General features: G+C 38.9%; 5 protein-coding genes across 15 annotated transcripts; 3 read left to right on the top strand and 2 right to left on the bottom strand.

Annotated features, from left to right (window-relative positions):
* Nucleotides 1-1,095: 1,095 nt before the first annotated feature.
* cpn1 (carboxypeptidase N, polypeptide 1) lies at nt 1,096-24,612 on the bottom strand. Its single transcript, XM_034708240.1, has 10 exons — nt 24,550-24,612; nt 21,444-21,720; nt 17,304-17,500; nt 15,652-15,807; nt 8,967-9,143; nt 8,750-8,861; nt 5,129-5,268; nt 4,408-4,507; nt 2,718-2,836; nt 1,096-1,540 (listed from the first exon to the last, which is right to left on the bottom strand). Exons 1-10 carry the CDS (start codon nt 24,595-24,597, stop codon nt 1,430-1,432), a joined length of 1,437 nt encoding a protein of 478 aa, XP_034564131.1. The 5' UTR covers nt 24,598-24,612; the 3' UTR covers nt 1,096-1,429.
* A 1,243-nt stretch (nt 24,613-25,855) lies between these two features.
* Nucleotides 25,856-48,843, top strand: itgb3b (integrin beta 3b). Of its 2 annotated transcripts, none has more exons than XM_034708238.1 (16): nt 25,856-26,145; nt 26,262-26,383; nt 27,054-27,163; nt 28,042-28,246; nt 28,347-28,599; nt 30,433-30,595; nt 31,182-31,343; nt 31,484-31,579; nt 32,337-32,426; nt 32,962-33,096; nt 34,267-34,711; nt 40,436-40,658; nt 40,748-40,848; nt 41,342-41,461; nt 47,374-47,540; nt 48,147-48,843. In XM_034708238.1, the coding sequence occupies exons 1-16, from the start codon at nt 26,138-26,140 to the stop codon at nt 48,213-48,215; spliced, it is 2,469 nt and encodes an 822-aa protein (XP_034564129.1). In that variant the 5' UTR covers nt 25,856-26,137; the 3' UTR covers nt 48,216-48,843. The 2 variants fall into 2 exon arrangements, with proteins under 2 accessions (XP_034564129.1, XP_034564130.1); XM_034708239.1 differs by having other exon boundaries at nt 25,857-26,145; nt 27,078-27,163.
* A 2,445-nt stretch (nt 48,844-51,288) lies between these two features.
* On the top strand, nt 51,289-66,463 carry LOC117830332 (serine/threonine-protein kinase tousled-like 2). 2 transcript variants are annotated; one of them, XM_034708400.1, is made up of 20 exons: nt 51,289-51,832; nt 54,564-54,658; nt 55,898-55,969; nt 57,106-57,178; nt 57,333-57,370; nt 59,727-59,834; nt 61,213-61,305; nt 61,684-61,794; nt 62,128-62,264; nt 62,358-62,510; nt 62,627-62,693; nt 62,812-62,909; nt 63,011-63,092; nt 63,184-63,275; nt 63,410-63,499; nt 63,704-63,873; nt 63,975-64,113; nt 64,783-64,894; nt 65,208-65,315; nt 65,455-66,463. In XM_034708400.1, exons 1-20 carry the CDS (start codon nt 51,805-51,807, stop codon nt 65,626-65,628), a joined length of 2,040 nt encoding a protein of 679 aa, XP_034564291.1. In that variant the 5' UTR covers nt 51,289-51,804; the 3' UTR covers nt 65,629-66,463. The 2 variants fall into 2 exon arrangements, with proteins under 2 accessions (XP_034564291.1, XP_034564292.1); XM_034708401.1 differs by having other exon boundaries at nt 51,323-51,861.
* A 736-nt stretch (nt 66,464-67,199) lies between these two features.
* Nucleotides 67,200-73,571, bottom strand: becn1 (beclin 1, autophagy related). 3 transcript variants are annotated; one of them, XM_034708765.1, is made up of 12 exons: nt 73,503-73,571; nt 73,040-73,168; nt 72,384-72,448; nt 71,974-72,032; nt 71,770-71,860; nt 71,546-71,682; nt 71,270-71,464; nt 71,046-71,192; nt 70,667-70,816; nt 69,989-70,049; nt 69,748-69,890; nt 67,200-68,079 (listed from the first exon to the last, which is right to left on the bottom strand). In XM_034708765.1, the coding sequence occupies exons 2-12, from the start codon at nt 73,164-73,166 to the stop codon at nt 67,911-67,913; spliced, it is 1,344 nt and encodes a 447-aa protein (XP_034564656.1). In that variant the 5' UTR covers nt 73,167-73,168; nt 73,503-73,571; the 3' UTR covers nt 67,200-67,910. The 3 variants fall into 3 exon arrangements, with proteins under 3 accessions (XP_034564656.1, XP_034564655.1, XP_034564654.1); XM_034708764.1 differs by having other exon boundaries at nt 73,348-73,544; XM_034708763.1 differs by having other exon boundaries at nt 73,401-73,544.
* A 1,936-nt stretch (nt 73,572-75,507) lies between these two features.
* Nucleotides 75,508-112,414, top strand: LOC117830155 (breast cancer type 1 susceptibility protein homolog). Of its 7 annotated transcripts, none has more exons than XM_034708135.1 (21): nt 75,508-75,600; nt 77,004-77,091; nt 77,186-77,239; nt 78,405-78,485; nt 78,591-78,679; nt 79,608-79,644; nt 79,742-79,866; nt 80,025-82,655; nt 82,838-82,911; nt 84,325-84,448; nt 84,934-84,991; nt 89,779-89,858; nt 90,182-90,375; nt 91,329-91,416; nt 93,107-93,184; nt 93,348-93,388; nt 93,886-93,969; nt 100,143-100,200; nt 105,731-105,804; nt 108,141-108,204; nt 112,132-112,414. In XM_034708135.1, the coding sequence occupies exons 2-21, from the start codon at nt 77,018-77,020 to the stop codon at nt 112,224-112,226; spliced, it is 4,203 nt and encodes a 1,400-aa protein (XP_034564026.1). In that variant the 5' UTR covers nt 75,508-75,600; nt 77,004-77,017; the 3' UTR covers nt 112,227-112,414. The 7 variants fall into 7 exon arrangements, with proteins under 7 accessions (XP_034564026.1, XP_034564025.1, XP_034564024.1 ...); XM_034708134.1 differs by having other exon boundaries at nt 112,129-112,414; XM_034708133.1 differs by having other exon boundaries at nt 90,179-90,375.
* Nucleotides 112,415-117,448: the final 5,034 nt, after the last annotated feature.

Raw genomic sequence — 117,448 nt, 5'->3', positions numbered from 1 at the left:
AAGAAACTAATGGTATACTATTCATCAAATACAACTTGTGGTTTGTTGGTATGATTGAAGAGACTCCTCAATTTAAAACAGTGGATCATTCAGCCTGGGCACACACAAATGCAGGCCAAGTGGCAACCTCTGGATGTAAAATATTGAGCCAATGCAGAAGTGCTAAAATTAGAAGTTAATCAAGCGTCTGCTTGAGGATGGCTTCAGAAGCACCAGAAATCACATAAACACTCATGCAAAGCCACCCATCTTAACAACAACTACAAAAATGTTTACAGTCTGGTTAAAAAAAAAACAGTTTTGGTCTGAATGGTTCATTTCTCCATCAACACACACTGTAGGGAAGATTCCTTATTTTTATTATATGTTAATTTGGAAGATATTAAACTTACAAGTTTTGCCTGATTAAGGGCATAGCTGACTTGACTGACAGGCGGGACACTGTGGCAGTTGGTGAGGAGAATTTAGGCTCACCTCAACTCTGGCCCTCTGACTCTTGCAGGTTGACTGAAAGTTAGATTGAGTCATAATTTTTAATATGAAAACCACCGACGATAGGCTTCAAAACTCTGCATCAGAAACAAATTAGTGATGTAACGAAGACTAAGGCCATGTACCGGGGTTCCTACAGACTTTTTAAAAAAGAATTAATACTTTTTTGCATGGAAGAACAAACAGCAATTTACACAAGTGTGCTTATACTGTATTTGCCTTTATTTATTTTTGCTTCAGGAGCAACATTTCAACTTTTTTCATTTTTTTTCATTCCGGAAGCAATTTTCACTTTTTTTTCCATCAGAATGCAATTTTTCCCTTATTTCATGTTTTTTGTGCTAAGGAAGCAACATTTTCAAGAATAAGAACATTTTCTTTTCTTTAACATTCAAGTGAAGATATTTCTTTACTTATTTTGTCCTTTTTTTCTCTTCACCATCTTTCTGTAGATTTATTTTTCAACATTTTTCTTAGTGTGTTTAAATTCTAGAAACATACCTTTATTAAAGTATTATTTGCGTTATTGATAAAACTCACGAGCAAGGACCAATGTTTGAGATAAAACAAAAACTATGACTCAAAGAAAGGAAACACAAAAGATACGGAGACCACTGGCAATCCCTTTTATTTCAATTTTAATGTTCATCAGATTTTATAAATCAGAATCAGAAAAGTCCTTTACAAATACAGTATAGCTGTGTTTATACAAATCAACACTGTTACATAAATACATTACAGTAGACACAATGCTTATATTTATCAACAAAAAACAAAAACTTAAATGGCTGACATACATAATCATGAGGCTACAAAGATAACATTACATACATATTTTATGTTCAGTTATCATTTCCATAATTTGCATGTGTTTGTTTAACATGGAAGTTTCAGAATGTATGTATGAATGTGTGTGTGTAAAATTTCAGTCCATTTCTCATCTGGGGCCGAGTTTTAGTGGAGATTTGTGAGACGAGAGGTTCTTCCTGTTGTTGTGGGACTTCACCTTCAGGTTTTGTTTTGGTACCATTTTCAAGTAAAAATGAAGCTGTGAGGGAAGAGAAGAACAATGAGGTAGAAGGTATCAAAATGGGGGGATTTTTCCGACCTTCAAGGACATGTATAACTCACTAACATGACTCTGAAGGCACATTTGGACAACCTACAGCATGCTTTTTGTAAGTGAAAGTTATACAGTATCTCACCAAAGTGAGTACACCCCTCACAATTCTTCTAAAGATGATGCACAAGAAAGTCCGCAAACAATTTGCTAAAGACAAGCAGACTAAGCACATGGATTACTGGAACCTTGTCTTGTGGTCTAATGAGACCAAGTTAAACTTATTTGGTTCAGAAGGTGTCAAGGTCAACCAGGTGAGGAGTACAAAGACGGAGAAGTGTGTCTTACCTATAGACAAGCATGGTGGTGGGAGTGTCATGGTCTGGGGCTGCATGAGTGCTGCCGGCACTGGGAAGCTACAGTTCATTGATAGAACCATGAATGCCAACATGTACTGTGACATACTGAAGCAGAGCATGATCCCCTCCCTTAAAAAATTGGGCCACAGGGCACTTCTCCAACATGATAACAACCCAAACACACCTCCAAGGCGGCCCCTGCCCATGCGAAAGAAGCTGAGAGTAAAGGTGATGGAGTGGCCTATCATGTCTCCAGACCTAAACCCTCTTGAGCATCTGTGGGGCCTCCTCCAACGGAAGGTGGAGGAGTGCAAGGTCTCTGACATCCACCAGCTCCGTGATGTTGTCATGGAGGAGTGGAAGAGGATTCCAGTGGCAACCTGTGAAGCTCTGGTGAACTCCATGCCCAAGAGGGTTAAGGCAGTGCTGGAAAATAATGGTGGCCACAGAAAATATTGACACTTTGGGCCCAATTTGGACATTTTCACTGAGGGGTGTACTCACTTTTGTTGCCGGTGGTTTAGACATTAATGGCTGGGTGTCGAGTTATTTTGAGGGGACAGTAAATTTACACTGTTATACAAGCACTGACACTGACACTGACTACTTTACATTATATCAAAGCGTCATTTCCTCAGTGTTGTCCCATGAAAATATATGATTAAATATGTGCAGAAATGTGAGGGGTGTACTCACTTTTGTGAGATACTGTATCAGTGGAAATAATAAACCAGCTTTCAGATACACTTTGTTGTTATGCTCTGTACATAAACAAGCAGTCAATACTGCGTGCAGTAAACACACACCTGTATGGCCTCAGCTGGTCCCACTGTGACAGTGCTGGTCGAGGAGACGTAGCCGGGGGCAGAGGCTGTCACAGTGTAGGTACCTGGTAACAGAAGTCTGAAATAGTCCCCTTCCACTCCTACAAACAAGCACATACAGAGTAATGTCAGTTGATAACATACAGCTAGTCTACATTATTATTATTATTATTATTATTATTATTGAATACAAATACCCAGATCTTATACTGAAATCAAAATACTTAATATTAATTTTGAGAAATCCGTCGACTTAGATTTTGAGTCCTGCCCTCAAAACTGCTTTAAAGTAAATTTGTTAGCAACATTTCCCTGAAGAAAAAATATGGGGCTTTGAAGAACTAGGGGGAAAAATGTTTTTCCTCTTACAAAAAAAGTAGAGGTTTTGTGCCACTGATTTATTTGGCCTGATATGATTAGTATCATACTGTATGAGAGCAAATGTAGATAAACATGTACTAAACTCTGATGCATAATGCTGTATAACTGACATCACTGATCATGTTTGCTGACCCTACTTGAATCGTTCTACAATTGTATTAGGTCATGGTTAAGCAAATTTTGTCAGTTCTACTTCATTTTGGGTGGTTATGTCTACATAATGAAAATGCACCATACTGACTGTAGTGACAGAATTAAAGAAAAGTAATAAAGAAAAGAAAACTTACACATCAGACATAAAATTTAGTGAAAACTCCATCATTTCTCTCTTAAACTGAGTAAAGTGTTATTTAGCATACAATTTTAACACTCAAGTGACTGCAGAAACAAACATCAATAGTTAAATATTGTGCATAGTTTTTATCATTCTCAAAGTGCATCCAAAGTGAAGGTTGGCTCACACATTTCCAGTGATAATAAAAAAGTTAATAACACCTTTTCCCCCTAAAATGTCGGAGCACAGACGGACAAAGAAACTCCTCTCTTAGACTCCACTTTCTGTCTGTGATCCAAATGATTAACTGTTAATTATTAAGAATTATTAACAGGTTTGGTTGAATTAGCCAGGACATTAAAGCTAGGGTTGGAAGTCACGGAAAACTAGCATGAATTTGAGTGTAGCATTTCCTCAAGACTCCAGCTAACCCCTCCCCTCCTCCCTCGGTGATCCTCCAAAACAACGCCCCCACTCACATGCACCAGCGCCGGTGCTTCGCGACCATATGATCGTGACTGATTCAAAACCGGTCCTCAGCACATCGTTTGTGTTTTGCACTACGTCAAGTAATGTCTCACTCAGTGGTAAGAAAACACCTAAACATTATCATAGTGAAAGTTAAAAACACAAACAAACATGAAATGCACGCACAGGAGGCGGGCAGAACGGCAGGACAGGATTTGATTGGTTTCATAATTTGGTTTCTGATAGCGGGGATTGGTTGGTGGTGTCCCAGGTTTACTCCGGCTGTAGATAGCGGCTTTTTTCACTCTTTTTTTAAGAACACATTATGTATTGATTACCATCGGGACATAAAGATCATTTTAACCAGGATAACAAAAAGTGTATCTAAATCTGACTACCAACCCCAGCTTTAACAGGTCATCCACAACAAATGTCACGTATTACTAACTTTTTTAACACTATGGTTAAAAAAAATACTAACAAAAACGTAATAACATCCATATTACAATTAACTGACCCCTGACACACACACACAAAAAACCTTCTCACCACAAGTCACATCATGGTTGATTCCAGCCACTGAGATCTCAGCATTGCCAATAGGATTGTTGTTTTCATCATACACCATGCCCTTTATCCCATGATGCACCTGAAAAGGGAAAACAGATGTTGCGGTTTTAAACATTTTAGTTGTTATGTCTTTCAGTTTTACAATCTCTCATTGTTATTCCTTTTGCAAATCATGCCTTTTGTTTTTGAGCTTCTTGCCAACCAAAACAATTATGTGAATTACGTGTTGACCTTGGAAAAGCATAAATATGAAGGCTGTGATGGAAAAGAGTGTAAAATGAAAGCTAAACATCTCTTGCTATCTTGTTATGTTAAGTACACATTAACGAGTAACTCTCCAAATCTTGGTAGTCTACAACACAGTCAAAAAAGACCAGCAGTGTGGTTTTTAATCAGCTCTGTCTCTCTGCATCCCATCTTGGCATGCTAAGGATTAAGAATAAAGGAGATCTTGTTCTTAAACCAAGACCTCTTTTCATGCTTGGCAGAAGGTAAAAGTCACTTTACTAGTATTACACTGAATTTCACACAGCTTGTTATAGGTTTCTTTATTCAGGGGAGCCAAGCCAATAATAACAAGAAGCCAGGAATTTGCACTCATGAATCTAGGTAGTTGGTTTTTGGGACTTGTATATTGGTGTGCTTCAAGTTAGAATCAATATAACAGTAGTTTTTGCGAAAATCAGGAATGTGTTTGGACCTGTTCAAGGTATGAAACCAGTGCCTCCCGGTTGCCGATCCATTCTCTGGGTAGTGCTGATGCTGGAGGGAACTTGTCACAGCTCAGCTCCAGGGTGATCTCAAAACAGTTGCTGTATAGGTAGTTGAAGTCCTGCATGCCTGAAACACACAGAAACAGACTATGATCTTCTGATTTTTAACGGATGATCTTCAAAACAGAACATATTTTTCATATCAGTGGTTCCCTGAGCAATTTCTAAGAAGCCATAATTTCCCTCACTATTGGTGTGTTGAAACTTACATACTTGTAATATCTTCATATACAACCATACTTTGCTCAGCATCTCTATACCACATTATATTGTATTATATTATTTCACAACTGCAGCTGTTATTAAGCTGCAAGATAATGTGGGAATAGGAGTGCAGCAGTAATAAAACAAAACATTAGATGTGGCATAGTAAAATTGTTCAGTATGGTAGGTTGCAGTAGTAAATAGAAACTAGTGCACTATTTAACTTATCCCTACATTAGATTGCACCTTATGTTATCATCTATTTTATACCTCCTATCACAGTTTACATCAACTTCGGGTGGATTTGTTGCTATTTATCATGTACCTTTGAGGTTGTAGACTGTGTTTGTCATCATTTTGGATTATTGCAATAATAGCAATCAATCAATCAATCAATCAATCAATCAATCAATCAATCAATCAATCAATCAATCAATCAATCAATCAATCAATCAATCAATCAATCAATCAATCAATCAATCAATCAACCTTTATTTCTACTAGAGAGATCATTGAGGGGCAACCCTCATTTACAATGATATCGAGTCATTTCCAGTGACATTTAAAAAACCAAACACAAACAAACAACAATCCATCAAGAGTATGTAAGTCATCAAATAGGATTTTTTTATTATTATTATTTGGATATAAAAACAATTAAAAGATCAAATAAAATAAAACAAATAAAAGGAGGTGTTGGGGATTGACTATAAAAGCACTAAAATAGGAAGGGCTGGTGGTTAAAATGATACAATAAATATACACAGGTTAACCTAGCTAAAACAGTTGCAGAGCGGGGTTAAAAGGTTAAATATTTGTATAATACAGGCATGTTTGACCACTCCCTTGCTAAGAGTATTAAAATGAAGATTTATTACTTAATTCATCTAAAATCCATTGTGACACATTGGTCTGAAGCTTTTACTATAATTTTTCATATGACCAGGAAAATTTGTTGGCTTTGTAATGCTGAAATAAACTATATTCATAATAGCTGAAAACATATGAGGCAAAACTCTGGAGAGAGAGTCCAAATGTAACCTCATGAAATAACACTTGGAGCAATAGGGATTGTAAAATAAACAGAGCATGCTCCTACTAAATGTAACTGTGGGCGTTTTCATCCCAAATCAAAAGCTTTCATGACTCAACCGAAAAGCTCAACAGATTCACATTCCAAAACATAATACAGACCAGCCCTGACCAGGATTTACAGATCAGAGTCTTGGGTATTGTTACTGCTGGTGAAATAGATCAACGGGCTGAAGCTGAAAACATGCCCAGACAGTTTAGAAGAACTTGGTGTACTGCAACGTCAAAGCGGTCTATGGCAAGAAATTTCAGCACGTATTAATCAAATGTAAAAACAAAGCACAGGTTTTGTTTCTCATAAACCTATTGAAAGATGGTGAGGACTATAACTTGACAGTATCTAGGCTTGTATAACTGGAATGGTTTGTAGAAGGCCAATGCCAATAAATAAAGTTCTTTAACTAAATCCCATTAACAGATTCACGAGCACTCAGTGGTTTCAAAGCAAACATTTTATTAGCACCAGCAGCACAAGGCGTAGTGGAAAAATACAAGACTGAAAAGACAGTTATCAAAGTCATGTGAATATGTGCTTTCTTAAAGTAAAGAAGGATTGCAACCAGTGTGGCAGATAATGATTTAGGATGAACTCATTTATGATAGTGGGCGATGCTGCTCAACATAGAAAAACCCAACCAATTTTGTCTTAAGGGTTCACCAGGATCAACACAACATGAAAACTCCTTACAAAGCTTTTAGCATTGTTAGCATCTTTTGTGTTGATTTTCGCTGCTCCAGTGGACAAAGGTGTGCATTATCTCTTAGCTGATTCTGCCCTGTGCCATATTCTCCAACAGAACTCTTCAAGGTATGTGGAAGTTGGTCTGGATAATCCTAAACAAAGGCTCTTTGGGTCTGCATGCTATCATTAGAATCTTACCCAGTGGTAGCAGTTGCAGGAATTAAAGCAGAGTCTTAGAGGAGTTAATGTTAAATTGTATCTGTTTTATAGGTTAAAAACTCCTGTATGTTCAAGGAAATGTAATGTGGTCCGTTTGAACCATAGACTGTATAAAATATGGACGTAGTATCCGTGACGTCACCCATCTGTTCCTGAGTGCTGTTTTGAAGTCAATCGATGGAGGCAGCCATATTGGAAATGCGGAACTCAACCAGGCAGAGTGAGACATAAAGGGGAGGAGTTTGAGCCTCCGAGCCAACAGCTATGTGTTCCAGTCTGGGAGTCAAGTCAGTCATGTCCTTATTTGGGCAAAAACTCGTAATCTTAATATCTTCTGAACCGTCTCGTTAGAAAAAAATTCACCCCCCGTACAGTGTGCGCTGATCGAGAGATGAGCTATAAACATGTTTATTAATGCTGCAAATATCGTCTTTTTTGAATTGGTGTCTATGTGGTTTCCGGTGTTTCTGCAGCCAGCCTCAAGCGGATTCTTGATGAATTGCAGTTTATAACACTTCAGCATGGGCTTCATATTTTCAGACATGAGGTTGCTGCTTGGTTTGAATAAAGAGACATCTATTTCAAATGTACTACTGACATTAAAAAACTCTTAATTTTAAAAGTCTGAGCCATAATATGCATCTTACCTGCCCTTCAAACTACTACTTCAGTAACAGTTTTCAAACTGGACCGAAGGCGGTTGTTGTTACTTGTCATTGATCAACTGGTGGCGCTAATTTGAGAGGTCATTGGAAGTGCAGCTGTTGGTACAAGCTATAATGGGTGAAGAGGTCAACGTCAGAAGGAGGGTACAGCTAAGGCCTCATAGAGTCAGAGAGTTCATGAATGAGTGCCTCGCAAGTCAGAGTTAGGGTAAAGGAATATGATTCATGCTGAAGTCTCAGCCATTGCTTGCTGTCATTCTTACAGTTGGCCTTAGATGTTCTTAAACACAGTAGATCAGGGATATTCAATTAAATATTTTGTCGGGCCGGATTTCAGATTAAGGACATGAGCTGGGCCAGACATTTTTAGCAGACAGTGAGCAAAGTGAACTATTTAAAAGAAAAACAAATAGATAACAAACACACTGGATGTTTATTAACGTATTGCCACATCCAAAAGGGCATAAACACAATATAAGAGCTATCTCCGGCTGTAGATAGCAGCTTTTCTTTGCTCTTTTTTAAGAACACATTATGTATTGATTGCCGTCAGGACATAAAGATCAATTTAACCAGTATAACAAAAAGTGTATCTAAATCTGACTACCAACCCCAGCTTTAAGCCTTGCAGTGTGAACGTAGCCTTAAACACTAACAAAATGCTGAGGAGCAGAGTGTGAGCTTACCTTTGGACAGAGAGTACCAGCTGGCCCCGTTGGTGATCCCCTCATCAAAGAAGTCCCCACAGTTCCAACCCTTGTGCATCCAGCTGTGAGCATACGAATATGTCCTCGCCAACTGTCATGACACACAAATACACATGTGCCAAATCATCTATATATTTTAACATACATAACTACACAGATGACAAAAAGTGGTGACAGTTTTTCATCTGCAGCACACCTTTCTGAATATTTTGTCATCTGGAGTGGCTGCGTACGTGGTCCTCCCTCGAATTCGTGGATCTCTTGATCTGTCAAAGGGGTAGTTTGCTACCACAGCTCCCCCATGAAGGTTGGCCGACAGAACAAAATTGTAGTTTTGCATCCATTTTATGACTGCCAAAGTCTCTGGTTCAACCTACAGTCAATGAGAAAGTTAGAAATGAGTAAAACAAGGTTTGCCACATTTGGTATGTTCCTAAGTTTCCCTTGGAAATACATGTTACATTAACTCGATCATAGCCAACAAAGAAACCCTTCTGACTGTCTGATTGAAAAAAAAAAAAGCTGAAAACCCTCATAAACATATGCAAGCTCTACTTTTAAACTTTTTCAGACATGAGATGGTTGCTATCGCCGATATATTGCAGTATAAAGGAATCTTGACCTTAAAAAAAACAGTAGCGCACCTTTAAATAACCTTAGCTAACTTTACAGCTGCTTGGCTAACAGCTACTCCTGAGGTTCTGTTGAAGAGTGCTGGAGACATTAGGAAGTTAAACCAATTGTAATCCCATATGTAATATCTATATGATATTGCTGGCAAAACAAATATTTTAAAAACACGATTACTCAAGTTCCTCGTCAAAACATGAATTTTCATTATCTTAGAGTTTCTAATTAAGTTGTTATTATTTGTACAGACTTCATGTTTATATATATTTTTATTCTTTCCTTCAGAAACCACATTCACCTTCACATTCTTATTCACATTCAAACGAAAGATCAATGTCAAAGAAAATAAAAGAGTGGAAATCTAAAGAGAGTGTGTGTCAGCTTTGAATATCTTTCCATCCACGACATCCATGTTCTTCCCGGATAAGCTGTGATGATTGCAGCCTTACAGTTACAATCACCAGCAAAGAGTTCATCTAACTGAGGTCTCAAGTGTGGCATCGAGTACACCACCACCTCTTTACAAGCTCACTAGCCTGTATTCTGATGATTTAAACATTAGATTACTATTTTTGATTTGTACGACTTGCTGCAAAGTTTGGGTGAGATCTCATGGCTGCTTTGAGAGGAGGAGGAGGAGGAGGAGGAGGAGGAGGAGGAGGAGGATGACTTTCCCACAGCAGCAGATAACAGAGTTTTTCAACCTGAAGATACTTGAAGGTACTGCATGAAACCAAACAATAGACCTCTTTACACATTCAGCCATCCTCGCGAGCAGCTGACCAACACAATTTTTGTGTATATGCACTGTTAGTGCCTGGTATTTTAGTACATAACCTTCCCAGACATTCCCCAAACACCATCAGAAGACATGCCACATCTGGTTTTCCTTTCACCCAGAGCCCCTTGCTTCTCTGCTTGGCCTGTTATCAGGACGAATCCTTGTTTCTGCTGCTTGTATATTCTCAGTGCAAACTTTTCCTCCATGCTCTAAGTGTGGGTCTACATTTAGGAAACATTGTCCTTCAACACATATCAAGGAGAGGTGTGAGGGAAGTGAATTTCTTTTTAAAATAGACTCTATCATTTGCTTCTGTTTTCTTTCTGATCTGGAATTCAGTTAGAAAGACAAGCTTAAAAGATGATGTTACTTCTATGTCTGCTAGGTCAAACTTTTTAGCACCTCCTGTGCAATACTCTGTAAATCTTAAATCTTTCAATTCCAGTTTAGTCTGCCTTTTATTGCCTCTGTCAGAGCTAACTATCCTCACATGCTCTGAGCTGTATATCACACATGGAGACAAGGAGTAATACCTCTCCTTGAATGAGGTATGTAGGACAATAAATACACTCTGGTCCAGCTGGAGGATAATCTAGGCCGATAGTTAACTACTGGCCTTGAGCACAGCATTTGGTAGCCAAGAAGCTCGACTTCTGTTTTGAGGGTTGGCAGGTGTTTATTGTCTGGCTATCTTTATATACACTTGTGCAAGCTTTGAGGTCAGAGCTGTCACTATGGTGTAGGGTTACATATGAAGCAAACTCACACACACACAACTCACACATACACATGGATAATCATATATCAGTGTAACAAAACTTAAATAACAGAGAGAACCATGCCATCTTGAATACAAACACACACATCTGCACAAACGGAATCATTGACGGACAATTTAAGGTCAGATTTAACACTCTGGAGGCCAAACAAGTGTCATCAATACATGGGGTTTTTCAGGGGCTGTACAAATATGGTATGCAGTGCTTAACAGACTCAGACCCTGATGTCTGTGGGTGGTGGAAAGGTGTCAAAATGTATTCCTACATGGACTTTTGCATTAAAATTATAACTTGACTTCAAGACTTTGGCACTTCCGTCTGATTTTACATGGAACTATTTCTATCCTAGCCGAAGAAAGTAATACACTCATTGCTCTGCATGAAGCGCCCTCAGCTGGCTAATGAAAATGTGGCCTTCTTTTCGGGTGTTGCCTCATGTAGCCTGTGAGAATGTAATCCTGAGCAGCGTGAATGAAGTATCTGTAACAGCCGCACAGTTACTCTTTTGTGTCTGCCATTCAGGGAGCAGTAGTGCGGGTACACAGCCAGCCTGTGACTGGGAGGACCAGTGTTAAGGTTTCTCAACACAATAGGAGCCAATATATTGCTGCTCTTCAGTATCATAAAGTTGACCAAATTGTGCTTCAAACAGTTCATTCAAAAGAATAACCTCAACAGGGCCAGCTCTAGTGGTTTTGGTACCCTGGGCAGGGATTTGACTTGGTTTCCCCTCAGCCATAGAGATGAGTGAGACTCTTGAGTCTTTAGCACGTGTGCACTCCTGAAAATTTCTATACATTTTCAGGAGCTCCTCCCCCAATATTTTCCATATTTGCTTGTTCAAACATGTCCCCCACCACATGAAATCTTTCCTGTTGGAAGAGGGGGGTTGTGGGCAGAAGGCAGGACATGAGATCAAAAGCATACAGCAGAAGCCACAGTGTATTGTTTACAACATGACATCGGATGAAGCAACAGAGACCTACCACTTTGATGACACTTATTCCATTTCTATCAGTGCTACATGCAAATGGACAAATGTGCTGACGGAAATGATCATGATAAAAATGATTCTCCTTATTCAGCCTCATATGCTTTTTTTTCATCATGTTATGCATTGCTCTTCCAAGTTCATGATATAAATCGTCATCACTCCTGCCCACTATTTTTCCTGAAAATGTCCAACCCTGACTTCAGCTGGACATTTTACAAGGGGGCAGGAAAGAAAAAGTCCAGGTAAAGTTGCTGCGAAAAACAGATGAGGGGTGCAGTAGATGCTCCCAATCTCCTTGCAACCTTATCCACATGTTTTGGACATGTCCCGAACTATATGAGTATTGGAAAGCTTTCTTTTTAGCAAATTAGCAATTTCTGACACCCTGGGCCTAAAGATTCAGCCATCCCCTCATATAGGGGTGATAGCCTTTGTGTCCCTGGTTGCCCGGAAAAGAATCCTCTTGCTTTGGAAGTCTTTTCAACCACCTTTATTTAGAGTTTGGCTAAACGATGTTTTAATTCTGCTAAAATTGGAAAAGATAAAATTCACGCTCACCAGATAAATTCTATACCCACTGGGGTGACAATTTCAGCTGTTTGCATTTACACTTGCAGAAAATATCAGACTGTTTCATATGTGACACAACTTATGTGTGTGAGGGGGGAGCAAGCCAATTATGGAGAAAAACCTCCAAAAAGTTAATCTTGAGAACAGAAGGGCCTGAACCATCTGCTGAAGACAAGACATCCCTTTGGACCTGACCTTATATCTTAAACTATTAGATTCTCTTTATTAACAGTAGTTTGACAGCACTCTCTGTCATCCTGCCCTGATTCTAAAAAAGTACACCCCTGAGATCTAAAAATAATGAGTGCACTGTGAAATACAGTAGTAAGTTAGCCAGAACAGAACTAGGTCTAAACGTTGGCCAATCTGAGCTCTATAACGTGATATTAGCTACAAATACAACACATCACTGTATGCTTTTAAATAACTGATACAATTCATTCTCTGTGTTCAGAGTGTTGTGCAGGTGTCTACTACTTGGAGTTGCAGCGTACATGTAATTACATGTACAGTACCTGTCCTTAAAATGGGCTCAGTTTGTTTTTGCCAAGTTAGAAATATTTCATGAATCACAGTGTGTTATGAGTGGGTGTCAGGAGTCTCATATAGAGAAATATGTCCCCTTGGCATTTAACACTTGTTAAGTACACAATAGTGAAATGATTGATTATTTAAGGAAGTACACTGTAAAAAGGGATTTTAGGTTTTAGTTACCTCAGCTCACTTTCTTAAGTCAGTTCAACTTAAATGTCAGTTTTACTTGAAATATCAAGTAAAATAGTGTCCAACTAATCAGTCCAACCAGAGTAGTTCAGGTAACATAGATTTCCTTGTTGATATAACTAGATGTAAGTATGGCCCCTGCACAAATGCACAGGAAACCCCTTATAGTCACTGGAGTGACCAACCTTTACAATGCCATGTGCTGCAAGAGACACTCGGTTTGGATCAATGTTTTAATGCTTTTCTGCATACAGTGCAGAAGCTAAGTGTTTACCAAAAGAGAAATTTTCAAGGTGTGATATTTGTAGACTTTTTTACTATTTAGTTTCTGTTTTTATACCTAAATAGTTCTTATATAGTGAGAGCACTCTTCTGTTATTCTGCTTACAGTTTTGTAAGCTAAGTGTTTACTTCTAGATCAATATTGAACATAGTTGCCATATCAATCCATTCTTCAGGATAGCATTCTGATGCCAAGTCAAATTCATACAAAAAAGCTATTGTCAGTTTTAACATTGAATAAAGTGTTTTGAATGTTGTCCCATGTTGAGAAATCATTTGTATGTAGTATTTTTTGAAAATTGAGGCTTAGGTTGTTTTAAGAAATGACCAGTACTTGTTTTTTAAAGAACGTAGTGTTACAAGTAAGATGAACAAGTCAGGAAAAAAGTTAGCTGGCTGCCTTAAAAAGATAAGTTGATTCAACAAAACACTTTGTTGAGCTAACATTTTAGACATGTTTGCAGAAGTATTAATTGTACATTGATCCAACAAGATGCTTTGTTCAGGCAAGTTGCATTTTCATGTTTTTACAACTCAATATACCTGTAGAAACTTGTTGATCTAATTTGTTTTTTTCATGTTGTTTCTACTAAGATTTAGGTTTGTAAAACTTAGAATTGCTTTTTAGTCTCACTAAAAAGGCTTGTAGATTAAACTTTAAGTATGAAGTTGATAGAACTAATTTATCAGCACTGTCTTTGTCACCCCAACTAATAAAACTAAGTCTAAGGAACTAAGACAAAAGTGGAAACAACATAAATTTCTTGGCTTGTTGAACTTAACATTTTAAGGCAGCCAGGTTACAAATTATTTTAAGTTGAGCTAACTTGTTTTTTCTTACAGTGTACTTGGCTTTTAAAGTAGAGGTTGTAGAGAGTTACAAATTACATTTACTGTAATCAAATGGGTCTCAAGAACAGTTATTACCTTAGCTGTGTGAAATACTTGATTCTGATTGGTCAAAAACAATGGTAACGAATTCTCAATAGCCTCACCAGGGACAACTTGATCACACAGATAAGAGACCAGTGGGATCCTGCTCACTCTGTACATGATACATTATCACACTTATTACAGTGACTATTTTCATTTAGCTTTTTTACACTTCTCTTTACATTTTAGATATAAATGTTTTACTTCTACTATAACTTTTACATAAACAAATGATAAAAGTACTTAATCCAGGACTGTAGATCTACTCTCATGTGTATAAGCAATGTGGAATGATGTGAAGTCTCACATGAAACTAGCAAGTAACATCTACATTCTGAGACTGCAGGGGAGGTCAGTTCAGATTCTCATGGAGGTGACGAAAAGACAAAAAATGTTTGACTGAAGCTTCAAGTCCTTACATACTAAACTTATGGTACAATATATTCAAACTCTTAATATAAACTCATATTTTAAGTGATGATTTTGTTCTACCCCCAACCCTGGAACAAGTGAGGCCGCCCTTCCGCCCTCCAGTTTCATAATGCAAAGACAAAGCAGAGTGGCCCCAGTCTGACCCAGACAACCAAGAGTTTATATGAGGAGGTAATGGTTTTTACTGTAAGACAAACAAACACACCCATCTCGAAAGGTCAGACTGTACAGGCATACATCACGGATCAGACTGCCCTCCAAGCCATCTAGCTGGTCTACTGAGTGTTTACTTTTATGGGCTGTTTCTTTTTATTCACCAAAAGCTCAACTTGCTGTGGAATCTGATCTAGTATAAAAATCTCTTTCTCAACAAAGTTAAAGCCAAGATAACTCAGATATTTAAAAGTTGCTCATTATTTATCAGTTCATTCATTAATTCATTCATTTAAAAAAAAAGGGGAAAATGTATATTAATCAACATTCAGACAAACTCTTAAAATTATATCTAAATGAATGATCAGATGTTGACTCTAATTGATTGTGGTAAGGAATTATACTGGTTTGATGTTCTGAAGGAAAAGATACTCCTTTCCCCCCTAGCTGCACCTTTCACATTAAACACACTCACACAAGCATTAGAAATGTGGGAAATGGATGCGCTTCATCTTCATCCCCCATCTGTCTTTCTTACCCACATGGGCACATGCTTGAACGAGAACATACACAATAATAAGGCAGATCTTCCAGCAGCACTGACCTGTTGCTCCCAGTTGTCGGGAAGTGGCAGATGGTGGTTTCGTCCGTTGGTCTTCTCGTAGTAGTACATGAGGGCGTTGAGGTCCGGAAAGTTCCGGTTCAGATCAATTTCTCTGGAATTCCCTCGGCCCACCAGGTAGCCGTTGAACTCTGGACCCTGCCAACCCACAGACGGAAGATACTGTTAGATTTTCCTAACAGAGGGATTGAAGTCATTCATTTCAGCTTCTCAGGCTTTGAGATACAACTTTTTTAACTCTGAAAGCATATTTCTTGGAAACCGCCAATACAAACTGGTTTATGTGTTCCTCTAACTGCAGTGGAACAACAATAAATTATATTTAATGCATTTTTTAGGGGGAGGGGTATAACCTTTACTTCACAATGATTTGTTGGTTTTCCTAAGGAATCCAAACTCCAATGTTCAGACTGCTTTAAATAATTGATACGATTCAAAGAGGCTCTGAGTCCTGAGTATTATAATCATGCGGCCTAATATCATCACTGCATACACAACATAGTGTCATTTTTAAACTTTGTGCTTCTGAGTAAAAGTTCCCTCAAATATTGCATCCATTGGCATCCAAATGATCTCGCACATTCATGCTCTCCCCAGGATGAATCGTGAAATCTATTTCCCCAGCACCATGGGGAGCAGAGCTTTCAGTCGCTCTGCTCCCAAACTCTGGAACTCACTCCCACCAGACATCAGAAACAATGACTCTCTACCCCTTCTCAAATAAAAAACCCAAAACCCATCTGTTCCAATCCGCATTCTCTGTTTACTTCCACTGCTTCATTTTTAACTTGGTATTACTTTGCTTGTTGTTTTTATCTATTTTATTGTGTTATTTTATTTTATTGTGTTTTATCCCTCTGTAAAGTAGCCTGGAGTGTTAAGAAAGGCGCTTTTAAATAAAATGTATTATTATTATTATTATTATTATTATTATTATTATTATTATTATTATTATTATTATTATTATTATTATTATTATTTTACACCTTTATTTAGAGAGGATAGGACAGTGGATAGAGGACAAAACTCTGAGTGAGTGGGGAATGACATGCAGGAGGGGGGCCGTAGCATCTGCTATATCCCAACATCTGTTGATTTAAGAAATTACAGTCTTTTGAGCTGATGTTGTCTGAGTAGCACAGAGAGGCACTGTCATGTGCAACTGGTCTCCTTGAGATATATAATTAGTCTGGAAAGATTGTGTGCATGTGTTTGTTTTTAAAGGGGATTGCATGTGTGTCTGTTGTTTCAGGGTGCATATAATTAGCTCCAGGTAAAACTAGGGGCTCCCTCGGCAGGTGATAGATGGGATTATTACAGACATGGCAAACACTGGAAGATATATTTAAAAAATGAAACTGTTGGTTTTGGGCTGCTGGTAAATGAATACACACAAATTTTGTTGTACACATTCAGACTAGAGGAGGTAAACATCTTGGCTGGGATTTAACTCAGATGCTTGTCATTTTCCTGAGGGACTCAACATTTCAAATGTTTCCAAACATGCAAAGAGCTTTTTACTGCAAAAGTAGCGAATGATTGCTGAAGAAAATAAAGACAAGGGGCTTATCCCTTGGTCTTCCGTTGGCACCTTGAAGCCTGAAGTTCATATGTATTGTCAGGGGGCACATTACCTGTCTGGCAGCCACTTCGTAGCCGTCAGGGTTCATGGAGGGCAGGATGTGGATGCGGGTGTCATGAATCAGCCTCATGATCCTCTGGTTTCCGGCCCTGTACTCCTCGCACAGGAACTGGGAGAACTTAATGAGCAGCTCACGGCCGAGCACTTCGTTGCCGTGCATGTTGCCCACATACTTGAACTCCGGCTCCACTGAAGAGGAAGTGGAGAGGTGAAGGGGGACATAAGGGTCATTGACTGCCTTATAATACAGTAGACTTAGCAGGTATGCTGTGTTTCCTTATGTCTTTAATATTGCCTTAGCTCAGCGTCATTCTGTATCACTTAAGGTAATTAAGAGGAACTATGTGACATTTGGTCAACATTGTAAATCCAATCCACTTTTTTATATTGCACAATTTGAAAAATAATGAAGTTTACCAAAGTGCTGTACAGTGAAATAAAATATATTAAAGCACACAAAACATAAAAGCACAGTAAAATAAACCAATAAAACACAGAAGACACTTCATTGACACGCTGTAAAAAATGAAATTAAAGTATATAAAAGAACAGACAAAGAGTGACAAAATTACTCAACAGAGCTGACAGCGTCATCTGCACTATCTTGACCCACTCCTTATAAATGACATTTACTGGACCACTGCTGACATTTTCCTCCATTATTCTTGAGTTGCCTGCCTTAAAGACCTAAATACTAGGTTGTTACACCACAATATCAAAAGTTTTTTCTGTCACAAGAGTGCTAGTTTATAGCCTCTAACTATTACATTTGGGCAACACAAATCTAACAGCAGTTTCCTCAGGTTTCACAAAAAGCTTAACACAGCCTTTATTTTTCACAACACACCTTCATATGACTTGATGTACAGCAAAACTGTTCCAGCTAACATTGGCAACCAATAAAGCCGCCAGCCATGACAGAGTGAGTAAGGCTGTGGCTGTGTCTGAAACTACATGATCTCACACTATTCACGCTACGTATGGTGGTTCATTAAGTTTGTAGTGTGTTCTGATATGTGTGTATCCGGATGTATACTAGATTGGGCAGAAGCTTTGAGGATGACACAGGAGCCCACTATAGTCATACCATAGACTATAAAATATGGACGTAGTATCCGTGATGTCACCCATCTGTTCCTGAGCGCTGTTTTGAAGCCAATCAACAGCGGCAGCCATATTGGAATTGCGGAACTCAACCAGGCAGGAGTGTGACATAAAGGGGCGGAGTTTGAGCCTCCTAGCCAACAGCTATGTGTTCCCGTCCGGGAGTCAAGTCAGTCATGTCCTTATTTGGGCAAAAACTCGTAATCTTAATATCTTCTGAACCATCGCATTAGAAAAAAATTCACCCCCCTTACAGTGTGTGCCGATAGAGAGATAAGCTATGTAGAGCCAAGCCGTTCTTTGAACAAGGCTGTAAACATGTTTATTAATGCCGCAAAGATCGTCTTTTTCCCATTCATGTCTATGTGGTTTCCAGTGTTTCTGCAGCCAGCCTCAAGCAGATTCTCGATGAATTGCAGTTTATAACACTTCCGCATGGGCTTCATCGTTGGAGACTGGAGGTTGCCACTTGAGTCATACTCACACACACCCTAAAATGCATTGCAGCTCTTCAAACTTAAATGTGGTTAAAATATATACTGTATATGCAAAACCTACATAGCTGTATAAGTAACTAATGTTTCTGTAATGTGGCTGAATTCTGCATACAGCTTGACGGACGTGTTAGCTTAGCCCTTGCAGCTCAGAGCAGATCAGAGATATTTGATTCATGAAGTTATATCTCTAAAACCCTTGAGTGTTTCTCAAGCAAGGTGCCGGCTTTACTGCTTATAATGTATTTGTAAAGTAGAGTTTGATATTAACTTTCAAAACAGACATATTGTTGGCTTAAAACTAAAGTTTCCTAAATTTACTTGAGGGAAGTTTCTTGATAAGGTTGCTTGAGGTTATGTCAAAGGTGCACTCTGGGTATTAAGTCTGATTACATCTGATTGAATTATTTGGATAAGGTCATCTTGCATTCCTATGACTATCTGTCACTGATTGGGTGAGCTGCCTATCCAAACAGTCTCCCTCTCTATGTATAAGGTTTCCTCCTCCCATGGGTCCCTTCATTAATCACTGCTTGACTGTTGATTTAACCAAGAACCTCAAAACACTGCTGCTGACAGAACTACTGCTAAACATTTGACACCCTTTGAGTGATTTTGAACTAAAAATGGGGTGCATAACTCCAGATTCTGGTATTTCTTAACACTTATGTTGTTCATTAGAGTATTTTGGGGGAGTCTTGGTATGTGGGGGTGAGCAGATACTCTTAAATTTATGAACACCCTTCACTAATTGCTTCAGGAACCCAAATGGCAGCTTGAACACTACAATTCACCTCCTTTTCTTTAAGCATGAGCCAACTGGCCTCAGGTTCACAAAACAGTGTTGGCTCTAGCATGCAGCTTTGAAAACACACACATACACAAACTCAGCAGCATGTGAATGACATGAACTTCCTAAAGGGTGTAGGAGGGTTGCCCCAGACGAGACCTGAGGTCACTCCCCTCCGTGAAGTGCACAGTTCCTGTTTTTCAGCCCCGGTCATCATGCAACAGAACAAGCGCACATCCTTCTATTCTCCTGAAGGAAGCCCCTACGTGTGCAAATGCAGATAAAAATGCAAGCTTAGCCGCAGCCAAAAAAGCATTCCCAACAGTTGTCAAGCATTTTTTCTTCCCATAAGAGCTGCCATGGAAAATGAAAGAATGGAAAAAATCTTCAAAATAAATTTGACCTTTTCGCCTGCTTTCAATATAAACACTGTGACATGGTTGTGGATTTTAATTTGTGACTGATATGCCAAATAAACACCTGGAAGCCAGATTTGGGGGTTGTAAAAGGAGGGAAAACAAGCAAAGATTTTGCATGGGCGCGTTCAGGGTTAATGTAATGTTGACTCAAAGTGAACTTCTGTGTCATCTGCTCAGCTTTGAATAGCACCCCACATGTTGTCAGGAGTTGGATGGCAAAAAAAAAGAGAAGTGAAATTAATCACAGATGTTTCACCATTCTTTCACGTTTGGGTTTCACTTTGAGTTTTCCACAGATTGCAGTCCCTGATGTTTATCAAAGAAGCCAGCTTGGGACCGCTCCTCTTTTTCCCCTCTCACTATGAAGCCACACAGTAATTCAGCTTCTGAAAGCTACATGGAAAGCTTGTGTTTCATCTCCTGTGGGAAAAGAAGCAGAGCCCCCACAGACTGCTGTGTCTGCTGCCAGCTATGCTGTCAGTCCCTCCCGCAAAATGTGCTAAACAAATGGGCCAGCAGTGACGGCCTGTGCATGTGAAACCCATGCTTAATTTAAAGCTCATGTAAGGAGTTTTTGGCTGCTTAAGAAATAGACTGGAATTAATACTGAAAGCTCCTTTTGAGCTGCCAAAGCAAATTAAATCATCATCTTGATGATACACTTTTGATATCATTATTAATGCTAAAATCCATAAAAATGCATATCACACTGCAGAAACTTTTTTTTCTTTTATTTCCTGGGGCAAGTATTCACAATGAGCGATACATATGACTGTGATAGGAGACGGAATGAGTTTTTTGAGTTTTAAATTTAAATATCCTGTTCGGAGTTTCAAGACTGACTTGTCTATATCGTTAGTTTGTAATGTTTGAAACCACTGCTGTACGCTAAATGTCTGCAGAAACAGCCTTTACTTTTGATTTTCCAAGGCAAAGATGCATGATGCATTTGACTGTAAAAGATAAAAAGGTGAGTTTGATTTAGGACAGGGTTAATGAAAACACAGGGGGGCACCAAAAACAAAACAACTCCAAGTTCTGCACAAGAGCCTCAAATCCTTTTGCTGTTCATTTACAAAGAACCACAGGAAAGGCTAATGTTTTTTGCAGCTGTGGCAGATGGCTGTACCTTAGTGAAATACAAATGAATTGGTAAAAAGTGAATTTAACAAAGGTTGCATACTGTGTTGACTTGCCTTTTGCCTGTATTGTGATTAACTCCCTGTAGACTAAATGTTTTTTAGTCTGCATGCAAACCCTTTTTTTCTTAACTAAACGTGCGTTTTCTTACTGAACTGTCAAACATTGAATCAGGTGTTACTCACATGCCTCGTGGATGCCTGGGTTATCACTGAACTCCAGTACATATAGGTGGCGCCCCTCCGCGCTGTGCCCAATGCTGTAAATGCGTGTGATGTAGGGACACTCGCTCTGCACTGCAAACAGGGCTCGCACCATGTCCTCATAGCGGTGATGCTGGAAGTCCGAGCTGCTCACCAGGAGCCCCATCAGCCCCAGGAGGAGAGCTCGGAGCCAGAGAAGTGGAGTCCACCCCTGCTGCATGGTCCCCCAGCCCCGAGTTTTGGATGAGAGTAGAGGAGTCTGGGCAAAAAACACTCACACTTTTAAAGAAGAATATTTGTACCTTTACACACCAAACATACTTCTCTCTTTGCTCTTTCTCTTTCTCGCTCTCTTCTTTCTCCTCTCTCCCTGTGCCTCCTCCCACATCCACTCCTCACACTGAAGAGCAACTAAGGACAGCCCCCTGCTCCTTCTTTGTCTCACTCTCCTCCTCCAACAGCTGCTTCTCTCCCTCTCTCTTTTCCCTTTTGGGTCCTTGTCAAGTACATGCTACTTGCTTTATTGGCTCTTTCAATGCTTCTCCTTCGAGTAGTTTTTGCTCCACAGCCCCCCTCAGCTCTCTGCCCACACAATCTGAATTTCATTCTGTCTCTGAGACACTCGTTTTCTGTCCCTTTCTTTGTTTCCAGCTCTTGTTCTTTACTCCCTTCCTGGGAAAGAGGGGTTGTTTCCACGGCGCTGCTCTCCCCAACCCCTGCAGCCCTCAATCATCCATTCATTAACTCCTAAGTCAACACACAACCCCTGTGTGTGTGTGTGTGTGTGTGTGTGTGTGTGTGTGTGTGTGTGTGTGTGTGTGTGTGTGTGTGTGTGTGTGTGTGTGTGTGTGTGTGTGTGTGTGTGAGAGAGAGAAAGAGAGAAAGAGGGAGAGAGAGAGTGCATGCACGTGTGCTTGAACCCCTCAGATGAATCAGTGTGAGAGCTCTTTCGTAACCTTTGGACTGATTTGGTTGCTCTGTTTTCTCAAAGAAGCATTCACAAACACACACACAAACACACACACGCACGCACGCACACACACAAACACAGGAAAAAGTGTGTTTGTTTGTGTGTGTGAGAAAGAGAGAGAGAAAGAGAGAGTACACACATGCCTTCCTGGCCCAGAGAAGAAAGACCAAATGCTGCAATTAGACTTCTAAAAGACACAGGTTGATGCCAAAACACATGCACACCCTCCCCACCCCTCCCACAAACACACACTCCAGTAAGTGAGTGTGTGCAAGAGGTGCTGTCAATCAAACCTGTTGGAGCAAAGGGGAGCTTTCTCCCTCGCAGTGTTGTGCAACTACTTGTAGAAGTTTTTCAGAAAAGAGGAAAGGAAAAGGCAAATATGAAGCAAGAGGAAAAGCAGCGGATGGAAAATTGAGCAATATAGAGCTGCAAGAGTAGGAGAAGTGTCAAGACAAGGAACAAAGCGATCAACCTAGAAGGATACAGAGACTGCAGGAGGAAAAGAGATACAGAGATAAAATGCAGAGCTCAAGTTGTGCTTCTTACATGTTACAGTATGTCTTCAATGTCTTCTTAATTCCAAGCTAACATTGTTAACAATGCTGAAAATGAGTTATACTTCTCTCTTCTGTAACCCTTTTTAGTCGAGTGCCAAACTGAGTTGGTTAATGCTGTTTGGTTTGGTTTGTGCATTTTATTGTTTATTCTATTTTTATCTTATTTTTTATGAAATGTTTCATGACACTTAACACTGTATGTTTTAATGGAATGTACATGCAAAAGCCAAAGAAAAACAGGAGTTGTACTAAAACTGACATTAAAATAGTTTCTTATCACTGGCCCTGAATTTGTAAAAACATCTCAGGACAAGTTCAGGTAGACATTTGGAGTCAAAACACCATGTCACCATGTGACTGAATCTGAGCACAGGTTTTCTCTTTCAACAAAATATGCAAAGTTGGACAATAATCTTTACATAAAAGCATCATGGAGCTCTTAGCTTTTCCCTTATTTCTGTTATGCATTATGTGTAACCCTTGCAAAATGGGTTGTGTGAGACACATGTTGTTTGTGGTTCTTATTGCTATGTGCCTTTCAGTTTACATCTTCATTGATTGTATTGTTTTTATTGTTTATATTTGCAGCTGTGGAGGGAGTGGAATCTTTGCAGCACTTGGATCCAAAGCAAACCCCCAAGGGAATACAGAAGTGTATTGTATCGTATTGTTTTCTATGACATCGCATTGCATTGCATCGTAATGATACGCAACGCATCATATCATATTTCAACTCTCCTCAACTTTCTTTATAGATCACCTTTTATACATATAAAGCATGCAGCCCAACATGCTAGATTTAAAAGTCTATCAATTGTAGAAAAAAACACCTTCATATTGTGTTGGGTTTTTTGTACATAACCTTGGAGAAATAGGCTGTCTCTCTATCCTGAATGCATTGTTGGAAATAAAAGCTCATTCTTTAAAAATGTCAAAATGAAGATGCAGTCGTGTAGCCTATAGCATAGTATTGTGTCTTATTGTGTTGTATAATATTGCATCATATCAAATCAAATGTTATTGTGTTGTATTGTACTGTATTGATCCAGCTCAACTATGTTTACATGTGCAGCACACCCCATGCACAGAGGCAATAGACCTCGTTGCAGAGGACCCCAGTTCGTCTCCCGGCCCCAACCATTTGCTGCATGTCTTCCCCGACTCTCTGCTCCCCGCATTTCCTGTCTCTCTTCAGCTATCCTATTCATAAAGGCAGAAAAGCTCAAAAATATAATTTATAATATCATACCAAAAAAATAAAAGCCAATTTGAGGCAAAAATGAGGAATATGTGGTCCACATATATGCACAAGGCTCATTTGTATGCTTTTCAAAACCTCGACTGGCCACATATTGTAGGAAAATGACACCCAGTGGATGTAAGTGGTGCTACAGCAGCAGACAGTTTGCAAGGCAATTAGATCATTTGAAGACATCAACCTGTTGAAGTTCTTTTTAAGGCTGATTTTTGCATTATCACCAATAAACCTATAAACACATTTCTTGATTGTCCTGCACTTGTGATTTGGCAATGATGAAAACTGCTTTTTTTTATTTACCTTGGCAGAAGGGTTCCATTGATACGTGTCACCAACTGCAGTGTCCATGATTCAGAGGGATGTGCCTATAACGAGAGGGAGAGGAAATATCACTCTGAGTGCTAATTATTAAATTGTAAGTTAAATAATCAAGCTAATTGGAAAATGTACAGCTACGTTGATCAGTCCACATGCATACATTTGCTTGAGGCCAATCTCCAAACATACATTTTGGAGACATTTGTATGATGACAGTGGGGTTTCAGTGGTAAAAAGTTACTCATTCCATCTTAGCAGCTATATTTGTATTCAGAAACCTATGTAAGCATTCACTGCTCACTTTGAAATAAAAAATTGACTTTAAATATGATTTTCCATAGAAATATTCAGCAAATGTATAGACTAACCTCATTATAATATGACATATCTAAATACAAAAGCTGGTGTATGAATAAGTCAATGCAATTACAATGATATAGACTGTGCACACCACTTATTAAGGGGCTATGCAATATAATGAGTATTTTAACATTTGTGCATGTCTAATTGACTTCTGTATTTTCAGTTCATATTTTGATCAAAAGGCTTTTACCTGTTTTAAAAATTGTCATTACTGTGAATGTTTTAAAGTCACTGAAATATCTGAATACTTCTATAACAAAACAGGCTGCTCTCTCCCATCCCTGGATGAACTTTATAGCGCACAGTGCCTCAAGAAAGCAATCATCCTCAGGGACCAAACACACCCTGGTCATAACCTGTTTGAACTTCTGCCCTTGGGTAGGAGATACAGTACATTTAAGACAAGGACAAACAAGCTGAAAAACAGTTTTTATCCCAGAGCAATAAGTGCACTAAATGCCAAGTAATGCAATATAAAATGGGACTGTGCAATCTTCGTGTTCACTGAATGCCTGCCTGTTGAATGCTGCATGTGTCTTGTGTTTTTAATTATTTGTATTTATTTATGTTTGTCCACTGTTTTTATGATTTTTTATTTTCTTTACTACTGTTCTTTTATTTATCTTTTGCATTGAAAGGTTGCACCCCCATTGTACAATGTACAATGACAATAAAGATATATTCTATTCTATTCTATTCTATTCTATTTCTAGTAGGCTGCGTTGTTCACTGAAGCCTGACAGAAATATTAAAAATAAATTCAGCCTTCAATTGGAGGACTGGAACTGTTTGCCTCCAAAAAAAAACAAGCTACAACAAAAACAACAACAACAACAAAATGATAGTGTTTTACCATTATAAGAGACAAAACATTTGAAGCTGCAGTTATTTCGTTTTTACTGATTATGTCCACTAGTAGGCAGTGCTATAATGTACCACAGACCATGCTACAGGCAGACCATTGCAAACCTTTTGTAGACTTGATAAACCTGATGCTAATTTTACTGTTAAAGTGCAGTATCCTTATTTTGCGATATTATGCTAAATAAATTGGCTTGAAAAACATACGCCAGACATTTAAGACAAACTACACTTTTAAAAGGATATCAGTGTGAAACCTGCCTTACATGTTTGATGCTGCTCTCAGACTACTACCAAACTAAAAGCTCTTGCCTCCAACTTGTGTTGCACTCTTCCCGCCCTCTTCATGTCCTCGTATGCTAATTAGGGGTGTTGAAGTAAAGTTAGGGGTGGTGTTGAGACATTTGACTCTATTTGGACTTGAGTCTATTGCAGAACAAACTTTTTTTCTTGTTCTTTTCTGCCTGTAGTTTCCACAGCTGGGCTCGTTGGCAGGCTCCGTCCTCACAGAGAGGCTGCACCAGGATGGGTGCTCTCCCGGCGACAAGGACTGTATGGATCTTATTATTTACTGGAATTACATTGGTTTACGGTAAATTCTACATTTTTCATGCTTTTATGCAGTGCACCTGTAGCTAATTAAAAATATTTGAACTCAGCTTTTACTCTTAAAAGTTAAATTGAACAATGTCTACCTGTTTTGCTTCATCAATTCTCAATTGTAAATTGGAGTGTTTTTCTTACATTTAATGATATCAACAGTCTCACTGTGTTTTTGGACATAATTAACGGAAAAGGATTAGGGCCACTGAAAAATAAATAAATAAGGTCCAGTATATATTTTTTATGTTTTTGTTCTGAGATTAAAGTCAGACTTCTGAGATTAAAGTCAGAATTCCGAGATTAAAGTCAAAAGTCTTAGAAAAAAGTCAGAATTCTGAGATTAAAGTCAGAATTCTGAGATTAAAGTCAGAATTCTGAGACTTTTTTCTCTGAACTCTGAACTATCACTAACTGATAATTGAAAGGCTACAATTTAAGACATCACAAGGAGTTGTAAAGTTGTGATGTGTCAAAAAGAGTGCATATTATTAGAAAAAAAAGAAAAAAATGCGCATATTATTTTTATTGAAACATCAATATTTGGTGGCAGCAATAGGATTATTGTATTGTATTAATCAGAAGAAGGATGTATACTGTCAAAACACATAATCCTGTTATTTTAATAACATAATCTCGAAAGATTGACTCTTATTTTGTAGGGATAAATCCCCTTTTGGTTACAGGTTCCAACGTCTGTACCTCCAGAGGGGCCAGCACATGTAAGCAGTGTCTGGCTGTTCACCCAAGCTGCGCGTGGTGTTTTCAAGAGGTGGGTGTCTTTTCCACTTGACTTCATTTAGGCCTGGTGCTGGGTGGTACAGATCTCCTCATCAGACAAGTAGCCTAATCTGGCTGAGAAGATTTCATACACATATGGTTTAAGTGAAATAAGTTCATTAAGTTTTCACAGTTCTTGTCACTAGACCAGTGTGTTTTCTTTTTTACCTTGACATGCAGTTCTCCTCAGACGAGTCAGTGATGTTACTGTGACTTGTCTGTCAGCTGATTTATTGGGATTTGGTCTTCCTACCTGAAGAGGCAGGATGCCCCCTGTTTCCAAGTGTCTTTTAGGCCAAAGTCATTAACTAATTTCTAAACACTTTTTTTGGTTAGATAGCAGACATGCTGGTCCCAGTGACTGCACTGGTGTGACTTTATGAGGATGTTGTCATGTTTCCTGGATCACACTAATGTGTGCAATGATTTAATAATGTAAAAGTCATCCTGGGCGTTTACAAACTCAGCCTTTCACTCAAGTGTGATATTTTTTCATGATGGCTTGACTCTGGCTAAACCAGTTCACCTTATTCTGGAGCACTTGTTGGGGTTGTTTTGTAGTGATAATATTGGATGGAGCATTAAAATGAAGGTACAGTTTTTCTTTATGTCAAGGTTTTGAAGGAGAGATGTTATTTTGGAGCATTTTTGAAGTAAAAGACACAATGTCCTGTGTCATTTCAGGACTATAAGCCTCCAAATGAATCCAATATGGCTTCTCTCTCAACACATAATTTATCACAGATGGTCATTCTGTAAATAAACAACATTTTGCTTACATTTTAACCGTTCAAAGGTCTTCCAAACCCATGTGGAAGTAGCTTAAATCAAACTGCTTTCCTGTTTAAAATATATGATCTATCCTCTCAGGAGTTTGGACAGGGGGTTGCTGGTGCTTCTCGCTGTGATCTAAAGAGTAACCTGGTTGCAGCAGGCTGTGCTCCGTCAGGTCTTGAGTCTCCAAACAGCAAACTTCAGGTGCTTGAGGACCGGCCCCTTAGTAACAAGGCAGCAGGGGCCACACAGGATGTCACCCAGATTAAACCCCAGAGGCTAAGCATCAACCTCAGGCCAGGTTGGTTTAAACTTCTAAAACCTGGGATTATTCATTTCAACTGAAGGATTAATGTTCATTTGTTCCAGTAGAAGCAAAATCAATTTCTGTATCCCACTAGATGATGCAAAACGCTTCACAGTAAAGGTGCGTCAGGTAGAGGACTACCCAGTGGATCTCTACTACCTCATGGATCTCTCCTACTCCATGAACGATGATCTTTTTCGTCTGAGGACTCTGGGTAAAGGTCTGGCGGAGGCCATGAACCGCACCACTAGCAACCTTCGTATGGGCTTTGGGGCTTTCGTGGACAAGCCGCTCTCACCTTACATGTATATCTCCCCCAAAGAGGCTGTGAAGAACCCCTGCTACAGGTAAGAGAGAAGATACATTGGTTTTAAGTTTAGAAATGGCTTCATACAACATTTGCATCCTTATTAATTGATGTTATGTTAAGTTGGTCCCACTTGATAAGGTCAAGAATTTCCAGATTAGCCTCCAAGACCGCCTTCTTTGTCTATAAAGAAATACCTAATGTGAAACCAGACCTGCTTGTGATGGAAAGTTTATTTTAGTGGTTCATTTTAAAATTAAACAATACCATACACTCTTAATACATGGGACTACCAAATTATGTTGTTTTCATTTGGCTACTTGTTTATGTCTGTTTGTGGGAAGTCATTATTGTGAGGACATCTTTAAACATAGTGTAACAGAGGAAAAACTCATGCAGTCTAAGAGTCACAGCACTTGTTAAAGGCTTACTGTGGCTCCATAGTGCTTGGTCAGCTGCTCTGAATCAGCTGCAGGTAATCTACCCAGAGGTTATAAGGATCCCAATGCAAACTGACTTAACTCCACCCAAAGGCCCCTCTGTGGTTGATGTGGTTGTTTAAAGTCTCTTTGGGTCATTTATTTTCTTGCTAACAGTCTGCTGAGATCCAGCCTCCAGGAATGTTTGGATAAAAGATAAGACAATAGGAGAGTTTGGTTCTAGTGTGGTACAATACAGAGAGACAGAGGGGTCAAAAGAGAGTGAAAGGAAAGTCTATTTGGGAAGGTGCATTTAAAAAAAAGAAATAGACGCCCTTCCATAAATCAGACATTCATTGTCTCTAGAGGAGAAAACGTGCTTACTTTGGGAATCCTAGTTTTCTATTGGTGCCAACATAAGCTTGACTTGTATGGTTTCTAAATGTTTCCAAAACTATTGGATGGATTGCCATGATATTTGGCACACATATTCATGTTTTTTTTTTTTGAGGATGAAGTGTACTACTTTTGGTGACTTCCTGACCTTAGGTGTTGTGGCATCTTGGCTGAAAATTTGCATGCTTCCAATACTTCACTGATATACAACACTAAATGAAACTCCTACAAGACGTGCTTTTAGCAAGTGGCAACCTCTGGTGTTGAAAAAAACATAATGCCTCACTATGAAGGGCGGGACTGAATTGATTGACCGTTGGGAACATTGCAGCTGTGGATGAGGCTATGGCCTCAATTCCACCTCTTTGCTGGTTTCTAGATTTACAAAGTTTGTTGAATCTCCAGAGTAACAACCTCCATCTTTGGTCTTCTAAACACCTCTTCAGAAACCAAAGGGTGATGTCACTGAGACTGCCCACATTTTATACGGTCTTTTATTGCTGTTTTTTATTGCTAATCATCTGATGTTAGCATAATAGCACAATTTTCAATGATAGTGAATGTGAAAATATAAGATCAGCAATTTAGCCTCGTTTTAGTGAGCACATGCTGACTTTAGCATTAAGTAACCACTAGTATGACTAAGTTCAGCCTCACAGAGCTGCTCGCATTGCTGTTAGTTCTTAGTATGTTTCTTACAAATAATAGTACATCCCACTGAAATGAGATCAAATGAAGAGTTTGAAAGTGAAGGTGTGTAGTTTCAGTTTGATAACTACTTTTAATATTGCAAACCTGAACAAAAATTCCAAAGCAAAACTAGAAGATACATACATAAACTAAAATATGTATAGAGATTTTCCAACTTGATTCTACACACAAACACAGCTGATGAGTTTCATTTAACAGCCATTCCCCCCCTCACAACTTCCCTTTAGTTAAGAGCTTCATCAGTCATTGGATAGATTTGTATTAGTTGTGAAGGTAACGCATTTATAAATGCAAAGATGCTGTAAATGAAGAACTGAGAGCAGCTCAGATCTCTGTTTAATTGACAGCATCAACACCACCTGCCTGCCCCAGTTTGGCTACAAACATGTTCTGACCCTGACGGAGGAGGTAGCCCGCTTCACAGAGGAGGTGAAGAAGCAGATGGTGTCAAGGAACCGAGATGCCCCAGAGGGAGGTTTCGACGCCATCATCCAGGCCGCTGTTTGCAAAGTGTGTATGGATACCTGACGTCTCATACACAAAAGTCTAATTTTATTTTACAGTCCTATTAGCCCCATTACACACAAACAGATCCTCTCCATTCGGCAAATCAGCCCTCTCTATTATAGCAGCAACTGCTTGGAACTCATTAGCGAGTGGAATCCGAAAGTGCTCCAGGTTTTCTGAAATTAAGTCGAGGATGAAATCATGGCTAAAATCAACTTAATCATGTACTCATCACACTTAAATATAATTAACTTTATAGTGTAGTGCTTTTAGATTTTTATATTTTATTATTGTTTTGATAGTTTTGATGTGAATATATCCCTGTTGTTGTATAGTGGTTCTGTATTATTGTGTAGCTGTTTAAATGATCTACTGTTTGTTTTTAACAGAGGCATTACCTCTGTCTCCTGCCCAGGGACCACAGATGTAAATTAGCTCATAGCTAACTCTGGTACAACTAAATAGCTGTTCACTGTCTCTGTTCAAATAAATAAATAAATAATAAATAAGGGACCATCAAAATGAAAGCTAAAATTTTGATGAAATCCTTAATTCAGAAAATAATTCTAAGATGTTTTATGTGATCTAGGAGCAGATTGGGTGGCGTCCCGGTGCATCCCACCTTCTGATCTTCACCTCAGATGCTAAGACTCATGTAGCTCTGGATGGCCGTCTCTCTGGAATCGTGCAGCCCCACGATGGAAAGTGCCACCTCAATTCTGACAATATGTACAACATGTCCACAACTATGGTTAGTGTGTACTGTAAGTGTGTGTTTGGTGCACAAACAGGAGATGCCAGGCTTTGTTTTGATCTACAGAAATAAATCAGGGGACATGTCAGCTTTTATGTGTACATATGCCAACCACAACACCTGACTTTGCCCCGCAGGATTACCCATCACTGGCTTTGATCACAGAGAAGATGTCAGAGAACAACATCAACCTCATCTTTGCCGTCACCAACCCTGTGGTTCCTCTTTACCAGGTCAGCAGCACATAAAAGAACACAACATAGTATATTCAGTGCATGTTTTAAAACTAAAATTGAGATGATGAAAACTACCAATTTGTTTTTATCTCATCTTGAACACACTGAATACTTTAAGATAAAGTCCTCCAAACCTCACTGGTTTTACACAGAGGTTCTTGGATCCTGCACTGGAACACTGGAAAAACTTGAATCGCCTTTTAATGTTCAGACACAGCAGGATACAAACTCACATTTTCCAAAACTGGAGCACAATTAAAGCAAACTTCTTACTAAAAAAAAAGGGTATTGGAAGAGATTCTAGAGGATGCGTATCTAAAACAAACAAGCTAAGAATTAGGGAGCATTGTTCAGTCAGCGGTTAAAGTACAGCATACTTTTGCTTTTACAGGGTGTTTAAGTACAAATATTTGTGGGCCATATGGCAGTAAAGGTTTAGTACAACCCAACTATCTCATACCATAACATCAAAGAAAACCTTTACTTGGATTATCTTTTCCTGCAGTATTTACTTTTCAACTGAGAAAAAAATAAAAAACAAAACATTTTATTATTTCTCCAATTAATTTAGTGATAAATTGTATCAGAAAATGCCATTCTTAATCTTTTCTTCTTCTGTCCTCCTTTTCTTCTCCATGTTCTTCTTCTTCATTTTCCATTTGATATTTAAATTGTATTTTTTATTGAAGGTACTGTTTTGACTATTTATTACTTTTCAACAATCTTCCAGTCTGTGTGTATTTCTGTCTTGTAGAACTACAGCGAGTTGATTCCAGGCACCACAGTAGGAATACTGTCTAATGACTCGGGCAATGTTATTCAGCTCATACTGAAGGCCTATGCTGTAAGTGTTACACACACACACTAACACAAACACAGACACACACACACACACACACACCTTGGACTAGACGCTGTTTCAGGGGATGACATGCGTTTGCTGACACACACCCACAGTGTCTGAGTCATAGACACAGTTGAGCCAAAGTCTCAGCAGAACTTCCACAGTGGGCGAGGTCTGATGCTGACCAGAAGTAACAGGCTGAGTTTTTATTTGAGTTTAAAGGCACAGAGCAGGTGAAAAATATATTAAGCTTTAACCCTGTGTTACCATCTTATTGATTTATAGCAGGAAATGTTCATGCACACAGATTAAGAATAGGCGTTGTTTGAATTGACATGTAAAAAAGATCAGTGAATATTTTTAAATATGTGTCATAAATGGTAGCAGTTTGAAATCACAAATGGTTTTCACTAGTTTTGGTTTTCATCATGTTACATGAACAAGAGATTAGGCATTTTGGTGTCAAAATCTATGTTCTCATGCTCTCGTGTATTTGGTTTTTTTTTTTGCTTTTTTCCTTCTTGGGTGTTGCCAGAAAATCCGTTCCAAAGTGGAGCTGGAGCTTCAAGACGTCCCGGAGGAACTGTCCTTGTCCTTTAATGCCACCTGTCTGAACGGAGAGCTCATTCCAGGCCTCAAATCCTGCTCTGGTCTGAAGATAGGAGACACAGTCAGTTCATTTCTAGCCTATCTAAATTACTTCATGTCTACTTTTGACTCTCTCTACATATGCCAATGCATCACTTTGGAAATTAATTGCAAGCCTGTCAACCATTAAGTGAATTTGCAGTAATACATTATTTAATCAGAGGGGTTTCCATTTGTATGAGGATGTAAAACGGTAAACTGTTTTACAGAAAAGACAACAAAGATGGAAAGATGGAAAAACAACACAAAAAATGATGAAATGACCCGTTCTGGGACCTTTTGTAGAGAGTTGGTCATTAATCTAAAACATGTTATATCTGTTAAACTCATCATAGAAGAATCACAGCAATATAGCTTGATTTCAAACATTTAACTATAGACTAAATCTGTAAATTAAAAAAAGACTGTGGACTGTTTATAGGTATCATGTCTGGGCTGCAACAAAGTTACATATGAGTCTGTTCATTGTCTCTTTCCATTTCCCTTTTTGATGCTATTTACATGTTTAAAAGACAGATTTTCCATCACAGTGTCAGGGAGCAGATAATGGGAAAACGTTGTTCAGCGCTGTCTCTAAGCTTGTCCTTTTAATATCTGTAATATATTGTGTTTTTTTCTTTTCCCCCTTTCTTCTTTGGACTTTATTCATAGCATACTGCTGGCATGAGATCGCCTCATTCTTTTTTTTCTTTTTTGCATTTTTTCTTTATCACAGCTTTATTGGCTCCTTTCCCTGTTCTCTCCTCACTCCAGGTGACATTTTTTGGCCTCCACACATTTCTTTCTCTCTGCCTCAGCTCCTTTTATTTTCTCCATATATGGCTTTCTTTCCAGATGTGGTAACTTTCCCCCTTTAGACATATACCAGATTGATGTGTAATGCTAAATGAAAAATTACTTTTACCAAACACACATGGAGGCATTCCCTCTCTGGCATCCTTGTGCTTTGTCAACTAATGGCAATTATGAAATGCTAACAATATTAAAGCAAAACAACACATTAAAACAACATTAGCTGGACAGCCGACATGCTGTAATTTGTTAAATATTTTACTCTAGGGTGATACACAAAATTATAACCTACATGAAGAATTTCTTTGCCTTAAGAAAACAATTTTAAAAACAGGACTAAACATCTTTGAACAAATCCTCCAATTTTTTGTCACAATTTCAATTTCCTCCTCTCATCCAGGTCTCTTTTAGTGTGGAAGCCAGAGCCCGTGGTTGCCCCAAACAGAAGAAGAAAACCTTCATCATAAAACCTGTGGGCTTTAAGGACTCTCTTTCCATCACAGTCACTTTTGAATGCGACTGCAAGTGCCAGAATAAAGCCCAGCCCAATAGCCCCAAGTGTAACCAAGGCAATGGCACCTACGAGTGTGGCATCTGCCTGTGCCACCCGGGTCGCTTGGGGCCGCACTGTGAGTGTGCAGAGGGAGATTATAATCCCACAGAGCAGGACCGCTGCAGTGGACCCTCCGGCTCTGGAGGACCTCAGTCTGCCATCTGCAGCGGTCGAGGAGACTGTGTGTGTGGCCAGTGTGTTTGCCACAATAGTGACTTCGGAAAAGTTTGGGGAAAGCTGTGTGAGTGTGACGACTTCAACTGCCTGCGCTATAAGGGAGAACTGTGCTCAGGTAAGATCTGATAAGCAAAATCATTTTATGATTAATTGAGTTTTATGATAAGCTTGGTAATACTCTCCACCTGACTGTTAAACAGGTTGCTAGGGTGGGTTAAGATACCATACTGTACCATTAGGGATGCACCGATCCAATCCTGGTATCGGATATCGGCTAGATCGGACTCAAAAAGCTAGATCGGATATCGGTGACAAGGGGGCCGATATATAGTGCTGATCCATATGGCAGATCTATTCACCTCAGTTCTATGCTTGTCTGTGTTTACAACAGCCATGTGCGTCTCCTATGTCATCAGCACTAGCAGGTCTGTGCATTTTTGCATGGTGGAGCATGATGGAGGATAACCACACAGACTCTGCAGTTTAGGTGCATGCTTCTTTTGTTAACAACTCCGCCGGAACATGTGCAGCGGTAATGTTTCGATGGATGGCAGTCTCGTTGAAAAATATAATGGAAGCCCAAGGAGGAATTTTACGTCAGCTTTAGCCTACTGCAAAGAAAAAAGAAACCTTCTATTAATGGATTCAAAGTGTGAAAAAATTGACAGGTTTTTGGATTTAATTGTTCCGACAAAGTCAGAAAAGCCTGAAGTTGCCAAAACATGATTCTATCCTTACATTAAGGAATAGAGATTGTCAAATCAATACCGGGATTGGATCGGCTAGTATCGGTATCAGCAGATACCAAAGCTCAGATATCGATATTGGTATCGGGACCTTAAAAAACGGGATTGGTGCATCCCTATATACCATACCATACCATGATACCAAATCATAAGATAAGTTTTAAAATGATATGGTACTCTAGATAGATACAATATATTGTGCTAAGCTACAATAGGCTTACAAGCTTCTCAAACTGTACACTTTTCCTTTAAATTTCACATCACACATCTCAAAATATGGACTGAAAGACACAGGATGCTAAAATAGTCTACTGACCATGTTACACATTGTGTTTCTGTAGTGGAGTTACAGAGAATGTATGTCTCTTTGCCACTGGGGTTTGTGGTCCCCTTCACCACTCTGACTTGCCACCCACCCCATCTGGGAAGTATTACTTACAATAACAACCCTCCTCTATGGGCTCCATTCACAATAAACACATGGTGTGATGTGTGTAGTAAGCTCAGGTTGTATGTTTGTGTCAGCCAGGCCAAGCTTTTGTACCAGAGTTCTACAGTAATCATGCACGAAGAAAGATTTTGATGGTCTCTTTGGTCAGAGGGGACTTTCTGTTTTCTGAAAGTTTCCCTTATGTGGTGGAGGTTTTTAAATGATGAGGATGAGTTTGTGTTTGGTCATTATTAAGAGCTTTAACTCTGAGCTTCTTGATTTTTTGTTTTTCTAGGGAAAAAGGCAGGCTGCCATCAAGTCAAATCATATGATGTTAACCCTCAGGATGGTCATCATATCGTTTTAATAGGGGAGAAGCATTATGCCATGCTAATAACAATATTTTCAATCTTTTTCTTAGAACAATTATTTTCTTTTTATCCAGAAGTTATAACTGTATATATGTCATACTTTGAAACCCTTTCTTGGATTAAGTAACCAATAGGACCCACTTTTATATGATGACAATTTTATTCTGGCAAGCCAGTTTTAAGTTTAATATCAAACTTATAAGAAGAATCCAAAGAAATAGTTAGACATAGTAAGATATGTAAGGGTCTCATAGCTTTCATCACTGATTGTAAATCATCAAATTTTGATGCTAACTATTTTAGAGGAGCTTGGCAGTTTTTTTTTTTGCTAATTAAGGGTATTTATTTGAAGTGATCAAGGCTAGCAGAATCTTCCTTACAATGACAAAAGTGTACAGTTTTTTTCATTTCGCCCTATTAGTGTAGATAAAGCACAAGTACAGAGCTAGCTTAGCTAGTGTGGCTCAAGTTACTGTGAAGATTGCTATGCTAGCACCTATTAAGCTTACTTAATGACCACTTATCTCATTGTTACCCATACGTAATAAGACATGTAAAAACAAGTTCTCATAGAGCACGGTTGGCTGTTTGTTTCTGCCTTCAGTCATGCTAGCTAGGTCCATCACCAAAAGGGTAGTAATGAAAGTAATATTGATGTTCTCATTCTTCTCCTAAAAAGACCTTGAAAGTCAAACTTTCCAGGTGAGAATGTCAGGATAAAAATGTTAGAGAAATAGGAGAGATAAAAGACAGAACAGAAAGAGAAGTGAGTGAGAAGTGAGAGCAACATAGTCAACATCTACAGGGATCTCACAAGTGCTTTGCTTCATTAGTTCAAACATCAACTTACTTAAATTGCTAAGAGTACATTTTAGTAAAGCATTGTTGATTGCATAGTTTCAAGTGGCAAATACTTTACTTCTGCCCATGGCTTCACAATACCATTAGATCTCATTTATCATTATATCCCCCCTCTGCTCTTCTCACAAGGAAATGTTTCCCTGTATTCCCCAGTGCACATAGATTAACATGAAAAATACCTTTCTGCTTACACACTGGCTCATGCAGTGTAATGAAGCTAAAAATAAACCCATGTTTGGTCAGAAAAAAGGGCCAAGTTGAAATGAACTGAGTATGTTAAGTGTGTGTAAAAAAGTGGTCTGCTTTTGTCTGGAAATACCTTGCTCAGGATGAGGATCATGGTCTGTGTTCTTCCCCCACAGAAGGGTGTAATTAAAAGTCAGCGGTCCTGTGGTCATGTGGAAATGATAGTTTGGTCATGGTCCATTTTTATTTTGTCATACTAGTGTAGTACTTCCTGTCTTATTGTTTACCAGGGCATTGTTTTGTGGATAGAGGCCACAATGTTTTTTGCACAGTCACTCTTTTATTGACACACAGATAAATGGAACAACAAACACATGTGGGCAACTTTATCCTTACACACACACTGAGTTGTGCATCTTAAAAAAAAGTCCCCCACAGGAACAAAATGGAATACAATGAAATGGGGTTTCCAGTCTCTAAACAACTGTAGAAACATGACCAACCACTTCTGTTTTCCAGCATATGAAATCAAATGTGAAGAGCTCCATGCTAAAAAGTGTTCAAATTGTCTTGGTCAGATATTTTTTGGGTCAGAAAAAAAAGTACTTTGAACATAGGAGTAGAAACGCAATGCTGGTGTTATGCTAGCTCGTTAGGCTGTCTTGATCTAGCTTGTTATAGTTTGGTCCTTTTAGCTGGCTTCAATTAGTGTGCTTCTTTTAGTTAGAATGTCTAGTCTGCTTCTTTGGGAAGCATTTTAGATTTTGTCTTTTAGCTAGCATGTTTTAGTTTCGTTCTTGTAGCCAGCATGTTTTAGTTTGCTTCTTTTAGCTAGCATGTTTTAGTTTGCTTCTTATAGCCTGCATGTTTTAGTTTGCTTCTTTTAGCTAGCATGTTTTAGTTTGCTTCTTATAGCCAGCATGTTTTAGTTTGCTTCTTTAGGCTTGCATGTTTTAGTTTGCTTCTTATAGCCTGCGTGTTTTAGTTTGCATCTTTTAGCCAGCATGTTTTAGTTTGCTTCTTTAAGCTAGCATGTTTTAGTTTGCTTCTTATAGCCTGCATGTTTTAGTTTGCTTCTTTTAGCTAGCATGTTTTAGTTTGCTTCTTATAGCCAGCATGTTTTAGTTTGCTTCTTTAGGCTTGCATGTTTTAGTTTGCTTCTTATAGCCTGCGTGTTTTAGTTTGCATCTTTTAGCCAGCGTGTTTTAGTTTGCTTCTTTAAGCTAGCATGTTTTAGTTTGCTTCTTTTAGATAGTATGTTTTAGTTTGCTTCTTTTAGCTAGAATGTCTAGTCTGCCTCTTTGGGAAGCATTCTAGATTTTGTCTTTTAGCTAGCATGTTTTAGTTTCCTTCTTGTAGCCAGCATGTTTTAGTTTGCTTCTTTTAGCTAGCATGTTTTAGTTTGCTTCTTATAGCCTGCATGTTTTAGTTTGCTTCTTTTAGCTAGCATGTTTTAGTTTGCTTCTTTAAGCTAGCATGTTTTAGTTTGCTTCTTTAAGCTAGCATGTTTTAGTTTGCTTCTTTTAGATAGTATGTTTTAGTTTGCTTCTTTTAGATAAAATGTCTAGTCTGCTTCTTTGGGAAGCATTTTAGATTTTGTCTTTTAGCTAGCATGTTTTAGTTTCCTTCTTGTAGCCAGCATGTTTTAGTTTGCTTCTTTTAGCTAGCATGTTTTAGTTTCCTTCTTGTAGCCAGCATGTTTTAGTTTGCTTCTTTTAGCTAGCATGTTTTAGTTTGCTTCTTATAGCCAGCATGTTTTAGTTTTCTTCCTATAGCCAGCATGTTTTAGTTTGCTTCTTTTAGCTAGCATGTTTTAGTTTGCTTCCTATAGCCTGCATGTTTTAGTTTGCTTATTATAGACAGCATGCTTTATTCTGCTTCATATAGCCTGCATGTTTTAGTTTGCTTCTTTTAGATAGTATGTTTTAGTTTGCTTCTTTTAGCCAGCATTTTTAAAAAAAATTTAACATGTTTTTATTGAACTTTTCAAATATAGACACATAATAGAGCAAACAATCAGAAATTGTCAAAAAGGGAATCTTATGCACATATAAAAGAGACCATATCTCTAGTGGATAGTGTCCTTTACACTTCCTTATAGTGACAGCATTGAAAACATAAAAACACACAGAGCAATACAGACAATGCAAAGACAACCTATCACATCAAAAATAGAAAGTTACAACTAAAGCAATTTTGGAAAATAAATAAATCAGAGACAGTATCAAAGTATAGCAATCCTGCACAGTACACCATCAACACTCATGCCAAGGTACTTCTTGAAGTTCCTACACTCCACAACAGTTACTCCGAACTGTGATCCACCGACCCTTTCATCACAAGCCAGCATGTTGTAGTTTTCTTCTTTTAGTTAGCATGTTTGTTGCTCTAAATATTCTTAAGCAAAGTGATTCATACTCCTCCTGCTTGCATGCAGTTTCTCAAAGTTAAACCTCATCACAACGGGGAAATACACAAAAGCATGACACAGACCTGTGGTCATGCACTCATAACCACTTAACAAGTTGAACTGGTCATCATGCAGACCTGCCAAACTGTTGAAATACAGAACTTTTTTTTATTTCTAATTCCCAAAATGTTCAGAGAAAACCTGTGTCAGGGTAGCTCAAATGGTACTAAATATTAAATTATGATGGAGTCAAAACATTTCTTGTCATTGTAAACATCAAGTTTTTAAAAAAAAGAAGGAAATAACCATAAACTGATTGTATGGTGCACGTTGGTTTGAAAAGAATGACAAGATAAATGTAAGCTTCTTTGGTGAGACTCAAAAGAGAAAAAAATGTATGACAAGGACTGCAGACTTGCTAATATGCTTATTAATAACAATATGAGTTAATATTAGCCTTAAGTTGTATTCTTCAAAACAAATAATCCACAACAGTTTGAATTACAGTCTTGTCAAGCCTTAGCAGTCCAAGCCCTTTCTCTTTGTTTCACAACTCCAACCACACCCTCCTTTTCCCACAGAATTTCACTTGCTGTACTGTCCTCCTCTTCTCTATTGTCTATTTGCTTCCGTTTCTGCAGAGAACATGTATTCAATAAACAGTGTTGGAGTGGCTTTGACAAACCTCTACAAACCCACAGACATTTGGTGGTTTTGTCATATATACCCATGCGCTACCGAAAAGGTCCTGAAGAGTTGTGAAATTGTGAATGGTTGATTTCTCTCCTCCTGTATGTCTGTATTGTATTATTCCTGTATTTCCCTTCTTCACCAGGCCATGGCATCTGCAACTGTGGCTTCTGCCAGTGTGCACCAGACTGGCAGGGTGAGAACTGTAACTGCTCCAGGCGCACTGACACCTGTATGTCCAACGTGGGTCTGCTTTGCAGTGGGAGAGGCCAGTGTGTGTGTGGAGCCTGTGAGTGCACGCAACCTGGTGCTTATGGGGCCACATGTGACAAATGCCCCACCTGCCCTGATGCCTGCACTATGAAGAAGTAAGCTTGCACACCTAGTTGTCATATACTGTGTCAGGGATGCCATTTTTAATGATGTGTTCAACAAATGTATTTTTTTCTTCCTAAAGGGAGTGTGTGGAGTGTAAGCACTTCAAGAGGGGAACGCTGTTTGAGGACAACACCTGCTCTCGGATCTGCAAGGATGAAATTGTGCTCGTTGATGAATTAGGTGAGATCCAGCTGAGACACCAGTTATTACTAGTTTTAAGGTATCTCATGGCACTTACTCACTAACCCTATGCAAACAGACCTTCTACTCATTCTTAGCAAGACCTTCTTTTATTTATTTTCTATAAAATAAAGTTTTAATGTCAGTCTTTTACCCCATTATATTTTGACTTTTATCATACACATTGATTGCATATAAAACTTTAAACAGTGACACAATTTCACCTCTGCAATGCCTCTGTTACTACCTCAGGAGGGGAATAAATTTGCCCCACCGCTATACCCTGTGATATATTATATTGACAGTAAGCCATACAGAGGTCAACAGTCCTGCATTAAACTGGCAATGTAAAGGGGGATAATGAGAAAAACTAAGTTTCTCAGTGTGAATTAATTGAATAAATAAAAGTGACAAGAAGCTTACATGAGTTTAAAAAACTCAGTTTCCATCTCAAAAACAAGACCTAACTGGTATACCATTTTTCTTCATGTAGTGCTTCATGATACAAATGCTGTGAACTGTACCTACAAGGATCAAGATGATTGCCTGGAGCGTTTCCAGTACTACGAGGACAGCAGTGGCAAGTCCATACTGTTTGTTGTCAAAGAGCCAGGTATGAGGATTCTTCCTACATGGATAGCTGACCCAAAAGCAAATATTAAAAGCTGTATGAATCAATATTTTCAATATTATTAATAGATTAAATCATAATACATTATGTACAAGGTGTTGCTCTTGGTCAGAAACCCGGGGGGAATAAGCCCTAAACTCTAGTGTTAGTTTTGAAGAGAGATTTCTTGAGGTGTCATTGGCCTAGCGGTTTAAGCGCATGTAAAGCGGTCGCTGGTTTGACTTTCGGCCTGGACCATTTGCTGGATGTCTTATCCCTCTCTCTACTCCCCATATTTACTGTCTCTCTTCAGCTATCATATCCAATAAAGGCAAAAATACCAAAAAAATAACTTAAAAAAGAGGGGATTATTGTCATTCAGTACATTGTTTTTGCTGCCTCTGAACCAGTACACTGAACCCGTACACTACCTGAACAACATTACACAGCAAACGGGCAAAGTGAGAAACTTAATATGAAAGCTTGCTGCTCTATGTCTGCTGGATATTTGACCAAGCCATTGTTTGTCATCCTGTGTCCCATCCAAGCAGCAACCTCCAGTCTCAAACGATGAAGCCCATGCGGAAGTGTTATAAACTGCAATTCATCGAGAATCCGCTTGAGGCTGGCTGCAGAAACACCGGAAACCACATAGACACCAATTCAAAAAAGACGATCTTTGCAGCATTAATAAACATGTTTACAGCCTGGTTCAAAAAACGGCTTGACTCTACGCAGCTAATTTCCCGATTGCGACACACTGTACGGGGGGTGAATTTTTTTTTTAACGCAACGGTTCAGAAGCTATTACGTTTACAAGGTTTTGCCCAAATAAGGACATGACTGACTTGACTTCTGGTCGGGAACACATAGCTGTTGGCTAGGAGGCTCAAACTCCGCCCCTTTACGTCACACTTTGACTGGTTGAATTCCGCATTTCCAATATGGCTCCTGCCGTCGATTGGCTTCAAAGCAGCGCTCAGGAACAGATGGGTGACGTCACGGATACTACGTCCATATTTTATACAGTCTATAGTCCCATCACAATTTTATGCAATGGTAGTTGTAAGGTTGTTCAGCTGTCCCAAAGTGGCTGAGTTATCATTTGATACTATCTAAAGACCAGTTACAAAAATGATGGTAGCATAATATGTAAGATATAAGTAAAGCCGAAATGATGGATAGAAATAAAAGCAATTACCACAGAAAGATGATTAAATATAATACATGAAATACATCAACATTGAACCTATATTGGATGCAGAAAATGTCATAGCCTTGTGAAAGCTATGTGTTTTTTCTTCCCCCTTGTACAAGTTGTCTCTTCCCTGTGCATGCCCTTCATCTGCTTGTAAAGTGGCCAAAAAGAAAGAGTGCGGGATGGTAAAACAGCCTTTAATGACCAGCAGTGCCCGCAGAGAAAGTCTGTCCCAGGGTCTGCCTTTAATGAATGTGTGTGTTTAATTAAGGCACGACTGGGTAGCTGAGAAGTAAACCAAAATTTGCCTTGAACACAGTGCACCCTGTTGAGTCAAAAAGGGTCGTAAACAGCTGCCCAGGTCCTCCTGGGACCCGCTGACTACACAAATCCTCCAGAGGAAAGAAGGCAAAGGTGTAAGAGGAGACTTTATAGGCAAGCATGAAGCTTTGTTACCAAAGAAATCCTTTGTCTCATTTATTAACCATATGGGTTTCATAAGTTGTAGTTGCAGCCTGACATGATTTGTATTGAAACTATATTGGTGGTAGCATAAGGGTTTAGAATGGTCAGTTGAGGAACAGGATACAGGAAATAAGGTCTGAGAGGAGTGAAAGAGAAGAAAAGCTTTGAAGTTGGCTGTAAAAGTTCACCCTAATTTCCTCTTTACATTAACCAGCTATCCTCTATCCTCTTGCCTTAGTATGCACATACATATGCGTGTGAAAGTGAACACAATTCACTTAAGTGAATTAAAAAGTAAGACATACAGAGATCAGGCCCTAAAAAACAAACAAGCACACACATGAACAGACCAGATGGCTCTTAACAATGGTGGCTGGAAGTGTCAACGTTTGACATTTTTGCAATAAAGACAAAAATTGCTACCAGATTTTAAATTGTGCTTCGTTCTGAACAAACAGAGAGAATGAAATGTTAATTATAGCATCAAATCATGTCATGTTTTCTTTGTTACATTGCTATTCTTTACTGAATATGTAACAAATAAAAGTAAAGAGGCTGATTATGATTATTTTAATATGAATGAACTCAAATGGGAAAGATGTGCTTAAGAATGGCTTTCATTGGCCATCCAACAAAGAGTTATCCCTCCTCCCAGCTTTGCAGTTAGCTTAATCTCCACTGTCAGCTAATTGTTTTGGTTTTCCAGCCTAGATTTTACTGTTTCGCCTCACTCCCTCAACCCTTACATCCTTATTCAGCCACAGCAGGCAGTTGTGCTCTAAAGCCTTCTCTGTTGGCCACCCTGCATCAAACAACAGATGAGCAAAGTTAGCAACTAGCAGGCAAGTACAGTGGAGCATTTAGCAGCTAAATTGAAGTTGAAGCAGGAATGAATATTAGATTAGCATGTATTAGGTAGCCAAAAAGACAACTCCAGATGACTGCTAAAGCTTATTGTTGTGTTGATAAGTAACTGTTTGCTGTCATGTTTGAGATGCTAGCTTAAAGTTGTTGTGAGGAAGTTTTGAGTTATTTGATTTTGGCAGACAAAGATTGTCTGTGTGTTGTGGATCATCTGGTTTTACACCTACCCCCTTGCAGGTGTTTCAAGCATTGAAAGCTTGAGTATACAAATTGTCAATCTTTTTCTGGCTGTCATGTTTGCCTTAATAAATCATAAAGAGGCATCATTATTAATTTCAATTAATTTCACAACCAATTGACTCCTTCATAGAAGCTTTATAAGTTGCATTTCGACAAAGAGTCCGGGGTCTTTCAGCCCCCAGAACTACTTTACCCGGAACTAAAAGGTTCCTGTGCCCCCATAGTTGTCTGCGTTTCGACCGCGGGCTGAAGTCCCGGGTAGATAATGCAAATCAGGCCAGTGACGTATGGAGAAAAAAATATATATTTAATAATATTTTGAAATCTTAATAAAAAGCTAAACTAGTATGCATTCCCAGGAACTCCCTCTGTGTGTCAACAGCTGTGGAAACTCCGCAAACACTGTTACGTTCAACCGAAAGTCCCAGGACCTTTGAAAAGTACTACCCCCCAAGAGGGGAGATTATCTAACCCTGATAGTTCAGGGGTAAAGTCCCTAGTTCCAGGGTGAAGTTCCCACAGTCGAAAAACGCCTATAGTGGAACTGTAATATGTCAATTTTGTGTTCACAGCTTGTTTCTGCTGCCCTCAAGTGGCCAAAAAACGATTGCATATTTCTGGTAATAATAGAAAAACTAAGTATACTGCCCACAAGCAAGCTAGCCCAACCAGTGAAAAATACGCAAAATAAAAATTTAAAAAAATCCCCCATATGAAATTTTAGATAGAACCACTCTTTGGTAGTGGTTGGTTTTTTAGATAAAGTAAGGGCCTTAAATCAACCATTTACAACGGCCCTCTTTTTTCTTGGAACCCCAAAAAGCCAGCTTGAAGTCTCTGTCTAAATGCTTGCAACAGATTTCAGATTAGAAAACTGCCATAAAAGAATCAAGTCTGCCTGTGAACCAAAGGTCAGACTTATTAGTGGACTAATGAAACACAGCTGAGTCTTTGCCAAAAACTACGAAACCTCTAAAATGTGCTATGTGCTTCAACTGCACATGGCCTATTGCTCTCCCTCATGTGTATTCAGAAACATATTTGGTGGTTAAATTGAAACATAGTTCTCCGTGTAATGATGGGGAAAAAATGATCAAGGAAAGTACCACACGTGATGTAACATTCCAGTCTGATGAAGGATGGCTTCATGTCTCTTCAATGACTCTTTAAACGAGAGTACTGTCAGTCATTATTGTTCATCCTTCTTCAAACTGTAAAAATAAAATTCCTTTTGAATTCTGCCAGACCACATTGAGGGACGGGAGATTTGTGGCCTGGCTGTGAGAGGTTACTATTTTTCCACTTCAACCCATCCTCCACTCTGCTCTCCGGTATTTTAGGTCCCATGGCCTTTTGTTCACCAGTGTTGCAGTATACTCATTCTCTTCCATCACTGTCATGGATCCGGTCACCTTTGGAAAGCTTGTGTTATTCATGTCAGATAAAACCTTATTAATGGGTTTCATTTCATTTGCCTCTCAGTGCGACAGCTGTCAGTTAAAGGCTGCGTAAACAGAGGACAAAGCCACAATGTCACTGGTTAGTTTGCATACTTTCTTTTTAAGAGCGTCATGTTTGGTATCTTAAGCTTCATAACCTCATTTTATTGGAGTCAAATGTTTGGGCAAGAAGGTGGTAATCAATAGGAAGGGGTGTTTTTCAATTGTCAGCTTATTAAAGTTCAACAATATATGCAGGTGGCTGTCTTTCCAACAGATTGAGATTCTGACTTTGGTGTTAGCTGATAAGTGTTGTTTGTTTATTCGACTAAAAATCTGAAAGGGTGTTTGGGGCGTAATGGGATCACTGCTCTTTGCTTGCTTGCTTACCTTAGTCTTCATAAGGAGGGCGGGCTGTGGGTTAAACCCATAGACTGTATAAAATATGGATGTAGGATCCGTGATGTCACCCATCTGTTTCTGAAGAGCTGTTTTGAGGCCAATCGCGGGGGCTGCCATATTGCTGCTGTCGAGCGATTGTGACGTAAAGAGTCTTTGAGCCTCCTAGCCAACAGCTACAGTGTTCCTGCCTGTCAATCAAGTCACCTGTGCCTCTCATTGGAAGACTTGTAATCTCAATATCTTCGAAATTGCTGTGTAAGAAAAAAATTCACCCCCCGTACAGTGTGTGTCGATCGAGAAATGAGCTATCCAGACTATACTCGTCTTTTGTACCAGGCTGTAAACACGTTTATTTCTGCTGTAAAGATCGCCTTTTTGAATTGGTGTGTATGTGGTTTCTGGTACTTCCGGAGCCAGCCTCAAGTGGATCCTCGATGAACTGCAGTTTTTAGCACTTCTGCATTGGACTCATATTTTTAGACCGGAGGTTGCCGCTTGGTTAAACCGCACAAGCAAGCCAATTCAAAACGTATCATCTGTAGGAAAAGCATCACAACAACAATCCCAACTTGCCTCATTTAAAGAGGTTAAGGTACTTCGGCTGCTTTTAAATTTGACTCCCGGCCCTCCTAGTTTGCTATTTAACGAATTATTCCATGCCCCTTCTTCTCACGTTTCCTGTCTCTCTTAAGTTCTCCTATCAAGTAAAGAATCAAAATAAAATCCTGACTCCATCATTTGCATGCACAAATTACAAGCCAAGTATGCTGAGCATAGACAGTACTTGCTGCTAATTAGTGCTAACATTTCAAGAAAACTTTACAAGAATTGGTCATAAAGTAGAGCCTTGATATAGTTTGGATAGATGAGGATTGGAAAAAATCAACCCCTGAACATGTATAGTGACCATAAGTTTTTGTACCAGGCTGTGAAGTTGTGAATTTAAATATGTGGCCACTATGGCTATGTACTCAATTTTGATACCAGCCTCAAGTGGACACTTTGGGTAAGGCGGTTTTGGCACTGATGTGTTTAAGTCATTTATCAATGTTGAAGGTTCCTATTTGGTGTCAATATAATAAAATTATATCTTCAAGAATTCAAATGCACATTTCTTGATATAAAGGTCTGTGTGGAAGATTTAGCAGCAACACTGAATCTACATGAGTGGAGAGGAAGACAGGGAGGAAATTGTGTTATGAAATCAGGCTTCCTCCTTCCTAACTCCTAGCTGATCTTCTGCATGCCCACATGGCTCAGTCCTTTATCTCTTCTTCTCCTTCTTCTTCTCTTCCTCTCCCACCAAGACTGCCCCAAGGGTCCAGATGTTTTGGTGGTGCTTCTATCTGTAGCTGGAGCCATCCTCTTTCTTGGCTTGGCAGCTCTGCTTATCTGGAAACTGCTGGTCACCATTCACGACAGACGGGAGTTTGCCAAATTTGAGGAAGAACGCGCTCGAGCTAAGTGGGACACGGTAAATTGAGCATGTGGCCGCATGATCTACACTTACTTTTTGTGTCATTAAATGTGTGTGAGATAGAAATTAAGGTACAGTCAATGCTTATGTGGTCTTGAATATTAAAGATACAAGGCTTTGATGCTACCAAATCCTCCTTTCTTGGTCTGGACTGCAAGCACCTTTATTCACACACTTTCACACAAAGGCCACACACGTAGTCCCTCACTCTTGTTGGCTGAAAATGTTTTTTATTATTTTTTGTGGCCTGCTTTAACTCACAGCAGAACAGAAGAAAGCCATCGGAAGGGCTGGGTTTAAATTAGGTGAAGCTAATTAGCCATTTACTGGTAACAGACCAAAATCCCATAAACCTGAAACCTTTCCTGATGCTTTGTTAGTAAAGAAAGTGAAATTTATAAGCCACACAATTAAGTTGATACATGTGTCTAAATGAACGGGTATGATTAATTGAAGAAAGTGTGTCAGGAATAACACTAAGAACAGCCATTTCCATTTTCTCCTGTAGTTTTTCTATTACACAGTCACACAGTACTTTGAACATCTCATATATTATCCTGTATCACCTTTATTGATTTCTCTTTGTGTGTATTTTTTCAACAGGGACACAATCCTCTTTACAAAGGAGCCACATCCACCTTTACAAACATCACATACAGAGGAAAAGACTGACACATCTGAACCAGGTCAAAGGATGGAGTAGTGGATTTGAACTGGTCTTTGTGAGAAGTTACGCAATCATGTGCAGGCCTCTACTGTCACAAGACAATAATGAATAATTATTTGTGTTTGTAAATATGTAGAAATTATTTTACGGTTTGTCAGGGGTTACTAACCTGCTTATGCTACATTGATAAATGAGACGTTTTGATATTTTGTGTTGAACCAAGACTTTTCCCACCAAGAGTTTTTATTTTGTTGGACCTGTTTGTACTTAGCCCCTAAAGTCTGTAGATATTGTTATTTTTAAAAGTCAACAGTAAAGTCTATTTTCATTGGCAAGTGTTGAAGATGACCCAGAAACCTTGACGTGGAACATCATCCTAACCCCCATGACTTGATATCACTTGAGACTGAGTGGAAATTGTATTTTCAAAAAAGGGATGTACTTGATTTCCTCCTTGAAATCAGGGGAAGAACATATGCTGGGTCATACACACACACATACATTTGTGGCCCACAATTGTCTGCATAATGCTATTAATATCAACCTGTTCTCAACCTTTGAAAAGTTGTTTCAAAATGATGTGCTGGAAATTCAGTGTGGTTTGGAGTAAAGATGTTAATTTACTGAAAACTACTGCTGTGTTCTGTGTGGACTATGGAGCATTATTCTATAAATGCATGTTAAAGATATTAGATCTCAAGGAAAAATGAACATACATTTACAACACTTTCGGATGTATACAGTTTTCCCTATAATAAGAATGCTTGATAATTTTGGCCTTAGCATTCTGAAACTCAGTTTTTCCCAAAAATACTCCCAGATAATCAATTAGAAAACTCAGATATTAGCTTGTCGTCACTCAGCATGAAGGGTTAAAAATACTAGTAAACGATAATGTTTAATGGCAACAAGGATTTTCCAAGGCAATGCTCAAATTAAGTTATTCTAATAGGCAAACGTAATAGTGAAAACGTATTTTTTGTAAGTTAAAACAGTCAGATGCCCCCTCTACAGTCTGACGGCAGTGTTCAGGTCTTTTTGTCTGCAACACTCTGCCTCCATCTCCTGGAATTAAATTGCAATCATAATTCAATGGGGGACTGGCATTTAGATATTCTATGTGCTGCTTTTCACATTAAGGTGGGCTTACTTCCTCTTCCTCTAAGTAAGCTAATTCATGTCTTATAAGTCATAAACCTTATTGCTAGATAGAATAATTAGTCAAAGATTGACATATTGTTAGTTAAATTGCCAACATTGAACATCTCCATTAACATAACACTGGAAATGAGCTGAGAGGAATTAGTATTTTAGATTCATGTATTTAATGCAGCATGATTAAAAACTTGGGTGGTTTTCCATGCTGCATTAAATTTTACATTTAGGTTTAATATATGTGGGACGGTCTTGAGATCAATCAGTACTTTACATGAAGGCTCAGTCTACACACAATATTTAACTTTGTGCAAATAAAACTATCACTAACTTGTGATTTATTCATTCATCATAATAATCCATTCATCTCATCACCTGGGAGTGACATTTCTGAATGAGATAGTGCATTCCTGCAGCATTATGTCAGAGGTTCTCTATCAGTCATGCATTAAGCACACTTTAAATGTCAATATTCTAAACATTGCACAAAGATTAAGTACTATCCTAAAACCCTCCTTGCTCAATGCTCCAAGTAAGAGTAAGTGTGTGGTAATTTCATAGATATTTTTTAGGTACTGTGATTCTCAACTGGTCTAGAGTTAAAAAAAAAACAAAAAAAAAACACCTGAAATGTATTGTTTAATGTTTAATATCAAGTGACAAGTAGTATTTGCCTTTTTTCACCACTTTTTTTAAGGCACACATCCACAACAAACTTGTGAAACCCACCAGCTCAGTACCTAGTCCCTAGTATGTGTAAACATAAATGATACATTTTATTTAATTTAATAATTTTGATTTACATTTATATTATATCGCCTACAAACAATGTAGAAAAAAGTTTAAATCATTTAAAAAAAAACTAACAAAAATGGACCTAACTGACATTGTCTTTGGAGATCAAATTTCCAAACAAAATGTAAATTGTCAAAATAATAAAGAAATCCAGCATACAGTGAAGCTTAGACTTTTTGGGGGGGGGGGCTTAATTCTAGGCCCCCTGGTACCACTGCTGTGCCTGCTCTATGCTGACTGTTATCAGTGGTGGACAGTAACAAAGTAGATTTACTTGAGTACTGTACTTGAGTACATTTTTTTAATATCTGTACTTTACTTGAGAATTACTTTTTGGGGATACTTATTACTTTTACTCCACTACATTTCTATCAATGCTCTAGTTACTCACTACTAATGCTTTGACGTCAGCTCATGAATTTCCTTCTCTTTTCTGAAATCTGATCCCTAAGACAGTAAAATGTGTTTGTGTAGTTCTGTTTGTCTCAGTGGTTTAGTCATACCTGTATATTGTGTGTCTCCACGGTTGAACATGGAGCAAACACAGAGCAGATTTAACTCAGATCAGGCAGTTCATTTAGAGGTGGTAATGATGGCTATAATTCTCCACCTGAGCACCCATGGCCATAGCTTCAGCCCGTGTTAGAGGTTTTTGAAATGAAGAATGATACGGATAGTTTGAAATGTTCTCCCTGTTTCCCACTCTGCCCAAACATACAAACATTCACTGTCCAACCTGAGAAAGCGTGCTGAGCTAAGTAACATTTGTTTAATTCCAGATGAACATTTCAAACTAAGTTGTCTGTGCTTGGAGTAACATAGTTTCTGTTTTTATTCCATGGTATAGTTTTTAGAGATTTAAAGTAATGGTTTCTAAATAAACATAATGTAATAGAATGAACTCCTATGTATTCTTAACTGCACTTATGTATTCAGAAAATACAAAGTTTTGAGATTTTTTTTAAGAAGTACTTTGAATACTTAAGTATTTTTTTAAAAACAGGTACTCCAGAACTTTAACTCAAGTAATTATTTGGCAGAACAACTTTCACTTGTATTGGAGTAATATTTGACCTGGAAGACCTATACTTTGACTTAAGTAATGAAGCTGTGTACTTTGTCCACCACTGCCTGTTATCAGGGAGGTTCTGACCTGAGGAGCGCTCATTTTATTTGTCTAACAGGCGCATGGGAAGCATCACATCAAGCCCTCCCTAGAGACCTGTGCGGCCTTTCTGCAGGGGGCAATGATCTGCTATTAACAGCTAAAGAATGGACACTAACGAGGTGGCTGAACTTCTCCTCCCGGTGTGAACCTTTACATCGCTCCATAATGACAACACAAAGAGCAAGTGATGCAGAAATGTAACAACACTTGTTAAAGAGGCTTCAGAGCACTGACAGCTCCAGGTTAGCCCGTGCGTGGGGGCTCCAATACGGACGAGGAAACCCCGAGGATCAGGGCCTCCTGTCCGGATGACACCAGCAGGAGCCAGCAGCCACAATGCCCTCCTGAGCTAGCACTCGCTAAGCTAACTAATGTCTTCCCCGAATTCGACTTCATTGTAAATGGATAACTTTTTATCAACAACTACATCTGAAGTGGTTTGGACTGGGAGTTGTTGAAGAGGTCGCTGTCACCGTATGGACGGACGACACCCTTTACAGGAGCGTGAGTAAAACCTGCGGAGGGTTCTTCAGGTGAGACTTGTAGCTTTAATGCAGCCAGTGTGAAGGTTAGCCTGATAGCTCCATTACTTAGTAGTGAAGGGAACTAAAACTACCTTATAGATCAGCTGTTAGATGACACAATGCAGCATCTTCAGTTTTAGTAACACGTTTTTAAACGCTACTTTGACAGCGTTCAAATGTTGACGAGGTGTTATGAAGCATTTCACAACATTATGTAGCCAGTTAGCGTTAGCTGGGTTTGGCATCTTAACCCTGGACTGTATAATATATATATATATATATATATATATATATATATATATATATATATATATAATAAGATCTTAACCCTCCTGTTATGTTTGTTTCTCAGGAACAGCAATAATGTTCCTGAGTCAATTTAATTATCCAAAAGTGTCAGAACCCCAAAGAATCCCAGTATTCTTTTAATCTCATCATTAACTCCATTACTAACCATTTAAATCAATATTTAGCACAATGGTGTTCTTTAATTCTCACAGATCATGTTTCATTGAGGATAACTCACTAGTCTTCATGAAAATTAATGTTAAAACTTTTTTTAATGTACATTGGAAAGACCTAAATATGAATACAATAGTTTTACATGACCATAGATTTTTGTTTATTGTATTTTACATTTTATAATTTTCTTTTTTTTATGAAGGGATGTTGATAAATTAACATGAGACACCTCTTCTGTCAAATGCTGCTTGGATTTTTAGGCTGTTTTTTTGGCATGTTTCGACCGCAAGAACTTTACCCCGGAACTATGGACTTTACCCCTGAATTACGTGCGTTTGACCAAGCGGCAACCTCCTGTGTAAAAATATGAGTCCAAGTGCTAAAAACTGCAGTTCATCAAGGATCCGCTTGAGGCTGGCTTCAGAAGTACCAGAAACCACATACACAAGAATTAAAAAAAGCCGATCTTTACAGCAGAAATAAACATGTTTACAGCCTGTTACAAAAGACGAGTGTAGTCTGGATAGCTCATTTCTCGATCGGCACACACTGTACGGGGGGGTAAATTTTTTTCTAATGCGACAATTTCAAAGATATTGAGATTACGAGTCACAGCTGACTTGATTGACAGGCGGGAACACTGTGGCTGTTTGCGAGGAGGCTCAAACTCCACCTCTTTACGTCACACTCGCAGGACAGAAGCAATATGGCTGCCGACGATGATTGGCCTCAAAACAGCTCTTCAGAAACAGATGGGTGACGTCACGGACACTATGACCATATTTTATACAGTCTGTGGTATGAATACAATAGTTTTACATGACATAGATTTTTGTTTATTTAAAATTTTGAATTTTCTTTTTTTATGAAGTGATGTTGCTAAATTAACACGACACCTCTTCTGTCACATGCTGCTTGGATTTTTAGGCTGTTTTTTGGCATGTTTCGACCGCAGGAACTGTACCCCGGAACTAGGGACTTTTCCCCTGAACTACGTGCGTTTCGACCGGAGAAACCAGGGTCTAAATTTAGTTCAGGGGTAGATAATCTCTCCCCTGAAAAGCCCCTGCTTGGGCGGTAGTACTTTTCAAAGGTCCTGGGACTTTCGGTTGAACGTAACGGTGTTTGTGGAGTTAACACAGTTGTTGAAACACAGAGGGAGTTCCTGGGAATGCATACTTGTTTTTAGTTTTTTATTATGATTTCAAAATATTATTTAATATAATTTTTTTTCTCCATAAGTCACTGGCCTGATTTGCTCTATCTACCCGGGACTTCAGCCCGCAGTCGAAACGCAGACAACTATGGGGGCACTGGAACCTTTTTAGTTCCGGGGAAAGTAGTTCTGGGGGCTAAAAGACCCCGGAACTCTTGGTTGAAATGCACCTATTAGCTGGTTTGGAAAGTGTATTTGTTTTTGAGGGGCTGTCATCACCATTGGACACCTTTTTGCTCTCAGTAAAACCAATCACTACTTTGATGGATACTCTGTCAGCCAGGATTCCTAATTTGAGTGGAGCCCTGCTTTTAATATAGTTATAATATCTATATTATAGGTGTGGAGAACTTGTTAGAAATTAATTATAGGTCCCTCTCCCTTAGTGTCTCTGACTTGAATTAATAATGTAATAATGACAGAAGGGAATTACTTATCCTCAGCACTGTCAAAGATTCAGTGACTCTCTTTACTCATTAAGTTGTTTGACTTAATTTTTTGAACATTCAATTTGCTTATCTGTTTGGCACTGGAATCTGAGCATTCAGTATCACCAACAACCTGTGAAATGATGAACTGACATTGCTTACATGTTGCATGTAGCAGAGTCTGAGGGAATGCTGTTTTTCAAGTGTTCAGCATCTTCAACAGATTTGTATTACTGGGCTCACTGGTTGTCTAAGTTCACCTAAAGCATAAACATTCAACTGTCTGTTATTTCAAGGGTCATGGGGGAACTCCTCCTTGATAAATATTAAAAAAGACATTTTTTAAAATCATTTTTACACATATTTCAATGGTGATTTTTGATTTAAACTAGTTTCTCTGTGAGCTGCATTGAAGTGACAAGTCTGACCTTCAGAGTATCCCGATTTTTCTGTCATCTTTCCCCATGTAAAAAAATATTTCACATGCAAGATCTTTTATCCAGTGTACCTTTTCAGTATGTTCATGTGTGTCAGTCATATTTGATGTGATATTAACCCAAATTAACTACATTAGTAATACTTCTCATTGTTGTCTCTTTTTCTAGACATGATGGAAGGACTTCACAGCCAGGCTATAAGCCTGGACCCACGCAGACAGGAGCTGCTTGAAGCTCGCTTCACTGGAGTTGGTGTTACCAAGGTTTGCATCTCTACATAATGTAATAAAATTAGTTGTGTTGCTAATACAGGCAGCTATTGTTTGTACGGATCATTTTAGATAGGAGTGACAATAAAATCAGTGTTTTTATTTTGCTTAGTTTCTTTTGAAAGATCTTTTTTAGCGTCTTATTCAAAGAAATTTGGAATTACATTACATTACGATAGCTCCCAGTTTTCTTGCAGAGAAAAACGCCATTCAACCCCACTGTTGTTTGTGAGCGAATCCAAACCTGAGCATCCTGTCATCTCTCTAGTATGACAGTCCTTTAGCTTGGGAGTATTCTCTATTTCCAGCATTGACTGATGCTTTGTGTTCGGAGTGTCCCCCTGTGGAATGACAGTGTCTCCCTGATCTAAAGCTAAACAAGTCAAGCTCTGTCTCAGCTGACATGGGAGACTGGCCAGCAGCTCTTTGTTTCAACTGAGACTAGTGACTCTGAAATGGCACCGAGGCTGAAGCTCACAGCACAGGCTGCGCACGATGCTGCAACCCTGCTGTTGAACTGAGCATTAGAAAATGGCAACCCCTGAGAAAGCAATCACTCTTGCTCATGCTCTTGCCTATAGCATGCTGCTCTGAAATGAAGTGTCAGGCCTGCTCGCTGTTGGTATTGCAGTGAGAAGGATGGAAGGCAGGGGAGTGTGTCGAATATAGTAAATGTTTTATGAAAGTACCATTCTATAAACGTGTGTAGTGTACATGCTTAGAAAAAAAAGAGCAGTTCTGGCGGTGCGTGTGACCTTGATCTGCAGAGTGCCAGCAGGCCTTAAAGCATTAGCCTCCTGCTCCAATTAGCCTGCTGTTTCTTCTTAGTCTCATCAGGCTGTGCAGCTGGCCGTGAACAGTATGCATGACACGGCTGATTCCACCAACTGCATGTTAACTGACGATTTGCAGATTAACAGGTCTGTTATACTTGCCTGTCATAATTCCACTGTAGCTTCCTAGCTCCATAACTGCTAGATGCATGTCCTGAAATGTCTTAAGATGCAAGAAACAGTAAAGTACACACAGTGATGTAAAAAGGCTGAACAATAAATGGAAACTTCAGTGCACAGTAAAATGTGAGTTAAAAAAAATTATGAAGTTATTTGCACTTGAAATTATTGCTTAAGTATCGTTTTTAGTGTCTAATTCTTAGTACTGCAAACTAATATCTACTTAACAGAGAGCTGAAGACTGATGAATCAGGTTTAACATGTGTGTTGTCTTTTCCAGAGTTCAGCCAACAGTGAATCATCCAACCAGTCTCTGTGCAGCGCTGGATCACTCAGTGACAAAGAACTGGAGGTTGGTTGGTGGGGAAAAAGTTGATCAAAATGATAGAAGACTGTGGCCTCATCTCTTGGCCCTGTTGACTGTGTGTGTGTACCCAGTGATGTGTAGTGTTATCTGTTGTGATTGGTGATCGAGTAACCTATGACTAGTGATGAACAACCGAGCATCTGCTCCTAAATTCTCTGTTGCCACTCACCAGTGGACGCAACAGGATGAGGCATGAATTTTAACCAACAGATTAAAGGTTCTATGGTACAATTCATTGAGAACTGAAACTTTCAACTGGAGGAAACCCAGTTGTATAGAAGTGAGTCAACACATCTAAATAAGGGTGTGATACCTTTTTAGGGTTGCAAAATTCCAGGAATTTTCAAAGTTGGAAACTTTCCATGGGAATTAATGGGAATAAATCAGGAATTGACTAAATTGAAGGTTGGCTCGTAATAGGGAACTTAAATATAGTTGGGGAAAATATATTTTAGCATAATCCTGACTAAAACAACCAGATTTCATGCTAGTACACTTGAATATCTATGCTATTCCTCAATCATATGCACATAGCACTCTGCTTACTGCAGGGCTATTGAGACCACGTCCCCTACATGCACTTTTTATTGAACATTTTGAATGGAACTTTGTTGGGATTGCATTTTTGTTAATTTTTGAATGTGTTGGGTTGGGGGGATGGGTAATATTTAACTCAACATTCATGTTTTTGTTCTTCAATGAAAGAATTGATTGTTCAATAAAATATTTAACACTTGATAAAGTTCTACTTACAAATAAATCTATTTTAATTGTATTATTTTGGATGGATGTCTGCTTATGACAAACACATATTAATGCTTGGATATGATACCTTCCTGTTAAATTACCCTCAATTCCCAGTTAATTCCCATAAATTCCCATTGAAAGTTTCCAATTTGGAATATTTCCAAAATTCCCCAGCTTAACTTCCCATGGAAATTCACTGGAAATGTTCCACCCCTTTGCAACCCTAGTCATACCTTTGAGTTTCTTGGAGCAAGGAGTCCTATTAATAACTTAGAGGCACAAAGCTTCATGTTATCACCATATGGTAATGGAATAATCATAGACTAGTGGAGGTAAATTAAAGGGAAATTGTGCTTCTTTTCTCCTCATTACAGACACCAGAGAAAAAGGGCAATGAGCAGAGAAGCAGGAAAAGAAAAGGAGACATTTATGACAGCAACAGCCAGGGTAAGTTTATCCTGCTGACTTCATGGATTTTTCTTCAGAAACGACTAGAAGATTCAGCTTTCTCTAGGTTCATCTTAACTTTGCATACCTATGCAATTGTTTATTGACACTTACAAAAACTTGAATAAAAGTAATTACCTGTTCTTTTTTGTAGGAAAACTGAGAGGGCACAAAATAAGTGATTATTTTGAGGTGAGTAAAAAAATAACTGCACTCATATTAACTTTCCCAAACCCTATCCTATGAATTAAATATTCATTACTTCCACTTTTCTTTGCCTCGTCCGAATCACTCTCTACCTTTTAGTGTTTTATCTTAACCTTCACCTTCTAATTCTTCCATTGTAATTTTCCATCCAAATCTTTTCTATATAACAAACTCTTTCTTCCTTCTTTCTGTCTCGTTTGCACTCTTGTCACTCTCGTCCCTGCGGCCAGTTTGCTGGTAGCAGTGGCTCTGGCACCAGTCCTGCGCGGGGCATTTCCATGCTGGTGCGCTCCTCTCCACAGCACTCACTGTCTAATCCTCTGGTGAGCACCAGCATCCATCTCCATTGCTCTCTTTTCCCACTTTGTCTCTCTTTCCTGACTTTTATTGTACTGGTTTACTGTCTGCATAATCTTCAACAAGAGTCTCATTCATGCATCTTTGTCTATTTATCACTAGTGTTAATATTGTCTTGTTTTGAAGGTTTAGGTTGGCTTGGTAGCTAAGAAATCATGTATGATGAGTGACTTGAAATGTTGCTGAACAAAGCAAGACTAACAGTGCCTTCAAAGGGGTCATGTTTACAATGTTCATGAGAAACGGCCATATGAACGCCTCCTTCTCATTAGTCATGACATCATGAGTCGAAATTTTCTGAGGGCATCGAATTAACAAGTTGTGACGTGTCTGATGACGTCCACAGAAAAGATGGCGCCCACAGACTCCAGTTTCATAGAAAATACATGAAGTTATTATGTAACTGATAGGGTCTGTAGTTAGAGGAGCGATCTAACGTTAGCGAGAGCAAAGCTTGTACACCGTGGTTTGATTAACGTTAGCCACGTACGGGACCAAGAGGAGTTCGTTGTTCCTCAGCAAGGCATTTCAGCCAAGCGGCAACCTCCGGTCTAAAAATATGAGTCCAATGCGGCAGTGTTAAAACTGCAGTTCATCGAATATCCACTTGAGGCTGTCTCCGGAAGTACCGGAATCCACATACACACCAATTCAAAAAAGAAGATCTTTACAGCAGAAATAAACATGTCTACAGCCTGGTACAAAAGACGAGTGTAGTCTGGATAGCTCATTTCTCGATCGGCTCACACTGTGAGGGGGGTGAATTTTTTTCTAATGCGGCATTTTCGAAGATATTGAGATTCCGAGTTTTCCAATGAGAGGCACAGCTGACTTGATTAACAGGCGGGAACACTGTAGCTGTTGGCTAGGAGGCTCAAAGCCCGCCTCTTTACGTCACAATCGCTCGACAGCAGCAATATGGCTGCCGCCGACGATTGACCTCAAAACAGCGCTTCAGAAACAGATTGGTGACGTCACGGATCCTATGTCCATACTTATACAGTCTATGATTTCGGCACATATAAAAATAAATGTAATATTAGCATTTCCACTTATAAAGCAAGGAGGACAACAATCAAACTTTTGGCCTTCATGTAGCCATTGCCTGGTAACGGTTTTACCACTTTAACGCCAAGCCACATTCATTTGACTTTCCCACTTTAGGAGTTCCATTTGAAGGCAGCATAAAGAAATGTGTGGGCAGTTAATCAGGTTGTTAATGAGTATGTCTGACTACAGTAAGAGAAAAATCCAAAGTTTAATTTATTAAAATCTTTTAGCTTTCAAAATACACCTTCTGGTTCAAACTCGCTCCTAAAAACACGTGTGACCAGTGTATTTGATATGGGAGAAACTCAAGAAAAACAGGCTTGTGTTTTGAAAGACAATTTTGAGACCCTGTTGGATGTGATGCTTCAATAACAGGTGAGGCAGAAGGTGTTGAGTGATAGATCCAGCGCACATCTTCTCAGCATGAATAAACTGCAAGGCAGGGTTTAACTACTCATGAGAGTCATCACTGTTATTATGTCATCCTTTAGTTTGGATGTATATGAAGTAAACATTTGAGCAGGACCAGGTTTGACTTTGACAAATCTCAAACCTAAAATTTTAAGCGAAAGGAGCCTACAACTTCTCTTCACACAGTACTAATGTGTGTTTGTAAAAATGCCCCCAAGTGCAAGAAATTAGCAGAAACTGTCATTATTTTCCTGATTGCTTAAATTACGCGATAATAAAAAAAACAAGGCTTTTTGTATTGTCAGAGGTTTTTAATGGATCTCTATTTACCGAGTGTACTTTACCCTGCACATGAATTATCCAGAAACATGAGGTGTAAGTTTCCTTTGGAGGAAACTGTATAGTTGAATGAGTTGTAGATGTTGCCTACTCTGCACTCATCCACCCTCAGGCCTATATTCTTCTCCTTGCTTTGTGTTACTATTAGATTTATAGCTGTGTATCTCTCTCCTCTGTCTTGCAGTTTCAGCAGAGTAGTCCTTCGTCCACAGGCTCAGCCCACACAGACTCTTCCTCCTGCTGTTCTGTCAAGGCAGCCCCCACACACTCCTGCTCCCATAAGGCCACCCAGGTAATGGACCTACTCATGTGGATCTCCACTGAACTCGTCTGATATTCCTTCAGTATCTTCTCAGTCACATTCTAGAGACACTTGGTTCAACTTTTTACATGTTCCGTAAGGGAGAATTTGGTCCAGGTGAAGTCAAAGTGTTTTAGTTTGACAAAACTTTTATCCATGACACAAACTTTTTCAACCATTTAAAAAAGCAGCTCCTGAGGCGTTTGGAACTTACCCCAGAACTAGGGACTTTACCCCTGAACTACGTGCGTTTCGGCCAGAGGAACCAGGGTCTAAATTTAGTTCAGGGGTAGATAATCTCCCTCCTGAAATGCCCCTGCTTGGGCGGTAGTACTTTTCAAAGGTCCTGGGACTTTCAGTTGAATGTAAAGGTGTTTGTATTATTTTATAGAGTTTTTTTTCGCCATCCGTCACTGGCCTGATTTGCACAATCTACCCGGGACTTCAGCCTGCTGTTGAAACGCAGACAACAATGGGGGCACAGGAACCTTTTAGTTCCAGGGAAAGCAGTTCTGGGGGCTAAAAGACCCCGGAACTCTTGGTTGAAATGCACCTTTTGACTGTTTTCGAAACAGCCTGCTACATACTACTTACTAATGTAGTAGACAGTAGGTACTGCCTACTACATGCTGTGTTTGAATTTAGTCTGTAGTATGACTGTTCTGTTCGATCTGTGTTGCAATATGCTGGGTCAGACGTCACTGAATATCAGGTTTCGGAAAGCGGCAGTAAACAATGGCCGAAACTGCTTCTTTAGCATCCACTTATGATTTAAAAAGGAAGGAGGTGGTTTATATGGAATTTAATCATTTTCACTGCACCCAAAAACTGAATTCCCCCCGTCAAAAATAGAAGAGAAAAGAAAAGGCGGAACTGTGCATTGTGGGAAACAGTACGTGAGGCAGACTGGTCTGATGCATACTGTGACATTTTCCCAAATCAGTAGACATCCTGGGAGTTTTGGCTCACTGCAGATTTTGCTCTTGTTCACATACTGCATACTACATACTGAATTTTGGCCAAATCAGTACGTACTGCTAGTATAGTAGGTGGTTTCAAAAACAGCCTTGGTTTCAGAGTTGTTGGTGCAAAAATGAAAGGTCAATCTTTAAAAGGCCTTCTCATCCACGCTGCAGTTAATATGACATACAGCACACACCCTGTTATCCTTGAATGTTACTCTAATTGGCCTAATTAAATGACATCTTTTTGAATACTTGTATGATAAATAAGACACAGTGACTGTTTTTGATACGTTTTGAAGAGATTGTGCATTTTTACTCAGGCTGGCCCAAGGAGTGCCTACATCATATGATTGAACTGAGATGGTAACTATCAACCTGTTGTTGCTTTTGCCCTCCGTCCACAGTCAGAATTGACATTGCTGAAGCTGAAAGCTCTGGAGAAGGACAAGAACTCTGACTTGGAGAAGAAGGAGGGGAGGATAGACGACCTGCTGAGAGTAAGACAAAGAACAAAATTTGTTTTTAAGACCCATCAGGTTGAATTTGGTTTGGAGCGTAAGAGATTTTGTTTATTCATATTAAGTGTTGCACCTTTAGGCAGTATAAACAAGTAATTCTATAACTTTGTGTAATAAATCAATTCAAAACATCCTTAATGAAAACTTAACACTGCAGACAAATTTGCTCCACTTGTCACAGCAGTCCCGGTAATTAATTATCACGAGCATCCTCGCTATTTTTCAAATACCACTGTTGCTTAAATTGGATTTGATGTAAATCTCAAACGCTGATTGCTGCTGCATCCTGTCAGCCATGAATCCTTTATGTAATCAGTGGGAGACGTCACTGTGTCATGTTGTGTTTTGTTTCGGCAGGCAAACTGCGACTTGAGGCGACAGGTGGACGAGCAGCAGAAGATGCTGGAGCGCTACAAAGAACGGCTCAATAAGTGTGTGACAATGAGCAAGAAGCTACTGACTGAGAAGGTGGGTGTAGCTGGGCTTTTGCAGGGATCAGTGACTATTTGTATGGACGATGTATCCATACACATTTCCCATCTGTTTGAATGGAGGAGGCAGTTTTAGCTCCACTTTTGTGGAGGTGTTGATCTTTTATACAGTCTATGGCACATATGATTGTTAAAGAGGAATTACTTATCTTATTAAAGCTAAATTGAAATTTTTTCCCAAACTCTCTTTTTTATATACATCCTTTTTTTGTACTTGAGTTTTTCGTGGTTATTTTGTGTATTAAACCATAAACTGTAAGCTGTTTTTACAGAGTGCAAACATAATTTCTACTTTGTCCTTTCTGTGTAGTCAAAGCAGGAGAAGAGAGCCTGCAGGGACAAGAGCATGCAGGACCGTCTGCGTCTTGGCCACTTCACCACTGTTCGGCATGGAGCCTCCTTCAACGAGCAGTGGACAGATGGATTTGCCTTCCAGAACCTCATCAAGTCAGCATGCAAACAAGCTCATGACATCTGTGCATGTTTTGTCCACTTTAGAATACGTGGATGTTCACACAAGGTTTTTCCTGAATGTTCCAGGCAGCAGGAGAGAATCAACTCACAGCGGGAGGACATGGAGAGGCAGAGGAAGCTGCTCGGGAAGAGGAAACCTCCATCCATGGCCTCCACGCCTCCGCCCAGCCTGGAACAGAACAAGAGAAAGAGCCGGAGTAATGGCCAGGAGAATGAAGCGTAAGAGCAGTAATGCTAACTTGATTAAATCACACAGTTACATGCAGAAGATGTTTTCTGATCTTAAAGGGCCAAATGCGATGTGTTTGTAACTGTTTCTTCTTCATCCCTCACAGGTTGTCACTGGCAGAATATCATGAGCAAGAGGAGATTTTCAAACTTCGAATTGGTCATCTAAAAAAGGTACCAGCTCACAATTGAAAGCATCCTTTTCTCTAGTATAGGGGTTTGTTCTTCCCAGACATAAAGTACAGCTGGTACATGTTCAAGGTAGATGATAGACTTGTTTGATTGTCTGTAGGAAGAAGCAGAGATCCAATCAGAGCTGGAGCATTTGGAGCGAGTCAGAAACATGCACATCCGGGAGCTGAAAAGAATCCATAATGAAGACACCTCACAGTGCGTATCATTGGTTTCACTTATCTCAACTAGTGACTTTTAAACGTCAACTTATAAAGTCAAGTTTGACGAAATGACCTCAGAAAGGTTTTCCTCTCTAGATTCAAAGACCATCCCACACTGAATGAGAGATACCTGCTGTTATATTTACTAGGACGAGGCGGCTTTAGTGAAGTTTTCAAGGTAAGTACAAACTTATTAGCTGACCTTCAGCCTGTTTTAGTACCAATGTGATCTTAAAAGCTGTTATTGATCATATAATGGGTTTTTGTAGGCTTTTGATGTGACCGAGCAGAGATATGTGGCCATCAAAATCCATCAACTGAACAAAAACTGGAGGGAGGAGAAAAAACAAAACTACCACAAGTGAGTCTGAAACTCTGTTCATCTCTACTTCTCTAAACTTGCATTGAGCCATTCAAACATTTTATATGCTACACCTTTAAGCCCAACTCTCTCTAAAAGTTTGTTTTCATAATGTTTTCCTGTTTTTTTTCCAGACATGCCTGTAGAGAATATAGAATCCACAAAGAACTTGACCATCCGAGAATAGTCAAACTGTACGACTATTTCTCACTCGAGACAGACTCGTAAGTGAATCATCCAACATTAATCTCATAGAGTTGTTCCTTTACAGTTTTAGGAAGTGCATGTGCCACGTGTAGTTGGATAAAAGCAGAGATGAAGAGTTTATCCAGTGTTCACTTGTGGTGTTGATCCTTAAGATATTAGTTAAAATCTGCAGTTCTCCTAACCAGAGCTTACTGCTGTATCTGTCGTTCACTCTCACTCAGGTTCTGCACAGTGCTGGAGTACTGTGAAGGCAACGATCTGGACTTCTACTTAAAGCAGAACAAGCTGATGACCGAGAAGGAGGGTCGCTCTATAGTCATGCAGATTGTCAACGCCCTCAAGTACCTCAACCATATCCGTCCCCCCATCATCCACTACGACCTCAAACCAGGTTCACCTCCCTGTTCTAGTTGTTCATTTTATATAAACCCCCTTCGTGTACACAGTCATGTTGGTATTTATGCCTATCTGTGTTTGTTTATGGTTCTTTAGGAAACATCCTGTTGGTTAACGGCACAGCCTGTGGAGAGATTAAGATCACTGACTTTGGCCTGTCTAAGATCATGGATGATGACAGCTACAGCTCTGCAGATGGCATAGAGCTGACGTCACAAGGAGCAGGGACCTACTGGTACAGATAAGCTTATTTCACTCACATATGGTCTCACAACATGTTAGCAGAGGTGTTGCTAATTAAATGCACACCTACGCTGCATTAAAAAGAAACGAAACATTAAGGAGGAAGAGCTGTATAACCCTCCTGTTATGTTCATTTCTCAGGAACAGCAATATTGTTCAGAACCCCAAAACAATCCCAATAAACATGTTTTTAATCTCATTATTAACTCCATTACTAACCATTTACATCAATATTTAGTGCAATAGTGATCTTTAATTCTCACAGATCATGGTTTAATGAGGATAATTCACTTGTTTTTAATGAAAATAATGTTAAAAGGGTGTGTGTGTGTGCTTGTGTGATTGGGGTGAAATATGTCACACAGTTGCAAAGAAACAACTAGTATTTGACACTTCTGACTCCTTTTAGCCTCCACTTTGACTGCCGGGTCAAATTGACCCACAGACAGTATCTATATCTATAAACATGCAGGGGTGGGTGTTGCAAATATGTGAAATCAACCATTTTAATTTTATATGTTCATTTCACCGGTTAAGCCAAGCAGAAGAAGTTTTATACCGAAAAAATACTTTTAATGATTCTTGAACTTAAAAAGGGTCAATTTGACCCGCAACATAACAGGAGGGTTAAATGTCATGTTGTGATTGTCATTTTTTACAGGTATCTTCCCCCTGAGTGCTTTGTGGTGGGTAAGGAGCCGCCTAAAATATCCAACAAGGTGGATGTTTGGTCCGTAGGAGTCATCTTCTACCAGTGTTTGTATGGACGCAAGGTAACTGATAACCTCCCTGCTAAAACAGGGTTTCTTTGGGGTCAGATTTTTTATTTATTATTTATTTTTTTATGAACTTTGTGTATTAGAACTTTTCTTTTTTTTGTAATTCACTTTTTTTTTTAAAGTTTTCAAGAAAGTGCAGAATTCAGGAAGAAATAAAACAATACAGAAACCAGATTTGTTTATTAGAACTTTTCTGACAGAATTTGACAAATGTGTTAAACCCTTGTAATTGACAATGTCTGATAGATTTTGTTTGATCAATGTGAAAAATACTGTAATAGTCTGTTAACCCTTTTTTCCTCCCCAGCCGTTTGGTCACAATCAGTCGCAGCAGGATATCCTTCAAGAAAACACCATATTAAAAGCTACTGATGTGCAGTTTCCCCCTAAACCTGTGGTCACCACAGAAGCAAAGGTATTCTACAAATTTCCCTCAGATACAAGTGTAACAGTTTGATGAGTGGCAGTTCAAAATTCAGATGACCCATAGTTTGGCGTAAACAGGCCACAAAAATAGTTTCAGTAATGAGTTTGTGTTCCCTCTCCCTCTTCAGGCCTTCATTCGACGCTGCCTGGCTTACCACAAGGAGGACCGTGTTGACGTGCTGCAGTTAGCCAGTGACCCCTTCCTTATGCCACATATTCGTAAAGCACTGGGCAGCAGCACTCAGCTGGCACCTCCTCTCCCCTCCACCTCCAGCGTCTACAGCAGCAGTGCCTCTGACTGAAGCAATCTTAAAAAAAAACAAAAAAACACTAAAATACAAATACCCAGTGAGGACAAAGCCACACGGAGACATTACACACTTGATGGAACTCCTCCTTTGCTCCCTCAATGAAAGAGCAGAGAGCACTAAAGGATGTAGGATCCTGTAAGTGTGAATGGAACCAAAAATGATGGGTGCAGTGGTGATGTAGTGAACAAGACCCGCCTCCATCATCCAAGTGGTGAGAATGAAAGGCCAGTCTGTGGCTGTGGGCTCAGTAGAACCCAAAGATGTGCCCATATGCATGCACTAACATAAAAAGTAAAAGCACCTGAAAAATTGCACAAATGTCGGGCTTATAAGTCACCAAGTGGAAGATATCTGCCTGTACTCTGAAAGAGGCGGAGAAGAAGAAGACGTGTTAATGAAATGTCATCGCATCCTGCTTGAGATCAATCATCCTTCCAACTATTTTTCATAACTGAAGTGGTCACTTTGAAATGTTTCTCCCCATACGTTAGGTAGGGCTGGTTAAAGTAATAAGGAAAGATGTGATGACCAAAGTTCAAGGCCGGCCTTGTCTACATGAAACTATTTAATGGTTCATAAATGACTTGAAACAGAAGAGAGAGCTGATTCTGACGAGAGTTCCAGCTTTTGACCTATTTTAAAGATTTTACTGGAAAACTGGAGGTCAGCTTATTATTTTAATTGTTGAGTCCATATTTTTCCATGAAATTTAATCCCTATAATGTTTTTAACATTAAAAGAGGGGGATGGCTATGAGTGAGTGTTGTGACGAGATTGAAACTGAAATAATAATGAAATCATTAAAAAAAAAAATTTGGTTAACGATGCTTTCTCTGTTAATTTCTTGAAACATGGGTCGAATTAATTCCTTATATCAATCAATCAACCTTTATTTGTATAGCGCCAAATCACAATAAACATTATCTCAAGACGCTTTTACAAACACAGGAGGTCAAGACCACTATGTCAAATTATGAACAGAGACCCAACTTCAAGACAGGGTAAGACTCAGTCTGACCCCACCTTAATCCATCATGAGCATTGCACATCGCAATATTTAGCTAGTTACAGTGGCGAGGAAAAACTTCCTTTTAACAGGTAGAACCAGACTCATGTTAGACAGCCATCATGCCTCGACCGAGTTGTGTCTTGAAAGAGGGATAGAGGAGAATAAGTGAGAGAGAGGTGATAGTGATGAGACGAGTAATAGAAGCTGTGGCCACTGGAGTCCAGCACGTCCGTATCAGCTGGAGTCCAGAACGTCCACAACAGGAGGATGCCTACGGCAGCTCAGAGGGACCTATGAGACAATGGAGCTCAGGGACTCCAGAAAGGTCTATGGTTAGTAACTTTCAATGGAACAGGCAGAGTTCAAGTAAGTGATGAGGGGGTTGGGGGGAAGGGGGTGAGCTAGGATCCCAGTGTGTCAATGCGCCAGTTCCCCCGGCAGTCTAGGCCTATAGCAGCATAACAAAAGCTGGTCCAGGCCAGAGCCAGCTCTAACTATGAGCTTTATCAAAAAGGACAAATATACACAGTATCTTTAATTCGCCACACCACACTTTGTTTTCACAGCATAAAATGTTTATTGACTCAAATTCGGACAGCATTCACCACATCTTAAAACAAACCAGCACATGTGATGGCGCAGAGTTTGCACATTGAAGCTGCATCTATACAAAGCATGTTTGTAACTTGCACATGTGATAACTGCAGTAAGGGTTAATGAAATACTGGTAAACTCCTGTTGAAAACCAAACTGTCAATGTATTAAAATCCTACAATGACCACAATGTCACATTATTGTTGAACAGCTTATTTACTTTGGACATGGACAGGAAACGTTCTCACTGTAAAGAGTTCCACAGTGAGTTCAAAGGTGTGCAGTGCAACAGGAGAAGGTAACGGTGAATGTGATAGTTTGACCGGAATTTAGTGAAGATTACTTTTAAATTACATTCTAGGGGAGAAAGTCTAATACAACTTTTCAGGTACTTATTAGTGAAGCAGACAATACAGAGACTAAAAATCAGGTATCTATTGCTTCTTAATTTTAGGGATATTGCAACCTGTGCCTGTCTTTCATGTCCACAATTTCTAGTCTCCACTTTGCACCAAAAAGTTATAACTACACCCCCCATTTATAAACGTCAAAACATACAATCTAGTCTGAAATCTTGCAAAATGTTTCAGACATAATTCATTTTCCTTTGGCGAAGTATCCAAATAAGATTTAAGTGACATCCAGTGACCACAGTTAATGTCCAGCAGGTTTATCTGTTGTAGAACTGCGAAGTGACCCAGGCCAGTCCCCACTTCAGGTTGGTGAGCATGAACTTGAGCGCTTTGGTCCACTGCTCCTCCGAGTTGAATTGGGTTTTTATGGAGTAAGAGCCTCCGCTGCCTCCTGTGTCCTCGATCTTACCTTTCTCCACATCCATCCTGAGACACAGAGAACGCAAGAGTTACACTAATATACGCTTGTTCATGTAATGTTACCAGTATCATAACCTCAAAGACACAAAGACATAATTTCGGACCCATCACTTCGTCCCTACGAATTTAACCCTTTAAGTTTGACTGTCTGATTTGTTGCTGTGTAGTCCAGCTTTCTTTCTGTCTTCTCTAGTTTCTTTCTTCAACCACATGTCTGTGTGCGTTAACCTTCATTAAAATCTGTACTTGTGGTAAAAAATTGAACGACACAAAACCCTTACATTTCAATAAAACTATCATGCCTTCAAACAAAAAATTACAGTGGACTGCAAGTTGTTGAAATGCTTATTAAAACCTACAAGTTTGTCCTTTTCTTTAAAAATTGTGTTTAAAATTTCCATTTACTGAATATTTCCATTGGAAATTCCAGAAAGTTTCCATTCAAAAATCCTGTTTTCCAGAAACTTCCATACAAATTTTCCCAAAATTAAAAAAAGTTCCAAAAAGTCCAAAATTCCCATTGAAAATTCCAGAAAGTTTTGCTGTATCTGGGAAATTTGACACAAGAAAATATACAAAGCAAAGACAGGCATCTGGTTGGAATACTACTACTGGCATCAAAGAAAGTGATAACAAGAAAGTGGTGTAAGGAGAACCCACCCACCCAGAGAAACTGGTTGGACATTGTGGAAAAACTACAGGATATGGTGAACTTTACACACAATTTAAGACTTCAACAATCTGCCGGCCAAGGAAAATGGACTGACTTTATAACCCATCGAAAAGTCTGAAGAGAATGGACTATTTTAAAGGAGGCTAAACTGACGTTTGTTAACAGACACCGAAGTTTGTTTAATGTGTTTATTTTGATGTAACCTCATCAAGAAAAGCAAATAAAATATAAGTTAAAAAAAAAAGAAAATTCCAGAAAGTTTCAATTGAAAAATCCCCTGTATTCCAAAATTTTCAGAAAACCTATATCTATACACACTATCCCTTATGCCCAGAGGATATTTTGGCCTGATGGTTCAAAGTAAATTTTAGAGTCTAAAACATGGTGGACGATAGATCAATGTGTTTTTGTTCTTTTTGGTGAACAAAAAGGAACAATACCCCTGCTGAGTGCGGGGAGTCAATAATTGGGTGATGGATCAAAAGGGCTAAGTTTTTCAGTGCCATTAAAACACATTCTGCTCTTTATCCTGGATTTTATCACAGCTGTCTATTTAACACTTTATCATGTGAAGCTCTAAGGTGTATAGTAAAGACTGCAGTGCATGTTTTACTCATAGATATACAGTACTGTCTGTATAATTTAATAGATGATTTATAATTATGCACCTCAAAATGAAGCCGCAGTGCAGTTGAAATTGTGGGATAGATTCTGAGGTTTGACTGTTAAGTGTTTTGGTAAATGTTCTACTGGAGGTCCTGCTTTAATAATTTACAGGGTTATAAAGACAAAGTGGCCCCAAATGTCCCTTATTTGGCTCAATAGTACAATCAAAATTGACAATTCTGCACCCCCCTTTGAGTCTGTTAGACATAATGGTTTGAAAACTGCATTTAAGCTTCATCAATATTTACAGCATCGTCCTAAATGGCTGCAGTGATACCCTGCTCAACCAGAATGAAGGAAAGTGTTCAAATGGTGCAGCTCAGAGAGTTTCTGACCTGTAAGGGAGGCAGAAGCCAGTGTCTCCTTTCTCCACTTCCTCTTTGAACTGCTGCACACAGTCCAGGAAGGCCACCATGGCGTGGTCGAATTTATTATCCCAGAAGAACCTCAAGCCGCCTGTGCAGTACAGAGGGAGTTCCTGGACAAAGAGGAGACAGGAGGAAAGCAGGATTGAAGCCAAGAGGAGTGTTTGAGTAATGATGGAGGAGGTGGGATGGATGGTACTGCTTGTGTTACCTTAGACTTGTCTGTCAGAGACTCTAAGTAGGAGTGGTTTCCATAGGGGACAAGACGATACCTGAAGAGAGAAGTGGTGTTTTAGCTTGGTTTTTATGGTGACTTGCAGAATCATGAAACACTGTCCTGAAAACATACCGTGCCTTGCAAAAGTATTTACCCCCCTTGAACTTTTACACAATTTTTCACGTTACAAGCACAAACTTAAATTTATTTTATTGGGATTTTGTGTGATAGACCAACCCAAAGTACCGCATAACTGTGAAGTGGAAGGAAAATGACGCCTGTTGTTAAAGAGTTTTTGCAAATAAAAATCTTAAAAATGTGGCATTCATATGTTTTTTATTTGTAAAAAATCTGAACATGTATCAGATTTGTATATACAACATGTATCATTTTCATCCACTTCACAATTATGCACTTCTTTGTGTTGGTCTATCACATAAAATCCCAAAAAATAAATGTTAGTTTGTGCTTGTTACAAAATGAGTAAAAGTTCAAGGGGGGTGAATACTTTTGTAAGGCACTCTGTATAGAACACACTGGGGAAGAAACCCGAGCAACATCATCAAGACCAAAAACTCTTACTGTTAATAGACTTAATTGAAAAACACATTTTCACCCTGTAGGGATAGAAAATACTGCAGGGGATCTTTAAATGTGTGTATATGCATGTACCTCTGAAAACGCAGCCCCATCTTGTTTGCCAGAGCGTGCAACAGCAGTACTGTTTGCCCCCAGGCTGCATTGATCTCATTCCACTCCACCGGCACGCTGGGGAGTCGACCCAGACGGAAGTTGTTGATGGTACCGAACTGACCACTGTGCCTAGAAACAAACGACTCAGATTCTCACCCAAAGGAAAATGTTCATTTTTGTCCATGTTAAATATTTCATGAGTTATGGTTGATGGGTTGACAGAAAAACAAATAATCTATTCTTACACAACAATGTGTGTTTGTGTTTGTGTTTGTGTTTGTGTTTTGTGTGTGTGTGTGTGTGTGTGTGTGTGTGTGTGTGTGTGTGTGTGTGTGTGTGTGTGTGTGTGTGTGCCTACCAGATATGAAATGTGGCGTTAAAGACATTGGTCTTTTTCAAACGGTCAAGCTGGATCTGGCAGTAACGCATCTGATTGTCAACACTCTTCAGCTCATCATCCAGCTCCAGCTGCTGACGTTTAAACTCGCTGTACTCCTTTTGGTACCTTTAAGCACAAAGACAGGGCTGATACTGCTGCATCATCTAAAAAATAACATTTAACAACACTCCTGGATCACTCACTGTAGCTCCTCCGTGTCCAGCTGCTGAGACTGGATCCTGCTCTCTGCCAGGTCCTGGGCCACAGCTGCTCTTTGCTCCTCCACAGCCTCCAGCTCCTGAACCAGAGCCTCCTCTTCCTCCTTCAGCTGCTGCAGCTCTGCCAGAAGGGTCTCCTCTTCCTCCACCTGCAGGTGTGACAGCAACTCCAGACACTGCCTGAAAAGACATTTGGATACAGTTGATGTTATTACATAAACATCTGGAATCAGCACTCTGACAGTCTGAAAAATCACTCACTTGTAATTCTGGCATTCGTTCTCTGTGATGTTGAGCTGCGTATCCAGGTGGTCAAGCAGGGTGTCGGTACATTCCTCACACAGCGGGTGGTCAACATCCGTCTGGCCTGACATGATGTCGAACAGGTCACTGGTCACCTGTGTGGGACAGGATCAGATCATTATAACTAATAGGAGCAAACTGACGTAATTGTTATAGTTTTGTTTTGTAAAAGTGAGATGTACCTTCAGTCTACGACTAAGATTCTCCATGGTACCGCCATCTGATGCTTCTCCAATCAGTGTGAAACTGTTGGCGCTCTCTGTTGACATCATACTGCAGGGCGATATCAGCAGTTAATTCAATACTTAAACAAAGATGAACAAAATTAGACTAATGTAGAACTATATTAGGTTCTGTATCCTGAATGAAAGGACTTTAATGCTCACCGTGCAGGAGGGATGTATTTTCTTGACACTCCATCTTGCTTGTTTTCTACAAAGGTCTCCTGAAAGAAAAATGGAATTCTGTCAAAAATATCATATTTTATCAGCTGGAACATTAAAGTCTCTGAGCCATGCACATTATGTTAACATTTTCTTTCCACTGACTCTAAAAAAGGGTTTGGTGTTGTAACATACATCACTTCACTGTATTTCCACAACTTGCTAATCATCGTATTACCAATCTCACGCTTATTCACATTAAATGGTTGTCTCACAATTTGTCAATTTTCGGTATCACTTGACCGTTATATTATTAATGAGGACGATATATAGGATATTATATCGTATCCCGAGATTACCACCCCTATTTGTAATTTTTTAACCACTTAATCTTTCTTGACCGCTGTACTCACCTCCGGTGCCGTCTGCCCCTCAGTGCTGTCAGTCTGTTTGCTGGGTGTCACTGTGACCAACGGAGCTGCGGAGAAGACAGAGGAGCATAAGGCGTTTTTCGACCGCAGGAACTTTACCCAGGAACTAAGAACTTTACCCCGGAACTAGGGACTTTACCCCTGAACTAGGGACTTTACCCCTGAACTATGTGTGTTTTGACCAGAGGAACCAGGGTCTAAATTTTGTTCAGGGGTAGATAATCCCCCCCTGAAAAGCCCCTTTTTGGGGGGTTGTACTTTTCAAAGGTCCTGGGACTTTTGGTTGAACGTAACAGTGTTTGTGGAGTTTACACAGTTGTTGAAACACAGAGGGAGTTCCTGGGAATGCAAACTAGTTGAGTTTTTATCAAGATTTCAAAATATTATTTAATATAATCTTTTTTCTCCATATGTCACTGGCCTGATTTGCACAATATACCCGGAACTTCAGCCCCACGGTCGAAACGCAGACAACTATGGGGGCACAGGAACCCTTTAGTTCCGGGGAAAGTAGTCGAAATGCACCTATACAGTAACCACATGACATATGGAGCGATGATAAACACAGCAACGTCACATCTCCCAGACATCACGAATATTTCACAGCACCGATTGTTGATTCTTACTGTGATGCATACCAATAAGCTCCTGGATCGTCACCCGGTCCAGAACATTGAAGGATGTGTCCAGTTTGAGTGGCTGGCAGCAGCGCTGACACACGAAGCTGACCTGCATGGTTGTGCTCGAGGATTTAGAGCCCTCCATCGCTAACAACAAGAAGACACGTTAGACATTTAATGCAGGATATTTTTATACTTACACTATATTTATATTACATGTATAAGATTGTGTTTTTCTACAGTCTAGAAGCCACGGCTATAAAAAAATACAGCTAAGAAAATCTTACTGTACACTGATATTCAGCTCACACAGCTAGCAAGCTAACCTTTGCTATTGGGCTAACCAGAGCGAACACAAATATACGTCAGATCGACTCACTGGCGTTTGTGAAGAATCAAATATCTTGCATTATAATTCCGACATGTACATTCTGACAGGAATCACATCTAATATTTTTAGCATGACTGTGGCATTTTGCACCTCGGGACTTCTCTTTCCACTTCCGTATTGTTGTTTATGGCGGAAGTGACGTCTTGGTCAAAACGTCAGCTAACCCCTCGTGTCACCGTGTCACTCAAAACTTTTATACAGATCAAAACATGAGGAGTACGAAAGAAAAAAAAATCAAATCAAATAAATAAGATACATTAAATTAAATTAAATTAAATTAAATTAAATTAAATTAAATTAAATTAAATTAAATTAGAGCTGCCAAAAAAATATTTTGGAATAATTTAAATTTTACTACACACTTAGATGGAACTCGTGTATTATCCTGTTATGTTGAGATAAGATAAGATAAGATATACTTTATTTGATACCCCATTGGGGGAAATTATTTTGTTACAGCAGCTTACAACACGGGACTGGGGAATACAACAATGTTCTTACATAGTTAAAAATATGATAACAATATTGATAGTAATTATAAAATAAAATAGAATAAAATAAATCAAAATACAATAGGGCAAAATATTACAGATATATACACACTATGTACACTTCTATCTGATGAATAGATAGTGATGTAAGTTATTGCACAGATAAAATTGCACCGGGTTATTAAAAAAACATACACAGTATGAGAAAGCACAGTGGGATTCAGATGTGAGATTGACAGAATAGTTTGTCGGTGTGAATCATAAACAGTGACCTGGGAAGACAGAGAAATATTGCCAAGCCACACAGTGACTGCCATGTATTGAAATGAAGATGATAACATTGAAATAGGAATGCCAATGTTGATGTTCAATTGTAATGGATTAATTTAAGCTATTTATCTTATGATAACAAGCCTGCTTTTTTTAAAAATTAAAATTGGATAAGTCTGGTGATTCAGGAGAGGAAAAAAACTGGTGGTCACCGCCCTAGGTTAAGCCTATTTCTTTGGTTGTTTGGGATTTTCATTTCGGAGCATTCGTATTTCTTATGTTATTCTGATATTAAGTCCCAAAACCGACAGAAAAATACTTTTTATCATGGGGAAATTGAGTAAATACCTGGTAAATACATGTATGGATGCATGTATTTCTGAGTATGAGTCTTGGCCGTTAGTAATACTTCGATTCAGCTACTATTAATTTATGTTTACTTGAACTACCTGCTTTGTTTACAATCAATCTTCTGTACTTCATAGTCAGTGGTGGACAGTAACAGAGTACATTTACTTGAGTACTGGACTTAAGTACATTTTCTGAGTATCTGTACTGTACTTGAGTAATATTTTTTGGGGGAACTTATTACTTTTACTCTTGTACATTCAGAAGACAATTATTGTACTTAAGACTCCACTACATTTCTATCAGTGCTCTAGTTACTCACTAATTTTGCTTTGAAGTCAGTGGTTTAGTTGTACTTGTATATCTCCACGGTTGAACGTGGAGCAAACAGAGCAAATTTCCCTCAGATCAGGCAGTTCATTTAGAGGTGGTAATGATGTCTATAATTCTCCACCTGAGCACCCATGGCCATATCTTCAGCCTGTGTTAGAGGTTTTTGAAATGAAGATTGATACATATAATTTGAAATGTTCTCCCTGTTTCCCACTCTGCCCAAACATACAAAAGTTCACAGTCCAACCTGAGAAAGTGTGTTGAGCTACGTAACATTTGTTTCATTCCAGATGAACATTTCAAACTAAGTTGTCTGAGCTTGGACGTCACTTAGTTTCTGTTTTTATTCCATGGTATAGTTTTTAGAGATATCAGGTAATATTTTCTAAATAAACATAATGTAATAGAATGAACTCCTATGTATTCTTTACTGCACTTATGTATTGTGAAATACAACGTTTTAAGATTTTTTAAGAAGTACTTTGACTACTGAAGTATTTTAGTAATAATCTGACAGAGCAACTTTCACTTGTATCTGTATACTTCTTCCACCACTGTTCATAGTACAATTATTTTTTTAAGGTTCATTTATCAAGCGCACTCCTGTGCAGTGCGTAATTTGACCTTCATAGCAGGGGGCGCTGTGAAATCAAATGCAAATACTGCTCAACAAAAGCAGAAGAAGAAAATAGTTGCGGGAAAACTGAAGCGGATATGCCGTGGATCACACACTGTAACAAAACAAGGTAAATCTACGCTTATATATGTTTTTAGAATGAGGCAGTGGGCTTTTGAAAATGTGCAAGTTGCTGTCAGTGTCACGTACGGGTCTGCGGATCTCTTCATGTCAGTTGTCCTGATCTCTAAAGTTGTGGGGTGCTGGGTTAGTGAGTTGTGTAACCTCTCAAAACAAATCATAGCAGCTAGCAAGTCGAAGTGTAAACCTCCCGTTCGATCACATTACACCAACTGAATACTGCCAGAAAGTAATATGTTTGACTTAAATCTCACTAATGTGTATTTTACTTTTCATCGCACGTGCACCATTAAAACGTCATGGAGCGTAACATAACTGTAGGATTCACAGATCGTGTTTTTTCTCTATCCTTTGATCATTTAATATACCCTAAACGCCATTGATGTCTTATCTATCTGTAGATACCGCAGTAAAATTGACTACTTGGATAACAAAAGGTTACAGAAAAGGTGACCAGATCAAAGTTCAAACCGCTATGCTATTGTCATAATTTTACAGCATGGAGTCTTTGTAGCAGTAATGTTGTTGTACCAAAAAATAAATTCTTCCAATTCAAAGCTCTTTTTATCCAATTTACAGTCCTTTTTACTGCTGTTATTAAAAATACGGAACTGTCTATATCTTTATACACTGACGTTCTGTATCTATGCTGTTATGTGTTCTTTAAAAGTAATATAAGTTTACCCAGCTTCACCAGATGGATTACAGAAACCATGCATTTTTTTAAACTTGAAAACATAAAATATACCTTAAATGGTTCCTTACACAATTTTATTAAGACTTGGACACCCTTTTTAATTATTATGGCAGCTCACAAGTCCCTCTGAATAGAAATGAACAATAGCAGAGTAGAAGAATTTATAATTTTAAAATTTTATTTACTTATTTTCTCTTCCTTTTCCAATTTAAAATCAAAATCCAATTTAACGTTTTTATTTATTATTATTATTATTATTATTATTATTATTATTATTATTATTATTAATATTATTCATAATATTATTATAATATATTTTGTGTGTGTATGTTTACTTATTTATTATTGTTATTTATATTTTTACTAATGAATTATCTTATTTCCCCTTTTGCTTACTTACACATTCTGTAAAATCTGGGATGTGGGGTTGAAGGGAGGGCTGGGGTGGGAAGGGGTGGGATGGGTTGGGGCATGGAAGGGGAATGGCAACCTTTAGTACTGCAGCTGTTCTATGTTTTTTTTTTTTGAATGAGTTCACCATCAATGTATGCTGCAAGCAAAATGTATCATGATTAAGTCTATGGAAAACTCAATAAAAAAAGTTAAAAGTGGAAAAATAATATAAGTTCTATTTTCCATAATACTGGTAGTCTGAAACTACAAACATCAAGTCACTGTATAGTTGTGTCTAACAGGAACAGAAATCACCATGAACACTCCAACTGTCACAGATGTCAAAAAAGGTATTTCAGTCCTTTGGGAGACTCTTCAGTGTCCCATTTGGTAAGTTCAAATCATCTAGATAAAGCTATTTTGGTGAATTTAGAGATTAAGTTTGTCACCTGTTTACTTACTTTATACATTCTTTCATCTGTAGCCTGGATTTGATGACTACCCCTGTATCTACAAAGTGTGACCATCAGTTTTGCAAGTAAGTAATGTTTCACTATGTAATATAAATAATGTTTTGGTTTAGGTTTTAACTAGGAATGCACTATATTATCGGTTGGCCGATATTGGCTTTAAAATGAATTATCGGACATAATACGCCGATATCTGCTGATATAATTAACCGATAAGATAATGGGCTTCTGTACACATGTTGGGCTCATGTTTTAAGTTAAATTTGAATTTAAGCAGCAGTCTGTAAGTTGCATGTAGCTGACTAATTTAGGCACATTTACTGTCAAAGAGTAAACCATTTTATTTAATTTGAGTTTAATTGCTGTACAGTTGCACTTTTCACATGTTCCCTGTGAACAGAGGTTAGGTTTACTTACTAAGGCAAATGTGAAATTGGCCAAATTTGCTCTGCTTGTGAGTTTTGTTATGATTTTCTCAGGGAGAGCATCATCCAAGTTTTAAGTAGGATGTATCTTTTTGTATGAATTTTGTTTGAAAGCAATTGTCATAAATAAATATGCAGTTTTAAGTATTAAGTATTTTTCTTATTTTGCACAAGCAATGAATATTACATAACAAATGTGATAAGAGTATCACCATAATACTGTACACTAATTCCAATACAGAAGAGAATTGATGATCTCTGCAATTAGGTGTGTGGAAAAAAAATATTGGTATCGCTAATCGGCGAAATGAGTTTTAAAATATCGGATATCGGCAAAAAATCTAATATCGTGCATCCCTAGGTTTGACCGATTATTGGCCTGAGATGATTATAAGGACTGATATTCGACATTTGGCTGATTATTATTATCAGCATTTTATTTTACAGATCACTGATACAATGAATTCATTCAAAATGCGCTACTTCAGCTCTTCTGAGTCCTCTAATGTCCCGCCCACAACAGGATCTAATTGGCTAGACATTACTAGGAATGTGTGACATAACTGTATTGTAAGTGTAACTGGTGAACCAGTTACTCCTGTATATAATGTTGAAAGTTTGAGTTTTGATAAAAACATTTGCTAATGGCTTTTAACAAAGTTTTTATGTTGGATCTTTTTAATCTTCCAAATGAACTTCTTATAACTGGTATCGGTTTAGGCCCTGAGAAACAAAAATTAGTCAACCACTTACTTTGATATAGTTAACACATAAATGTATTGACAATTTACATGTTTTGCTTTATCAGATTCTGTATGATGAAACTTTTGGACAACACCAAACGGAACACCACAAACTGTCCTGTATGTAAAGCCAAGATCACTAAAAGGTTGGACAATAAGGACATATAACAGACATTTAAAAAGGAAAGCAATTCAATAAATTTTAATATTTAAATTATTTAACGCTCTTTTTTTTTTCATTACCTGTGCAGGAGCTTGCAGGAGAATCCAGGGTTTCAGAAGCTTGTAGGAGGATTACAGGATATGATACAGGCGTACGAACACGACACAGGCACAAACTGTGAGACTATATCATGTACTTTTTACAGTATTTCTCATTTGCTGAAACACATTTCTTGACATCCACCACACTTTTTTCAACACTATAAGCACAAAACCCAATTTTCAAACTACATTCACCAAACCTCTGACTCTTCCTGCAAAACCAAACAATGTTGTCAGATCATACCCTGAGTCAATCAAAATTAAAACAATACTGAGCAGTCATTACACACTACATCAAACATCTGAAAACACAATGCTCAGGACATAAAGCTGTAGAAATAATGTTTATTGTTCACAGGAGGCTAAATGAATTTTGCAAAAAAAAAAATCCTCTTTGAATGTAGCACCTGTATACAGTAAAAATAAAGTAAACACAAATATAAATGAGAAGAACATGGTCTATTACAGTAGCTCAGATTTCATCAGAAGTTACTGTTCTTTGTCTTTCTCAATTTCGCTCCCCTTCTCTTCCTCTCACACACTCTTCCTCTGCCTCTAAGATTACTTCTTTCCATTGTAAAACCTTCAACAACCAGTGCTCTTTGAACTGGCTTATACTGGTTTCCTTACATCATTAGACACAAGTGTGATCAGTTTTGAGTGGTTGTGTTTAAGCCGTGACACCTGTGCTTCAAATGTGTTTAACTTTTGCTACCTGTGCTTACCATTATGCAACACAAGTGCATCACAGTGCATAATGTGTTTTAGTGATTGAGAATGTGTTTGCAAGTTGTGTCTAACCAGGTGAAAAGTGCCAAAAGAGTTTGGTTTTGCCAAAAGAGTAATTGATTCAATACACGAGTTCAGACTGCTAAGGAATTTGGTTCAGACAATAGGGTTTAGTGTTTTAGCAGTTGAGAAATATTGTAAAATAGACTTGGAAGCCTAGAAAAATTAGCACACATAACATCACGTTATATAAATATTTGATTTTATGTTTTCAGACTTTTCCGGAATGTCCAAGGAAAAGGAACAAGGCAGGTAAGATATTCAAGCATCTCTCACTAGGAATAACACTAACAATTGTTCTTCATAAGTCCTGGGACACCCCTTATTTTTACCCTTTGTTTTTAACCAGAGTCAAAGATGCTGAAGTGACTGAGCATAGTCATGATATGTCATCTGGAAAAACAGCTGGAACTGACAATGATCATGTGGAAAATAGTGATGATCTTCCAAAGACTCTTTCCTCAACTATAGCAGGTAAAACCTTCAAACTAATAACTAAAAACTATAAAAGCATTGTAGTTTTGCTTCTGTTGGTACACAAGCTGGTGTTAATATGTCACATGAAATCCCATTCACTTCGATTTATTTACTGTTTATTGTTAATTTATTGTGAATTTCTATTCCATCTTTAGCTCAAAATGATTTTGCAAGACTAATGGATCTTGAAGACCAGAGTCCTTTGACGACAGAAAACGAAGGCTTGGACAGTGGCCTTGGAGAGGCTCTACTAGTTACAGATAATTTGGAACCAGCTGAAAGAGAAATGTCAGAAGTTGTAGAAAATACAAAATCAACAAACCAAACTAGAGGCAAAACTGGGCCCCCTGATTTAGAAAAGGACTCTGTGTGTAGTCCAATAATCACAGATGAGACTGAACAACAACCTTCAAGAAAGAAGAATAAGAAAAAGGATTCGCCTGATAAGATTCTTGAAGCAAAACAGAAGAAAAGTCTAGAAAAGGTTGCTGAATGGCTCATGAAAGTTCCAACTGAAGGGAGTCTTGAGTTTGAGAAGCCAGATGAGGAAGAGGAAGACTCGGCCAGCTGTTCTTCCACATCAACGATAGATGTCAGGCAACATAATATTGATGTGTGCGCCCGAAGAGAGGATCGTGCTAAAGCACTTGAAGAGCAGGTGTTTGGGGCCGTGTACAAACGAGAGCGCAAAGGGAACAGGGCCAGTTCTCCACGAAATCTTTTTGCAGAACCAACTAAAGACACAGAGTCAACTGAAACTGTTCCCAAAAGAGGGCAAAAAAGAACTCAAGTCCCTCCTGATTCTGGCTCAGAAGAACTGATAGAAAGTAATACTGGGAAAGAGCATCAAATGACAGAAGAATTTAATGACACCAGCAGTGACTTTTTCAAGGAAACAGAACTTACAGAGGTTGTAAATAAAAAACGTGATTCAAACAAACTCGGGGAAAAATTGCCAGAGGGTAACCAAAATGACAGCAAAGACGAGGTTCCCTGTCTTGTGGCTGAAACGGGACAACAGGAATCAGAAATAGAGTCAAAGAAAATAACTCGTAACACTGTGCAGCAGGTTGACAGTGATTTACAAGAGCAAGACAAGCTAGAAATCGCAGAGCAAAAGAAAACCAGCAAGAGGAAAAAACATGGCAAGCCCGCTAGGGGGCCAAAACCTCTTGATCTGGTTGAAGTTCAGAATGGAGACACCAGTCCAATAACAAGACCAAGACCACAGGAAGTTCAAGTTTATATTGAGAATTACCCAAGCAGCGAGGACCAAGAAGTACCTTTCAGAAGGAGCACCAGGAAAAGTAGAAGACTTCAAGTTTTCACTGAGGAAGTCCAAGAAAGGAACAAGAGAGCAAACTTGAAATCTAATGTTCCTGAAAAACAGAGCAATGATGCAAAAGGCCTAGCATTGGATAACACTGAATTGCCTAACAATCCAAACATCACAGAGGGGGCTGGAAAAAATGGATGTATCTACGATGAAGATACAGATGGGATAGAAAACATGGAGTTGAGCGAGAGGATTTCTGATTTGGGACCAGCAGAAGAAGTGCCAAATGCCGAAACTGTGTTGGAAAGTAGCGCTGCTTGTTACGTCCATGTGGTTCCAAGTTCTACAAGTCCAAATGAAGCATCTGTGGTTTATCCAACTCCGGACATGGGCAACAAAACAAGTCATTTTCCAAACAATGTCCCGTTGGAGTCCTCAGCTTTTGTGGCTAAATGTACTGGAGCTGAATTTGAGGATGATAAGAATGATAGTGAAGTGGACACCGAGCAACTTCTCAGGAGTTTCAAAGCCACAAAAAGGAAGTCGTTTCATCTTGGTGGTCCGGAGGTGAAAAGAAGCCGCAGTTTGGAGCAAGAAACTGCTTTTGGTCGGAAATCCGAGGAGAAGAAGAGTGTTTGTTCAGGTGTTGAATCAGCAGAAAATCTAAATGCTGCAAAGACAACTGAACTCGCCAAACAAGAAGCATCAAGAGACAATGAAAACCTGTGTTATAGTGATATGATCCCACCATCTAACTCACCCGGTGTGACAAGAAGGAGAGATCAGGTGATGGTAAAGGCATCAGTCCCTGAAAGTGCTTGCTCAGGACAGGACAATGAGGGGGGCAGCTTTGCCTCCATGAATAGTATCAGTAGTGCACTTTCTCCCAATAAAGTGTCAAAGCATGAAACAGAAACTCAGAGTCTCTCTGTTGAACCACAAGTGGTGGGTTCAGGGCTCTGCTACATGACAGTCGAACATGAGATAAATGAAGCCTCAAGTAATTCTCAAGTCACGGAGAACCGGCATAATTATACCACAAGAAATGACAGAAAAGCAAGAGATTGCATTTTGAGAAGCAGTTTAACTACAAGAAACAGAAAAACAGTCAATACTGTAGAACATTTCTTGAACACAGAGTCCTCTTTGACTCCTGATGGCCTCATACCACCAGTGGCTCAAACTGGCCATGAGGCAAAGACAACAAACGATGGTAGTGGCGAACTTAGCCTCCATTCCTCCATCAAGAGCGGGAAGAGGAAAAGGACCCATAAGCTGGAGTCTTCATCCGAGTCAGATTGCAGTGAAGAGGAATTGCCAACTCTAAAGGATATTTTAGGAACATCAGCTCCGCCCTGTGCTGGGACCAAGGACACAAATGAAGCTTACAGAAGCGAGGAAGTTGCAGCTGATGGAGCAAATCTGGTGATTAATCCACCAGAAAGCCCCAGATGTGATTTTGTTAACTCCAGCCAAGGATCGGAGGATTTGTTCGGCACGCCAGAGGAATGTGAGTTCATTGTCAGTAGCGAGAAAAAAGGAGAGATGGTTACAAAGAAACTGTTTGCAAATTGTGCTCTAAGCCATGCAAATCCTCAGTTTTCTTACCAATACACCACTCTTTTGTTTCTTTTTTGTTTCCTGAAATTCAAGCAGTGAGACACAAAACAATATGACTTTTTTTTTGTGCAGGTGATGTCCCAGTAAATGATCTCAATGTTTCTGTGGAATCATCACAGTTTTCGAGTGAAGTCCTTGTAACACAGGTAAATATGATTATATTGCACTTGCCCTCCATTTTTAAACGTGTCTTTATAAATGCATCACGTTAGGGAAAATGTTGTGCACAAACCATATTTTAGAACAAGTGATTGGGTTTTTCATTATACCGAGGACATACTTTTTTTTTCAACTTTATTTTTATCTCAATTTAAGGTTTACTAAAGGGAAAATAGAAATACATTTAAATACAATTAAAAATAAATAATAAGATAAAGGGAGGTTGTTCCAGGCCATTCAATAGTACAAAATAATATATATCATCTACACAGATGAAGGGTTACAAACTCTAGAGTATGAGTTCCATTTTTTTCCAGTATTTCACAGTCATCAGCTCGTAGTCTTAGGAAGAAGGTGAGTTTTTCCATGGAATAAATTTCGTTTACAATTGCAGTCCGGTCGTCCTTTGTTGGTGGGTTTGTCTGCATCCACTTGTGTGTGATGGCTTTTTTGCTTGCAGCCAAGATGATTTTGTAAAGATACCCGTCCTGAGACTCAAGACCATTCTGCATTTTACAAAGATTCAATTTGCCAGCTCTTCCCAGTAAGAACGGATGAGAGGGCAGGCCCAAAGCACATGAAAATGATCTGCCATAGATGTACCACACTTCCTCTAACATTCATCAAGCCCCTGAGAGGCTTGTTTAAGCACATACATTTTTAAGGCCATGTCTTTGCCCGTTCTGCACTACCTGCCTGCGCAGTGCTCCCACTGCTGCACTGTCACGTTACGCCCCAGAGAGGGCAGCCACGCATTCCGCCCAAACCAAGCTGTCAGCTTCCTGGATGACAGACTACCTCGCTCAGTAAAAAATGTCCCCCTCAGCAGCTTTCTAAATTGCATTTCATTTACGTTAGAGGAAATGCCGCCTAGGAGATGATTCTTGTTTTCTACCTCATCCATCTTCCCGCGCTCTCACTTTTATCTGTCGACTGTATTTGACTGGGAGTTCAAGTTTCTCGCCCTGGGGTTTAGAAAGAGCCCAGGATTAAAAACATCAGAGAACACAGAGGTTTGGTGTTATTGTGCTGTGTGTCTGTATAAATAATCAATGCACTTACTTGAGCAGTAAACTCAAAGGGTTGAATTTCAAAGTATTAGCCCAGTGAAGCATTCAAATCATTTCAAACTGATAGATTCTGTTTATGGAAACAAGCAGCAGATACAAAAGATGTTTACACTTTTAAAATGTTATAAAATCATCTTTTATTCTGCCTTGTATTCTGGACACTGGAATACAAGTGACTCATGGCATAAAGCATCTCACCTCTCACTGATTGAAGCTGTTATTGTTTATATTAGTCAGATGTCCCTTCAGCTCTTTTTGTTATAGTAAATACTGCATGCTGTTCATTGTTTCCTCTTCAGTTTCTATTTAAAATGTTTCCTCCACTTCCAGCAAAAGCTAGAAATGCAGAAGGAGCTGGTGCGGCTGGAGAAGTTGATGGCTCTGGTGTCGGAGGTCCTGCAGGAGAAAGAAGGCAGTCCTGCTCGGGAAGGCCATCAGAGCAGCAAAACCCAAAGTAAGTGGACGAGACTTATAATATGTTTTGAATGTTTCTGAATGTGATTGCGCTCTGAACTGAAATTTAAAGATGTCAGCTTGAGCAGCAGGAAATTGTAACGGCATTGTATTTACCATTTGCAGACCAGTAATAGTCAAGTTAATGTCACAATACCAGCCTGATATGTGAAGCACTGAGTAAGAAAGTTTATCTTGTGGTCAAATCTTATATGCGAAAATGTGTGACTCAAAAGCTCTTTCCATATCGCAAGCCTGTAACAGCCCATTTAACACGCCTCTGTTACAACCTGCTGCTACAGTGGTGAGACCACTTAGTCTAAAGATCATGTCTCTCATGATGGAGGCCAGGCATTACAGGGGCATAAATATTGAACTTTCAAGTGGCAATCTGAAAGGGGCGAAAGAAAATGTACTCTGTTCCTTCCTTTTCTTCTTCAGCTTGGTCCAAGTTTTATGTGCTCATTAATGTTTTTTTGCCACCAGACCCAGATGCGCAAAGACTCCTCGTATGTGAGCAGCACACAGACCAAGGTTTAGACCAGTAAGTAGACATGGTGAAATTCACTTTTGGCACTACTGCAGCAAGTTTTTATTGCAGAGAAATTTGTTTTTTGATGAAAGAGTTTTACTGTCTATTGATATTAGTTCCCTGGCTGACAGGCTAAAATACATATTCAATTCAAAACCTTTATTTGTTCATGAAAAGACATTGAGTTTTCCCTCATTTCCAATGTTGTCTAGATCACAGGCACATTAGAAACAACAAACAAGACCACACAATCATTCACAAAATAACAGATTGATTAAAACAGATAGAAAATTTGAGACACATTGGTCTGAGATCAAAGTCTTAAACTCTGCAAAAGAGGGAATGGATATCAACTTTAAAGTCTGTTGTAGGCAAGCGGCAACCTTCGGTCTAAAAATATGAGTCCAATGCGGAAGTGCTAAAAACTGCAGTTCATCGAGCATCCGCTTGAGGCTGGCTCCGGAAGTATCGGAAGTCACATACACATGAATGTGAAAAAGCCGATCTTTACAGCAGAAATAAACATGTTTACAGCCTGGTACAAAAGATGAGTGTAGTCTGGATAGCTCATTTCTCGATCGGCTCACACTGTGAAGAGGGATGAATTTTTTTCTAACGCGGCAATTTCAAATATATAGAGATTATGAGTCACAGCTGACTTGATTGACAGGCGGGAACACTGTAGCTGTTGGCTAGGAGGCTCAAACTCCACCTCTTTACGTCACACTCGCTCGACAGAAGCAATATGGCTGCCGACGACAATTGGCCTCAAAACAGCGCTTCAGAAACAGATGAGTGACGTCACGGACACTACGTCCATATTTTAAACAGTCTATGGTTGTGGGGTCTTCCATGATCAATGGAAAGTGCCGATCTACCCCATTCTACAAATAAACCGTGCAGGTAAATGTGTAGGGGTGGGAAAGTTATTTATAGCAATTGATTGGAACATCTCCAAAGAATCAATTGATGAATGAATAGGTCAAAATCAACACTGAGTTAAAAGCAAAACATGCAAATATACAGTAAATTAACTCATGATGTGTCCTTTACAAGAAAAAGCACAGCAATAGTCCACTCAGAGGTACATGTCTGCCTCACAGCCTCTCTAGTGGGGAAAACTCACTGAAACAATCCCCATAGTTTCCAACCAGAGCTGAACTATGACTAAACACCGCCTTCTTCACCTCAGTCTAACCTTCTAAACATGAAGTCATGGTTTGTAGAAAGCAGGGATGATTAAAGTAGATGATGTCACAGCTGAGTGATGCTCTGGTATTGGAGAACAGTTTAAAACCAGTTCTACATTCATTCCTAGAGAACAGTGGCCTGGCAGCTCTCTGAACTGATTCATCAGATAATGTGGGAATAGGGGAGATTTGTACTTGAGACGTGTCCTTTCATGGTCATGTGAGTTTTGTATTTATGTAGGAATATTCAGGACCCAATCATTGCACATAATGTAATATATGATGTCATATTTAAACAAAATAATAGGTGGAATAGGTAGAGATAGGAAGAGGGGTGTTGAGCGAGGTGGTTAAGGGTTGCATGGGCCAGTCTTAAATTTTGATCGGCCAGTCTAGCTGCCACTCTAAAATCCTAAACTATTACTGACAGTCAAAGGCAGGACCTCTGTAGAAATTAACTATTTGGATTGGAAGTTGTAGCAAACTGCTGCACTGTTCAAAATATTTTTTGAAGTACTTTAAATTGTGAATTTACCCATATTCTTTTTAAGTCATTAAACAGTCAATTTATGTCAATTATGTGTGTGCTTACTAGAGGTGTGAAAAAATATCGATACAGCAATATATCGCGATACTTTGACCTAATATCAATATTTCAACTCTTAATGTCGATTTTTAGGGAAAAATTCACATTTTAAGCCAAGTTGGAAATAAAATACGACTTCAGTATTTAAGTGGAAATGTTGTTTTCAATCAAATAGTTTTGACTTAATTTATCCTTTCAATTTTGAGTAATATTGTGTGAATTACACAGCATCTCTATTTTTTTCTTAGTTTACTGTGTATGTAGAATGTAGAATATCGCAATATTTCACAATATTGTGATATCGTGATATATCATGATACTATCGTATCGTGACCCAAGTATCGTGTTGGGTATCGTATGGTGAGGTTCTTGTCTATGCTCACCCCTAGTGTCTACATACCTCTTGCCATCCCTGTATAAGTCAGCGCCTCAGTTGGGCTACCTCAGTAAAAGAAAGTCTGGACACACCCCTAATAAGGCCAACAGCCGGCCTGGCTAGCAGACCGGGTTTTTTAAAGGTCACTAGGCCAGTCAGCAATCCTTACAGTCCCACCTGATGTTGATAACAAATGGAATGAATTAATATCTGCCTCAGTGTGTTACATTTCTCTCCTCAGAGGCCTGTATACATAGTTAATACATCTTAAATGGAGCTGTATATTAAGCGGAACAATAACTGGAGCAAGTGGTGTGTAATTGGTCTCTTTGAGTCTGTAACTGAAGTAGAAAGTGTGTGTGTGTGTGTGTGTGTGTGTGTGTGTGTGTGTGTGTGTGTGTGTGTGTGTGTGTGTGTGTGTGTGTGTGTGTGTGTGTGTGTGTGTGTGTGTGTGTATGTGTGTATGTGTGTGTGTGTGTGTGTGTATATGTGTGTATGTGTGTATGTGTGTGTGTGTGTGTGTGTGTGTGGGGGGGGTTCTCAGAGGGTGATGCATCTGGAGGACAGGCGGATAATCTCACTAATGAACCCAGAATCTGCTTATGCTGAAGAGAATAAGAAAGTCATTACAGGCTGCATCTTCGATGTCAGTTTAGAGCACTTAGAGGGGAAACTTGTGTTGCCACAGTAATTTATCTCTCCTGCTTGACTGCGCCCCCCCCCCAGCCTCTCGCCTCGCAGGGTTCTAAGTGCACTCCTCCAGGCAAGAGAGAGGGAGAAATGGAAAAAGACAACAGATGAAAGCACAGAGGGTTTTAGTGATACAACTTCTGAATTAAAAAGCATATGCTTCATGAGGAAAGTGGAGAAGTTGGAGAGAGTAGTTAGCACTGACAAGTTTTCAATGAGCCATTATTACTTAAGTGCAGGTCATTTAAGTGTCTGCTCGCTGCCACTGTTTCAGGAAGCTCTGAGGGGAGAAATTAAGTGAAAATAAAACAAAGGAAAAAATTACTTCAACATCTTCAGTCAAACGAGTATTAAATATCATATACACGATTGATGATAAAGTTCATTGTTAATTCAAGGTTTCTGAATTCTGGTAAATCTTCTATCTTCCCACAACATCACAGCGCTGTCAGAGAGAACAGAACAGTTTTTAGTTTTTCATTGTTTGATTATGTCTCCACCGCCAGAAAGAACATCTTCATATTTGATATAAATGTCAACTCAAACTCAAGAATGATCCGATCAGATTCTCAATGGTCAAAATCACTGTAGTCTCACTTCTGTCTATGGTTGCACATTAAAAATCCCTTTCTTCATATTGTTATTACAGGCGTTTGCTTTAAACACAGCACAAAAATCTGAATTCATTGCAGTGAGTAAGAAAAATACAACAATTTTGATACTTTTGATTACATGCTTTAAAACTATCCAGTATCCGTAACTTTCACATTTGATAGGATCAAAAACAGGATTGCAAAGGGGTGGAAAGTTTCCGATAAATTTCCATGGAAAGTTTCCGGTAAATTTCCATGGAAAGTTAAGCTGGGGAATTTTGGAAATATCCTAAATTGGAAACTTTCCATGGGAATTAAGTGGGAATTGAGGGTAATTTAATGGAAAGGTATCATATCCAAGCATAAATATTTGTTTTGTTATAAGCAGACATCCATCCAAAAATTTGTAAGTAGAACTTTATCAAGTGTTAAATATTTTATTGAACAATCAATTCTTTCATTGAAGAACAAAAACATGAATGTTGAGTTAAATATTACTCATCCCCCCAACCCAACACATTCAGAAATGAACAAAAATACCATCCCAACAAAGTCCCATTCAAAATGTTAAATGAAAAGAGCCCCTCTCCCTCCAAAAAAGTCCCATTCAACATGCAAATAAAGAAGCATCTTCCCTCAAGCTTCTCAAGCCTAGCCTCTGCCTATTTCTCTCTCTCTCTTCCTGCATCTCATCAACATCCTCCATGTCCACCTCCTCAACATCCAACTCCGACTCTTTCTCTTCAGTGTCACTGTCCAGCCTTGTTAAGGATGGCTCTGCATAGATATTCAACTGCATGGAATCTGGTTGTTTTAGTCAGAATTATGATAAAATATATTTTCCCCAACTAAAGTTCACTATTAAGAGCCAACCTTCAATTTAGTAAATTCCTGGATTATTCCCGTTTATTCCCATGGAAAGTTTCCAACTTTGAAAATTCCCAGAATTTTGCAACCCTAATCAGTATACTAGAAATGCTCTCACCAGCTCTGCTGCCATTGCCCATTAAAATATCCATGTTGTTAAGCTAATCAATTTAGAATGAACTGTTTTGCCTCAATGCCAATAGGCAGAAGTAAAATGTGCCGTAAGTCTTTTCCGTGGATCGATACGATATGATGCATATGATCTGCTTTGTGCCTTCGCTATTCAGAATAAATTACCATTGACGAGATGTTGTCAATGGGGTTCTGACCAATCTGAAATAAAGTATGTAAAACAGCTGGGTGATGAGTAAGGAAGCTGGGTAATAAACTGCCTTAATCTACCCACATACTGACAGGATGATTATTTTAGCAAATCCATGCAGTCATTACTACAGCATTTTCTTCAAGTGTACAAAAGTTGATGTCTTTACCTGCAGGAGAGCTAATCCAGAGCACAGCACACAACCATGCAATGGCCAAGGGGGCAACCTACAGGATGGAAGCACTGCAGAGATAAGTAAGGCTGCTGGGGGAGTGTTGGAGGGATTGTGACACATGGTGCAGTGTAATTATGTTTCTCTATGAAATATGTAACACGTGTCATTCTTCCAGAGGCATGGGAGCAGAAATGTACATTTTTAGACATTGTTTTCAGCATGTTGTTTATAATAGATAGTCTTCATTTTTGACTAAGGCAGGGTTAATTATTATCTATTAAATGCACAACTCTGAAAGGTAACCAAAACATGATGTTTTTGTGTTTCTAAAGAGAATTGGCTCAATTCCTCCTTCACCGTGATGACTCTTGTTTTTTTTGTTTTTTTTCTTTCTCGAAAGCAGCACAGCGCTCCTCGCACACATTGCCGACTACAAAAGGCGCTGGAGCCTCCAAGACACTTGTTACAAGTTCAACAACCAAAACATTAAAGAACAAGGCCCCGCCGTCAGAAGACAAGGAAAACAGCACTCCTCCAAAAGAAAGCAGTAAAGCTACAATGGTGCTAGTGTCGTCTGGATTAGGCCCCAATGAACAGGTGACCATTCAACCATTCACGCAATAATTGTCTTTTTCAAATGCTTCTCATACTTGGGTGTATTATTCGGTGCTGCTGTGGAGAGGGTGAGCAGCACCAAGTTCCTTGCTGTGCACATCACTGAAGACCTCATCTGGATCACCAACACCGCATCACTGACCAAGAAGGCACGTCAGCGCCTCTACTTTCTCTGCAAGCTAAGGAAAGCTAGAGCCCCTGCCCCCATCATGCGCACCTTCAACAGAGGCACCATCGAGAGCATTCTCACCAGCAGCATCACTGTGTGGTACGATGCCTGCACTGCGTCCTGCCGAACGAACCTCCAGCGCATCGTGAGAACAGCTGAGAAGATTGTTGGTGCCTCTCTCCCCGCCCTCCATGACATTCACTCTTCCCGCCTCATCCGAAAAACCCTGCGCATAACAGGCGACCCCTCCCACCCGTCTCACAGCCTCTTAAGCCTGTTGCCATCAGGAATGAGATTACGCATTCTCCGGGCCAGAACCAGCAGACTGAGGGACAGTTTTATCCACCAGGCAGTCAGGATGCTGAACTCTCTCCCTGTTTTGCCCCCTCTTCCCATAGTGCCCCCTTCACGTAGTGCCCCCTTCACAGACTTAACCCGGTCACTGACCTCCCCCAAATCAACGCTGAGGTCTGTCATCCTCAGGACTGAAACGCACGCCCTCACTTTGATTTTAAATTGCACTATAGCAAAGTTTTTGCACTGTTTCAAATCTGTATTTTATTATTTTTATTAGCTTACTCTTTTTAATTTTAGCTTTTCTTTTTCTAGCTTTCCTATGTTTATCTGTTGTTGTCGTTGATAGGGTCTGAGAGAGAAACGTAATATCAAATCCTCTGTATGCCTGGTGCATTCTGCAGTTTTTGACAATAAAGAAGACTTTGAACTTTTTGAACTTTGTTAACCAATCAGATGCTCTCTTCTGCAGATAATGGTGAAAAAGTTTGCCAAGAGAGTCAGTGCACGTGTGGTTTCCCAGGTAACACCAGAGGTGACCCACATCATCATGCACACAGGTCAGTGCGCTTTCACATAGATAGTACTTGTGTTAATGTTTTTATAAGTGCTGCATTGATCCACAGAACATTCTTCAATACTTCATACATAACAGAACAATTAAATCAGCTTCTGAAATTCCCACTCGAGGTCTTTCAAGGTCCTGTTTTTGAATATTTTCTTGAGCAGGAACATTAAAAATTTCAGAAGTACATTATTTCCTTAGAACTTGAAGTTCCAGCTTGTTTTGTGCGTCATTTAAACGCACTCTTAAGAGATAAGCTCTCTGTTTCTTTCTCACCCACTCGCACTGTCCTCCAATCATCCGCTCATTGCTAATTACCCTCTCTGATAGATTATTTTTAATTTCAGAGCCGGTTGTCTCCAAAGCACCACATTGACTGACACTGTTAAAGACTCCGTCTTTCTCTAATGAAAGCTGTTTCCAGGGTAACTCAAACACCGGGGTGCTGGGGTTGTTGATCTTTGTTTTGAAAGGTTTGAGAGGAGCAGGAGCTGCCCTTTCTTACCATTAACAGAGAGCAATAATCATTTGTAATTATGTTTCCGGAGTATCAATACAGGGCACTTGAGTCTCGCCTGGAATACAAATCAATAGATAATGAGTATGTTTCCTGAGGGAAGAAAAACCTCTGACCCTGTGATCAAGCCTGATTCAAGCCTGTGTTCATTTGCTCAACTGTCAAAAGAACCTTTAATTCATTCAGGCAGGTGGTGATGAAATCCAGAGCAGAAATGGATTCTCTGTGAATTGCAGTTTATAACACTTCCGCATGGGCTTCATAGTTTGAGACCGGAGGTTGCCGCTTGGGGCCACCCCACATCTCCAACATATCGAGTCTTCCCTTAATCCCACCCTGTGTAGTTTTGCGGGGGTCCAATAAATCCTATTCAGAATTTTGAATTGGACTAATCAGGTCCCTGCCTCCCAAGATAATTTTTTAGGGTTTTTCAAAAAGCGCTCCATTCCTCATCACTAAATGATCTATTGAGGTCAGTCTCCCATATCTGTTTGAGGCTCCATTTTTCTGAAGTAGCTGTAAATACAGATTAGCCAAGTCAACAGTTTGACAACATATGAACATTATATGAACTATAGTTAAGTTAGCTTCACACTGACTCACTAGAAGATTCTGAAAGCTTCTTAATAACAGAATCTTCTACTGCAACAACAATCTCTAAACCCAGCCAGTATTTAATTATCAGTTGCCTGATGGAAATCCAATAATTTCTCTGTGAAGGATCAAATGTGTTTTCTGGAGGTAGATCATAGGTTCCTCTGTCCTTCCTACGATTAGCTGTAAAGGTTATCAGTGTGGAAAATCTTGTAGATCTTTATGAGCTGGATTTACCAAAGGGGTTTGATTGTAAGCAGCATAAATGATAACACAGTAAACAAAGTAATTTCTGGGAAGACCGAGCAGTAGTTGTAAAAGCTTTCATCTCAGTGTGAGTTTTCTTTCCCTCACATTCTCTGTATCTTCCTTCTAGAGAATATGAGTTTATTTCTCCACACTGAAACAAAGCTTGACCTCAAGTTTAGGTCACTTTTAAAAACTCAAACTATTGTGTCTTTTGAACACTTGCTGTAAAAGGAACCCAAAATGTTCAATCATACTAATTAAAATCAGTGTGTGCTCTCATGTTGTTTTAACATCTTTTCCCACACCTGATTTTCTTCTCCACCAGATGAACATCTGGTTTGCGAGCGCACACTGAAGTACTTCCTCGGCATTGCAGGGAGGAAGTGGGTGGTGAGCTCCCAATGTAAGTCCCCCCCATGACTGACACAACAATTTCTCTAAACACAAAAGCAGCATGATGTGGAGGGATCGTCTGGAATAAAAGCAGCGTTACATAATACAGTCACCACCAGGAGAGGGTTTGTGCTTTTGACAATAAGCTCATCAGTTTTTGTTCCTCTCTCCAGGGATTTCAGAGTGCTTCAAGCAAAAGAAACTCTTAGATGAGGTATGCCGGCCTGTTGTTCTCCCTGTGTGCCTCCATGTTGAATTAAGGCTGCATGATGAATCTCTCCGTGTGGCTCACTACGATACCTCATAAATTATTTGACATCTATTTGCTTGAGTAATCCTGGCATCTTGTTCTGAGCTGTGCAAGTATAATCCTTCACCTGACTTTGTTTAATATCTCTATTAACTTCAAGCTTTTTCTTTGGCATGCAGGTCGGCTCTAAGCATTTTCATGCATCATGTATTGAATGTCAAAATGAACGCCACACAGTTATTAGATAAACTGTCAAACTGAAGTATGCTCTTTATAGTCTTAGTCTAGGACTGTTTTAACCCTTATAAAGACATCAGATATTATAAGTGGTCTTTCAGTATTACTTTTATTAGATCAAAGTGAATCATGCTTTACATATCTAAAAGCTTATAGTGTCAGGAAAGGTTTTAAACCGTTGGAATTCACCTTTCCTTGAATCACTTTGCATTGTTTGCCAACAGAGCCTGTTTGAAGTGAGAGGGGATGTCGTGAATGGACCAAACCACCAGGGACCCCTGAGAGCTCGAACCACTGAAGACAGTAATGTGAGTCTCCTGCATACTTAGAACATTACCTACAGTGCAGGCTTCATTTCATCTGAATGATAAGAGGTCAAATCAAGGACCACCAGAGAACTCTAGTGGTGGCTCTGTTCTTTCACCTGCACGCACCTATAACAGCTTTAATAATAATAATAAACTTTATTTATATAGCACTTTTCTTAACAAGGTTACAAAGTGCTTCACAATAAAAAGCAGAGAATTACAAAGCATAAGAAAATGGTGCAAACAGGGGGAGAAAAAAGACAGAAGCAAAACAAGACATCTAAATGCAGCGCAAACTCAAGAATTAGGGGTGGAGAAATGCCTTCTTATATAAAAATGTTTTTAGTGAGGATTTAAAAGCAGTCAAGGTTGTAGACTGTCTAATTGTCAGTGGCAGGGAGTTCCACAAACTTGGAGCTCTGATTGAAAAGGCCCGGTCTCCTTTTGTTTTAAGGCGGGATCTTGGCACAACCAGCAGAGATGAATCCACAGACCTGAGGGGCCGCCCAGGCATGTAGAGGTTAAAATGTCTCTTAAATAGTTTGGGGCCTGTCCATTTAAAATTTTAAAAGTAATCAATAAGATCTTAAAATTGACACGATAAAAAACTGGCAGCCAATGTAAGCTGGCGAGGACAGGAGTGACGTGTATTTGCTGACTTATACAACAGGATGTGTCAGGAGTAGGGTTGCAAAGGGGCGGAACATTTTCGGTAAATTTCCGGAAACTTTCGGGAAACTTTCCATGGGAAGTTAAGCTGGGGAATTTTGGAAATATTCCAAATTGGAAACTTAAACTTAAACTTAACAAACTGTATCATATACAAACATAATACATGTAAATATTTTTGTTTTGTCATAAGCAAACATCCATGTAAAATAATACAATTAAAAAAACATGACATTTCAACCGATTTATTTGAGTAGAACTTTAGTTTTTATTTTTGAACAATTAACAATAAATTATTTTAATGAACAACAAAAACATGAACATGAACTCCCCCACCCAATCAAAAAGTAAAATGCCCCCCACCTCCCAAAAAAAGTCCCATTCAAAATTTTAAATGAAAGGAGTCCCTTTCCTAAAAAGTGCCATTCAACATGTAAAACAAAAACCTTGCAAGCCTAGTTACTGCATTTTTGCCAAAACCTTTCACACAATGGCCTCTTCCTGAGCCTCATCAACATCCTCCATGTTCACCTCCTCAACATCCGCTGCCGCCTCCTCCTCCTCCTCCTCCTCCTCCTCCTCAGTGTCACTGACCAGCCTTGTTGAAGATGGCTCTGTGTCAGGCTCAATTTCAACAGAAATATAGTTGGCTAAACAACTGGAATGGTCTTCAAAATATTTTTCAATTGAAGTATAAATTCTTGTATGGTTACAGAAAACCGTCTTGCAGGAGTCAGAAGAAACAGCATCACATTTGAGGTAGCTATAATAAGCTAGCCTCTTAAATGGTCAATGAAATGAAAAATAGCTTACATTTAGCACCTAACTTACCAGCTAGCTATCTACTGTATGTATACATATTTATTTAATTTTTGCAAGTTAAACACTAATACCGTTATAGATCAAATATATTTACCCCATAATATTATAAAAAACTTACTTGACTTTACATAATCCACAGGCTCAACTGTGTGCCTTCAATAGTCTTGTGCTTTGGGCTCAAAAGTGTGGCCTCCAGGGTTTAAGCAATCATCTGTGCATGTGATGGAGGAGTGCACAGTGCATGCAGGGGGCGTGGCCTCAATAGCCCTGCAGTAAACAGTGCTGTGTGCATGTGATTGAGGAGTGTACTTGCATTAAATCTGGTTGTTTTAGCCAAGATTATGCTACAATATATTTTCCCCAACTATATTTAAGCTCCCTGTTGAGGGCCAACCTTCAATTTTGTAAATTTCTTTATTATTCCCATAAATTCCCGTTAATTCCCATAAATTCCCGTTAATTCCCATGGAAAGTTTCCAACTTTGAAAATTCCCGGAATTTTGCAACCCTAGTCAGGAGGTTCATGAAGCTTTGTAGGTGTCTGAAGTTGTATTATATAAATTTTGTGGTGTGTAACATGAGAATTCACATGCTTGACAGATGAAGTCATAACTCAGAAGTCATACACACACTTATATGAACCTATACCATACAACAATATTAATCAATCTTTATTTGTATAGCACCTAATCGCAACAAACGTTGCCTCAAGACGCTTTTACAAACAAAGCAGGCCTAGACCGTACTCTGTTAAATATTAACAAAGACCCAACATCAAGACAGGGTAAGACTCAGTCTTATCTCATCTTAATCCACCATGAGTAGAGCACTTTTCAGCATTTAGCAAGTTACAGCGGCAAGGAAAAACTTCCTTTTAACAGGTAGAAACCTTGAGCAGAACCAGACTCATGTTAGACACACATCTGCCTTGACCGAGTTGGGGTTGGAAAGAGGGATAGAGGCGATTAAGAGAGAGAGGGTGATAGTGATGAGACGGATAGTAGTAGTTGTTGCCGCTTGAGTCTGGCACGTCCACAGCAGCAGGCCGTCTGTGGCAGCGACTCAGAGGAACCTGCGAGACAAGGAAGCTCAGGCACTCCAGAAAGGTCTATGGTTAGTAACTTTAATGGGACAGGGAGAGTTAAAGTAAGTGATAGGAGGGAGAGGGTGGGATAGGATCCATGTGTGTCAGTTCCCCAGCAGTCTAAGCCTATAGCAGCATAACTAAGAGCTGGTCAAAGCCTGAGCCAGTTCTAACTATAAACTTTATCAAAAAGGAAAGTTTGAAGCCTAATCTTACAAGTAGAGAGGATGTCTGCCTCCTGGACCCTGATTGGTTGATGATTCCAAAGGAGAGGGGCCTGATAACTGAAGGCTCTACCTCCCATACTACTTAAATATAACTTAATGCCATTTGCATCAGTGCAGACACATTCAAACACAACAAACTGCATTCAGCCAGGCTTGAACATTATTATACAGTATATCTGTATATTTCTTTAAGAAATGTGTTCCCTGTAGCAACTTATGTTGCAGGCTTCATTTAAGATACAAGATGTTACCTTATTAGACATTCCCTACATACATCTAAATGAATAACTGAGTTAATACATTTAATAAACTTATTTATTGCAGATGAAAATCATCCGAGTATTACTTAACAGTTACAAAAATGTATAAGCCCACCTCTATAGTGGGACAAGCTTAAAAAAAAACACACAAATACAGTATTCACTCTTATTATATACTTGCAGAGAATGTTGCATTCAGTATGCCAAGCTATTCCCCAAAGTGAAAGACTGACTGAGAATATATGTTGTCTGTGCATTTATGTGGGGTCAACAACAATACAACAAGTACTTGTGTTCTGAAATTAGAAAAAAAATCAACCATCAATGCATTCATTTAATTTAACTATTTATTTTCCCCAAATTTGTTTGTAAGGAACTCTGTATGAATATTAATCTCTAGCATCAGTTAAAGATGAAAGTACTAGCTCGTTACTGTTGGTGTCCCAGGGAAGGTAAACACAATCAGGTGCAGGAAGAGTTCATGCTTCGTTCATTCATCAGTGGTGCTGTTAGCTGGAACACAATGGATCAAGAAAATGTAGCTGAGTATCGCTAGCCAACCATAGAGTAGAATGGGACGACAGCCTCCTCTGAGCAGCAGCAATATTGTTTGATAATCAAATCACAGGCACAGATAAGACATGTATGCATTTCTCAACAAATACTGGCTTTGAACGCTTAAAGTACTGTAAGAAAACCAATCCTGGAATAGAAAACAGACATTAGAGATACAGACATAAAAAAATATATATATTCTGAGACTTTTTAACTGTTACATAGTTCCAGAAACTTAACTGAAAAGTTGCAAAAAAGATTGTGTTTTAAAGTAGTGGAAACTTTTAAAATCCTTTGGAAATTTCTTAAAATTTTCATTGGAAACTACCTTTAGGGACATAGGAATTTTTACTGGACATTTTTGGAAAACTTAAGAGACTTCCAGGATTTTTTAAGGACACATATTTTAAATTTCATGGAATTCCTGCAATTCATTAAATGTTTTCTTGAAAACCTTCTGAAATTTTTCCTGCAAACTTTGGGAAACTTTAATTGGAAATTAAAAACATTTGTTTCATAACAATTATAACAATCCATAATGGAATTTTCATTTCGGAAACTACTAAAAACCATTGGTAACTATTCAAAACATTTTCATTGACAGTTTTCTAAACTTTAGGTAAGTGCATTTTCAGACGTGTGATTAACATAGATTATAATGTACACAGAACAAGGGATTGTTTAACCATTGTTTATAAATAACTTGTTGCTAGACAACATTTATTTCTTTCACACTTACTACTATAAACAAAATAATATTATAACAAACAACAACAACAACAACCAAATAGGCAATAAAGACAAAAAATGTATATGACTAGAGATGTCTATAGGTGCACTTCGACCAAGAGTTCCGGGGTCTTTTAGCCCCCAGAACTAAAAGGTTCCTGTGCCCCCATTGTTGTCTGTGTTTCGACCGCGGGCTGAAGTCCCGGGTAGATTGTGCAGATCAGGCCAGTGACGTATGGTGAAAAAAAATTATATTCAATAATATTTTGAAATCTTAATAAAAAAACTAAACTAGTATGCATTCCCAGGAACTCCCTCTGTGTTTCAACTGTGTAAACTCCGCAAACACTGTTACGTTCAACCGAAAGTCCCAGGACCTTTGAAAAGTACTAACCCCCAAGCAGGGGCTTTTCATGGGGGAGATTATCTACCCCTGAACTAAATTTAGACCCTGGTTCCTCTGGTCGAAACGTACGTAGTTCAGGGGAAAGTCCCTAGTTCTGGGGTAGAGTTCCTGCGGTCGAAAAATGTCTTATGGGATTTTAATTGTATTAATGTAATTCTTATCAAATTGATTTTGCCTCTCAATGAGAAGGTTCCTGGTAAAATAAAAGTGAAATGATTAAAATACAAGGTTCTAAAAAGACGCTGAGGAAAGAGAGAAACTTCAGCACATAAATACCCCATTGTTTGTGAAAGCACAGTGTCTGACCTCAAATAAGTCTTATTCTGTGAAGAAAATCAAATGAAGTGGTCCAATAACTAACAGCACATGTACATATTACTTCCTATTGCACCATCCTCTTAGCTCAGTCCGTGTTGTAAAAAGCTAATTGTAATTTTCCTCCTGGTGTAAGGCCAGCAGCAACGGTTCTGTTCCCACTGACGGGGAAAATTAGAAATGGCTGGATGTCATGTCGGCTGTATCCTTGCCTTTGAAGAACCTCTGCTAATTGAATTAGTCTGTAATTTCAGGCTTATTTGAATGCCTCCAACACAGCGGCTGCACTAAGATAGAGCCAGACAGATTGTCCTGTTCATACTCGCTCTCCGTAACCTGCTCTGCTCTGACAAACAGACTCAGGTTAAATGAAGAGCCAGAACTCTGTCACCTGAATGTTGATGCTGAGGAAATCAGCCAGAGAAACAGTTTGTGTATGTGTGTGTGCAGTTGGTGCCTTATCACACACTTTAATACCTCCCGAAGGACATTAGGTGTTGTCTAAATTAAAAATCAGTAACAGAAACACTTTTTCATCTCAGCAAGCACCTTTGGCTAATGATCATTATGGAAGTGTGAGAAATTAGTATTTCTCTCTCCAGCTGCTCGGACATTTATCTTCGAAACACCTCCATCCAGCCGCACACTGTATATGAGGCAGTGAGGAGAGGTGCACATTTGCTTTCGGGGTAGTTCATGGTTCAAGGAAACAATTTTATATTTTCATTTCAGGCAAGCTTATTGACCCCGAGTGCAATAAAACAATGTGTCTAAGGTGCCTGGCGGGTCATTTTTCTTAGCGTGCTAAAGGGTGATATTACCTCAGTGTTTGCTCTCACTGTTCTTCTCATCACTGGATTTACAGTATCACAGAAAGCTCTTTTTTTACACCCTTTAGTGAGGAGAACCTCAGATAAATTGCAAGACGTGTCCGCTGAAGTATTTCAGTCCTGCCAGTGTTACCTTCAGACAATGTTCACTCAGTGCTCACATACAGTTGTATTGAACATTGGCTGAAGGTGAAGTCACCTGAATAAACATTCCTTTCTGTGCAAACATGTCACAGAGGGTAATTTTGTTTCTCCTTTTTTTTTTTTCCTTTTTAGCTGCTCATGAAGGGCTACAAGATCTGCTTCCAAGGGACGTTTACAGACATGACTGCAGGTAAATACATCTGCTGAGTAGATAAAACAGTATGTACGCACTGTACATGACTCTGAAGTACTGTCCTGTCTCTAAAACTCAGTAAATCCACAAGTTTGTCTTAAGATTTATTGAAAATTCAAACTTTCATTAATTAGATTTGGTTATTGACCAAACAGTATGACATTTGGGAGTTCTGCTCATATTTACCTTTTTTTTTTTTTTTACCAAGAAAGTGATTAAAGAAAGTTATCTCGCCCTGGTCATGTCCCACTGGTTCAGAGGTTGCTAAGAAACAAAGTTGTGACTCCAGGTAGTCACTCATCCCAGGAAAGAAATGGTTCTCATAACCTTGAAATGTCAACTTGTTGTTGGTTGGATGAAGGGAAAAGATAAAACAGGTCAGTTTGTGAGCTTAAGAGAGGCTGGTAGTCAGATTCAGTAACATTTGGAGCTGCTTCTAGCTGCTTCTCCTGTGTATAGTCCTTATGTTTAGTGAGGGAGAAGGTATAGTGAATGGGTGGTTGTGCTAATCAGAAATTTAAATATAGTCCCTCTTATTCCACAGTTGGTAGTTTGCCCTTGGCAATAGATTTGAATCAGCCTCCATGTGGTATGATTTAGCGTTAAAGTTAGCATCAGTTAGTAGGGATCCACCAAAATTGCAGCACTAAAGCGTCTTCTAAACAAAGAGGTTGAGACGGACCACGGAGTGAAAACAATGAAAAGTACACTCTTAGAGTCTGTCAGCACACGATTCACTGAGATCTATTTGGATCCTCTTCACTTCATCGCGACTGTACTTGATCCGCGTTATGGATCATTACTTGGATGTGTGAATAAAGCAGCGTGCACGAGAAATGATCCAGGCCGCGATGGATGCAGAGAACCTGCTTGTAGATGGAGAAGCGCACAGCGCAGGAGAAGGAGAACACAGCGCAGAAAAAAGGACTCGTCTCTCTGAACCAGATGAGGGGCATGCATCCTCGTTGTCTGATATGTTCAATGAGATCCTTGATTTTAGTGAGGTTAGTACACAGTCAGAGCCATAAATGCAATGGTAGGAGAGACCGGGGACAGTTGTAACATTTTTGACATTTCTGTCTATAACTTTGAGCTCTTTGAACCCAGTGTGTTCAAACTGCTCTAGAAAATAGCTTCAAGTGTCTGCTAATAAATGGCCAAGAAAATGCATGGCTTAATCTCAAATCCAAGGAGTGAAATGTTACAACTGTCCCTGGTCTCCCTACTAATATTACTAATAATTGGCATAATAATTTATTTCGGTGTTTCGGTTTTCGGCCTAGGTTTTGGCCAAGAATTTTCATTTCAGTTAGCCTTCTTTTTAGTTAGAATTCACATTAACACAACATTTCCCAAAAACAGTCAAATGTTTTAGATGGGACACCTTCAACAGAAATTAGGATATTATCACTACTGCTTATGGGTTAAGTTACTTGGTAAGAATGGGTAACTTAGAGATGTACTCACAAGCTCTGCTGCTGTCACCTGGAATGCAGGGCAGCATCCTGCTGCATGCTTCCCTGTCATTAAAATATCCATGTTGTTTAGCCTACTAATTTAGCATGCTAACGGAAATTAACGTTTTTGTCACAGTGTCAACAGGCAGAGATGAAATGTGCCACACTAGTTTCTGCTGATTGTTTTGCTATGAATGTAGCCTTTTGTGCCACTTTTTTAATCAAGAATCACAGTTTTTATGGGGTTTTGACCAATCAGAGTCAAGTATTTCTCACGGCCTGGTAATAAGTGAGAATTCTGGGTAATGAGCTAAGCCAATGTGATCCTGTCTGTACCTTCATACTGGAATGTGTGTTATCTGTCTTCTAAGAAACTGAATGTGGAAGTTCATCTAGAACTATTATAAACTAAATAATAAGTTCTGTAAATAAAACTAAAAGTATCATACATAAAAATGAATGACACAAAGTCATGCAACTTTATGTTTTGTTTTACTCTTTAGCTTTAAGGTGAATTTTTGTAGCAGAACAGGTTTTCCACAAACCCAAAGTCCTCTTTCTTTGAATGTGTTGCAAAGTCCTGACATTTCTTGGGGGCTCATGCAGGGAAGTCAGCATATAAAGTGTAGTTATTGATCTCATTAAGCTCAGCAGATAGGCCCCCTGCAGTGAGCCGAGGCAGTGGAGTAAGTTTTTTTAATTCGTTTCAATTATCTGCCAGGCTGGGGCGCACACTGACTGTTGAGCTCTGAGGGTGTGGAGAGTATTGTATAATAGAGAGGTGAGGAGTTACTTGTTATATTTCTCTTCTTTTTAATGCAGAATATGATTTGAAGAGGAGAAAATGTTCCTCTTGATACTTACTTATATATTTTAACAGACATGCAGAGATATCAGTGGGATGTTTCTCTTTCTCTATCCCGTCCTGTAATTACTGATTGTTTGCTCTGTCTCTTTTGATGTGTTTGTCTTAAACAATACTTAAACACTACCCAAGTTTCAAGACATAGATAGTACCTCTGAATACTAAATACATCAACATATTTCACTCTTCTATTAGCGTTTGTTTTCAAAGACAACACTGCATCATTTCCTTTTGTCATTAGATTGTTTCCTTTTTGATGCAGCTTTCATGCTGTTTGTGCTGTTCTGTTTTCTTAATCATAAATTGCTTTGCTGAACCACACATAGTCACTCTTATTGATGTCTATTCCCTACAGGAGTCTGATAGACACCAAGCTTGCATTTAAAAAAAGGGGAAAATAACAATGAAAAAAGGAAGGGCAGTCCACACAGGTTTTGACTGACGCGGCTTGAAACCCGTGCTGTATTATTTTTTTAACCTCTGTCATTTCAGCACTACAGAACAATGACAGGTGTTCCAGAAGTGTGGGAGGATTGAACACAGACTAAGGAGTTGTGTGAGACATTTTAGATGAGACTTTGTCGTATTGCACAGCAGCTGCTGTGGTCTCAGTTAGCTGGGGGAGATTCTCTTATTTGTAGAAGTGGAAACCAGCCTCTCAATTGTTGCCAAAGTGCTTTTGCTGACCTAATCTACTAAACCAGAGGAAACCAGTGATTATCAAATATATTTTTTAACAATACAGATAAAGAATGGGCATTTAAAGCTAGGGTTGGTAGTCATGGAAAACTAGCATGAATTTGAATGTAGCATTTCCTCAGGACTCCGTCTAACCCCTCCCCCCAGAACCCCTTGAAAAAGACGCCCCCGCTCACATGCACGAGCGACGCTGATTTGCCACCTTATGATCTTGACTGATTCAAAACCGGTCCTCACCAAAACATTATCATAGTGAAAGTTAAAAACACAAACAAACATGGCTATGCTAGCATTATCCAGTTGTACCTATGACATGATATCAGGAGAAAAGCTATAATACATATAATACTGTAACAGCTCTACTGTTTGTTAAACGTGTTCAGTGTAGATGTTCTTAATTCCTACAGTGTTGACGGTCAGTGAAGGCATCAGGAGAGGTGTAGAGTGTGCGAGCGGGAGAGAGGAGAGACAAGAGGAGAAGTTTTTCATTCATTCAAACATTGATTGTTGTTTTGTTGGTTGGCGTGATCACGGCCGACAGTGACCGGATATTAAAGCTCAACGTGTTCACCAATCGGCTCGTCATCACTACAGCGTCCGGACAGACGCTGCAATACATCTACATTCTCTGTAGGACTTACTAAATGTCATTCATTCTTTTGCTTGTCAGAGCCCCCGTGGTGAGAGCTTTTTAGACTCTGATCTGGACTACAGTCCTGAGCAAAGCACCTCATCGGGTCAGAGGGGACAGGCCAGAGGCCCAGCGAGAGGGGCAGTCAGTAGAGTCAGGGGAAGCAGAGGCAGGGGACGGGGAGTGCATGCCGGGGAAATGTACGCGCAGGAGGCGGGCAGGACAGGATTTGATTGGTTTCATAAATTGGACCCTAATGTCAGGAATTGGTTGGTGTTTTCCCAGGTTTACTCCGTCTGTAGATAGCAGCTTTTTTTCACTCTTTTTTAAAGAACACATTATGTATTGATTGCCATTGGTGCAGTGAAGTCATGTAACCAGTGTCCAAAGTTGGTAAAGCTATGCTACTTAGATACAATACAATCTAGATCATGGGTATGATCTAGATGTAGCAGTTTTTCCGGGTAAAGTTTGCACTTAACCTCATTTTCCGTTAATTATTTCGTAGAAGTTCCTCCCAGAACTCTTTCACACTGTAGAAGTCTCTTTTATTTTCCACTCAAAGTGTGGAAACGAGTGTGTCAGTACGCCAGTTCCCCCGGCAGTCTAAGCCTATAGCAGAATAACTAAGAGCTGGTCAAAGCCTGAGCCAGTTCTAATTATTAGCTTTATAAAAAAAAGAAAGTTTGAAGCCTAATCTAAAAAGTAGAGAGGGTGTCTGCCTCCCAGACCCTGACTGGTAGATGATTCCAAAGGAGAGAGGCCTGATAACTGAAGGTTCTACCTCCCATACTACTTTTAGAGACTTTAGGTACGACAAGCAGGCCTGCATGCTGGGAGCGTAGTGTTCTAGAGGGGTAATATGACACTGAGCTCTTAAAGATACGAAGGTGTCTGACCATTAAGAGCTTCGTAGGTCAAGTAAATAAGTAAATCTTGTCTGTTTGTAATGAGCACTTCTTTTGGAAGGATTTCAAAGGTCTCCTTTTTTATTTCTTTCAATGGTCTTTTTATTGAACAACAACACTCACATGGCAATTGACATATCCTGCCACAGAATAGTTACAAATGATAAGGTAATGATCAGTTCGTCAAATAGACCAATATCAGTCAATAATGACATATCTACCAGGCTCTAGTGTTCCCTGTATACACAACTCTCACAGCTCCTACATGTGCTTAGTCCTAATAATTCAACTGTTAACGACCATAGAGGAAGTTTTTAAAAAGCGGCCCTTCATGCCAAATAATGACATTGCTTTATCCTTCCAGCATGAGTGAGTAGACGGATAGATGGACCATGCGTGAGGGTCTCAGGGGAGCCATTGCTGAAAACCCACAAGACAGCATTCTGTGGTCTCCTTCTTCCTGGAGCTCTCAAAGTGCTCCCGCAGCATCCTCCCGCTGCCTGCCTGATCGATGAAGCTTTGCTAATGGCTCGACATCTGCTAGCTAGCGTGGGGAGTTTTGAGACTTTTTCTCACATGGCACAAACATGAGGATGGAGTCTGTTTTCTTCAACCCAACGGGGATTTCATCCGTTATTTAATTGCTGTGTTGGTGTGTGTTAGATGATGAAGGGTTTCTTGACATGGGTGTATTTGGTGTTTAATGTGTAAAGCGGAAGGATAAACAATTTTTTTCTGAACCAAGCTGGGTATGTGTGGACTGAGTGAGATGTGTTTATTGATTAGACTGGGCTTAAACATAGACCTGTTTCCCATCCTAATGATCAAAGGAAGCTTGAAATGAGTGTGCTGCTCTGGATCCCCCTTGGGTCAAAGGGATGAAAGTGGATAATTATGCTGAGGTGTGACAAAAACATACAGTCAACATTCACTGCCAACTATTCTGTGTATGTTTTGAACATTGCAGATGAAATGAAGTGGATGGTGGAGCTCTGTGGAGCAGCTGTAGTCAAAGATCCACTTCACCTAGACTGTCAACAGGTAAGAGCACTGAGCCTCTCCAGCATGAAACATTTTTAAATGCTTCATCTCTATATTCTTTTATAGTCTGAGTTTAGTTTCTAGACCTCTAGAAGTGTAGAAAAAAGTGTGTCTGCCTCTCACTCACACACTCCTGAAAATCCCCTGAAATCCCCTGAAATCCCCTGAACATATCTGCAAATTTTGAAGATTTCTGCCCCTGAAATTATCAAAAGTTGCTCTTTCACACATGTCCCTCACAGAGGTGTCAAGTAACGAAGTACAAATACTTTGTTACCTTACTTAAGTAGAAATTTTGGGTATCTATACTTTACTGGAGTTATTATATTTCATCCGACTTTTTACTTCGACTTCTTACATTTTCACGCAATTATCTGTACTTTCTACTCCTCATATTTTAAAAATAGTCTTGTTACTCTTATTTATTTTCATCTTGTTTTCATTTTGGCTTGTCATAGTTAAAAAAAAAACACATTTATGCATATTGACATTCCAATAAAGGCAACATGCCTGTGAAGTTTGACTTTTTGCACCATTGCAATACTTATAGGCAATGAGTCATCACATCTTCTGCTCCATGAAACACATTAATGCTGAGTAGTACACATATACAGTATGTTCTTTAATGTATTTGCATTGTATGAAAATGCCTTCATTTTCAATGGGCATAAATGCGGCTGAAACAGGTGCAACTCAAATATTTCAACATTAACATATTAATATAACATTATAGTCATTATGGCCTTCAGAAACATGCTTTTTTTGGGAGGTGGGGTAGTGCACTATAGGCCTCTGTGGCGCGCCTAAGCTTTTGTCCTTAATCTAAACTCATTTTTTCCCCCTTACATTACTTTTACTTTTATACATTAAGTAGTTTTGAAACCAGTACTTTTACACTTTTACTTGAGTAAAAAGCTTGAGTTGATACTTTAACTTCTACAGAAGTCTTTTTAAACCCTCGTATCTATACTTCTACTTGAGGAATGAATGTGAATACTTTTGATACTTCTGGGCCCTCACAATCTGAATTTTTTCCCCCGTCAAACGAGGGGAGGGTGGGCTGAAAAGGGACTTGGGTAGCAGGACCTGTCCTCAAACGTAGACTGTGGGAGCCACAATGTGCCCTTTGATGACAGTTTTTGTATTTACATTAACGCTCCATGTAAACAGATGGCTGTGCAGTCGTCTCTAAAGGGTTCTCCTCTTTCAAACTTTGATGTATTTATTCCTCCTGTTTTGTGATGGGTTAACTTCAATTACATGATATAAATTTCATCGCCCGCTCGCTTCCATCTTTACATGGAAATACTACAAGAGGGCTGTTAAGTGTTTGTGTTCACACATGCAGCCCACCTCGAAAAATGTGACGTTTGCAGGGCTCGGTGCGTGCATGAATGCTGCTTCTGACTGAGACATCTCAAACACTGATTGCTGCTTTGCAATGAAATCTACTTCAGATATCAAAGATTTTTTAGAGGATTAATCCAAATTACTTGGCTGAGCCCCTTTTACTTTTGACTTTGTACCACCATCAGACCAAAAGTACAAGAGGTCCACTGCTTTGGTTATCTGACTGTAGTTTGAATTCATCAAGCTTTATTTATATAGAACCTTTCATACAAATCAAATACAACCCAAAGTGCTTTACAGCGATTGAAAAACAAGAAAGAAGCAGATATAAAACAATGGCAAGACATATTATGTGAAGATAATAATAATGATAAAAACAATAATAATAAAAAATAAAGATGAATAAAAAATAAATGAATAAGATAGAGATTAATGCACACCAAAAATAAAATGTGTAATTAAAATAAGTTAAAGCATCCAAATTAAGAATACAAATAATTGTGAACATGCTAACATGCAAAGGGTCATGAACTCATCTGCTCAACATTGTGAACAATGTCTTTGTACGTATGATTGCATGACTGTGTTAAGAGCTGCAGGCATGGCTGTACATTTCCATATTTTTATCCCGAGTCATATCCAAGCAATATAAGCTATCTGTCACCCTGGGGACCACGCAGCAGTCAGTAAAGTGCACCCTTCCCCCACTGAAGACTCCTAAGTCTCCCAGCTGGAGCTTCCATAACACTGTCTCCTCTGTTTAATTTTATATATGATACTGGTATATGAATACAGCATAATTTAGCAAATGTGACGTTATTAATTATAGATGTCTGATGCTGAAAATCCCTAATCCTAAAGTCACTACAACCTTATCAGTTATCTGCAATCCAGGAAGTGTCAGCAAGGAGACTCTGATAAATAATCTGACAGGATATACTTGACAAAAATATGAATATTGTGTGTGTTGTGTTTTTGTTGCACAGAAGTCTCATCAGCTGATCATTGTACAGCCAGGATCAGAGTCGTCATCATCATCCACATACAGCAGTGAGTTCCACCTGAAGAGTCATATTTAATCTGTTATAACACACCTTTATCTTGTTATTCTTTATCAATTTCTCTCTTTCAACATAAACCCACACACTCACACAGGTATGGAGTTAATTCATATAAAAAATACGCCCACAGCAGTAGCAGAGGCTGATTACATAAAACATAAAAAGGTTAACAGTTTTCACCTGCAGGTTTGAGTTTTACACAAGCAAAGAATTGAGAACACTCGGACAGTATTCTGTATGATAGAAAATTTGTCAATAATTTCAGATTAAAAAATTCCTTGAGGCTACATTAGCTGGTATAGTAATTAAACGTTTGCAGCTATTTCCTGTAAAATTAATTAAAAGGACATTTTTCTTTAAAAGTAAAAGGTAACACATAATGAAGTATACTTCACCTTTTTTTGTATTTTGGGAAAATAATTAAATTGCAAATGGAGTCATCAGCCATGTTTTAATGCCATATCTCAAGTATAAACAATAACATTTTAGCCTAAACAGGATAGAGACTTAAGCTAAATATAACATAAAATATGCTCACCAACTAGCCAGCCGTTTCTTAGAGCAGGGGTTCCCAAAGACGGGGTCGGGACCCCTGGGGGGTCGCGGGACACAAATGGGGGGTCGTGAGATGTCTTCCAGAATTTTTTATTTTTTTAAGTTGTCTAAAATAGTACATTTTACCCATTATAATTATTAATTTAAAAAATATTGACAAGAATAGAAGCTAAACTTGAACTAAAACCTTGAAAATAGAAAATGTGATGAGTTTTCTGCCTTTCTTTTTGCCAGATAAGATAAGATAAGATAAGATATTACTTTATTGATCCCCCGGGGGGGAAATTCAGTTGTTCAGTTGAAATTCAGATGGCTATATGACAGTCATCTGATATTTTTCTTTTACTGAAAGTAGTTTAAATATGTCATGCATTTAGTTAAAAGAGTATGTGTTTACATTTTCTGAGAAAGTTGGTCATCATCATTTGTGCGTACGCATGGTCTGAGGAAGTTCTATTTTTGTTCACAGTGTAAGAACAAATTCAGTCAGAATATATTGATGAATCCCAGATTTGTGCTTCAAACGTGCGTACGCACAGTTTAAGCACGTATTCGTGCATACGCACTGTTAGACATTAGCACAGTCATTGGGCCTCATTCACTAACATTGTAGGCTAACCATTTACATCAGCAATTTCTTTACTGAAAAAAAGATTTCAAATAGGGCTGTTCTGGCAAGAAGCTACTTCTACCTGTAGCTAGCATGTTAGGTAACTTATCTTGCCAGCCAATGCTAGCCAGTTACAATAACAAGGCTCTCTACATTAGCTTGCACCTGTTAACGCTAATGAGCTTTAATCTCTTCTTCTCTCATCTTAACGGAGAGCAAGATCATTATCATGTTTCAATGTGATTTAGAAAAGAGATCTACCGTAAAATCTTTAAATTCCTCTCCACATTTTATAGAGGGGTTATTGTCACCTCAGTACAGAAGATGCAATTTACTTCTAAGATTTTTAAAAGTTATTGAAACTGCGTCTTGCAGGGTCGCAGGTTTAGCTCAGTGGGTTAAATCCTACACTCTGTGTACAGAGGCTTATAGTCCTTTTATGTGGACAGCCTTGGTTCAGTCCCAAAATGTGGCCCTTTACCACCGTCCCCCCCTTTCTCTCTCTTTCCAGTTTCCAGTTTATACTCTATCCACTGTCCTGTCCCTTAACAAAGGCATCGAAAGCCCAAAATAAATGTTTAAAAAAATGCAGCCTATACACCAAATTGTATGGTAACCGTTACTTACATGTACATGTACATGTACATGTAACTTTAAAATAGCTTCAATTTGTCTACAAGCAAAAAATCTTTTTTGAGCCCTGTTTTGAATAGTGCCAAATCATTTTACTCTTCACTGGTTGATATATTGCAGAACTTGCTGGTCTCCACAAGCATAGATGTCTCTTTGGTGTGCATGTCTTTTCACGTCTTTCTATAAATACATGGATTTGAATGTCGTTTGTGCCGGTGAGGACCAGTTAGGGAACGACACGGCAGTGAAATGGCAGATGCTGCCAGCCAGAATGAGACAGGTACCCTCAACAAGAGCGAGGGGAGTGACTTGCCAGGAGAATGAGTGTGAAAGAAGTGTTGCAGCAGAGAAATGGCCAGAAGAAAATGTCAGACTGGAGCGAGGGGGAAATGTCAGAACAACTTGGCCACAGAAAAGAGAGGCTGCCGGAGCACAAAGATAGCTGACAGTTTGAAAGAGAGCGAGAGAGAGTGGCTCCGAGTCTCACCCCCCTCCTCCAAGCTTCCTCTGGCACCCTAATTTGCGCTGCTGCATTTTTAATGAAGCTTTTCTTCTTCCACGTCCTTTGGCACTCATAGACCAGGTAATCAAGTAGCCCATCATACCCTCCTGTTCTACCCCTCTTTATCCTCTTCCTCTGTGCCATCGATTGAAATCAAACATGGCTCTTCTTTTCTTGCAACAGTTTTATGAATCAAAACTTTAGATTTTTATGTGACATTCATATTAATGTAAAACATCTTCTGGACATATTTCTTCAGGTTGTTGCCTTGAAGAAATACACTGCTTATTTCACAGTTTGTGCACGATCTCTCGTAATAAGTAAAGATCTGTATTTTGTTATTTAAAACATGTTGACCTTGAGGTTTAAGCTTGCTCCCAAGCAGCAACCTCCGGTCTCAAACTATGAAGCCCATGCGGAAGTGTTATAAACTGCAATTCATGGAGAATCCGCTTGAGGCTGGCTGCAGAAACACCGGAAACTACATACACACCAATTAAAAAAAGACGCTCATTGCAGCATTAATAAACATGTTTACAGCCTGGTTCCAAAAACGGCTTGGCTCTACAGAGCTGGGGGGGGGGGGGGGGGGGTTTCTAACGTGACGGTTCAGATGATATTAAGATTACAAGTTTTTGCCCAAATAAGGACATGACTGACTTGACTCCCAGACAGGAACACATAGAGGTTTAAATCGCCCCTTACGTCACATTATGCCTGGTTGAGTTTCGCATTTCCAATATGGCTGCCGCCGTTGATTGGCTTCAAAACAGCGCTCAGGAACAGATGGGTGACGTCACGGATACTACGTCCATATTTTATACAGTCTATGTTTGCGCCCCCTGCACAGAGGCTGTAGTCCTCGCCCCAGCAGTCTCTGGTTTGACTCCCATCCACGTCCATTTGCAGCATGCCTTCCCTCACTCACTATTCCCCAAATTTCCAGTCTCATCCTCTGTCCAACCAATTGAGGCAAAATCTCCCCCCTTAAACATATAAAACAAGTACTAAGGGTTTTGGCACCTGAAGTAATTCGACAAATGATACATTTAATGACTTGTATTTAAAAGACAATTAAAGAAATTGCAAGCTTTTAAATAACATTTAGATTACTCTTTCATGTGTCTTATTTTTTTTTTTTTAAACAAGGTTTATTGAGTTTTTTTTAACCACTTCCAAAGACACACAAATACAATTAAAGAAATTCTAAGGAAAAAATAAATAAAAAATATATATACATACACATGCACATATATACACATATATAAAATAAAAACAAACAAACAAACAAAAATTTAATTAAAAAACGTTACAACATTATTAATATCTGTATTAACTAAAGATAACCAAAGGGAGTACATTGCCATAGATGATTTGTTTATCACAAATATTCTGTCCGAAAACAGTTTCTGCAAAAACGACCAATATTACAGACAAACTCTTTCCCAGCCTAATTCAATAAGTGTGACAAATCTTTATCCTGAACAAAACTAATAAATAGGCCCCAGATACCGTCAAATAATTCTTGTTTGTCCTCATAGTGTCCTTTTACTAATATTACAGATTGACTGTTTGTACATAGAATTTTGTCATTCACCATCTCGTCTGTTCAGCAGGTCTCTCCAGACGAGCTACAGTTGTGACACGTGGTTGGCTGCTGGATACCGTGGCAACCTATACCCTCCAGAACTTCAACAAGTACACAACATGAGCTGAGAAGGCAAATACTTCAAACCCACAGCCTTTCGTCTTCTTGTCATCGTCCAAATTTGACCGCTCCTGTTTTTTTAAATGTCCACTACTGTAATTCATCTGTCACCCATGCTCATAACTTAAAGCTCTTTGTATTGTGTGTCTGCAGGACGTGGTGTAAATAAAGTTTCATCTACAGAAAGAGCATCAAATGTAGCCTTTCTTGTCTCTTTTAACAATGGTAAAGTTCCCACATACAACTCGTACACAAGAGTGTATGTATACAGGAACACAATGTGCTTAACTCCAAGTACACCCCCTGATCCAGTCACACAGGGATGAGAACGATTGCTTGGCAAAAAAAACACAATACAAAGATTTTAAAACGGCAGCATCTCCACGAGGTGCAGAAAAACTACTTTAGGCTATAATAATCTAGACACTATGGTGATGTTGCAAAGCAGTGAGAGAACTATTAGCCTAACTTTAAATTATGGAAGTTGTGAAAATATGTGAGTCTGTAAGAGGATATTTAAGTACATTTGAAGATACAGCTGAGGTAAGCGTCCTCTGGGGGCAAACAAAGGTAATGTAAAATTTAAACCCTCTCACAGGCTCAATGCTCAAAGAACCATTTACAGCATTTAGTACTTGATGTCTCCTGTCAGAGCGTATGTATTTTGATAAGCTCTTATCATTCCTGTTCTGTTGTCTCTACTTGTTATTGTACGACTGTTGTTGACAAACCCTCTGTGTACTGCAGCTTTCTGGTCATGGATAAAGACTGCAGATTTCCTGAACATGTCCTGTGTGCAGCAACATGCTCTGCACAGAGGTGTCGTGAATAATTGAACAGCCATTGTGTGAGAGTAAAATGAGACAGCAGAGATTTACAGGAATGGGACATAGGGAGGAAAATAACCTGACCTGTGTGTGTGTGTGTGTGTGTTTGTTTTTGTGTGTGCGATGCAAGCTTACATGAGAATGAGATCAGAATTAGAATCAGCTTTATTGGCCAGGTATGTTTGAACACACAAGGAATTTGACTTGGTAAACTGTGCTCTCTTTGTACAAAGGCATACAAATAAAAACATAAATATAATAACATCAACTATAAACACAAAAGAACAACAAATGGGCATGCTAATATGTACAGGCTAAAATAATATGATAATAGTGCAGTGGTGAGTAGTGCAGAGGTAAATTACATTTAAAAAATATATGTAGGTGATAGTTAAATAATAAAAGTTTGATTTGAGACTAGGAGTTGATAAATTGTGTTTGCCGGGTTAGGCAGAATTATGATTATCAAAAATGGTGCTGCTGTTACTTTTATTAATTTGCTGTGGTTTGTGGATGAAAATTACACACTGAATTAAACAAATTTGTTCCTTCAGTGAAATAAATGAAAATCACTTTATTTTTAACCGTGTTAATATCAAAAGTGGAAAACAATTAATTTTAATACTGATTAACCTGCTCATAATTCCGGTGTGATTTAGTACTAAAAGTAATAGTTGTATTCAATACTCACATAATCCAGTAATCCCCACAGTTTATTTGAAACAAAGCAAACAGTCTTATGTATCAAGTGGTGACTGAATAGACATAGGTAGAAGAAAAATGCTTATTTGAGCCCTGCCTACTCTGCAAAAAATGCTTTGGGAATATTTTAAGCCAAACATTAGAAACACATATCCTTTGATACCTTTTAGAGCTTTTTGTATGTTAAACTTACAGACACCTGTCAAATCATTTTGACTCTTCCAAATTGAAAAGGACTTTCTAGAGTATAGAAACAACTTTTATTCTTGTTCTAAACATTGTTTGCATTATTTTTAATAAAACAAGTCGCTGAATTTCACAAATAGTGGGTCAGTGTGAGCATAATAAGTCGTCATAATCATAATCATGGCTTGATTTTGTAGGACGACTATTGAATGTGTAGTTGTTCTGTAGGTAGCTCCCCACAATTCTAGACAACCAGACAAATAAGGGGCAATAAGTGAGCAAGAAATCATAATGGCCTTATAATTTAATATGTCTAGAGTTATACACAATTGCTCTTGACTTTCATGTTAACCTGTGATCAATCACAACTCCAAGGAATTTTATTTCAAAAACTCTTTCAATATTAACATTACAGATCTTAAAATAATGTCCCCATTAATTTTCTCTAGATTCCCTAAAAAACATGAATTGAGTTTTCTAAATATTACAAGATTGCAAGATGATTACAAGATTTTTCCCAGAACAAAATGTGTGTATCATCTGCAAAAATAACATATTTCAAAAAATGTGTAACACTGCAAATATCATTGATATAAAGTATGAAATGTTTTGGACCAAACATGGATCCTTATTGGTATTTAGCTCTGAGCATAACGATGGAGACTCATAGCGCTTCCAGAGTAACTGTTAACTTAAGCTTAGTGTTTTATGGAAAACTAGCATAGACTAGAAACAAGTTTTCACTGTTATGAATTATGAATATGTTAGCATTAGCATTTCTCTCAAGGCATAACAGGCTAAAAGAGCTGCCAGCATGACTGTTGGCTACTGCTTGATTTTATATGGACTACACGCATGGAATTAAGAGAGTGAATGTATTATCCTGTGATAAACATTTGTTTATTAGTAATAAAATCTTGGTAACATCGACTAGTAGATCAATTGAATTAAGATTTGAGACTGCTGAAAATTGGTATTGAGCTGAAGGATCACTAACTCTTATTCCTTCATTAATTTTGTGGAAAAAAAAAACACTCAGACCAGATCCATACAGCTAACTATACAGTAAAACAAAACACAGTGCTGCATTGTGAGCCTCTGCTCCATAACAGGCTGTAACACCACCTCCCAAACAGAGAAACAGAGCTGAGTGAACGCTCTGCTGCAGCTCAGCACTGAAAAATCAGCTGACTGGAGGAAAGCAGCGTCCTGGCGCTATGGTGTCTGGCACTGAACATCTGGCATTCAAAAGGCCTCGGAGCGAACGTGCTGACATTACTGTTTCGTGTGGGCTCTTTCTCTATTTTCAGCCACCTGGTTGTTGTCTTCATAATGAATGACACTGAATACTGCAGTTGTATTAACCCTGCTACCAAGAAGCTCCAACACAAAAAGCAAAGCAGATATTCGTATTAATATATAAGTCAGTACCCTGGCAGCATGAGACCAAACGTATACGATCTGCAGATAAAGAACAGAAGTAAGAAAATACTCTTTGTCAATTTCCCTGGAGGTGTATTTTGTAAAATTTTCTCACCAACTGTATTAAAAGGTGCATTTCGACCAAGAGTTCCAGGGTCTTTTAGCCCCCAGAACTAAATGGTTCCTGTGCCCCCATTGTTGTCTGCGTTTCGACCGCGGGCTTAAGTCCTGGGTAGATTGTGCAAATTAGGCCGGTGACGTATGGAGAAAAAAAATTTGATTAAATAATATTTTGAAATCTTAATAAAAAACTAAACTAGCATGCATTCCCAGGAACTCACTCTGTGTTTCAACAGCTGTGTAAACTCCACAAACACCATTACGTTGAACTGAAAGTCCCAGGACCTTTGAAATGTACTACCCCCAAAGCAGGGGCTCTTCAGGGGGGAGATTATCTACCCCTGAACTAAATTTAGACCCTGGTTCCTCTGGTGGAAATGCACGTAGTTCAGGGGTAGAGTCCCTAGTTCTGGGGTAAAGTTCCTGCAGTCAAAAAATGCCTAAACTTTCATATTTTGACCACTTCTGCCTTCAAACCAGCATCTACATAGAGTTGACACAGGGCTCAATCATTCAAGTAGACTCATTTCCTTGAGGCATAATTATCCCAAGATCACTCTGCTTGAATAGGTCGTATCGGCGGGAGGATTAATATGTTTTCCTGTAATTTCTCTGCCCTCAAACAGTCCCTCACTCGCTCATTTCCACATTGTTTCATCAGGTTTATGGTTTCACGGATATAATTTCCCCACAACATTTGTTCTGGTTATTGCATAGATTATAATCACATCTGCGCAAACCGCAAACACAGCCTGAGGGATGTTGAGTTAGTGCTATAAGTAGAAACATTCATTATTAAAGCGGTATGTTTTCCAGATGCAGAGAAACATTGTCAACATGTTTAAAGTGGTCTCATATGTCATGAATGCAAGGTAGAATGCTGAATTTATGAATGAAACCTGCTATTTGCAGATGTACTCTTGATGTATTATATAATAAATGCCCTTTCAACTACTGTTGTTGCTTCTAATTTTGTAAGAGGTACACATATGTGGATTCAGATTAGCTGGGTTTGTCTTTTTAAAGTCACAATAACAAAAATTAAATGCCAGAAGCTTTTTCTACAAATAAAATGTAATCAGAACACTTTTATCACACTCCCTGGAGAAGTAGAGACTAGAATCAAGGCCAAAAGCACTTCAGCAATGTTTTAAGGATTTACACCTCACTGAAGTATGTCAAGGATAATATCAAATAGTGAGAGTAGTGGACCACATTAAGACTACACTACATCAAGTCACATCACACAGCACAACACATCCTCAATGCTGGATGACATGAAGGCAATGTAACGACTGTAGTGGCCAAAATTCAAACAAAGTAAGACATATCAATACTAACATATTTAATGATGTTAAGTTTTTACGCCATGAGGGGGAGTGCTAAACAATTTGTCTTCATAGTCAGTGAAATTACAGTGTACATCTTTTTGTACGTCCTATGGTCAAGACACGTTGCACTTTGTGTAGCAGCCTCTGCTAAAGAGAAAGGGTGAATGTAACGTGTGTGTGACATGAAAGTGTTTGGAGTCAGAACACAAAAAAAGTGCTGTAAGTGCAGACCATTTATCATTTCACCAATCAAAGAGTTTTGCTTTAAGCTACATGCTAATTCATACATAGTTTACATCCATGCTATTAGTCCCTGAAAGACTAAACAGAAGCGAGCAGCTATGCTAGGAGCTCTATGAGCATATAAAAAGTCCTCTGGACTAAAAGCTAATGATAATATGCTCACCATAGCATGTCAAATGTGCTATTTGCTAATTAGCAGCAATTAAATGGTACACTTGAGGCTGATTTTGCATTTTGTGGGTATTTTGAGATTTGCCAAATTACTAGACCAATCAAAATGTTGACTTAATATTGGTGTAAGCCAGAAAGTTAAGAATTTAGAGAAATTAATAATTTTTTCCCTGAACTGAGGCATGATTTTATGCCTCAATTGGAATGGCGAAATTTTAATGTT

The sequence above is a fragment of the Notolabrus celidotus genome, chromosome 18 (assembly GCF_009762535.1).
Source record: "Notolabrus celidotus isolate fNotCel1 chromosome 18, fNotCel1.pri, whole genome shotgun sequence".
In the NCBI taxonomy this organism is placed as follows: Eukaryota; Metazoa; Chordata; class Actinopteri; order Labriformes; family Labridae; genus Notolabrus; species Notolabrus celidotus.
This window is presented reverse-complemented; position numbering and strand designations above follow the sequence as displayed.

Coding starts and splice junctions, on each gene's coding strand:
- LOC117830332 (XM_034708400.1), top strand. CDS start 51,805: ATGGACGGACGACACCCTTTACAGGAGC. Junction 62,694..62,811: donor GAATTGGTCATCTAAAAAAG/GTACCAGCTCAC, acceptor GATTGTCTGTAG/GAAGAAGCAGAGATCCAATC. Junction 63,500..63,703: donor TTCTCACTCGAGACAGACTC/GTAAGTGAATCA, acceptor ACTCTCACTCAG/GTTCTGCACAGTGCTGGAGT.
- LOC117830155 (XM_034708131.1), top strand. CDS start 77,018: ATGAACACTCCAACTGTCACAGATGTCAAAAAAGGTATTTCAGTCCTT. Junction 84,449..84,933: donor TCAGAGCAGCAAAACCCAAA/GTAAGTGGACGA, acceptor TTTTGCCACCAG/ACCCAGATGCGCAAAGACTC. Junction 91,417..93,106: donor CCACATCATCATGCACACAG/GTCAGTGCGCTT, acceptor CTTCTCCACCAG/ATGAACATCTGGTTTGCGAG.
- becn1 (XM_034708765.1), bottom strand. CDS start 73,166: ATGGAGGGCTCTAAATCCTCGAGCACAACCATGCAGGTCAGCTTCGTG. Junction 70,050..70,666: donor ATGGGGCTGCGTTTTCAGAG/GTACATGCATAT, acceptor TTCTCTCTTCAG/GTATCGTCTTGTCCCCTATG. Junction 68,080..69,747: donor GGCTTCTGCCTCCCTTACAG/GTCAGAAACTCT, acceptor TCTGTGTCTCAG/GATGGATGTGGAGAAAGGTA.
- itgb3b (XM_034708238.1), top strand. Junction 27,164..28,041: donor GCGCGTGGTGTTTTCAAGAG/GTGGGTGTCTTT, acceptor CTATCCTCTCAG/GAGTTTGGACAGGGGGTTGC. Junction 31,580..32,336: donor CTGTGGTTCCTCTTTACCAG/GTCAGCAGCACA, acceptor TCTGTCTTGTAG/AACTACAGCGAGTTGATTCC.
- cpn1 (XM_034708240.1), bottom strand. CDS start 24,597: ATGGACACTGCAGTTGGTGACACGTATCAATGGAACCCTTCTGCCAAG. Junction 21,721..24,549: donor AATGGAACCCTTCTGCCAAG/GTAAATAAAAAA, acceptor TTTTTTGCCCAG/ACTCCTCTACTCTCATCCAA. Junction 5,269..8,749: donor CTGGTACTCTCTGTCCAAAG/GTAAGCTCACAC, acceptor TGTGTGTTTCAG/GCATGCAGGACTTCAACTAC.